The sequence below is a fragment of the Sylvia atricapilla genome, chromosome 28 (assembly GCF_009819655.1).
Source record: "Sylvia atricapilla isolate bSylAtr1 chromosome 28, bSylAtr1.pri, whole genome shotgun sequence".
NCBI lineage: Eukaryota > Metazoa > Chordata > Aves > Passeriformes > Sylviidae > Sylvia > Sylvia atricapilla.
Window position 1 is genome coordinate 2319980 of NC_089167.1, and position 140960 is coordinate 2460939.

Genomic DNA, 140960 nt, shown 5'->3' on the forward strand with positions numbered 1-140960 from the left:
AATGAAACCTTATCAGGAGCCTCCGTGGCTGATGGGGAAATGCTCCCCACACAGGAGGAAACACAATACTGCTCCAGCTCAACACGCCTCACGTTGTCCCATTAATCCACCCAAATCCCTCCATCTTCTGCTCTTCTCAAGAGGTTCCTCTCCTTTTAATCCTCCTAAATCCAGAGTTTCCAAGGAAGTTTCCCTAATTAAGATTTCATTACCAGCTCGCACACAGACTCAGAGAACCTTCACTGGCAAAGGAACGGGGACAATGACCCCAGCTGGGATCAGGAGAGAGGGGGAAATGTAACCACAAAAGCAAAGAAAGGTCAAATTTCCTCCAAAAAAAATAAAAAATAAAAAGTCCAGCCCCCCCCCTTTCCCCAGTGCTCAGCTGCAGCAAGGTGAAAGGCTAAATGTGGACAGAACGGGAATACGTGAGTGCTCACTGAGCTTCCTGGGGGGAATACTTCACAGCAGAAATATGTTTCCCCTGGAGACCTTCCCCACCATTTGGTCCAATTTCTTCCTCCAAGAACTGAACCAGCTCATGATGTAATGCTCCAGGGAGAACATTCCTCTCGAAAAAGAGTATCTTCCTAGGGAGAAGTTTGAAGAAAACATCTTAATATTGTTTAAACAGCTTTTGGCACAGGCGCAGCCAGTTGCGCTGCGCTCGAGGCTGAAAGCGAGGCAGGCAAAAAGATGGGAAAGGAAAAGCTTTAGGATTTAGTTTTAGGTTTCTCCTCGACTACCAGCTCAAGTCCCCAGTTCTCAATGGAATGAGGAAAAAATAAAAAAACATTTTCAGAAGCAGATCTTGACCTTGCTAATAAAAGAGGAGCAGTTTAAGGCTCGGGCTGTTCTGTGTGTCAAGAGGAATTACAGCACGAGTTTAATTCTGCCTAAAGCCTGATCATTTTCTTAACTCCTGCACGCAGGGGCAGTTCCAAGGTACAGAACAGCACGGATCTGGCTGGGATTGAGGCTTTCTGTGGATCTGGCTGGGACTGAGGCTTTCTCTGGCTCTTGGAGGGGGCACCATTCCAAGGACCAGGCAAAGCTCCTGCCAGCCAACCTTTCCTTGCTCCACTTTAGTGTATACACCTTCCCTGTGCTCCCGGCTTGGTTCCCTCTCTGGACCATCTCTCTGAACAAATCTGTCACTTTAGTGACTGGAGGAACTGGACATTGGTGTTAAACAAGGGCAGGAAACACTGGGGACAAAGAAATCCCAGAGGGGAGAGCAGGAGGCAGCACAGTCCAAACCCAGGACAGCAGAGTCCTGTGAGGAGCAAGCAGGGGCAGAGCTGGGAAAAACAAATGTCGAATCAACATTTAGGGATTCTGTTCCATAGCTGGGATTAGGTCATGCTTAGCATTGATATAAGCTCCATGTACACATTACCTACTCCTTACCTAAACCTCACAGAGCTTTCCTTGCAAAAGACACCCTGGGTACTTTAGGTTTTATTTTTTTTTTTCCTTGAGGAAAGAGTAAAATGACCCTTTTATTCCTCGTTAATATCTGTACCCACACAATTACTTTTTCCTCAATGGCACACACGAGGCCACTCAACAGCTCCAAATCCCAGTTCAAATGTGAATTCCCTCAGAACTTGAATAGATTTGCATTAGTGAATATTATTTACTGCCAGAACCTGGCAGTAAATAATATTCTGACCTGCAGAAACCCCGTTTCTGACCTGCCCAATGTGGGACTGAAGGCATTTGTTTGTCCAAACATTTGGGTGCCACAGGCAGGTTATTTATGGCAGGGTGAAGTCCCTATCTCCAGTGTAACCCAGGTGATTTAAGGGATGTGGATATTGGATCCCTGGTTTCCACCCTGATGTTCCATGTGCTGGCAGGACAAAGAGTGAGGAAAGGGAGCAACAACTCAATCCAGGAACAGCACGAGCCCAAACCCAGAGCACAGAGGGGATAAAACTCCCAATTTTCCCATTCCTACCTTGTTTAGTGCATCATCAGAGGCATGGGCACCATTTGTGCTGCACCTCAAGGCTTTGAGGTAAACTTTAATAATTTCATCATCAGGATTGAAAACCCCAGGCTCGTTTATCCGCTTTAAAATATTAAGTTTTGCATTTTATCTGCTCAAAGCAAAGCTGCTGGTAGAGAGGGATGGTGAGGAGTAAAAGCTTTGTAGGGTGGGGAGGTGGCTGATAATGATAATTTGAGAATTCAGCCTCACTTTTTCATGGTTCAAACCCTCAAGAGACCTCTGGGCACAGTGACTGAATGAAAAGGTGTTGTTATTGTTGTTATTATCAATAAATGGGATTGTTCAGACCATAAAACGTGCTGCAGAGCACGGAATATCCCAGCTGCAGGCTGCCAGGGCTTCACTGGCCATGCTGAAACCCAGCAGAAAAGGCTCCATAAAGAGTTTAAATCCAACTCAAGTGCAGTTGAAGGCCAGTCCTTTGCAGGCTTCTGTCGAGAGCTTTTACTGCTCCTTTGCTGGGGCTTTGTGGCTGCAGATTTTTCAGGTTTTTGGTAGACCCTAAACTCTTAAAGCCTTGAATCACAACGATTTATCACCCATCAGGGAGCTACATAAAATGTATTTTCCTTCAGAGTGACTATTCTCATAAAAAAACCTAATTTAAAAAGAAAAAAAAAAAAAGACAATTAAGACTGTTTTTTTTAAAAAATCTACACTACAGCCCAATCCCTACTTTACAGGGATCCTTAAACCTAAAAAGCCTGACCCCCCAAAAAATTAATGCCACCTGCAAGCTGTAAATACACGTATTATTTAAATTTTTTTCCCCCCTCGAAGTATTTTCTTTGGCTGTTACATCCAGCTGAACAAGGTCTAAAAATTGTCAAACTAAATTCTTGTTTAAGAGGGGAGCTCTCACTGCTGCCAGTTTGAGTGAAACCCACAGCCAGGTTGAGGGAATACGTTTTTATTTATCTTGGCTGCCGGAGCAGGGCTTGGAACATTTTCCATCCCATCCGAAGGCAGTCAAAAAAAAAAAGAAAAAAAAAGAAAAAGAAAAGAGGGTTGAAATATTGCACAATAAAAGCCATTCATTATATCTGTCTCCTCTGCCTTCCAAAAACAGAGCTGCCTGACCAGCCCCAAATCCGGGCAGGGGGCAGGAAGATGGGAGTCAAAGGGGTCACTGGAAATAACCCAAGACTAACACCAGGTTTTTTCAGGCCTGGCTTAGGGAATCTGTTCCATGCCCTCACTCCCTGAGCACACAGGTTTTCCTGCTCCCCCCCTATCCCTTCCCAAGCCTGGCTCAAGTAGTTAATTGCTCTGTTCTGCACAATTTACAAGAGTTAATTACTAAACTAATACATTAGGCTGCTTGTCTCCCAGTCGCAGGCGCAGCTCCAGCCTCTCCACTTGGACACGGGGAAATCAGACTTAAAACATTTGGATTGCACCTCCTCACTTTAAACCCACTGAGAAGGAATACCTCACTGTTTTGGGGTTTGGTTTTTTATTTTTATTTTTATTTATTTCCAGTGCTCACCTACCTGTTGGCAGCTTGAAAATGCAATTTTTTTTCCCCTGCCTGGTCGTGTTCTTGTGTGTTGAAGCCAATCCCTGCCATTCTTCAGGGGCATTTTCTCCACCTCCTTGTCCACAGCTCAAGCAGTTCTTTGCTCTTTGCTTCCCTGGTCATCACTAAAGTCTATCCAGGTCTAAGAATGAGAGGATTCAGAGTGAGGAGGAGGAAGAGTCAAGCACAATTTTTTTAAGCATTTCTGAGCAACAGCTCAAAGGAACACATGACAGTGACATTTCCAGGCAGCACTCAAGTGTTTCAGCATCTTCTACTGTTCATTAGTCAGGAGAAAGTAGAGTAAAAACAGCTGAAAACCAGATTTACCTACAATTATTTTGAAGTGGAATAAATTAAAATGGCATAGACAGTTCTTGTTTTTTTTTCCCCCCCTGCTTATCAGGTCAGGATGAGAAAACTTTTATTTCTTTAGCTTTTATTAACTCACGTGGGAGAAATTTGGTCATCTCATCCCCGCTTTTATAAGTTATGTGCACTTTAATTAAGGCAAAATATTGGCATCAAATAATTCCTGGGAAACATTAACAGTGCCTTGAAAACCTCCTGGAGAATTCAGGGGTGAGGATTGTTCTTTGTACCTTGAGCAAAGCAAAACAAGAGACTTTTCCAACTGTGGAACAGCTGCCAGATATCCAGCTCTGAAAATGCATCAGCAGTGCACTTTCCCAAAAGTGATGTGTTATTACTCTTACTTATTAACAACATCATAATTACAGAGCAGCCAAACAATCAGCATTTCCAGGCCCCAGCACTTGTCCTCCCTGCCAGACAGAGCAGTAATTATGTGGAGAGCTGCTAAATGCAACAATTCACCAATCCACACCCAGGGCTGCCTCAGACCCGGCTTTGAAGTCATTTAAAGTCCACCCAGAGCCACAAAGTGACCAAGTCCTGACACCTCTCTGCTGACACACACCTCCATTTCATTTCCTACCCCTCACATGGCCACGAAGGCAAGAACAACTGCAGAGAAGCACAGGGGGAGGGAAGCTGCTGGTGTCATTCTGAGGGAAATGCTGATTTTAGAAAAGCAGAGGTGACAGTAGAATAACTCTGCTGTCCCCAGCCCCAGTGTGACACCACAGGCACCAGGTGCTGGTCCCACTTTCAGGAGTTCAGTGAGCTCCTGCTCTGAGCAGAGCAGGGACTCAGGTGACATCTGGGTGTTTAAATCCCCAAGATGCTGCACAGGCCTTTCATGAGGAGCTCTCCCAAATTCCAGTTCCCCCAGTTGAGCATTCCCCAGCTCCCAGGTTCAGTTCAGTGAGCTCCTGCTCTGAGCAGAGCAGAGACTCAGGGGAGATCTGGGCATTTAAATCCTGCCTGGCATGAAGAGCTCTCCCAAATTCCAGTTCCCCAGCTGAGCCATTCCCCAGAGTTTCAGGAGTTCAGTGAGCTCCTGCTCTGAGCTAAGCAGCCCTCAGGTGAGATCTAGGTGTTTAAATCCCCTGCCCTGTATGAGGACCTCTCCCAAATTCCAGTTCCCCCAGCTGAGCCATTCCCCAGCTCCCAGAGTTTCAGCTCAGTGAGCTCCTGCTCTGAGCAGAGCAGAGACCCAGGTGAGTTTAAATCCCCAAGATGCTCACATGAGGAGCTCTCCCAAAGTCCAGTTCCCCCAGCTGAGCCATTCCCCAGCTCCGAGAGTTTCAGGAGTTCAGTGAGCTCCTGCCCCAAGCAGAGCAGAGACTCAGGTGAGTTTAAATCCCCAAGATGCTCACATGAGGAGCTCTCCCAAAGTCCAGTTCCAGCAGCTCCCAGTTTCAGTTCAGTGAGCTCCTGCCCCGAGCAGAGCAGGGACTCAGCTGAGCTCTGGCTGTTTAAATCCCCGAGACATTGCACAGGCCTTTCATGAGGAGATCTCCCAAATCCCAGTTCCCCAGCTCCCTGCTCCATCCCAGGGCAGGTCTGGAGTGCTCAGGCAGCTCCAGAGCAGCTCCTGCAACCTCCAGAGTCAGAAACCAGCCCCAGGGGCCACCCCAGCCTCTCCCCAGCCCAGGAAGGATCATCTGTCACTGCTGACAGGTATTTGTTTAATCTGTTCCTGCAGTGATGGAGATCCCACACTTCCCCCTGCTTGGCCATGGCTGCTGCAAGAACTTGTCCTTAATGTTTAACAGAGACCTTTTCCTCTGATTTAAACACAGTTCTTGTCCTTCTCAGTGCAGATATGGAGAACAGATTATTGCCCCCCTCCCAAGTTCAAGTCTTCTCCAGATTAAGGAGAAGAAATAGTTTGAGGACAAATGTTCGAATTCTGGTCATATATTCTATATTTAATTTAGATTCAATATTTAGATCCCTTTGTCCTTCTCTAGATAGAAAAAAAAAATCCTGATAGTTTTGAGATAAAACACAACAGATAAATTCTATCTAGAGGAGGACAAAAGGAACTAAAAAAGCACCGTAAAGTAGAAATATCTCTTGGAAAGAATTGCAACCTCTTCATTTCTTGTAGGTTTCCTCACCCTGATGAATTTGTGGAGCCTTTCCCACCCTGCTGTGCCAGGAGGAAAATCCAACCTTTTTCTCTCTCAGTCTTGTTCTTGTCCTCCTGCCTTCACTCCCAGCTGAACTCAGAGTCCCTGAGGGAACCTGGAGAGGTCCCAGTGCCTGAACTCAGGACAGAATCCTACAGAGCAGCAGTTGGGATTAACCCTCTGCCTTCAAACACAGAATTTATTGCCTCTTCTCACTCTTCCAGTCTGATATTCAGGCTGTGACAGCCCCAGGGTCACCCAGTGCTGGATTTGGGACTAAAAGCTGCACATTAACACCCAGACAGCTCAAGTACAAAGTGATTTCTATATGAAATCACACCTGATTGCAGTCCATCATAATTTCATTTGTCCAGTTTAATTCCATGGCACACTTCAGTTGCTGCTTTGTTTTGAACAGTAAAAGGAACAGCTACTTCTACTAATTTATTCAATTAGTATTTTATTAATTGGATTTTAGTATTTTACTAATTCACTTACCATTTTAGTATTTTAAATTTATTCAATTAAATTACTGATTTTTTAAGCTCTACATTGTAACCTCAGCCAGCCTCTCTGATTTTATCCCTGACATTTTTTTTTCCAGGTTCCTTCCAAGCAGAAAGCTCAGCCCAGCCTGCCCTCTCCTGGCAGCCAAGCACAGCATCCAACCAGGAACTTCCCAAACCTGACCCCAAAACCAAATCCCCAAGTCAAACATGAAGGGAACTGTTTTTGGAGGGATTAAGGACGTGGAGATGTGGCACTTGGGGCCACGGTTTTATGGGCCACAGGGCAGTGCTGGATTCTCATCTTAAAGCTCTTTTTCCAACCCCAAGGATTCTGTAACTCAAACAGCACTTAAAGAGTGCAGTTTCTTTCAAGTTGTTTGAGGAATTCTTGTCTTGGGAGAAAGATGTCTAAAAATCCAACTGCTCTGGTTGCTTTCAAGCTCTCTAAAAGCAGCCAAGTCCATCAAGGATTTTATCTCACATCCCTCATGGTCCAAAGCAGGCTGCTGAAGGGACTGTGTTGGACACAAATCCATTTCCTCCAGGCTGGCACCAGGATCCCTGTGGCCTGGAACACCTCAGGATGAAAAATGAAAGCAGCAGCAAACCCCAGAGCAGAGCTTCTTCTCCTCTCAGCCAATTTTATTTGCCACATGAATTTTATAGACAATAAAGATTTAAAACCTTTTTTTTTTTTTTTTTTTCCCTTTCAATGACCACCCTTTTACATTCAGGAGAATAATTCATGAACTCTAACACAAACTCTTACTCTAAGGAACTCTGCTCATGCCCAAACCCTTTCCAGAAGACAGAAATTGGTTCTTTACTCCCTCCTCTTCCCTTTCAAGAAGTGATTTCTTCCAAGAGGCTTCTCCTCCTGCAGCCCCTGCCAGGAGCAGCAGGGAGAGCAGCAGAGCCCTCGTTCTCTTTCCCTGGGGCTGGCAAAGGGAGCAGGTTTTGTTTCCTCACTTGAACATTCTCAGTTCCTGCCAGGATGGATGTGCTCCTACTTCTCCTGGCAGCTTTGGGAGCAGCAGCCAGAGGAGGCTGTTTGGGGATCTCCTCAGGAAGCTGCACCCAGGCAAGGCCCTGAGTGAGGGAATCCCTGCTGAGCCTCATGCTGCGCCTCACCCTGAGCTCAGCACTGGCCCTGCTGCTCCTGCTGCAGCCCTGCAGGGATCCCTCCTCCCTTCCCCTGCCCTGGGGAGCTGACAAAACCTCCTCCACGTTGTAAAAGGAAACTGGGACATCAGCCACTTCCACTTCCAGGTTTTCAACAGGAGGAAAGCAGAAGGTTTGGCTGCTTCTCCTTTTTCTCCTTGCTGGGTCGCCTCTGACAGAAGCCTTTTGAGGGCATTTGGTTCTTTGGGTAGCCTCCTGTAAATCCTGTTGTTCCAGAATTTCCAGCCCAGTTAGGAAATTTCCTTGTAAATCCTCCTTTTCTGTCAAGGAGCTGCTTTCTTTTGTTTCTCTTTCACATGGAGTGTCTTCACCTTGCTGGAAATACTCTGATGTATCTTCTGCGTCTGGCACAACGTTTGAAAACTGGGGGGATAAAAAAAATTAATAATTCTTTTTTTTCTTTTTTTTTAAATATAGGCAAGTGGTAATCCATAAAATCCTGGTTTCAAACAGCTGAACTGGCTACTCTTCTCCTCACCACATCAGCCTCCAAAATCCCAACAACTGACAGGGAATCCTACAGGCTGGGAGCTGTTTAATAGTGAGCCCAAACTTGGGGTGCTTGGGAAGCACAGAAAGCTGGAATGGGCAGGGCTGGAATAAAGATCATCCCCATTCCACCCCCTGCCACGGGCCCAGGCTGCTCAGAGGCTCAGCTGAGTCCTGAATGTCCAAAACCTCCTTCCAAGGATGAAGATTCCATGACCTCCAGCCTGCCTGCTCCAGTTTAATCCCTCCTGGTACAATTCTGCCTGAGGCCAGAGTGTTCTCAGCCCCACCAAGGTGTATCAAGCTCTGAGGGTTGACCAGCAACCTCCCAAAAATGGCTTCAAAATAATTAGTGAGATGGCTGATGGAGGGGTTTTGAAAAGGCAAAAAGGTTTTAATTAAAGGAGAAAATAACAAACTGTAGAGAAGGAAAGGATAGAAGCTGTGCACGGTGCAGGGAGGTCCCTTAAACCTGCTGAGACACCCCAAAAATGCCCTGAGAGACTCTCTGTGCTCTCTCTTAAATATTCTGTGACCTAGGAGGGATTTTTGGCTTGCTGCCCAATAGAAAATATCCACATTCCTCGAGGAACAGCTCAAGGACCCAACAGGTGCCTTTTTGTCCTGGCACTGAGCAAATTAGGATAAGAAGAGCACTGAACTTTCTGGTTCTTCTTCCTTAAAAGTTCAGGGGTGAAACTCAAACATTGAAATTCTCAATATTACTTTTCTAACACAGCTCTGCAAGAGCTTGGTAAAGGAAGAACCACAAACTCATTTGTTGGCCCTCAAGTCTGAAAAGTGACACATAAAAAAAACCTCTCTCCAAAAAAGATCCTTTTGGCCCTACAAGAATTCCAGCCCTCCAGTCAATAAGGGAGAGGGATGGGGCAGGAAATGCAGGGAAACAAGATGGGGATGAAGAAGAAAATATTGGCAGCATCAGGAAGACCAAAATAATAATCTTATTAAGACACAAGGAGAGACACTTGGAGAGGTAAAAAAAACCAAAACACACACACAAACACACACAAAAAAAAAAAAAACAAAAACAAAAACAAAACAAAAAAAAAAAAAACCAAAACAAAAAAAAAAACAACAAAAAAACACCAAAAAACCCCCAAAAAACAAAAAAAAAAAAAAAAAACAACACAAAAAAAACCACCAAAAACAACCCCAAACAAAACCCCGAAAACACCCCAAACCCCCCCCCCTGCAAAAAACCAAAACCAAAAACCCAACCAAACCAAACCAAACTACCAAAAAAACCCACCCCAAACAACCAAACAAAACCAAAACCAAAACAACAAAACAGCACCAACCAAAAGCCTCCTCCTGCCAGCAGCAGCAGGGAAAGCAGCAGAGCCCTCATCCCCTTTCCCTGGGGCTGGCAGGGGGAGCAGGTTTTGTTTCCTGAGCTGAATATTCTCAGTTCCTACACCAAGCCCCAGTGTTTTCCCCCAGACCCCTCAGGTACCTCGGCAGCACTGTCCAGGCCCCGTGGTGGCCCCTGAGGGTCCCCAGGGCAGGGGGCTGCTGCCTCCTCCAGGAGCCCTGTGACACTCGTCCCTGCGGCCTGGAGAGGGCTCACCCCGGGTCTGGCATCTCCCAAAGCTGCATCTTCTGCAGGAGGAGAAACAAACTGAGTCAATGGACAAAGTCGTCTGTGCCTTACATGGAAAGCTTCATGGTATTTTACTTCTTTTATGAATTATTTCATTTATTATTTACTTATATGAAAATAACCTTTTAAACATCGTCTGAAGGAGAACAAAGAAGTTGAGTGAATGGACAAAATCTTTTGAGCATTACAAGAAAAGCTTCATGGTATTCTACTTCTTTTATAAATTATTTTACTTATTATTTACCTGTATAAAAGTAACCAAAACACCCTCTGAAGGAGAATAAACAAATTGAGTGAATGGACAAAATCTTTGGTGCATTACAAGAAAAGCTTCATGGTATTTTTTAACGTCTTTTATAAATTATTTCATTTATTATTTACCTGTATAAAAATAACCTAAACACCCTCTGAAGGAGAATAAACAAATTGAGTGAATGGACAAAATCTTTTGTGCATTACAAGAAAAGTTTCATGGCATTTTTAAACTTCTTTTATAAATTATTTCGCTTATTATTTACCTGTATAAAAATAACCAAACACCCTCTGAAGGAGAATAAACAGATTGAGTGAATGGACAAAATCTTTGGTGCATTACAAGAAAAATTTCATGGTATTTTTTTAACTTCTTTTATAAATTATTTCATTTATTATTTACCTGTATAAAAATAACCTTCTAAACATCCTCTGAAGGAGAACAAACGAAGTGAGTGAATGGACAAAGTCTTCTGTGCATTATAAAAACAAAGCTTTGTGGCATTTTTACTTCTATAAATTATTTTACTTATTATTTACCTGTATAAAAATGGTATTATTTACCTGTATAAAAATGGTTCTAAAGAACCATCCCAGATAAACACCAGGGAACAAACCCAGCAGAAAGTTTAATCCATTAACTCATGGATGCAGAGTTAATTGGATGTTTTTAACTTTGCACATCCCTTAACTCTTCACACCCAAGTCACCAGCTTAAAGACCATGAAAACAGCAGCACCCAAAAGTAAAGAGGTGGATTTTTCTTTTGTCAGATTTACACTAGAGTAAAACAAGAACTGAACTGATCAGTTGGACATTATTAATTTATTAGATCCTCCAGATTCTGCTATTACACAAGCAATTAAAAGTAAAAAAGTGTAACTGCTGAAATAAAGGAACAGAAAGAGCAAAACAAAACTAAAATCCCAATGACCTGTAAAAAGTGTATCTGCCTTAGGTGAGTTTGGAGATGCCATGGAGGAGAAAACCTCTGGAATTTCAGGGATTGGGCTGAGGAGGGGTTTCCTGGAAGCTGTTTCTCTTTCCCCATACAAAGGTTCCTTGACTTTTTTCTTTCTTCTTTTCCCATAAACTGGGTATTTTGTTTTCTGAAAAGATCGAGAAGGAGAATAAAGCACAGTGACATTTTAATCATCCTCTACAATCTATTTCATTAAGTGACCTCATTACTGGATTTTGATGGATGACAAATGTTTTCCCTAAAAAGAAGGTTCCACTTCTTCTGCCAGCTACAGAATAATCTAAAAACTCAAAAAAGCAAAAAAAAAAAAAAAATTACTTTTCTAACACAGCTCTGCAAGAACTTGGTAAAGGAAGAACCACAAACTCATTTGTTGGCCCTCAAGTCTGAAAAGTGACACATAAATAAACCTCTCTCCAAAAAGATCCTTTTGGCCCTGTAAGAATTCCAGCTCTCCAGTCAATAAGGGAGAGGGATGGGGCAGGAAATGCAGGGAAACAAGGTGAGGATGAAGAAAAAAACATTGGCAACAACAAGAAGATAAAAATAAATCTTGTAAGATACAAGGAGAGACATTTGGAAGGAGAAATAACAATAAAACGAAATAAAAATAAAAAATAATTAAATAAGAATGGAAAAGAGTAAGAAAAAACAAGCATAAGTAAAAAAAATTAAAAATAAGAGCAGAACTCAGCTGCCAGCAGTGGCTGGCACTCACCTGGGTCTTTTTGGGAACAGTTGAGCTTGGATTCCTCTGTCTCTGAATTTTGCTCCTCTTGGGATTTTTGGTTTCTTTGCTGTTCTCTGTGTTTGTGTCTCCTGAGCTGCCCTGGGCAGTTCCCTCTGCCTGGGCCCTGCACTGCTGAGGAAAAATGGGGTTTTGGGGTGTTTGGGAGCACTGAAAACCCACCAGGCACCAGAATCAACTGCAATGAATCTCTATCCCCTCATTAGGACTTGGCACAAGTGGAAATGAAATATTGCAGAGTCATTTCACACAATCCAGTCCTGTTTGTGTCATAATGAATTTGATGGGATTTTGTATTTGTATTGTAGAAGTTTTGTATTATAATGGATTTTGTATTCTATTTTGTATTTGTACTGTAGAGGTTTGCATTTGTTCGATTTTGTACTCTAAGGACAGTTTGTATTTTGCATTTTATGGGTTTGCATTTGTTGAATTTTGTATTCTAATGAAAGTCAGGGTTTTGTATTGGTACTTTAGTTTTATATTTGTTGAATTTTGCATTCTAAGGAAAGCACAGTAAATTTTCATCTTGTTATTTAAGAAAACTGGTTATTTTTTTTATATTCCTCTGGTTTTTTGCCTTCCCCTCTCACCAAAGCTGTCCAACACTGAAACCTGAAAGCACTTTTCTTGTACAATCAATTCTGTGCCTTGAAATGCCAGCCACCCAAAACATTTTGTCAGATTATTAGGAAAGCTCCTGGAAAATTCAATAGAAAGTGTCAATTTAAGAATCAGGGTGTGTTTTTAATAACTGGAAAATCATTCTCACTGAAAAAAAAATCTCATTGCCTCAAAGCACTGAGGAGAGATTTCCATATAACCTGGATATGGAGAATCCTCATACTTGAGGCTGGAAAAAACTTCTTTAAGCATCAAGAGGGATAAATTAAGTTAAAAAAAAAATAAAGCAAATTTTATCCTTGAGGAAACTCACCTTCCTTTTAGTAGAACGAGTTGTTATCATGTCAGGTTTGTCACTTTCTGCTGCTGTAAATGGAAAAAAAAAAAAAAAGTTTAATCAATTTCAGTGCAAATGAATCACATTTTGAGGAAATTATCTACGTAATTTCTGGTATTATGCACTTCAGTCTTGAGTAGAAACTTAATCTTGAGGACCATCAAACATGGCAAGATAAAAAAATTGAACCTTGCTCTATCAAAATAGAGGAAAACTCAACTCAGGAGGATTTGGTAACAATGATTAGAACATCCACAGCTTTCATAGATAAATATGCACAACCCACTTTCAATTCTTTTGTTGTTTGGTTGCTGTTTAAAACTCATCAAAATTACAGGATCAGAATCAAGATTCTAAAAAAAAAAAATATTTACTTTAAGCAGTAAAATTTTCACAGAAAAGTATCACAAGTTTAAACAAGATCCAGTAAAGCTGAGGTAAACACTGCAAGGAGCTTCACAAGAAAATTCATTTCTTTCCATTTAAATGGCAGCATTCAAATTTAAGACAATTTAAATTTAAAACAATTGAAATATATCTCCTGTATTAAAAAAAAAAAAAAAAAAAAAAAAACAGAAAAATTAACCAAACCCCTCAACTCTCACTTTTTAGGTAGAAAAATTCATTATCTACTGATAAAAACACAAGTTGGGGTTACCTTCTGCATTTTCAGCAGGTGGAGGGGCTTCTGAGGCCACAGCATCTTCCAGGAATTCTGGGAGTGGCTCAACACCTTCCTTCAAATGAAAAATGGCATTTTTTTAGCAATAAATTACAGCAGATATTTGATGGACCTTGTCCATCAGTGTTTGAAGACAAAAAAGTGAGTTTGTTTTGTTTCCTTAGAGGAAACATTTTTGTGGCAAAAAGAAACACAGCAGCAAAAGGTAAGAAAAAGTGAAGGGAAAAACATTTCAAGGTAGAGAAAAACCTTCTAAAACCAGCAAAGTGCTGCTCAGAATTCTTAAAAACTCAACTTTTCAGCGTGATTCTAGAACTCCAAGCAGACTCTACTTTAATATTTCAGCAATTTGCAAAAGCAAGGAGGCTGGGAGGGGAAAATTAACCAAGAATTGATCAAGAATTCCTAAAGAATGGAGAAGAATAAACTGACCTCATCCCAACCAAAATCCAGGAGGGGCAGAGGCTCCTCAGAGAGGTGTGGCCCTGCCCTGGGGCTCTGCCCTTGGGGACACCCTGGGGAGGCTCCTCTGCGTAAGGGGGTGTTGGCAGGAAGGTTTTGGTCAAAGATTTCAGGGCTCAGATCTTCCCCAAAAGTCACTTTTTTCTTCTTGGGTGTTTTGGAGCTCTGAGTGTCACTTGTCTCTGTTGGAATTAAAAGAAAGAAAGAGTTGAGTGAAGGGGAAGTGGCACACATCATCTGAGGATTTGCATGAGATTTAAATATTCCTCTAAAAATCATCACCCAAACAATCAGCAAAATGTCACCTTGATACGGCCTGTGAGGCCAGGATTTTCACTCTGGATTTATTCAAAAATTGAAGAAGACTAAGTCTAAAAGACCAAGACTAAATTAAGAAAGACTAAAGACTAAGACTAAACTGTTCCCCAAGTTTCAGTTGAAAAGTGTAAAATTCCTTTAAAACCTCAGGGATCCTATTCTGGTGTTTGAGGCTTTCTGAAGTTTTAGGGATTTGATTAACTCTTTTTTTTTTTGGTAGACATTCCTTCCTTTTGCAATCTTGTTTTCCATGTCATCAGCAAGATGCCACAAGGAGGTCATTCAGCAGTGATTAATCCCAATAACCAGACTTAGCAAAGAGGCAAAACATTTTCATCTATTTAAAAAAGAACTAAAGAAAGCCAAGGGATTTTTTTTTTTTCTTAGAAAGAAGAATCTGACCTGTTTGCAACGTTTCAAAGGCTTTTACACGATTGGAGACTGCAGCAGATTCACCTCCTCCTCTGTCAATGGCACTGCTGGGGTATTCCTGTCAAATTTAAGGGATATAATTCAATAAAATTTAATTATTGTCCTCTAAGCAGCATTTAACAATCAGTGCTTTTGTTAAACCAAACCTACTTGTTTGCTGCATGAATAAAATGCAAAAAAATTCATTTCACAGAATGGTTGGGTGGGAAGGAGCTTAAAATGATCCAGCCATGGGCAGGGACACCTCCCACTGTCCCAGGCTGCTCCAGCCTGGCCTTGGGCACTTCCAGGGATCCAGGGGCAGCCACAGCTCCTCTGGGAATTCCATCCCAGCCCCTCCTCACCCTCCCAGGGAACAATTCCACCCCAATATCCCTCCTAACCCCATCCTTGGTCAGTTTGAAGCCATTCCCTGTGTCCTGGCACTGCTTTATAAAGCCTCTCCCTATTTTTCCCACTACCCCTTCAGGTCCTGGAAGGTGCAATTGGGTCACTTCAGATCCTCTCACAACATGAAAGCTCCCAAAATGACCCAGCAGCATTAAATCATTGCCAAATCATTCCCAACCCACGGCAATCAGTCACCAAAAGCACCTTTAAGCTCCTCCTGAGTGAACCAACCTTGAGGCTGTCCCTGAGCTCCATCCCTGGGGTTTTTTTCAGGATGGATCTCAGCAGGGAGCTGCTCTGGGAGAGGTCACAGCTGGGGAGGTTGTTCCCTGGTCCCAGAGGTGTCCTGGGGGTTTGGGTTCCACCCAGCATTCCCAGGCTCAGATCTTCCATGGGCCCAGTTTTCCTTGGGCTGAGCTCGGATACAGCATCACCCTGGGCAAACCTGGCAACTTGGGAGCAAGCACAGACACTGAGAGGTTAAAGGAAAACCCACAGAAGTTTAGTGCTGAAAACAAGAGCTGTGAAAGTGCACAAATCTTCTGTGCAGAAATACCTCAAAAAAAAAAAAAAATCCATCAGTCTGGAAATTCGGACTCTTTTTGTGCCGTATTTGCTATTTTCAGAAGTTTATAAAATATACACAAAAAAAAAAGTAGCACAACATGAAGGAAAAGTTACATCAGGTTTCTACTGCTAAATTGCTAAATTGTAGACAGGATGACAAATGTCAGCTGAAGCATTTCTTGATAAATATTGCAGTATTTTTATTTCCTAATGAGAGTTTAACAAAGATTCTAACAGTGCTGAATCCTCTTACCATGGCCTGGTTCCAGGGTATCTCCAGTTACAACAGCCCCCAAGGATTTAACAGGATTTTGCTGCTCAGAAATCCATTCCTAAAGAAAAAGTCACAGGACTTTTACAACAGCACCAACTATGGAGGGTTTTAATCCCACAAAGATTTCAGAGTTTTCTCCATCACCCACTATTTCAGCTGAATTTATTTTCCCAAAACACCCAGGGAAACGCTTACTTAATTAAATGCTTAGCAGGATTAGACATGGTAAATGAAGAAATTATCTATTTAATGTCTAACTTAAGAGGGTTTCTCCCCATTCAAAGCACCTTTGCAGTTGCAGGGTCAGGGACAATCCCAACTCGGTGTGGGGACAAGATGCTGCAGATCCTGAGCTCATTCCTGCTCCTCCTGGTCCCATTTCCACTTAAATTTCCTTTCAAAGCAGCTCCTCTGTTGCCCAACGTGAAGTTTTCACTCCAGTGCTGCAGGTTTGGCTGTTTTTTAAAAGGTGATTTGTTCTGAGCTGCCTCAATTCAAAAATAAAACAGAACCCAAAGAAACCACAAAGACAAACGTCAGGTTTGGCAATGAATTCTCTCGGTGTTTCTTCATCAAGAGGTGCAAAAAGTCAAGTCATGTTCTAGGTAAGGAGAAGAGCACATTTTTTTAGATCTCCTCTGAAAATAACATTGTCAACCTTCAAAACAAATGAAGCTATTATGTTTATCCAAATGTTATGAAGACCAGCAATAACAGAATAAAAACTATTCTCTGTTTCACGGGGAAAAAAGTGCCAAAAACATTAATCCTCAGTGAGAAACCCATCGAAGAGTACAAATCTAGGAACTAAAACTAAGGAAAGAATCCCAAAAATACAAGTTTTCAGAGAAACCACGAATCAAGGTGCATTAACATGGTTTCAACCAACAAAATAAACCTCAAACCAAACTCAAACACCTGTGCTGAGCCTTAAAAAGGAAGATTATTTTGTTTCATAAGAAGGACTTCATGCTTTGAGCCTAAAGGAAGAGCTGATCTAGAAGATAAATCACTGAGCAGGATGTTTAATAACTTACAGGAACCTTTTTCCTGGGAAAGCTCCCCGAGGTGAGGGAGCCCAGTCTCCCCCTCAGCCTCTTGCAGGGATTCAAAGGAGCCTTGGAAAGCATCAATCTTGTCCTTCAGAGGCCTCACGTTTGCAGGTTTAAAAGGACTAATCTGCCAAAACAAAATTCACTCCATCAGGCACTTCTTCCCTCAGCATTTGAGTTTTAATGACATAAAATGCCAAGATTTAATCTGGCTGTGATCGGATCTGTACGGTAAAAAATAAGGAGAAAAAGGAATTTTACCCAGAAATCTGGTACCTTTTATTGAATTTGATCTGTTTCTCTAGTCTAGAATTTGCTTTCTGACAGCCCAGGATAGTTCAAGTTATGAATGAATCTGATTAACAGAGTTAATTCATGCTTGAATTAACTTCACTTGGAACCAGCAAGGCTTTAATTAGCCCAAAACCAAGTGCAGCAAACACAAGAAATTAACACATCAGCAAAAGCTCATCATGGAGAAGAAATTCCAGTGTAAACCTGGAAGATCACCTTGTTCTGCAGTCAGGTGACCAAGGGACAGCAGCAAATGAATGTCATGTTCATTCCTTCTGCTGGCTTCTCCCCAAAACTTGCCTCCCCTTTTCCCAGAAAAAGGGGGTTCCTGGAGGGAAGGAAGTTTCCCATCAGGAATTTGGGAAGGATTCTCACCTGGGTGAAAGTTTCTTTCTGCCTGCTGCTCCTCTGCTGGGCCAGGTACCTGATGAGGGTGTTGTTCTCTGGTGAGCCCCTCAAGCCAATGGTTGATCTTCTTCTGAATTTTCGTGAATTTGGGGAAGTCCCTGAAAAGGGGACAAGAGGAGAGAGGTGAAAAAGAAAGTGCAAACTCACAGAACTGTAATACCTAAACTTCTAAAATGGTAAATTTTTTATCCTTTTATCAGGTTGATTAATGCTATTTATCCTAAGCTATGAAAATTACCTATGCTATTTATTCTCAGATACAAAATGACCTGCTCAGCCCAAGAAGCCTCCCTGAGCACATCAAATCAAGTGCCTAAAAAGCAATTAATAATAAATAATAAAAGCTAAAAGCCAAATCTGCCTTTTAGCTTTTCAATTGCTTGTTAGTCTTTACCAACACTTGCAGAATTTCTCTTGTGAAACCCAAGGCACTTCATTAAGTGAAGATTTAAGGAGATTTAAGTGTGTGGGATAGAACTTGTACAGTTAAATGCCAAAGTCATCCTATAGATGGGATATCATATAAAGATGTGGCAGCAGCAGCTTCTCAGAGTATGCTCCTGGGCATATCCAAGCTGATCACCTAAATTAAAGTCTCTGGCACCAGGTTGGACTAAAAGAGCTGGAGAAGCCCCTGTGAGAAGGACAAAAAGCCATTTGTCACCCCAGCCTCACCCGTGGGTCGTCTGCCAAAACTCTCCTGAGCCATCCCAAGCTCAGCATTTATCACAGCAGCAAAATCAACGGGTTTTTTCCTCTGTTCACAGAGTCCCAAATCAGCTTTTCCTTCCACTTTGTCCCTCTCAGGAGTGGAGAAGTCATTGCTGGAGAAATCCTCCTCGGTGTGCCAAGGCAAGGGGGGTTCACTGAGCCCCCCAAAACAGCTCTGAGGGAGCTGCCAGCTCCCATCACAGCCCTGGGGGGAACCCAAAATCTCCTCGGGGCCTTTGGGGCATTGCAGGGCACATTTTGGTGCCCGTGTCTGGTTCCCATCGCTGAAATTCTCCTTCTTGGATGGTCTGATGGGTTTGGATTTGGTCACTTTGAAGCTCTTCTGGTCTCTCGATGGTGTGAAAAAAGGCTCTTCCTTCTGTTCAGGACAACCACTCTCATTTTCTTTATCTTTCAAGGGATTTTTAGATCCTCTGAGCATTGTTTGGCACTGATTTGAAGGAACATTCACGCAGCTTTTTGCTCCTGTAATTACAGATTCCGATTGAAAAGAAAAGAACAAAAATTATTATTTGCTAACTACCCCACTCAAGCTTTCCCCCAAAACCCACATTTTATCCTGGAAAACACGTTTAACAGTGGGGTGGGAAGGGAAATTTATCCCTAAAAAACTGCAGGGAAAGGACACAAGGGGCAGGGACCAGAAAGAAAACCACAGAACAGTAAAAAATCTGCATAATCAACAGTGGCTCAGGGTAAGGAGCCACAGGGCTGTGATTTCACTCTATCAAACTTCCCGTTGATATAAAATACGTGTATAAAACACACGAATCATGATCACACTGCGACTGTTTTGCTCTGGGTGTTACAATAAATATCAGCAGTTTAATACTTCTTTTATTAACACTAATTAGCAGCAGAAAGAGAACACAAGTCTTGGAAAGAAACAACATTAGTAATGTATTTTTTGAATACCACCAGCTTTTATGTTGAAACTTTAAAAGGCTAGGGTTTTGTTTTTTTTTTTTGCAGTTAGTTTATTTAAGTTAATGACAGACAACTCAACAACGCGACTGAAACTTCGTTTTTACAAACACGCGCACTTTTAGAAGCAAAACTGGCGAAATTAAGCGGCTTAACAACGCCTGGACAACTTTTTTCTTCTATTTTTATTTTTTTTTTCTGCTCTCAGGCCGCAGCGGAGGCCGAGGGCCACAATCACAGCTACAAAACGAAGGAGAAATTCCCAACCCGGCAACTCCCACGGCTGTATCCCCCTGTCGGGAATGGCACCCCACAGACACCGAGGGCACCCCACAGACACCGAGGGCACCCCACAGACACCGAGCGCACCCCACAGGCACCGAGCGCACCCCACAGACACCGAGCGCACCCCACAGACACCGAGCGCACCCCACAGACACCGAGCGCACCCCACAGACACCGAGGGCACCCCACAGGCACCGAGGGCACCCCACAGACACCGAGCGCACCCCACAGACACCGAGCGCACCCCACAGACACCGAGCGCACCCCACAGACACCGAGCGCACCCCACAGACACCGGGCGCACCCCACAGGCACCGGGCGCACCCCACAGGCACCGAGGGCACCCCACAGGCACCGAGCGCACCCCACAGACACCGAGCGCACCCCACAGACACCGAGGGCACCCCACGGACACCGAGGGCACCCCACGGACACCGAGGGCACCCCACGGACACCGGGCGCACCCCACGGACACCGAGGGCACCCACAGACACGAGGGCACCCACAGACACCGAGGGCACCCCACAGACACCGAGGGCACCCCACGGACACCGAGGGCACCCCACGGACACCGAGGGCACCCCACAGACACCGAGGGCACCCCACGGACACCGAGGGCACCCCACAGACACCGAGGGCACCCCACAGACACCGAGGGCACCCCGGCTACCCTCGAGGGTTCTGAGGGCTCCCCGTTCCCGTTCTCTGCCCACCCCGAGGGCTCCCGGCTCCCAGCCACCCCTGAGGGTCCCCCGTTCCCATTCCCGTTCCCAGCCACCCCTGAGGGTCCCCCGTTCCCATTCCTGTTCCCAGCCCCCCCTGAGGGTTCCCTGCCGCTATTCCCGTTCCCAGCCACCCCTGAGGGTCCCCCGTTCCCGTTCCCGTTCCCAGCCAGCCCCGAGGGCTCCCTGCCGCTGTCCCCATTCACCCTGGCGGACTCTCCGCTCCCGCTCGCCGCCCTCACCTCAGCCCGGCTCCCGGCCCGCCTCGCAGGTTCAAACCGCGCCACGCCCCGCGGATCCCTCCGCGCCCCCGCCCCTTTGCCCACCCCCAGCGCTTTTAGCATCCACTCCGGCCCCAGCAGCACCGCAGCGAGAGCGGGTCATGGGGGTGACCCCTCAGCGCTGCTCTGCCCCCGAGCTGCGCGTGGCTTGGCAGGGATAAGGGGGGACTCTTTGATCTGGCGGAGGGATCGCGGGCGGTTGGTTCGAAGCACCGCTTCGGTACGGGAGGCAAGAAAAAAAAAAAAACTAAAACGATTAAATGAATTCATTCAACGGCCCGCGTGCACGTGACGGGCGGCAACCAATCATAGAGGGAGTATGCAAATATAGCCGCGTCTTCCTCCCGCGATTGGCTACTGCGCTAGCTTTGCCCCGCCTACTCGCTGCCCATTGGGCGGATACGCAGCGCCGCGCGGCGGTGATTGGCTGGGAGTCCTGCCCGTCAGCGCCGGCCCCTTCCGGGTGTCGGCGCGGCGGCGGGCGCAGCATGAGGCGGGTGACGCTGTTCGTCAACGGCAGCGCCCGCAACGGGAAGGTGAGACCAGGCCCGGGCCGTGTCTCCGCTGCCCGCGGGTCCTTCCCGGCCCTGTCCTCCCCGAAACCTTCCCGGGCAGCCGGGCCTGCGGCGTTTCCACACTCGCTGCCTGTGCAGGGAATCGCGAGGGAATCGTGACAGGCGGGGAGATGTCGTGGGTTGGGAGCTTTAGGGAGTCGCGTCCGGCTGCTCGTGTCAGGCGCAGCTGTGGGATGAGGGCTCTGAGGGGAGGTTGACCCTGCAGGGGTGGGGAGGGTACAATGGGAATAATCGTATTTAATTGTTTAAAACCTCGCTAAAATCGTTTGGAGACTGAAAACAGTGATTTTTTTTTTAGGCCTAAGCAGTGTTTGTCCAGCAGAGGAAAAAGCCCGGGGATGCAATTCCACAGAGAGCCCGCAGTGATCTTTATGTTTCCATCCACATTCTGAATGTGGACGTTGACGTGACTGTGCTTTAATGTGTAATTCTGTTAATTCTGGCCGTGATCCCGCTATTTCCAGCCGGGCCTGGGGTGCAGGAGTTGGTGTGAGCACATTTCAGCCCTGCAGTTGTGCTGAATCGTGTGTGTGATGCTGATTTTCCCATCCACATCCTGAGTGCAGACAGTTCGTGTGCCTCTCCTTTAACCCTTGGTTTTAGGGAGGGAAATACCTTTTGGGAAAGGCTTGGAACAGAACAAGCAGCAAGATTTCTTTAAAGAAACAAAAGAATTATATTCTTACAGGACCAACATCTATTCCCTCGTGGCTGTTGCAGTGAGTTTTAGTGGGAGCTGTGCAAAAGCCACCCTGGTTTTTTGTGTTCCAACACCAAAGTCGGTCTTTTCCCCTTGTTTTTTGCTCCTCCTGATCACCCTGAAGCGGCAGAACTTTGGGAGCACAGTTCCCCGGTTTTTGGTTGGTTTTTGTCCCCAAAAAACAAACCCAGCTGCTCTGTTCTCTCCCCCAGGTGGTGGCTGTGTATGGGACTCTCTCAGATCTGCTCTCTGTGGCCAGCAACAAGCTCGGCATCAAAGCCACCAGCGTTTACAACGGGAAGGGAGGGCTCATTGATGACATTGCTTTGATCAGGTGAGGATCAGCCAGGAAAAGGCAAATTAGGGCTGTGCTTTAAGAGACTGACCTGTTAATTAATCCTCCTTTAATCAGGACCCTAAAAGCAGATGTGATCATTTCCAAGCAGGATGCCCAAAGGTCCCTTCACATCTTTTTGACTTCTTTTTAATTTCAGAGCATTTATTGGTTCAGAGCTTGGTACAAGTTGTGTTTGGGGCCTTTGCAGCTCCTCCTGTGTTGATTCCAGGGCAATGTTTGTGCCATGAAATCCCCACTGTTCCAGTCAGCCCTGCAATGGGGGGTTTTCTGTAAAGGAGAAAAAATCTGTCACTGCTTTGGCTTCACAGAATAGTCCCAAACTGGGGAGGAAAAGAGCTGTTTTGTAAGAATTAATTGATTACACAAATGGTCCTTACCTGGCTGCTGCAGGTAAAATCTCTGATTGAGGCAGTCCATTCCAATCCAGTAGAACCTGCAAAATAGAGATAAAAAATCAGATGCAGAAGTTCCAGGTAATGGCCACTGGTCCTAATTTATCTGAAAGTAATCAGGAGAGGTTCCACTGTCAATTAGATGAAGAATAAATTATGATTAACCTTCTTTTTCTCTTCCCTCTGCCCCTTCCTCACTCAGGGATGATGATGTTTTGTTTGTCTGTGAAGGGGAGCCCTTCATTGGTGAGTCTGTAATTTGTACATTTAACCTTTTATTTAAGAGAGTTTATTTTGCTTTCACACAAACTTAAGATTTTATTTTGTGCTGTTTTCAGAAGATACCTCTTTGTAATTGAAGAATATTCACAATTTTTCCAGTAATGACTTTGTTTCTTCTCTGCAGATCCTCAGACTGATGGGAGGGCTCAGGAGGAGCTGACAGGGTCCCACACAGACTGGCTGACTCTCAATGTGGGAGGCAGATATTTCACCACCACCCGGTAAAAATGGTCTTCAGAAACTTCAAAGACTTCATTTCAATACAGCAAACGATCTTAAAAATTACCTTACTGTGAACCAGGAGCTCTTTGACTCCAGTAGCTCACTCTGTATTTCATGTTTGCCACCACATTTTGGCAAGAAATTAAGTCTTAAACATTTCCAGATGAAGGAAAAGTAAAGTTGGGCTGCTTTTGTTTTCTAGGAGCACTTTGGTTAACAAAGAACCTGACAGTATGTTGGCCCACATGTTCAAAGACAAAGGTGAGTACACTGAGATAAACTTCATTATTTTTAAGTAATAATTGAGCAAAGTAGGCAAAAGTCACTGTCAAACCAAAGCTCTTGTTCATAAAGTAAAATAGCCAAATATGTTCAAGTACCAGAGCAGAACAGAGAATTATTTTTTAATAGCTTTATTTCTCTCTGTTTATCATCTCACCACTTAATGTTGATCATCTCACAAACTGCAAATGCAGCTCCCATCCTTTGTGAGCAGTTTGGCTCCTTTTTTGTTGGTTCATTTATTTCATTTGAGGTTTTTCCATCTTGTTGCATCTTCCTCAGTTTTGTCAGCAGAGCCAATGAGCAAACTGTGCACGAGGCAGCCCTGGGGAGACAATCAGACTGAAAAATTCCAGTGCTGCTTTTATCCTAACCATGATTCTTTTGTGTGTGCTAAAAAAATTCAGTTATTCAGAGCAGGAACAAATTCATTTTAAGCTGATTTTTTTTTTTCCCCTCCCCACTCCTCTTTTCCTTCCTTCTCTCTCCGAACCGCCCTTCCAAGTGGAATATTTGCTATTCCAATCCCTTTTGGTAATAATAATTTAAAAAAAAAACAACAAACCACCTCTGCAAACTGAAGCAAATGCTCTTCTATCACTACATCAAAAGTAATTTTATATATATATATGTTGTGGAAACAGATGCTTGGGGGAATAAGCAAGATCCTAGAGGAGCTTTCCTCATTGACCGCAGTCCCGAGTATTTTGAGCCCATTTTGAACTATTTGCGTCACGGACAGCTCATTGTAAATGATGGCATTAATTTGCTAGGTAGGTATTACCTGACATCTCCTAAATTATTCCTGCTTGGAACTGAAGCCAGGGTGGGAGCTTTGTGTGCTCCCTTTGTGGTTGGGAGTTTTTCCCCCTTTGGTAGATTTGTTCTCAGCAGTGCAGCTCCATGTGCTTGCTTTCTAATGAGGATATTATTTGGTTATTAATAATGGTTGTTTCTCTTTGGAGCATTAAAAAAAATCCATGCTGGATTAATAGCTGCTATTCTGGAATTGATCTCTTTAACCTAATGCTAATGTTGTGTCTTGAGTTGTGTTTTTCCTTTTAGCTGCAAGCAAACTTTTTCCTCTCTGCCCAGTTGCATCCAGTATAATGTGTGTGTGTTCTCCAGTAAGGGGAGAGAACAGTGCTGCTCTCTGGATCAGCAGTTCCCTGGAATAACCAGCACTGCTTTCTTTCTTTTGTAGGGGTTTTGGAAGAAGCCAGGTTTTTTGGGATCGACTCCCTCATTGAACACCTGGAAATTGCTATTAAGGTACTTTTTGCTCTCTGTAAGCCCTGGATGCACATCCTGCTCTCCCAGGGAGTGTGGAACTCAGAATTGAGTGTCCCCAGAATTGCCAGGGAATGTGGAACTCACTCAGGGCTGTCCCCAGAATTGCCAGGGAATGTGGAACTCAGAATTGAGTGTCCCCCAGAATTCTCAGGAAATATGGAACTCAGGGCTGTCCCCTTCTCTCCCAGGGAATGTGGAATTTATTCCTGTCCCCTGCTCTCCCAGGGAAGGTGGAACTCACTCAGAGCTGTCCCTGCTCTCTCCTCTCCCCAGAATTCCCAGGAAATGTGGAATTTATTGCTGTCCCTGCTCTCTCCCCAGAATTCCCAGCCAGCTGAGGATCACTCTCCCATCTCCCGGAAGGAGTTTGTCCGATTCCTGCTGGCAACACCCACCAAGTCTGAGCTGCGCTGTCAGGTGAGGGAGCTCAGCCTTTGTCCTCCCAAAAAACCCTGCAGGAATTGCTTCCCAAGACCTGACCCAACCCTGACCCTCTCACACTTTAAAACCACAGTCTGTTTTAAGGAAATATCCAAGTCTTGAGAGCGACGCATTTACGTTTTGTGGTGTAATGTGATAGAATAAATAATCTTGTGAGTGTATGTTTATACAGAACTATGGAATTTAAACAGTCCCAAGAAAAAAGGAAAAAAAAGACAGTCCAGAGAAGCTTCTTTGCCTCAGCTAGCTAAATGAACTAAAAGCAAAAAAGGGTTGGAAGGGACCTTAAGGATAATGCTGTTCCAATCTGCCATCTGGCAAGGACACCTCCCACTGTCCCAAGGTGCTCCAACCTGGCCTTGGACACTTCCAGGGATCCAGAGGCAGCCACAGCTCCTCTGGGAATTCCATCTCCACCCTCACAGAGAGGAATTTCTTTGCAATATCCCATCTAAACCTGATCTCCAAATCCACTGCACTCTCTGTCCAAATAAAAAAAAATCTTTCCCATCTTTTTATCAGCCCCTTTAAGGTACTGAAAATGTTTCAGCACATCAGTTTATCTGTCTAGTTTAGACACACAACTCCCCAGCCGTGTTTCTTTTAATCCTTTTGTGTCCAGACCTCCCCCTTCCCTTTCCTGTCACATTTTGGAGCTGTTCACTGCCCTTTTCCAGGGTCTGAATTTCAGTGGGGCCGACCTTTCCCGCCTGGATCTTCGCTACATCAACTTCAAGATGGCCAATCTGAGCCGCTGCAACCTGGCCCACGCCAACCTGTGCTGTGCCAACCTGGAGAGAGCTGACCTCTCTGGCTCTGTGCTGGATGTAAGCATGCTGCACCCTGGGCAGCCTCAAAAAACAAGGATAGGAGCCAAAAAAACCCACATTTTTCCCAATGTTTTCTGTGGTTGTTTCAGCATTCTCACATTTCCTCATAGTGACAGAGGGGTTGTGCTTTGGGGTGTTGTAATTTCTCAAAAAATAGGGATTGGAACAACAAAAAAGATAAAATCAGTTTCTCCCATTTGTTTTTTTCTGGGGTTGTTCCTCACAGTGACAAGGGGGGTTGTGCTCTGGGGGGGTTCAGTTGTAATGCAGAGTTTAAATCTCTGTCCTGCTGGTTTTTGGGTTTTTTATTTTCATCCTGTCTCTGGCAGTGTGCAAACCTGCAAGGGGTGAAGATGCTGTGTTCCAACGCAGAGGGAGCATCCCTAAAAGGCTGCAACTTCGAGGACCCATCAGGCCTTAAAGCTAATTTGGAAGGTAAGATTTTTGCCTGTTAATTATTCCCTGGAAACAGCTCTGTGCCTCTTAACTTTATGTGGCAAAAGTTGAGCTGTGTTTGTACAGTCTGTGGGGTGAGCCCACAGCTCTGGGCTGGTTCTGCTGAATAATCAGTAAATTCCCAGTTCTGCCTTGACCTCTCCCAGTTCATTGGATTCCCAGTTCTGTTTTGACCTCTCCCAGTTCATTGGATTCCCAGTTCTGCTTTGACCTCTCCCAGTTGACCCAGCTCTTGGGAATCATCTCCTGAAGCATTCCTGGCTCATTTCCCTGCCGTGTTGGGTGTGTTGCAGGTGCCAACCTGAAGGGTGTGGACATGGAGGGCAGTCAGATGACAGGAATCAACCTCAGAGTGGCCACTCTGAAAAATGCCAAATTAAAGAACTGCAACCTCCGAGGAGCCACGCTGGCAGGGACTGACCTGGAGGTGAGTTAGCTATCATTCCTTATCCATATGGATACATAAATACATGGATGTGGGCAAAAAGATGGTGATTTGGGGGATTGGTGGGTTTTCTCCAAAGTTAAACAGAGTTAAGGGACTTAAAGCAGAGTTCTGTCTCTATTTAATTAATGATAATTTTCCTTTCCCCCTTCAGAATTGTGACCTGTCGGGTTGTGACCTACAGGAAGCCAATTTGAGGGGCTCTAACGTGAAGGGAGCTATCTTTGAGGAGATGCTGACCCCCCTGCACATGTCCCAGAGTGTCAGATAGGGGCCAGGACGTGCTGCAGAGGAAGGAATTCAAACATTCATCGTGACTTTCTTCACCTCCTCCCCCTTCCTGAGTTCGAGTCATGGTTATTTAGCCACCTTACATTTGCAGTAGTGCCTAGGTAAACTTTTTGATCCACTTTTGGGGAGGGAAGTTTTGTTCTCAGAGGTACCAACAGAGAGTTTGGGCCTCTGTGAGCAGAGTGAGGAAGTGAGCTGATGTTGAAACCAGAGAGTGTGGCTGGTTCTGGGGTGGGAAAGAGTTCAGTGGTTTTATTGTTTTAGCATTGCCTCACTTTGGAATGCATTTTAATTTATACAAAGCACAAGATATGCAATTCTATTTATTAAATCTGTAGCTGCAATATGAATAGAAGATGTTAACTCCTGTACAGTAGCAACCAAGTGGAGGTTTACAGGTGAATTTCCAGGCTGTGGCCATGCCAGGCGTGGCTCAGTGTCCCCAGGGGGTGCTCAGGTCTCTGCTGGAGTGGAAGCTGATGGGAACATCCCTGCTCACAAATTGGATGTCTTTAATTAATCTCTCCAAACGAGCGTGGAGGTGCGCTGTTAATGAGAGCTGGTGAGGAAAATCCTCTTCTCACATGTCCTGCCTGCTCCAGGCTGGAGCTCCTGCAGAGTTGTCACCCTTGCTGGTGAATTCAGAGCAGAGAGCAGAGCACAGAGCTGCCACCAAAGCAGAAAGAGGCAGAGGAGCCCCAGCTCATGCTTCTCATGCCTTCAGCAGGTGAATCTTTCCCTGGTTCCTTCCCCTCCATCTACTATGCAAAAAGACTCCCTGAAAGCTCCCTGGGCATCGTCCTTTTCCTTCCTGTTCCTTCTGGGCTGCTGCAGGTGCCTGTAAAAGCAGCTCACCTGTGGCCAGGTGCCCTCCCACAGCTGCTGGAGCTGCTTTTGGGGGGGAATTGTGCAGGGCAGAGGCCTCAGTGCCCCTGGATCTGGATAAGGAGCTGCTTTTCCCTGTAGGATCCGTGGAGTTCTCAGCTCACGCCACCTTTATTTTACACACAATCAAAAAGACGTGAAGAAACTATACCAAAAAAGGAAAGAAAAAAAAGAAGAAAAGGTGCATCAAGAACTTACCTCAGATGCTTCAACCACCCCAAAGTTAAAACTAACCTTGAATTTAAGGAGATCAAGCTGTTACTGTAGAAATACAAAAGATGACTAAGAACCAGTGGATGCCAGCTGGAGTCCCACAGGAGCTGGACTTCCACAGTTCTTTCCAGGGGACTTTTGTCTCCCTTGCAGTGCAATTTCTGTTGTTTTGTAGTCTCAGTTGTTGTTACAAAAAAAAAAATGCTGCTTTGCCACCAGTCTGGGAAGGAGCAGTGATGGTTGGGGATCAGCAGAGGATGTTTTGGAGGGGGAATTGCAGGAATTATTAATTTGGTTTGACTCGGGCAAGTGCCATGAACTTGCAAGGCTCAAAATCCCAGAGCTGCCAGGTTCAGAACTGGGATTATTTCCTGCAGCTCCCTCTGGATCAGGCTCTAGGACAACACTTTATCCTTGGAAAAACGACCTGGAGGTTCCAAGGAAATATTGCAGTGTGACTTTGGAGTCCTTTTCTCCCACCTCATGGCTTTCAGTGGGAATGTTGCATCTGTTGCAGTTAGAAGAAGATTCCTAGGGCTAGAGAAACAAATGAATTATTTTTCTTTATCATATTTTGTAGCTGGCAGAAGCAAAATTATTGTATGGAAAAAATATAAATATATATATATATATATCTATTTTCATAATCACTGTGTATAAAATCTCTTTGAGCTTTCACTGAAGCACTATGGAATAATCACAGCATGTGGCACCATCATTCACAGCTGGATTTTAGGTACCTCTTTGGCCAGGACAGAGCTGTGGCAAGAGCTCTGTGTAGAATTTCCAGCTAATTTAAGTTGCATTAATAAAAAAAGTGTGAAAGAGAAAAAAAAAAAGTGGCTTGGTTGTTTTTCATCTGAATAAAAACCCCAAATCTGACCTGTGAGACAAACGAGATTGTTTTGTTTTGTTTTAAGCATAAAATACCTGCTAGAAAAACAACTGTGCTGTGGGGGTTCTGATCCATTCATTGGGAGAATTTACATGGAATTGGGTTTGGTTTGTCATTCCTCTCCAAGATTTCTCAGCCTTTTTGTCCCCACCCTTCATATTTGCTTAATAAAATCGTTGGAGGCAGAATAGTCCGAGAATCATGGAATATCCTGAGCTGGAAGGGACCCAAGGATCATAAATATCCCAATTCCTGTGGAGAAAAAGTTCAAAGCTGTTGAGGGCAGACTCCCATCAGACCCAGGCTAAGTGGTGCTTAATTATTGAACAAAACTCTTTAAAAAATGTCCAAACCAAACCTGCTCTTACCTTTAAATAACTTATTTCTTGAAGGCTCACCAGGGAAGGAAGGAGGCTCCAGACACAAGAAAATCCCTGGGTGAATCACACCAGAGGAGCAGCAACATTTCTGCCCCCGAACCCAAATTTTCACAGCTTGAGTTGAGCTCAGGGAGTGGGAGGAGCACTGGGGCAGGAAAATGACTCTGCTCAGAGTCACCAAATCCTCCCTCAATTACTGACTGATTACACTGCAGCCATTAAAGCTCCAAGAGGTCAGAGGATGTTTGGAGAAGGGGGAGCACGAGACATTGAGGTGGCACAGAGCAGCAAGGCAGGAGAAAAAATACAATTTCTGCAGTCAAAATTCCTGCACTGAACTCCTGCATGCAAATCAATCTTCATAAACGGCTCAAGATTGAGAAACAGGGAATTATGGAATGGTTTGGGTTGGAAGAGGACTTAAGGATCGTTTCCATCAATTCCATCCCCAAAACCTCCCACTGTCCCAGGCTGCTCCAGCCCGGCCTTGGGCACTGCCAGGATCCAGGGGCAGCCACAGCTCCTCTGGGAATTCCAGCCCAGCCCCTCCTCACCCTCCCAGGGCAGGAATTTGTCCTAATGTAAACCAAAAGATGTATTAGTATATTCTATCTTTGCATATTCTATATTATATTATATTATATTTGTATATTATATATTATCTGTTTCTTTTATAAACCTGAATTATGTATTCCTGACCTAAACCTCCTCTCTTGTCAGTTTAAACCCATTCCCCCTTGTCCTTGCCACTCCAAACCCTTCTAAAAAGAATTTGGGGATCCTATTCCCACCAGAATGGTGCCAACAAAGTACATTTACCATCATAAATTCATCCAATTTCATCCTACCTGGCATTTTATAGAGCAAAGAATTGAAATTTAAAGGAGGAGGATTTCAAACTGCTCTGGGCACGTGTGTAACCACAGGCTCCTGTTTGAGCACTGAGATTCCTGCCTGATAGAAATGAAGATGGACACGAGGAGTTTCCTCGATGGATTCTCCATCCCTGGAGTGTCCCAGCCCATGGCAAGGGTGGAAATAGATAAATTTAAAGTCTTTTCCAACTCAAACCATTTCAGGATCCTTCCAGACTGAGCTCAATTCCACACCTATTTCACAGCCCCAACAAATTCAAACTCACCCAAGAACTTTTACTAAAGGAACCAGAAGTGAGTGACAGAAGAGCTCCTGTATTTCCCAGCAGGATCAGCTGCATCCCAATGTGGGATTTACAACCTCTTAAAAGCAAAGCTGTTACTTTTATGGCTCTTGGAGGAAAGAGCTGAATTTAATTGCTGCACCGGGGTGTTCCAATTATGAGCTTTACTTGGTGCTCATGACAGTCACTGGAACGGTGACACCAAAATTGCAGCCTGGGAGGGAGGAATGGAAAACATCTCCTGCTGGCAAAGGGGTGGCACTGGGGTCTTTGGGTATAAAAAAGGGAGGTGAGAGAATGTTAACAGGCGTTTTCCAGGGGAGAAGAGCTGCTGGAGTTCCTCCACAACCTCTCTCAGGCAGCAGGTAATGTGCTGGAACATCCCACACTCTCTTTTGATTTATCTAGTGCTTTCAGATGCTCCTATTAAAACAAAAATAATTGGATTAGCAGAGACTGCAAAGGGCAGTTTTTAAGGAGCAGGGACATCAGAGCAGAAAGCAGCTGAACAAATCTGCCAAAAACCACCAGGGAACACAACCTTTGAGGTCCACACATCCCTGCAACTCAGAAATCCTAATTTAGATCTTCATCCAAGTTTTTTTTTTCAGATGTCCAATCTCTTTCAAGTGAGCTAATCCAGGCTTGGAGAGGCTGCAAATCCAGCTGGAGGTGCAGATCAGAACTGGGGCAGGCACAGGGAGGGATTTTTGGGGGTGTCTGGAATTCCACAATCCCTTTGAGTCCCTTCCAGATCAGCACTTTCCACGGTTCTGTGACCCAGAAATGCCTCATCTCCATCCCTCCCCGAGGCACAGATGGAGCTGCAATGCCTTTATGACCAGGTAGGGTTATTTTTTTTTTTTGTCTCTGGCAGGATGGAGAAGTCCAGGAGGATGGTGGCCACTGTCCTGCTGTGTGTGCTGTGCCTGGGACTGTGCCTGGCTCAGCACTGGTCCTATGGGCTCCAGCCAGGGGGCAAGAGGAGTGCCCACGTCCTGCTGGGACCCTTCCAGGAGGTGAGTCCCGGGCTGGGAAATCACCTTGGCCTGCAAAAAACGCACCCAAAAAGGTGATAAAGGCTTCCCTCTAGAGCTGGCCCTGTGTCTGTCCCCAAAGCCACCCCAGATCCGGGGATAAATGCGTTGTTGGAAAGAGGATTTGGGAAATAAAGGGGTGAGGTGGGCATTTGGCAGCCTGGCACAAAGAGCAGCACATTGGAGCTGGCAGAAATCCAGTTATTTTCTGGAAAAATAATATATAGTTTTGTGTATAAAATCTCTTTGAACTTGCACTGAAGCACCATGGAATAATTTGGGCAGCCAACTCCAAGGGAGAGACGGAGCTCTGAGCTCCAGGTTAAATCTATTTCATCCTCTCCCTAAATTCCACCATTCAGATGGGTTATTTTGTGACCATTTCTCCCCTTCCCTCCAAACTTTGGCAGTTTGCACATGGTGGATGCTCAGTAATGAAAGGAAAAAGGGTTTTCCAATCAATATTTCACACCTCATTCCTCAAATTTCCTGAGGAAAAGGTGAATTTCTGTTGTGTGCTGGAACAGTTTCGCCTCTATCTGTAACTGGGGTAGAAAAATCTCCTTTTCCTGAAGGGTTGTGTCACCTCCTCGTGTCACTTCTCCAATGCAGGTTGCAAATGAGATGGAAAAATCAGATGAGGTGCAGCAGAGTGAGTGCCCAGGCTCGGAGCAGAGCTCCAGGATCAGGGCTCTGAAGGAAGCCATGGTGAGTAATGTGACTTTCTGTCATCCCTCTGGGGAAATGGAAAGAAAATACACGAGGGGAGGGAAAAGGAGGAGGAAGAGGAAGTCAAGAGAACTCACATGAGGAAATACTGAGTCTGCCCTTATGGAATTTGGGTTGGAAGGGACCTAAAATCCACCTTGTCCCTAAAATCCACCTTGTCCCTTGGGCAGGGCCAACTCCCACTGGACCAAAATTACCTGCACAGGTCCCTCCCTGTCACCTGCACGTCCCCAAATCCCTCCCCATGACTGGGATCCACCATTCCAAAGCTCCCCTGGCAGCTGTGGCATCTCCTCCTTGGATTAAGCCAGACCAAGCCCAGCCTTCCCTGGCTCCTCACAAAGCCACAGCACCCAGAGCTGCTGCCCAGGGGTGTCCCAGGGCTGTCCCTGCTGCTGTCCCAGAGCTGTTCCTGTCCCAGGGCTGTCCCTGCTGCCCCCCAGGGCTGTCACTTGGCTGTTCTTGCTGTCCCATAGCTCTGGGCTGTCCCAGGACCATCTCTGCTGTCCCAGAGCTGTCCCTGGGCTGCCCCAGAGCCCTCCCAAAACTGTCCCAGAGCTGTCCTAGGCCTGTCCCTGCTGTTCCAGAGCTCTCCCAGGACTGTCCCAGAGCTGTTCCTTCTGCCCCAAGGCTGTCCCTGCTGCCCCAGGAGCTGTCTCAAGACTGTCCCTGCTGTCCCAGGACTGTCCCTGGGCTGTCCCAGACTGTCCCAGAGCTGTCCCAGGACTGTCCCAGAGCTGTCCCTGCTGTCCAGAGCTGTCCCTACTGCTGCCCTTCTGTCCCAGGACTGTCCCAGAGCTGTCCCTGCTGTCCCAGGACTGTCCCTGCTGTCCCAGACTGTCCCTGAGCTGCCCCAGAGCTGTCCCAGCTACTGCAGGACGCAGCCAGATGGCAGCTGCAGCTCCCACTCTCCCCAGGCTGGGAAATGCATTTCCATTATCTGCTGCACAGCAGCGACAGCACAGACCTCCCCTCTGAGCTCCCTGACACACAGTCAGCCTTTCTCAGGCAAAAACGGGATTTTTTTTCATTAACCCAGCAACACCTTGAGGTGTTGAGATGGCCTGGGCAGTGTCCCTGGGCCAGCCCAAAAGCTCAACCTCGACTTCACATTTGAAGCCAAACCCCAAAGCTGTGAGTGCTGGAAAGCCTCTGCAGCCTCTCAGGGAGGAGCCAGGCCTGGAAAAGGCTCATAAAACCAGGATTTTCATACAAAACCAATCTAAATAAATACTATTTCAGCTCCTCTTTAATCCTGTTTGTACTGAACACGGATTGGAATCATGACCCATGACTTCCAGCAGCACCTACACTGATACTGGCACAGTGAAGAGCCAGCAGCAGTAATTTACTCTATTTAAATTTGGGTTTTCTTTTACTTCAAGAGATGATGTTAGGCAGGAAGACACACCAAAATAATTCCCAGGATATTTGAAATTAATCCTGGGAAATTTAATTAATTGAGGGAAAAAAATTAATTAATTGAGGGAAAACTTGGCCAGTCTTTGCAGAGCTGAAAACACCAAACCCCCACCAGATCCTGATCCCACTTCTCATTTCTTGCTGCTTAATAACACTGAAAACAACAAAGCTTCTTCCACTCCCAACAACACATTCCTGGAGCTGCTACAGGAATATTAAACAGGCAAAGAAAGAAAAAAAAAAAAAAAAAAAAAAAAAAGGGGGTGGTTGGAATGTTCCACCCCATGGAAAAACTCCAATTTCTCATCATTTCCTGGGGAAGGAGCACAAAAAAAAAAAAAAAAAATCCCCCTCGCTGAGGGACTTCAGAGAACAAACCCCAGACACTCGCTCAGTTCATCTCCATCCAAATCGCCCCCAGGCCCTTCAACTCCTGTGGTATTTTAGCACCTGAAAAATTCCATCCTCAAAAGTCACCTCTGCTCTTTTAAAGCCAGAATTTGGTGTGTGCTTACAGGAGAGGCTGGTGGAGGGAGAAGGCAGAAGAAAGGAGGTTTAACCCCGAAGTTAAACGGAGCCACAGAGCCCAAAACTGTGTTCAAATAAAATCCTCGTCTTTGCTTGGATCGATGTGTGAATAAATACTCTGAAATGGCATTAAAAGAGTGGAATTTTTTGTGTGTATTGTTGGATTTATGCAAAAGAGAACACGACCCAGTTCAAGGTGGGAGCAGCAGTGCAGGGACAATTTGGATGGGACAACTTTTGTTTCACAGACAAAACCACAGCCTCATCTCATCCCTCTCTGGGTCAAACAGCAAGGAAACTGCAATTAAAGACTAAACTTACTTTTGGAATTAACTTCCCATGAGTGGTCCATGGAAGAAAGAATTTTATTGCTCTTTTTTTTCCTGGTTTGATCATAAAAACTACATTTATTTTAAAAATGTATTTACAAACTTTACAACAGTCATTATATTAAAAAAAAAAAGAAAAAAACAGGAAAATTTGTACACCTTGCTTTACAGATTTAGTGAATCACGTGGCATTTACCCAGAGCTCCTGCTCTCTCCAGAGCCACTTTAAAGCTGTATTTTTTTTTACTGATTCAGATACAAAGGACTGGAAAAAAAACCAAAACAAAAAACAACCCCAAACATTGTGTTTGCAGTGTGGGTTTGCAGTGAAACCACCAATCCAGGACACACAAAAACTCCTCCCACAACCCCCAAATCCTCCTGAATTCACACCAAACACGTCACAGGGTTTAGAGTGATTAAACCTTGGTAACACCACAGTGAGAAGAATTAAAGAATTAATCAAGTGGACATTGGGATGAACTTTGGAGCTCCTGAGGTGCTCCCACCTCTGCCTCAAAACCCAAACCAGCACCACAAGGATCCAAAAAACCAGGTTAAACCTCCCTTGAGGAACCCCTGCAGTGCCCAAACTGTCCTAAAGGTGCTTTAATTAATGTTCAGAGAGAAGAATGAGGTGAACCCTATGCACTTCAACAGCCATAAAATCACATTATTTGGTTATTTTTTTCCTCCCTGGTGCAGTCTTTGGAAAAGCTCACCCTGGTCCATCAAGACGATTTGATCTGCAGCAATAAAAATGAGGTCAAGGTTTTAATTAAAAAAAAAATAAAAATAATTCAAAGAAAGTAGCAGAAGCAGGTCAGGAATGTTTTCACTATATATAAAAAAAATTAGTTAAATTACAGATTTCAAGTTATTATTTCCATTTACAAGGATAAAAAATAAATAAGGAGAGGAAAATCTGGGGCATTGTCCCTGCCAAATCCAACTCGGGGCGAGTCTGGAGCAAACACTGGGCTGGGAGCAGGGAGATTATGGGATGCAGGTTCCCAAAAAAACCCCTCTGCACATCACAGAGCTGCTCTCCTTGGAATCTGTGTCCTTTCCTCATCCAAAAATCCACTGCAAGGCAAAGCTGCCTGCTCCCCTCTGCCCCTGAGGTGGATTAGAGGCTGTCACACATTTTGTTTTTAAAGGAATTTATCACAGCGTGACAAAATTTTTTTAATTAAAAAGCTCCAGAAAATGAGTGTTGAGCACGTTTCTCCAAAGGAGAAAAAGTGAAATCCTCCAAGAGTTGAAATTTCACAGCAGCTTTGAAGAGCTTGGCTCTGAAATGGGGGGAGGTTTTGTCTCCTCTGCAGAGTGGAGGTTTTAACTGTGAGATTTTCTTCAAACCCACAAATTGGGCAGAAATTGCTGCCATTTGTGGTGTGCAGAGATCACCACTGTGGATTGTCCTATTCCCATTTTTAACCCTCCAGTTTAAAACACATTTCCTAAAGCACCTAATTCACCTGAAGAGATGATTTTTCATTTGAAAAAAAAAAAAAACCAACAAGGTAGAGATGCCTTAAATTGTCTGTGAAAATTAAATCTCACAACTCAAGTCGGGCCCAAGCGAAGAGTAAACACTTTAAAAAAAATCAGGATTCTGGTGGGATTTCTCCTAAGAGTGGGCACTATATTCCACTTATTTAAAAATCAGTCAAATTCCCTGTTCTTCCTCAGACACTCAAATGCCTTTAAAAATCTGACACTTGGATGAGTTTTTTCCCCCTAAAACTGACCCAAAGCCCTGAATGATTTGGGCACAGAACAAAAATTCCATCCTTACACCTCTGATGCAAAATTTCACCAGCCAGGTGAGAGAATTTGGGGACATTGCCAAAAGGAGGAGGGGTGGGACAAGTTCAACTCTAAAATATAAATAATGCTGAGAAAAAAAAAAACTCAAAAAACTAAATTTAGAGCCATTTCTGGCAAATTTATCAGTGAAAATGCCCAAAAGGTGCTGGGAACTCTTTGGTGTCAGCTGCTCCTCTCCTCCCAGTTCAGAGGGTGCCTCTGCCCCAGTGCCCAACTGGGATGAAAGGAAAAGCCTGAAGCTGTGAGCAGCAGCCCCAGGTGAGGTTTCAGGTGAGAGGAGCGATTTTAAGGCAGAGCAGAGCTGAAGGAGGCAACAATTCCCACCCCCAGCAGCCGCACCAAGGAAGGGAATTAAAATGAACCACTAACACACCAAGGATTCTGCTTGAAATCCTGGTCTGCAACTGCAAAAAATGCAGCCAAACTTCCTCGAGTAAAAGAGCAAAAAAGTTCGTTAAAAATCAGCTGAAAAATTCTTCCCAAGGCCAGACCTCCTCCTGTGAGTGTTTTGTGCACGGAGTGGTTCCCTCCTCCAGGAAAAATCTGGATGCACAAGGTACCTCCATGGGTTCAGGTTGTTAAAGCAGAATGAGAAGGCTGGAAAAGTCGACTGAGAACCAAAACAGCTCCTGCCTGTTTGTCCACACCAGGGAAACCATTCCTGGGATCCCAAAATCAGCCTCCTGTGCTCCTGCTGATCCACTGGAGGAGTTAAACCCAACCTGCTCTGAAAAGCACTCAGGACTGAGGCCAGAGGCAGGGGCAGAGTGGGGAAAGGCACTGAATTAACAATTAAACTGCTGCTGTTCAGATGCACTTCAGCCAGCTCTGACCACATCCTGTTGTTCTGCCTGAAGTGAAATTCTCAGCCCAGACCAGAAGCTGAAGTTTCAGAGGATCCGAGGTCACCGTGAGCGCGGCAGAAGGGAGGGAGAGAAGGCAGAAAAAAATGCAAAGACAAGAAAACCTAGAGGTTTTCAAGTCAAGCAGTGTCTGTGTCCAAGAACACGACGAGGAGCTGACACTTCCTATAATGCCCCAGAGAGGGGGAAAACCTGGCCACGGTGTCCAGGAAGATTCCCAAGATTTCCCCCGAGAAGCAGCAGCCCGGAGACAGCTGGAAGAGCGTGCAGCACTCAGAGCTGGGGATGGATGGGATGTGACTGCACTGCCACCTCCAAAGCAGCTCCAAGCTGGTGCTGATGGCAATCTGGGATGACTCTGGGATGAGGAAAATCTGTTTCCAGAGCTGGGCAGGCAGCACAGCAGCTCCTGCAGTCACACTGATGTCAAAAAGAATTGGGAAGAAGGAAAGAAAGTGACAACTTCAGTCTGAGCAAAACCCTCCTGGGGGTGGTTTTCGTTGGGTTGGGTTGTTTTGTTTTCCCTGAAAAAGCCTTTGCTGAGGGAACTTTTCATTAAGTTTAACAAACTTTGGTTTTTCAGTAAGGTCAGGAAGCCATTTCAGTCAGAGGAGCATGAAAATGGCTGTAAAGCCCCAGCCCAACAATAACTGTGTTTCCTGCTGTGAGCAACACCCTCAGAAGGGTTTGAGTGGCTCTTCCCAACTCCCACAGGATCGTCAGAAGCAAAACGAGAGAATTAACAAACAGAAATATTTCCTGGAAGAGAAAACAAAATCTTCATCAATATTGATGATAAATAAACAGGTCCATGAGCTGTTTGTGGAACTGGTACCAGTAAATTCCTGGTATCAGTGCAGGTGGTACCACTAAAGTTCTGGTATCTGTGCAGGTGGTACCAGTAAAATTCTGGTATCAGTGCAGGTGGTACCAGTAAAATTCTGGTATCAGTGCAGGTGGTACCAGTAAAATTCTGGTATCAGTGCAGGTGGTACCAGTCCAGCCCTGGCCAAAGTGCAGCTTCTGGCATCTCCAACATCCACAGGAGGGATATTTTTTTGGGCATTAAAAAGCACAAAATGAGAATCGAACCAAGCACAAGCTGAGCAGAGCCCCTGACTGAGGCAGGACAAGATCAGCCCAGAATTCCCAGTTTAAACTGGGAAGGAGCTGCTGGGATTGCAGCAGTGAGGAACTCGGGACAGATGAGACCAGGAGAGGGAAGAATTCCAGAAGAATTCCAGCAGGGAGTCTGGATTAGTGTGTCAGTCCTGCACAGGCAAACAGAGGGCAGGGAATCCAGTCCCAACAGCAAATCCTTTGTGGGATTTCCCAGGAAAACTCCAGGAATGAGAGAGGAGCATCAGCAGGCTGGCTGCAAACCCCAAATCCTCACTGCAGCCCCTGCTCTGAGGATACCACGCTGGATTTCCTGGTTTTGGGGGGTGGAGGGGGAGGTTTGGCCTCACGTCTGCTGGGCAGTGGTGGAGCAACCTGAGGAGATGGAAAACACAAAAAATCAGCCACTGCTGGAGAGTGGGAGAGTTCTGCTTCACCAATATGAGAAACACAAAAAGGTCCTGAGGGTTCTTTCAGGAGCAAACCTTGGAGTTCAGCCCCAGCTCCACATGGCAGGGCAAAGCAAGGACAGATCCCCAGGAAATAACAGAAGCTGAAATGTTTTACTTGCTAAAGAATGTCCAAAATAAACTTTAATTGTTTCTGATCTGCAGCCCAACTTCAGCATTTGTCCCTCTTCCTTTTGGTGAACAGTAAAACGCCAACAAACCAAATTTCCATCCAGGTTTCCAAATTCAGGGTTTTTTTTTTTTTTCCTCCTGCTGGCTGGATGAGCTGCACCAAAAGGATGTAAAATTCCAATGTTCCATTCTGTTCCAATCAGAATGGCAAAACCCAACACCCTCCAATGGCAGCAAGGGCAGCTCTAATTAAACAAGATGCTGCCTGCTCAGGGGCTCGGAGGGTGTTTCTTGTCCTTGCAGAAATCTGCACTCAGGGGAGCTCTGTCACATTGTCTCTGTCTGTTTTAAGGGGCATCCTGGAAATAAATGAGATGGGGGAGGCCAGGAGAGTGAGGAGCTTGTGTGGGTTATCCCTCCTCAGCCCAAACTCCACGTTTTCAGGCCTGTTTTAACCCAAGGAAGACAGACCCAACTTTACAACAGCAAAGCAACAAAAACCCTTCAGAAAAATCCTTCCCAATCTCTCTTTCCATCCTTTCCCTCTGGCTGCCAGCCAAGGGGGTTGCTGCAGGCCAGGACATGGCAGTAATTAGTTAATTAGTTTCCTTACAAGACTGGAGGAAAGGAGGCTCTTTGATGAATCCTCCTGATCCAGTGACTCCCACAGCATCCCTGGAGCTGGGATCTCAGTGCTGGGCACAGCTCCACAGCAGCCACAATGTCACTCCCAGCCAAATGAAGGGGAAAGAAGAAAAAACTTCCTCCTCATCCCACATTTCAAGGCTTTATTCCATTGTCACAGCACAGAATTAAGTGAGGAGCTGTTTTCTTGTCCTCCTATGCTGCTGAAATCATTAAGTGTGATCACCGCTTAAATTATTTTTGGACAATTCCCAGTTTATCTGGTACTCAGGTATTCCCAAATCCTGTCTAAACTGGATGGGGAGGACATCCCTCCCTTTCAATTGCCACACATAATTCCTGACAGGTTTTGGGAAGGCACTTTCACAGCACCTTCATTTCAGGGGCAGGGGAAACGATTCTGACTCAATATTTGCACGTCAGGGATTCCAAACAGCCCCTGGAGACACCAAGGGGGAAGAGAAACATCAGTGATCCAGCACTGGAAAAAGGGAGATTTGATATTCCTGCAAGAAAAATCACTCCATGGAATTGAGATAGAGGGCAGGATATAAATACAGGCTTTTAAAATTAACTAATGGCTCGAAAATTCAGATTCTGCTGAGCTGAGCCTTAGAAGGACACATTGGAGACCTCTGAAATTTGTGATTGTTTTTTTTCACCCCACACACTTCTTTTTCAGCCCAAATTCTTGCATTACTTTAGGCTGATCACCTTTTTCAAACTTTTGCTGCTGGTGTGTTTTCCAGACCTCTTCCCATCCCCATACACCTTTTTCCTGACCAAGGACAACATAACTCAAATAATGCTCAAAGCATTCCACTGCCTTCTCATGAAGCAAAAAAAAATAATTTCCCTTTTTCCTTTCTTTTGTGCTTTCAGGGAGTGAAGCAGTGAAATGATGGGAAAGGCTTCAAGCAGCAGCACCCTAAGAGAAAATTCCACTGGTGTCTCCTGCTCCAAAATCCCATTTTAACTCCCAATTTCTCACCTCCACCGAGTTCCTGGGGGTGCTGCTCTCGTAGGGTTTGCTTTTGGGTGGAGGAGGAGGTGGTGTGGTCAATCCATCAGCCTGCAGGGAGGGGAAGCCTGGAAATAACAACAGTGAGAGGAGAAATAATTGAAAAAAATATTAAGGAAAAGATAAATTAGGGAAAATACATTAGGGGAAAAAGAAGAAGAGATCAGAAAAAAAAAATAAAGAAAAAAAGAACAAGGAAGAGAAAAAAGAAAAAAAAAAGGAACAAATAAAAAGCACAAAAAAAGGAAAAAGAACAAATAAGGAAAAAAAAGAAAAAATAACGAGAAAAAAGGGAAAAAGAGTAAAAAAAAAAGGGAAAAATAACAAGAAAAAAAGAACAAAGAAGAACAAAAGGGGGAGAAAAAGAACAAATAAGAAAACAAAAGGGGGGGGGAAAGAACAAATAAGGAAAAAAAAGAACAAATTTAAAAAATGAACAGAGTTTTTTTTTTTTTTAAAGAAAAAAAACCCTCAATAAGAAAGGTGGGAAAGGAACGGGAAATGGGCTTACACACAGATTTTAGGGGAGATCCATTCAATATCCCGTTTTCCAGCCCTGCTGAAGCTGTGTGACATCCCAGGTGAGCCCCTGCAGTGCCCTGAGGAGTTCCCCCTTCCCCAGGAGCAGCAAACTGCACCAGCAGCACCCCTGGAGTGTTCTGGAGCACATAAACCCCAAACTTCAGAGGGATTCCAGCAATTCAACCCCTTGCTAAGGACAAGTGTCCCCTGGATTTTTCAGCCTTCTGATTGTTTTCATTTCTATGGGAGTTTCTCACACTTGTGACAAAGTGTGACTACTCCTCCAGCCCTGACTTGAGGATTCCCAGCTGCACTGACTGCATTCTGCTCACCTCAGGGCTCAATAAACCTGCCCGAAATTCAGACAATTGTGGGATGTGTGGGGTTGGAAGGACCTGAAATCCCACCCAGTGTCACCCCTGCCATGGCAGGGACACCTCCCACTGTCCCAGGGTGTCCCAGCCTGGCCTTGGGCACTGCCAGGATCCAGGGGCAGCCACAGCTCCTCTGGAATTCCAGCCCAGCCCCTTCCCACCCTCATGGGAGGAATTTCTCCCCAAAATCCCATCCAATCCTGCCCTTGGTCAGTTTAAAACTTCCCCTGTGTCCCATCACTCCACACCCCTGTGAGAAGTCCCTCCCCGTCTTTCCTGTGCAGGAGAAAACAAGAAAGGAATTAAAAAACCCCAGAAAACTGGAGTTCCTCTGATGCACAGCATCAACAAGTGATGAGCAAGCCACAGATCTGATCTTCAACACCACAGCCAAATTCTGTTATCTGCCAGAAACAATAATCTCTGTTTTCCTGGGAAAATGAGGCACTGGAACGCACTGGGGATAACTGGAGGGTTCAATTCCCATTATTTGTGCCCCAACCTCCCATCTGCAAAATGGAACAACACCACTGACCTCCAGTAACATCTTTAAATATATTTCCACGGAATAAAACCTCGATTTTCCAAACTTCCAACCTCCCTGAGCCACTGTGACTCAACTCTGAGCAGCTCCTCCTTCCTTCCCAGCAAAAAAAAACCCCAGAGATTCCCAAAAAAAAATCCAGCAGCAGGACTTACTCTGTGTCCGGGGGGTTTTGGGGGTGATGGGAGGAGGGCTGCAGGTGCACTGCTGCAGCGAGGGGCCCTGCAGCAGGCTCAGCCTGGTGTCCCCCAACTGCAGACTCTTGGGTCTCTGAGCCTTCCCTGCCACAACCTGCAGGGAACAGAGACACAAAAACATCCAGCTGAGCACAGCCAGGTCACCCCGAGCTGTCCCAGACACAGCAACACCAGGAATGAGGGAGGTGAACAGGAGTGAAAGCTCTGCTCTGCCTGCTTGTGTCCTCTGTGCTCCCAGGACACAGCTCAGCTTCCCCTGGCACTTCCTGAGGAGCAGAAAATTGCTTTTAATGACCTCAGCGTATTAATTAAGAGGGGAAGATGTCACATTGAAAAAACCGCTGCAGTTCTGTGAATAAACTTTTGGAGGGGAGTGAGGGTGAAGTCATTCCAAGAAATAAAGGAAAATGAAACTCTGGGGGCAGGTCAGGGCTGCTGGTATCCTGCAGCTCCTGAGGAATGGGAGATGAGCCTGTTTTAGGCTTTACAGAGCAAATCCTTGGCATTTGGGAATTTGCATCCAGCTCCTTCCAGTGTCACATCCTCTGTGCTCTTCACTCAAACCTCAGTGTGGCCCCAAAAGTGCAGTGCATGAACACTGGGGTTCTTTTAAATATCCATTCATTGCTTCCCAGAGCAGGGTGCCACTTGAACACAGAATTAAACTCTTTTTAATTATGTTCTCCATCCCTGAGCAGGTCAGGATTCCTCTCTGCACAGAAGGGATCACACACTGGTGGATATAAAACACAGAAAGCTCAGGCAGTTTTGGCTTTCCAGCTCCCAAACAGCTTAACCCAGAGCTCCAGAAAATCCCTCTGTCCAACTCCTGTGCTCATTGTGGAGCCATCAGCCATAAAAAACAGCTTTTCCTGGGCTTTGCAGCATCCTGAAGCAGGACTGGAACCCTGGATTGCTCCTTGCCTTCAGAGATATTGGGGATTTCATCCACCAGCAGTTCCAACATCCACAGCCTCAATTTTTCTGGGCTGGAAATGCTGTCAATACCAATGAGAACACCCTGGAAGGACAAATCCCCTTCTTAGAAACACTCTGCAGCCTCTAAGTGCTGGCAGCACCCCTCAGCCCTGATGAGAATTCCTGAAAATTCAGCATTACCTGTCCCTGCCAGATCCAGCTGGGAACTTGGGAGAGGAAAGGGAATCACAGGAATTTGTGTTTGCTCGTTATTGTGAAAAATGAGCCTGTGTCAGACCAGATTAGCAGCCAAGTTAATGGAGATCAGGAGCACTGAAACAGCCAGCTGCCCAATTCTCTCAGCCTGAGGGTGTAGCACAGTTTTTACATCCATCAGGGCAGCATTTCAAGGTGTAACACAGTTTTTATGTCCATCAGGACAATATCTCAGAGTGTAACACAGTTTTTATGCCCATCAGGAGAGAATTTCAAGGTGCAACAGTTTTTACATCCACCAGGACAATATTTCAAGGTGTAAAAGTTTTTCTGTCCACCAGAACAACATCCCAGGGTGGAGCACAGTTTTTACATCCACCAGGACAATATTTCAAGGTGTAACAGTTTTTCTGTCCACCAGAACAATATCCCAGGGCTGTCCAGCTCTACCTGTGGGCTGAAACTCCTCCCTGTGCTTTGGGTGCCTTCTCTGAACCCACTGTGAGCCTTAAAACCCAACAGCCTCCAGCCTGTTTTTCATCCCAGCCCTCTGAGGGTTTATCCTGCTTTATTCCCCAAGGAATGCCTGCCTCACACAGGGCTGGAGCAGAGCCCAGCACATCCAGCTTCACAGAGCTGGTGACTGAACCACCAGAGCACCTCTTCCCAACTCCCTGACCCACCCAAGGGCTCTGCACCTCCCCAGACATTTGATTCGTGCTGCCTGACAGCAGCTCAACATCTGGCTGGGCAGCTGGATCCCTGCCTGGCTGAGCAGGAGCTCCTTGCTCCAACAAAAACAGGGGTTTGCCACGGTGCTGAGAGCCCCCCAGGGCACTGCTCTGCTCAGCACCTCCCTGAGCCTCCACCCAAGCTGCAGTTGGGGCCTGTGACAGGAATTTTCCAAATTAAAAACAACAACAACAAAAAAAAAAAAAAAAGGGGATTTACTCAGAGGCTTTTTGGTATTTGAACCCCTCCCACAGTTTAATGAAGTTCCCCCCAAGCAGCAGGGCTGAGAGCAATGGAAACACTCAGCTCCTGCTGTGGGTTTTATTGCTGCTGTGGTTATTGTGATGGGTTTTTTTTTTACCATTTGGGCAGTCAGTTCTGCTTCTGGCTCCTTCTCCACAATGACCTGAGACTTGCTAATGCTCCACTCCTTCCTCTTGAGTTTGCTGATCCTGTTGTCACCGTCATCTCTCACAGGCAGCTCCTCAGCTCGGGAAGATGTGGAGATTCTCCTCTCCAACAGAGGCTCCAGGGTAGATCTGTGGCCCAAAAAGAGGGAGAAAAACACGAAACACGAGTCCATCAGACATGGAAAGGGCTGCTGGTTAAAAAGCTGCCACCTCTCCGTTTGTGTGGGGGATTATTGGGAAAAAGTGAGGCAGAATAATGGATTTTTCTGTGGGATTTGTGCTGTTGCCCCTGGAATTCTGAGTATTTATGTGGGTTTTGTCCAAGGTAAAGTGTGATCTGCTTGCAGAGGGAGCCAGAGCTGCAGTTCATGCTCAGCCAGGAGCCTCACTGACCTTGAACAAAGCACCTCAACTCTGCTTACACCAGAATAAAGTTGTCCCATAGTTACTCCAACTCCAACTGTAAAGTCAGTAAAGTGACAGCACACAATGTCCCCAGGTGTTGCTGTAGCTGCAGACAGGGTGAAACAAGTGCTGTGTTCCTCACTCACCTCCTGGCTGACAAAATAAACCACCTCGGGGTGCCTCACACCCATTTTCTAGGGAAACTGAGGCACTGGGATGCACTGGGGATAATTCCAGAGGCAGCAGCTGGAGGTGCTGGTGGTTTGTGCCCCAAACCAAATTTCCTTCTAGGTTTCAAAATTCAGGTATTCAGGTATTTTTCCTGAATTCAGGTATTTTTCCTCCTGCTGGCTGGACGAGCTGCACCAAAAGGCTGTCAAATGTGTTCCAATCAGAATGGCAAAACCCAACACCCTCCAATGGCAGCAAGGGCAGCTCTAATTAAACAAGATGCTGCCTGCTCAGGGGCTCGGAGGGTGTTTCTTGTCCTTGCAGAAATCTGCACTCAGGGGAGCTCTGTCACATTGTCTCTGCCTGTTTTAAGGAGCATCCTGGAAATAAATGAGATGGGGAAGGCCAGGAGAGTGAGGAGCTTGTGTGGGTTATCCCTCCTCAGCCCAAACTCCACATTTCAATGCTCCACTCCTCAACCTGTAAACCAGAACATAACCACTGACCTCCAAGTGACATTTCCAAACGTATTTCCATAGAATAAAACTTGCATTTCAGAGTACCTGGTGCTAAGGCACACCCCCCCCCGCTATCAATCAATACCAATCAATCAATCGTTTCCAATCAATCCCTCACTGACCCGTCGGAGCCCGGCCTGGAGGACGCGCTGTCGGACGACGTGGACGAGATGGAGGCCACGGAGGAGGCCACGGAGGTGACCGAGAGCCTCCTGAGGGTGGACGACATGATGTAGGGCAGCACCACAGAGCCCGACCTGCTGGGCTTCCTCTCGGTCAGCACGGCGGGCTGCGGGGAAACGCCGTCAGGGGCAGCGCTGCCTGCAGGCCTGCACGGCTCTGCAATGGGGCCTGCACTGCACTGCACTGCCTGCAGGCCTGCATGGCTCTGCACCGGGGCCTGCACTGCACTGGGGCCTGCACTGCACTGCCTGCAGGTCTGCATGGCTCTGCACTGGGGCCTGCACTGCACTGCCTGCAGGCCTGCACGGCTCTGCACTGGGGCCTGCACTGCACTGCCTGCAGGCCTGCACAGCGCTGCAATGGGGCCTCTGCACTGGGGCCTGCACTGCACTGCCTGCAGGCCTGCACGGCTCTGCACTGAGGCCTCTGCAATGGGGCCTGCATGGCGCTGCAATGGGGCCTGGACTGCACTGCACTGGGGCCTCTGCAATGGGGCCTGGACTGCACTGCCTGCAGGCCTGCACGGCTCTGCACTGGGGCCTGCACTGCACTGCCTGCAGGCCTGCACGGCTCTGCAATGGGACCTCTGCAATGGGGCCCTGCGCTGCCTGCAGGTCTGCATGGCTCTGCAATGGGGCCTGCACTGCACTGCCTGCAGGCCTGCACGGCTCTGCAATGGGGCCTCTGCAATGGGGCCTCTGCAATGGGGCCTGTACAGCACTGCACTGGGGCCTCTGCAATGGGGCCTGCACTGCACTGCCTGCAGGCCTGCACAGCGCTGCACTGGAGCCTGGACTGCACTGCACTGGGGCCTGCACGGTGCTGCAACGGGGCCTGGGGCTCTGCACTGAGGCCTCTGTACTGGGGCCTGCACTGCATTGCACTGGGGCCCCCGCACTGGGGCCTGCACAGCGCTGCACTGGGGCCTGGACTGCATTGAGGCCTGGGGCTCTGCACTGGAGCACCTGGGGCCATTGCTGGGCGCAGGAGGATGAACAAGGCCCTGCCCTTTGGCCACAACCCCCAGGTTGGGGACAGCTGGCTGGACACCGAGGAGTTGAGGGGACATGAGCACAGGTGTGGCCACGTGGCCAAAAACAAAGGTCCAAAGACACGTGTGTGGGCTCAGGGACTGGGCAGGGACTGTCCCCTGTGCTGGGCACTGGGGAGGTCACACCTCGAGGGCTGTGTCCAGCTCTGGGCCCCTCAGCTGAGACACGGAGGGTCTGGAGTGAATCCAGGGCAGGGAACGGAGCTGGGGAAGGGGCTGGAGCCCCAGGAGGGGCTGAGGGAGCTGGGAAGGGGCTCAGCTGGAGAAAAGGAGCTCAGGGGGGACCCTGTGGCTCTGCACAAGTCCCTGCCAGGAGGGGACAGCCGCGGGATTTGGGATCTGCTCCCAGGGCACAGGGACAGGAGCAGAGGGAACGGCCTCAGGCTGGGCCAGGGGAGCCTCAGGGGGGACAGCAGCAGGAATTTCCCCATGGAAAAGGTGCTCAGGAATGGGAACTGCCCAGGGAGGTTTGGATCCCCATCCTGGAGCTGTCCAAGGAAGTTTGGATCCCCATCCTGGAGCTGTCCAAGGAAGTTTGGATACCCATCCCTGGAGGTGTCCAAGGAAGTTTGGATCCCCATCCCTGGAGGTGTCCAAGGAAGTTTGGATCCCCATCCCTGGAGGTGTCCAAGGAGCTCTGAGCTGGGGACAAGGTTTGAGCACAGCTGGGACCCCGCAATCTCAGAGCTCTTTCCCAACCCTGGCAATTCCGGGATTCTGTGACACCACCTCACACCCACCCATGGGTGAAAAAGGGGGAGTTGGGGTAAAACACAGAAAAAGCAGGCTCCCTCACCAGAGTTATGACCCCGTACTGCTTCTCCACCTTCCTCCTGAGCTCCCTGAAGCAGGTTGTCAGGCGCTCGTGCAGCGGCTTCAGCTGCTCCGTCAGCTTCTCCCCGTGGATCCGGATCCCCTCGGCCAGGAGAGGCATCTGAGGCAGGAGGAGAACGAGCTGCAGGAGCACAGAGCAGCCCTCCTGCTTCCCAAAATGCCACTTAAAACAGCTCAGATCAATTTAAAGCCATGTGGTTTGGGTTTGCAGAGGGGGAAGATAAACAGTGACACAGTAAGGGAACTCAGCTGCTGGCTCAAGAGCTGGTGACACTCAGGGGACTTCAGTGGTGGAGCTCCAGGTGTTGAACAAACATCAGCATTTTTCCCCAGGCCAAGGTGGATGAGATTTGGAGCAACTTGGGATAGGGGAAGGCGTCTCTGCCCATGGAAGCGGTGGAAATAGATGAATTTAAAAATCTTTTCCAATCCAAACCATTCCAGCATTCCTAAAGCTCAATTCCTCACCCATTTCACATCCCCCAACGAATTCAAGGCTTTAAGGCCCCTTCCCACCCAAAGCATTCCAGGATTCTGTGATTCCCTCTTCCTCACTCCCCCAGCTCCTTCCCAACCCCATACCTGGATAGCAATCTGCTGCTTGAGCAGCTCGATTTTGTCTTGATCTTCAGGATGCTCCTGGAGGTATTTCTCTGTGAAGAAGGCCTGGAAGCACAGAGAGAAGGTGACACAAGTGACACAGACACGCTTTCCTCAGGCAGCTCTGAGGGGAAGACCCTTCAAAAGTAACTCACTGCCCATTTTTCCTCATATTAAACCCAAATTTTGCTGGCACCAAGCTGAAGGAGAAATAACCAGGGTTATTTGCTGGGAGAAAGGAACAAACACCACTTTTTTATTTTTAAAAAAATTACATTTTTCCCAGTGAAACACATGGGAAAACAGTTACTGCATCAGAAAGGTTTTGCTCAGTCCTGATTCCCCTTCTCACAAACCCGATTTGAACAACTGAGGTTCCATCACTTCTCACTTAAATGGGAGTGGCAGACCCAAAACCTCAAGTTCTGACTTCAAAAAGCCTCTTTTATTTTCCAGCAGCCCACAAGGACACCCAAAGCCTCTCAGCTGTCCCAAGGAGAGCAAAGCAGCTCCTGCTGCAATTCCCTTGACTGCAGCCCTGAAATCCCTGCTCACAAAGATTCAGGAGAAATAAAGACCATGATGAGATTTGGGCTCCCAGCTTCCTTCAACAAAGCACCTTTAGTCTCCAGTTCTTCTGGGTTTACCTTTAATCAGCAGAATCTGGGCTTGGTTTGAAGCTGAATAAACACAAATCCACTTTCCTGGACTGAAAACTTTAAATTGTGCCAATTCTCATGATGCATCCCATTGAAATGGATCCCAATTCCAGGTCAGAATTATTTTTTCTTTTTTTTTTTCCCTAGATAAACCCCCCTAATAAGTTTTTTATTTGTGTCTGAGCTGTTTCAGCCTCTGAATACATATATATATATATATATATTTACTTCTGTAAAACTGGACTGTGGTACAAGTTTATAGGGCTGGGAGTTTGATCCTGAACAGGATAGAGGTGAGCCTGGGAAAAGACTGTCCCTGAGGATTTTCCTTGAAAGTGCTTAATTATTGCAAGAGGAAAGAAGTTAAAAACCTCAGCTTTGGCTTTCGGCTGCAATTGAAACAATTAAAACTCAGATTTTACCCTCCCACTAAAGCCAAATGTTCTGCACTGAGCTGCAAATGGAACAGGGAAAATTTGAAGCAGAAATGAGTATTTCCAGATGTGGCTTCAGAGACTTTGTGTTTTCTAGTTTTAACTGCTTCCCCACTTCCATAATTCTAAACTGGAGTCAGACCCCAGAACACTCAGCCCAATTAACTTCTTCCCAATTAACGTGTACACCTCCTTTCATGGGACAGGGACACAGCTGAGGAGAATTCAGTGTGTTTCACCACATTCCACCCAAGCAGTGCATTTTCTGTTGGCAATTTAATCCTTAGGTGGAGGGGAATCAAGAGCTTAAGTTAAACACGACCAAAAAAGAACAACCTGCACTGCTCAAGTGAAGGCAGCTGAGTAAATCTGTACAGGAAACACTGCCCTTTTTTTTTTTTTTTTTTTTTTTTTTTTTTTTTTTTTTTTTTTTTTCCCCTGAATTATTTGTTCAGAGAAGCTTGCTGGCAAGAATTCCTCTTTTCCCTTATCATCCCTTATTAATCCAGGGGAGAAAAGCCAGGTTTTGGCTTTTCTCTGTCACCTGGGCTGCCCCAGCACCTCTGTGCCCCATGAGGCAGGTTTTTATCCCACTGCAAATGAGTTCCACCAGCAAGGGGGAAAAATCAGAATTAAAACATAGCAAGGGCTCTGCACCCAGCAACTTTCAGTGACACAATCACTTCACGCTTCTTACAAATGGACTTTCAGGGAAAAAAAAAAAAAACCCACACAAACCACAGCACTTAAAAAATGCTCACAGACTGCAAGGAAGAAGGGAGCTCCCTTCCTTTTCCACAGAGGAACTGCAGAGATCCAGGACAGGACACACAGCCCTGCAGTGCTCTGGGCTGGGAGGGACTTTGGGGCTTGGATCTACCTGGTCCTTAATGTCCAACCTGGCCTTGGACACTTCCAGAGATCCAGGGGCAGCCACAGCTGCTCTGGGAATTCCAGCCCAACCCCTCCCCAGCCAGGAATTCCTTCCCAGTATTCCACCCATCCCTGCCCTTTATCAGTATGAAGCCATTCCCTGTGTCCTGTCCCTCTATCCCTTGTCCCCAGTCCCTCTCCAGGAAATTCTGGAATGGTTTGGGTTGGAAGGGACCTCAAAAGTCACCCAGGGCCACTTCTGCTACGTCCAGAGATACCTCCCACTGTCCCAGGCTGCTCCAGCCTGGCCTTGGGCACTGCCAGGGATCCAGGGGCAGCCACAGCTCCTCTGGGAATCCCATCCCAGCCACTCCCCACCCTCCCAGCCAGGAATTCCTTCCCAAAATCCCACCCCAATCTCTCCTTTTCCATTCCCTGTGTCCTGTCCCTCCATCCCCATCCCTCTCCATCTCTCCTGGAGTCCCTTTACACCCTGCCAGGGGCTCTGAGCTCTCTCTGGAGCCTTTCCCTGCTCCAGGGGAACATTCCCAGCTCTCCCAGCACCCAGAGGAGCTCCCTGGCTTTCACCTTTTCATAGTTGGTGTAGCCCCCCATGACAGCGGGGTCCACGATGCCGTTGAGCAGCATGGACAGGGGGTGCACGGGCAGGCTCCTGTCCCACGTGTGCTGCTGCACAATGTTGGTGATCTTCTCGTTGGTCATCTCCATGGTCTCTATGGCGTTCTCCAGGGGGCTGATCTCCTCCTGAGGGACAGTGAAGAGACACAGGGAAGCTGCTTTAGAGTCGCAGGACGAACCTTGAGAGCCTTTGTTCAGGTTTTTTTTTTTTTTTAGGGAGGAATTCTTTCCCTGGGAGAGTGAGGAGGGGCTGGATGGAATTCCCAGAGGAGCTGTGGATCCCTGGAAGTGTCCCTGGAGCAGCCTGGGGACAGTGGGAGGTGTCCCTGCCCATGGCAAGGGGTGACTTTTAAGGCCTTTTCCAACCCAAACCATTCCAGAATTCCCTGGAGAGGGATTGGGGACAAGGGATGGAAGGACAGGACACAGGGAACGGCTTCCCACTGCCACAGGGATGGACAGGATTTTGGGAAATGGCTATGAGGGTGGGGAGGGGCTGGGCTGGAATTCCCAGAGGAGCTGGATCCCTGGAAGTGTCCCTGGTGCAGCCTGGGGACAGTGGGAGGTGTCCCTGCCCACGGCAAGGGGTGACACTGGGTGATTTTAAGGTCCCTCCCAACCCAAACCATTTTGGGATTTTCCCTGGCTCTGTGAGTCCTTCCTCTCCACCGAGCAAGGAAATCAATAATTTGCTTTTATCTGTGCCACAGTGGAAGGAGTGGAATTCCTAAATGTTCCAAGGCTTTATTCTACTGAGGGGTGGAATTCCCTGAGGGATTGGAGAGGAGGAGATCCTCTGTGGAGAACTCACCGTTGTGACCTGCTTGACCTCAAACCACTTGAGGATACCAGGAAATGAATAAGCTGTGGTGTAAGTTGTCCTTTCTATCCACATGTTCTGGGCAGAGAAGAAGGAAAAAAAATAAAAAAAAATCTCTGAGATGTAAGGGAAATATTGATCTTGCAACTCAGCTCCCTCCTGGCATGGAATGAGGCTTCCAGAAGGAGCTGGCAGGAATTCCAGAGCCATTCCCACCTGCTCTGGCTGGGATGGAGCATCATGCTGGGCTCACACAGCACCACAAATCTGGATTCTGATGGATGCTGAAGGTTAAAACTCCAGCTGTGGAGCCCCTTGACATCACTCCCAGCCTCAAGGTGAAGGCTGCAATTCCCTTTTGTGTCTCCTGCTTTTTAATTCCCAACCTCCAGGGCCACAGGGGCAGGGAAAATGTGACAGTTTGGTAGAAATGCCACTGAGAAAAGAAAGAAAAAGCAAAAGACTCACAGCAAACTCGTTGTCTGGATCTTTCTCTCCTTTCCTGACAGGTCTGGAGTAGGTGAATTGCTGCACCTCGTTGGCTCTGTAGTAGCTGGGAAGGAGCAGAGTAAAAAGGTGATTTTCCTCATCCTCCTCACCCAAATGTTCCAGTGTTTCCTCACAGTTTGTGGGGAGGAATTTACCCAATTCAAAGACACAAAGGCAGAGCTGCCTGAGCCCGAGCTGGGGGGGAAAACACAAACAAAATGTCGAGGGAGAAGAAAAATAACTTACTTTAAGATCTGCTCGGGCACAGGTTTATCTTTGTAATTAGGTGGCAGGTTCATCACAGGCTTCACAATGAAGCACTGCACATCTGAGCAGCTCTGGTTAAGGATGAAAAATTAGGAACCCTTTTGGGAAAACAAGAGAAGGAGAGAAAAAAACCCTTCCTGTTTCTATTGTCAGACTTTTCCACAACTCCTTGTGCTCTTGTTAGGAATTTTGCTTCAAACCTGACTAATTCATCACCAATCCCAGGCATTATGTTGCAGTTTGGAGGCGTCTCATGAATTAAAAAACATCCCCCCCCAAAAAAAAAAAAAAATAAAATAAAAGGACTTTACAAATAATCATCTCAGAGTGGTTTGAGTTGGAAAAGACTTTGAAATTCATCCAGTGCCACCCCCTTGCCATGGGTAGGGACAACTTCCACTGTCCCAGCCTGGCCTTGGACACTCCCAGGGGCTGAAATTCCCTGGTGAAAATGCTTAGGAATGTCAGGCACCACTGATCTCTGCTTTTGGAGACAAGAAAAAGGCAATGAGTGTTCTGTGGCTGCATTTGGCTCTTCTCTCACCCTACAGTCATTTATCAGAGGCTGCTGCTCCTTCCCTCCCACTTTTTAGATTCCTGAAGCCATCTGAACAAAGGAATTGCTTCACCCTCAGCTTTTGCACCTGTGAATAATGACAGACATTAAAAAAAAGTCTTAGTAACTGTATCCCCAAGCACAACAGCTCCTCATGGTCCCCCAAAATTCTGCTCTGAGGAGCGTGCTGAGGCTTTACAGGAGCAAAACCCGGCTGGAAAAGCAAAGTTTAGTCAGTCTGAGCCCACCAGGAGCTGATTCCTGTGAATGCCCTGCCCTCTGAAGTGGCAATGTTCCAGTGGGGGATTTAAGGCAGCCCCCACACATCCTTGAATTCACTGGGGCAGCTCTGAAGAGAACCAGAGCTTTTTTTTTTTTTTTTTTTTTTTTGAGTGCCAGAGCTCAGAGCCACATGAGACCAGGCTCTGAGCCCCAGCTGATGAATTCTGTGTCTCAGGAGAGTTTGGGCTTGGAGCCCCTCCACAGCTCCCAGTGCTCAGCTGGGGACACTGGGGGCTGCTTTAGGGAGCCCCTGAGGCTCAGCACAGCTCACCTGGGCAGCCTCAACACATCATTGCCAAGAAGAACGAGGTATTTTGTCCTAAAAGAGAAAAAAAACCACCCAAAAAACAACAAAAAAAACCACCCTACCCCAGCCTCAAGAAATAAGGAAGAGCCTGAGGTAAAGGAGCCTGAAACTAAAACCAAGCCCAGAAGCAGCAAGGTTTGTCTAACACAAGAGAGATCTGGGCACTCCTCATCTCCTCAGGAGGTGTTTGTGGCAATCCAGCGAGGAGCTGTCCCAAATCCAAGCCCTGCAGCTGCTCCCCTTCATCCCAGGGCTGTGCCAGAACCAAACAGCCCCAAACCTCGGGGACAGAAGGGTCACATCTGCATCCAAACTCAGATCTGCATCCAACCTCTGCAGCTCGGCTTCATCCCGAGCCAGGAACATCACAACAAACACAAACAGATGCAGAGGAAGCAGCTGAAACAAAGCAGCTACAGAAAGGCATTTCTGATACCAAGTTTGGTCCTGAATGGATTTGAATTTCCTCTGTGGGTTGAGTGCTTGGCAGGAGGATTGCAGGCAGAGCATCTGCTGTCACTGCCTGCCTTGGGTCTTTGTGCACAGGGCTTCAGGGTCAAAAATGGATATTCAGATCCTTCAGCCTGCGCCCTGGTGAGCACAGGAATTTGGTTTTTCTAATGTGGATCCTCCAGGAGCTACCCACTGAAGTTCCTGGCAGGAACCTGGAGCATCTTCACTGGCTGCCAGTCACAGTTCAGAGGAGCTTCAGCCTGGTGGGGAGCTCAGGACACAGCCTGGAGTCCCAGCAGCAAAGGGGGGAAATAAGAATTAAAAAATACTAAAGGCTCTGCACACCCAACAACTTTCAGTGACATAATCACACTTCTTACAAATGGACTTTCAGGGGAAAAAAAAACACACAAAGCCCAGCAGTTGTAAATGCTCACAGACTGCAAGGAAGAAAGGAGCTCCCTTCCCTTTCCAGGCCACTTTCACAGCTTTCACCCAGAAACACCCACCAGAGCAGTCAGCACCACCTCAGGGAGAGCACAGGGAACCCTCCCTGCAAATTCCTCACCTTGACAGCAACTTGTTTAACTCTGGCTGTCTCAAACAGCCTCTAAATCCACCCTCACAACTCTGCAGAGCCCCATTTCCATGCCCCCTGGAGCAAGAATCCCCTCAATTCTCATTACTGCTCTTCACCAGCTCCATCCTTGTGGGGAAGAAGCAGCTCTGGGGTGTTCCAAAATGCCCCCCAACCCCAAAAGATACACTGTTTGGGGGAAGCCTTGATCTCCTCTGCTGGAGGAGATGTGCTGGTCATCTTCTCAGCACTGGGGAACTGGGTCAGCAGCTTCAGGTTGAAATCCTCCCTGCGCTCGTACTCCTTGCCACGGTAGATGAAAATCTTGTTCTGTGGGCAGGAGAAGCAAAAAAGGAATTAAAATTCAACAAAGCAGTGGCACAGAGCTTTCCAAAATGCCTCTCCAGATTGTGGGAAGGGTTGATCCCAGCTGGGCAGAAGAGGGGAGGGAAGGAACAAGGGGAAGATGAGGAGGAGGGGATGAGGGCACAGCAACTCCCTGCAGGGAGAACCTGATATTTATCTCAAAAAATCCATTTCTCCACAGAGAATCATCACACAGAGCTGGAAAAGAGCTTTTTAAGGCTGCCTACAACCAGCAGGACATCCTCAAACAGGTGCTGATGGCCACACAAACACCTCAGAGTCACAGAGCTGGCTCACACCTCCCAGAACTTCCACAGCTCACGGCTTGAACAAGGCAATCTTGGCCAGGAGCTGATTTTTAATAACAGGATAAATGTGCCAAGGAATTCTTAAATCCAGAGCCCTGCCAGCTGGGCACAGGTGGGATTTTTACCCCAGTCCCTTTCCTGACCACCAGCACCACCCACCACATCCAGCAGTTTTGCTCTCCAAACCCAACACCAAACCACGGCCGTGCTTTCTGGAAGGGATGGATTCCAAAACATGACCTGGAGTGGAAATCTCCCTTCTAGGCCAATCTAAAACACAGTTCTAACTTAACATCCTCTTTTTTTTTAAGCTTGGCTTCTACTGAAGACCAGAACTTCAAACAGCTCCAGTCCTGAGAAGGTGAAATGGCCCCAGATTTTTAAATCACAGGAGTATTTTCAGCTTTGCTGAAATCCGAGTCATTCCTGTGCTCCCCACAGGTCCAGCAGTGCTCAGCAGCTCTCTGAAATAAGAAGCACCTTTGCACTTGAATTCTTCTGTGTGGGACAAACTCTCCCTGATCACTGAAATGATCCCTGTCCTGAAAATTGATTGAGGCTGAAAAGCAACAAATTCTTCACGGGCTGAACATTTTCTAACAGCACCAATCCCATTTGAGAGGGAGCAAAAATGTGAAAGGTAAATTCTGCTTGAATCCATAAAAGAACTTATTTTAACACGCTGACTTGAGCTCCACAGAAAACTTCACGTCTGATTTTTCTCTTCTTAGACACTGAGATGCTCTGAAACCCTCCTGGGATTTAGATCTGTCAGTGCCACTGGAAGGAAAAGGAGTTTGGCACCAAATTTTCTTGGAAGTTCTGCAGAAGTTGTGGTTTTAGGGTGTCCAGCAGCGCAGAAGTTGGGTGGGGAAGGATCCTTACCCTCAGGAAAGAGGGAAAACCCTGTCCATAGTATCCAACAGCAAAGTATTCAGGCTGAGGTCTCATGGCCTTCATAATATTCTCATAAAAAGTCGCTCTTTTTTTCTGGAAAACAAACCACAAAACACCACCACACTTTCACTTTGGATGCTCCAGGACACTGCCAACTCAACATTCCCAGGGACAATTCCAATCCAATGCTCTCAGAACACACTGCACAGTTGCTTTTTAATGCAGCCTCTCATCCTTATCCATTTACTTGATTAAATATTTGCTTTGTCTGGGCCAGAACCAAGTTCATTTCCTGGTCTGCAGACACGAGTACATTGATTTTAGAGTTCCAGAAGGATTCTTGAAATCCTTCACTGTGGCAAAACAAATGAAATACCAAATATATCCCGAAACTGAGCAGCCACAAATGGTGACAAATGTCAGAGAACTGGCAGGAACAAAACTGGGCAGATGACTGCTGTGGAACAACATAAAGACCATCTGGTTCCACCCTGAACCACTAAAAAAGCAGAATTCAGAGCCAAGAGGATTCTATAGCCCTGTGCTCATGCCCAGCACTTTTACCACAGAAATATCAAAGCGATGAGATTTATGGAGCCTGAAAACACACCTTGATTGTTACTTCATTTGGCTAAAATCAAGAATTCTAAACATCTGCACACGGTATTATCATGCTGATTAGGAGGTCAGAAGAAACTATGAAAATATTTACTCTACTCCTAACCTTTGCAAAGCCATGGGCTTAAGTTGGGTTTGTTTGTCTTCGACATAAATTTATTTTAGGCTTATCCTGCTTGAACAGTATTAATTTAAGCAGTCAGCAGCCTGCTGGAAATGAAGGAGAAAAAAAAAATAAAAAAGGCTCACCAGGAGATTCCCAAGTCCCTCGTAGTCAAAGATTTTGTTCTCATACATGTCAGCCAGCTCCTTGCTCAGCTGAATGGCTTTTTCCCACATCTCCACAGAGGCAGGAGGGAAAGAAGAGCACAAGAAACATGAGGGACTCAGTTAAAAGCCTTTACAGAGAGGTAAACAAAAATGCAGCTGATTTTACTTTCTTTTTTTTTTAAATTTAACTTTCACGCTCTGCCAAGTTTCCACCAGACTGTGCTGTGATTTTATTTTTATTTTTATTTTTTAGGGATTATCACAGTCAATCAGATCTGGTGATTTGGGGATCTGGGAGTGATTTCCAAAGCCAGGTCTGCACTGAGATCCTGAGAGGATGAACTGAGGCCCTGGGAGGAGGAAGGACAGGTTTGAACAGCACAGAGAGGAGCTCAGGTGGTCTCCTCCTCCAGCAGCACCTGGACAGCAGCTCCTCGGGTTTGTCTCAGCAGGGAATCCTGGAATTTGGGTGGGAAGGGACCTCAAAGCCTTAAATCCAAACCCAAGGGAATTCACCAGTCAGGAAACCCTGAATCCAAACCCAAGGGAATTTTCCTGAATCCAAACCCAAGAGAATTTACCAGTAAGGAAACTCTAAATCCAAACCCAAGGGAATCCATCAGTCAGGAAACCCCGAATCCAAAACCCAAAGGAAATCATCAGTCAGGAAACCAAACCCAAGGGAATTTCCCTGAATCCAAACCCAGGGGGATTCTCCCAGGCAGGAAACCCTAAATCCATTCCCAGGGGAATTCTCCCAGGCAGGAAACCCTAAATCCAAACCCAGGGGGATTCTCCCAGGCAGGAAACCCTAAATCCATTCCCAGGGGAATTCTCCCAGGCAGGAAACCCTAAATCAAACCCAGGGGGATTCTCCCAGGCAGGAAACCCTAAATCCAAACCCAGGGGGATTCTCCCAGGCAGGAAACCCTAAATCCAAACCCAGGGGGATTCTCCCAGGCAGGAAACCCTAAATCCAAACTGAAGGGGATTCTCCCAGGCAGGAAACCCTAAATCCAAACCCAGGGGGATTCTCCCAGGCAGGAAACCCTAAATCCAAACCCAGGGGGATTCTCCCAGGCAGGAAACCCTAAATCCAAACCCAGGGGGATTCTCCCAGGCAGGAAACCCTAAATCCAAACCCAGGGGGATTCTCCCAGGCAGGAAACCCTAAATCCAAACCCAGGGGGATTCTCCCAGGCAGGAAACCCTAAATCCATTCCCAGGGGGATTTTCCCTAAATCCAAGCTGAAGGGGACCTGCAGCAGGAGCAGGCTGGGTCCTCACCTTGCCCCTGTCGAAGAAGGAGATGATCTCCTGGTAGAGTTTCTCCTTGAGCTCCTGCTGGCAGTACACAGAGTAACTGTCCCTCTGCAGCAGGTGAGGGGCACACGGCTTCTCTGACCACTGGGACAGGGAAAAAGGCAAAAAGGTGAAAGATCTGGAATGTTTCCAGAGGAATCCTCCCCGTGGGTGACTCCAAACAGGTCCCTCAGCAATGCACAGGAAGTTGGCAGGGATAAAAAGATGAGATGCTCTTCCCCAGCTCACTGCAGCAGGAGGAGGCAACAGACTGATGCTGAGAATTATTTTCTTTTTTATCATTATTACCTTATTATAGCACTTATTTTGATATATATAAAAATATTTTAAATATATAATATTTTGATATATATTTTAATTATTTTGATATAAAATATTATATTATTATATTGTCATATATAATGTTCTGACATAAGATGATAAAATTATAATACACTACATAATTCACAACAACATATTACACATATTAGAATATATAACAATATATTATATGTTATGATATAATAAAGCATAATAATAAATATAAATGCTAATTTATATTATTATAGAATTTATTATCATATTATAATATAAAATGTATTATATATCATACTATATAATACATTATACACATTATATGCGATATAATATATATTGTAATATAGATTATATAGCATATAATATGCAACTATTATCTATTATATGTCTCTCATATCATCATATATATAATGATACAATTTTATATATATCATTATACACATCAGAGTCATCATTATTTTGCTGTGGAATCTGCAAGACTCTGAAGCCCCTCACTCACCACAGGTACCTACAAAATTCAAAGCCACATTAAAGACAGGAAAAAAAAAAGTGATTTGGTTATTTTGGGCTGGTTTTGCCTGATTTAAACCCAAGCCCTGGCATTTCTGCAGCAGCTCAGGAGTAAAATACATGAAAAAAAAAAAAAAAAACAGAATAGTGATGGGGTTATTTTGGGTTGGTTTTGCCTGATTTAAACCCAAACCCTGGCATACCTGGAGCAGCTCAGGAGTAAAACACACGACAAAAAAGAAAAAAAGAAGAGTGCAGTGGTTATTTTGGGCTGTTTGAACCCAAGCCCTGGCATACCTGGAGCAGCTCAGGAGGAAAACATAAGAAAAAAAAGTGATTTGAGTATTTTGGGCTGGTTTTGCCTGATTTAAACCCCACCCCTGGCATACCTGGAGCAGCTCAGCATGCAGCAGCAGGGTGTAGGCAGCCTCTGTGAAGTTCTCACAGTCCGTGTGCAGGTCCCTGAGTTTGTACAGGTACCTGAGCAAAGCAAAGGCCATTCCTGGCTGTGAAGGGCTCCTGCACCCAAGGGAGCACCAAGGATTTTTCCAGGCTCGTGGAGGGACACTGCCTACCTGATGTAAATGTCCTCTCGCTTCTTCTCCTTGTAAAAATTCTGCCAACAACAGAAAAAGTCAAATGTTGGCAAGGTGGGGCAGCACAGATTTGCAGAATCATCTCTAGAGCAGTGACCCCAACAGCAGTTTTAAGCGTTTCAGGGATTTTTTTGCTGTCATTTGGGCTGCTCAGGTGGATCCACCCCCTCCAAAAGAGGCAGGATCAGCAAACTGAAAATTGATCCATTTTTCTGTGCTTACAGCTCCAGAGCCTGACTTGGGCACATCATCACCCAAAAATGGCGTGAAGAATTCATTGAAATCCTCCCCTGGATCAAAACGAATTCCATGGGGCTCTAGAAAAGCCCAGGGGAGGTGCCCAAAGCTCAGAGGAGTGACCCAAACTCAGGGGAGATGCCCCAAACCAGGAGAGGGGTCCCCAGCCCAGGGGAGGGCTCCAAACCCTGGGGAGATGCCCCAAAGCCACAAGTACCCCCGCCAGGGGAGAGAGGGTCCCCAAACCCTGAGGAGGAGTTCCCAAAGCCACAAAGTGCCCCCAGCCCAGGAGAGGGGGCCCAAACCCAGGAGAGGGGTCCCAAACCCAGGGAAGATGCCCCAGACTCCAGGGGATGGGGTCCCAAAGCCCAGGAGATGGGGTCCCAAAGCCCAGGAGATGGGGTCCCAAACTCCAGGAGAGGGGTCCCAAACCCAGAGAAGGTGCCCCAAACTCCAGGAGAGGGGTCCCCAAAGCCCAGGAGGGGAGTCCCAAAGCCCAGGAGAGGTGTCTCAGACCCAGGGAAGATGCCCCAGACTCCAGGAGATGGGGTCCCAAAGCCCAGGAGATGAGGTCCCAAAGCCCAGGAGATGGGGTCCCAAAGCCCAGGAGATGGGGTCCCAAAGCCCAGGAGATGGGGTCCCAAAGCCCAGGAGATGAGGTCCCAAAGCCCAGGAGATGAGGTCCCAAAGCCCAGGAGATGAGGTCCCAAAGCCCAGGAGATGAGGTCCCAAAGCCCAGGAGATGAGGTCCCAAAGCCCAGGAGATGAGGTCCCAAAGCCCAGGAGATGAGGTCCCAAAGCCCAGGAGATGAGGTCCCAAAGCCCAGGAGATGAGGTCCCAAAGCCCAGGAGATGGGGTCCCAAAGCCCAGGAGATGGGGTCCCAAAGCCCAGGAGATGGGGTCCCAAAGCCCAGGAGATGGGGTCCCAAAGCCCAGGAGATGGGGTCCCAAAGCCCAGGAGATGGGGTCCCAAAGCCCAGGAGATGGGGTCCCAAAGCCCAGGAGATGGGGTCCCAAAGCCCAGGAGATGGGGTCCCAAAGCCCAGGAGATGGGGTCCCAAAGCCCAGGAGATGGGGTCCCAAAGCCCAGGAGATGGGGTCCCAAAGCCCAGGAGATGGGGTCCCAAAGCCCAGGAGATGGGGTCCCAAAGCCCAGGAGATGGGGTCCCAAAGCCCAGGAGATGGGGTCCCAAAGCCCAGGAGATGGGGTCCCAAAGCCCAGGAGATGGGGTCCCAAAGCCCAGGAGATGGGGTCCCAAAGCCCAGGAGATGGGGTCCCAAAGCCCAGGAGATGGGGTCCCAAAGCCCAGGAGATGGGGTCCCAAAGCCCAGGAGATGGGGTCCCAAAGCCCAGGAGATGGGGTCCCAAAGCCCAGGGGCTGGGGTCCCAAAGCCCAGGGGCTGGGGTCCCAAAGCCCAGGGGCAGGGGTCCCAAAGCCCAGGGGCTGGGGTCCCAAAGCCCAGGGGCTGGGGTCCCAAAGCCCAGGGGCTGGGGTCCCAAAGCCCAGGGGCTGGGGTCCCAAAGCCCAGGAGATGGGGTCCCAAAGCCACAAAGTGCCCCCAGCCCAGGAGAGGAGTCCCAAACCCAAGGAGAGGGGCCCCAAACTCCAGGGGCTGGGGTCCCAGACCCAGGGAAGATGCCTCAAACTCCAGGAGAGGGGTCCCCAGCCCAGAAGAGGTGTCTCAGACCCAGGGAAGGTGCCCCAAAGCCCAGGAGATGGGGTCCCAAAGCCCAGGAGATGGGGTCCCAAAGCCCAGGAGATGGGGTCCCAAAGCCCAGGAGATGGGGTCCCAAAGCCCAGGAGATGGGGTCCCCAGCCCGTACCAGCACGTTGACAGTGCAGCTCATGCGGTTCTCCTTGCTCTCATCGTGCATGATGGTCCTGTAGTCCAGCAGGTTCTCCAGCAGGCTGCTGACCAGCAGAGCAAACACCTCCCCCGGAGCTGCCAGGTACTTGTGCTTCCTGCAGTGCTCCAGGAGCCTGGGGGACATCCAGGGACACTGAGCAGGGTCAGGGGACACTGCTGGAACCCTCAGCTGAGGATTTCAACCCAGGGCACGGAGAATTTCAACCCTGGGCATAGGGAGTTATTTCAGCCCCAAACAGGGAATTATTTCAGCCCCAAACAGGGAGAATTTCAGCCCCTGGCCACAGGGAATTATTTCAGCCCCTGCACCAAGCTCTCCCTGCTCACAGGAATAATTAATCAATTAAGGCTTCTTTGCATTAGAAAAGCAGCCCAATAAAGTGTAAAATAATCATGAAAAAAAGATGTGAAAAGAGCCTCCAGGTGCTTTATAACACTCACAGTTTCTCCAGCAGAACTTTGTACTGCTCATCCCCTCGGCCCCCCTCCACCTCCTGGTCCAGTTTGGTGATCAGCTCGTTTTCAAACTGGAAAGGTAAAAAAATAAATAAAAATAAAAATAAAAGCCCCAAATCAAAGAGAGAACAGCTCTGAGCAGCGGCACATGCTGGATTTACAGACCAAACTCAGGATGTTCTCAGTGCTGGGGCAGAATAAAAAGAGAAAAAAAAAAAAAAAAAAATCCAAAATTGACAAGATTGGAGTAAGGAAATGCAAGTTCTGCCTCTCTCACCCCACAAAGCCAAGCTCTGGTGTAATTAAACCACCACATAATCCTAATATTTGACTGGGGAGTCACTGTCAAAAGTCTGTTCTGGGGGGATTTGTGTTGTTGTTGTAAAGGGAAATAAATAGCTAAAATGAGGTTTTAGACCTCTGAAGGGCTCCAAACTGCTCCTCAATTTAGAGGTGGGCATTGACACCTCTGCAAGCGCAGGGAAGGGTGAAAAAAGGGACTCAGGGATTATCAAAAAATTGGGAATCCAGGGATTATAAAAAAAAAAAAAAAGGGAACTCAGGGATTACCAACAAATGGGGAACCCAGGGATTATCAAAAAAAGGGGAATTCAGGGATTATCAAAGTCATGGAAAGGCTCAGTCAGGACAGAACTGAAAAATCCTGAACCCTACAAAGCACAGAGACTTCCCAAGGGGTTTGGCACAATTTTACGTGGAGATTTTTTGGTTTTGTTTTGTTTAAATGGTTTGTTTTCCTATGGACAATGTGGAACATTTGTATTGAAGATACCAATATTCTAAATTACATATATTTTGAATATTGCATATACACCATATATCTTGTATCTACTGCAAATACATGTATTGCAGTGTATTTATAGATAATATTTGACATAAAAATCATTTTATTTACAAATATAATGAATGTAAGATTATAACATAAATAAGATTACATTAAATATTGTATACAGTAGATATATTTTATAATTGATATACTATATAGCATTATATACATACACATAATATATACACTGTGTATAATATATATACTATCTGTAGTATATAATATATATAACATGTATATTATATATAATATATACAATACTGTGTATATATATAATTATATATGATACTGTAATTTAAATATATATTAAAACATCATGTCTTTTTTACACATTTATACACATATTTCATCTTATATTGCACGTAACATCTCTATAAATTGTATTATTTTATTTATTGGTTACATTTGGCATCCCCTTACCTTGTGGAAGTTCCCATTTCCACTGAAGTTGAACTCACACTGCATCATGTCAAAAAAAATGGGAATTGTTGCTTTCCTCAGCTCAGGCTCTGGGACCAGGGTCACCTCCAGGATTGGCCCCACCATGGCTGGGATGAATTTTATTTTGTGGGGACCTGCAAGAAATTTCAAGTCAAATACATCCAGCGGCAGGATTTGGATTTCCCAATGTTTGAGCACATCATTCCCACCAAACCCACTCTGCCCAGAACGTGGATTTTATGTGGATGTCACTTAAAGAAGAATTAACAGTGTTACAGCTCCAAAAGTCAGGAATAGCCCAAGGAAATGATTGAGCTGAATTGTAAATCATAAAAAAAAACCCACAAAAAAAAAAAGGGAGGGGCTCTCTGAAAAATCCCACTCATCCTTTACATCCTTTAGAGGGAATCTAAGAAATTCTCTCAGCAGCTGATGTGAGAAAAAAAAAAATCAGCTTTTCTGAGTTATTCACATAAAAAGAGGGTTTTGTGTGTTGAAATAGCTGAGGTGTAAGTGGATTTCTCCACATTAAACACGTGCAGCTTTTGCAAGGAAATAAAGGATTTGAAAGCTGGAAAAAAGGAATTCTTCAGCTGGAACTCACCCAGGTTATACCACATATCCCTGATTTTGAAGCCAATTTCTTTCCTCATGTCCCCATACCTAGAAAAAAAAATATATATTCAAAGGAAGAAATGAGAAAGGCCCAAGCCTTGAAATGATCCTGGGAACGCTGAAGTGGTGAAGCCACAAATGTCACTCAGAGAGCAGAATTTCCTGGGAATTCAGATTTCCTGCTCCTTCCACCCCACTTTGGTTGGATTTGGGTGGGTCTTTTTTCCCAAAGCATTAACTGCTGCCATCAAGGCAATGTGAAATGCTTTTGTTATCAGGCTTCTTCAAGCCACTTCTGCAAAAAAAAGGGGGATGAATCCTAACAAAAGTCTGTGTCAAGCTGCTCAGGGATATCCAGGCACCAGATTCCAAGGAAATGAAAAAGTAAAAGCTGCTCAGTGACTAAAGATGGCTGGTTTGGGACTAGGAATGGCTCTGAAAAAAACAAAATAAAACAAAACAAAACAAAAACCCAAAAGGAAAGTAAAAAGTGGGGGACTAAAAAGCTGGAAGGCCTTTAGGATTCCTCTCACCATGAAGGCTGAGGGATTGCATAAGGGAATTTTGGGAATCATGACGACATTTCCACTACACACCTTCCAATGGCCAGAATCCTGGCAAGGTGCTGAACCAGCTCAGGATCTGCCTAACCCAAATTAAACCAGCTCAGGATCTGCCTGAGCCAAATTAAACCAGCTCAGGATCTGCCTGAGCCAAATTAAACCAGCTCAGGATCTGCCTGAGCCAAATTAAACCAGCTCAGGATCTGCCTGAGCCAAATTAAACCAGCTCAGGATCTGCCTGATCAAAACTAAACCAGCTCAAGTTCTGACTGACTCAAATTAAACCAGCTCAGGATCTGCCTGATCAAAACTAAACCAGCTCAAGATCTGACTGACTCAAATTAAACCAGCTCAGGATCTGCCTGACCAAAACTAAACCAGCTCAGGATCTGCCTGACTCAAATTAAACCAGCTCAGGATCTGCCTGACTCAAATTAAACCAGCTCAGGATCTGCCTGACTCAAATTAAACCAGCTCAGGATCTGCCTGAGCCAAATTAAACCAGCTCAGGATCTGCCTGAGCCAAATTAAACCAGCTCAGGGTCTGCCTGACCAAATTAAACCAGCTCAAGATCTGCCTGACTCAAATTAAACCAGCTCAGGATCTGCCTGACTCAAATTAAACCAGCTCAAGATCTGCCTGACCAAAATGAAAACAGCCACAATTTACATCCCTGAGATCTTGTCCCTTTATCACTCTGCCCAAATCAGCACATCCTGGGGCTGTGTGGGGTGCCTGGAGCTCCCTGACAGCCAAAAAAGAGCCCTGAAATGTCCTTGAAATGAAAAAAAAAAGAGCTCACTTCTTGATGATTTTGCTGCGTTTGGCCTGGGAGAAGGTCTCCAGCTGCAGGGACTCGTGGGTCAGGAAGGCCACTGCCAAGTGGAAATAGTTATTCCAGAGCTGGAGGAGAGAAAGGAGATGAAAATGGGAGGATGAAAAGGAAGAGCAACAACAGGCACACAAAAAAAAAAAAAGCTGCCCAGCCCCAAATGCAGAGCTCCCTCCATGAGGAGGGCAACCTTAGTGAATTACTGGTTGTAAATCCAATTAATCCAGTAATTTCAACTGCAGAGAACTGGTTTAAAATTGAATTTATGCATCCACAGAGCTTCCAGCCACCCTAGATCTGTAGTGCAGAGGGGGAAAGGGGGAGGAGAAGGTGGGGTGAGCTACAGCCTGCTAACAATGGGATTTGTGTCAGGTTTGGGAGCCAGAAAAAAAAAAATCCAGGAAAAACCCCCAGGACAATCACCTGGAGCTCAAAATTTTTTTCATCCAGGAAGAAGCAGTTGAGGACAGAGGTGAATTGGTTCACTGCCCGCAGGAAAACCCTGAAGAGACAAAAACATCAAATAAAGGTGATTCTGTCAAAAAAAAAAAAAAATCAATGACTTTTGCAGCTCCTGTGTGTCAGCTCAGGAGGCAGCAACAGATGCTCCCAAAAAAACCCAGGAATTTCTCTAAATCAGGGAACACTGAGGCAAAGTTATCCATTGATTTACCAGCCTCAAGCTGCATCAGGGAGGCTCAGGTTGGATTTTAGGGAAGATTTCCTCTCTGGAAGAATGGCTGAACATTGCCCAGTTCTGGCTTTAGGATTTCCATGTGATTCCCCCAGAATTGAGACCAAAAAGGCTCCTCTGGGTTAAAGCTGGAACAAAGCCCAGGGTTGGATTATGTTCTTCTGGGAGAGATTTCCAGTTCCACCAGTGGAACTAAAACTGGCTGAAATCTGATTTAAACCAACCTGAAGTGGCTGAAGAAAATAAATCTCCTTGTGTGAGTCACCCCCTCCACACTTACTGCAACTAAAAATTTGATTTTCTACTTTGTTTGGGATTCTAAGTCATAACATGATGTACACTATGCTTATGTTAGTAAGAGTTTTATGATACTAACCATTGTTAGATTTTTAACATTGACCCAAAATTTAAAATTTACAGTTCTTGTACGTGGGACAAAGGATGTTTGCTATTAGCTACAGTTAATATTGTATTACAGTTAATATTTTATTGCAGTGAATATTGAACATTGAGGTTCACGTCTTTGTGCTTCAAATTTGCAAAGCTGAATGCAAGCCAAACAATTTACTGCCTTTATATTTTAGTTTGGTCCAAACCAAATTTAGGGAAAAAAAAACCCCAAAAAACAAGAAGAAGAAGAAGAAGAAAAAAAAGTGCTCAAATATTTACTTAGAAATTAAAAGTAAATAAAAAGTTGCACTAAATCAAAATATAACAAAAAAAAAAGGACAAAGTTAAATCAAGTATCTTGTTCATATCTTGTTTTTTTTGCCTTCAGCAATGCAACCTTGCCTCAAACAACTAAAGACCAATGTTTAGGAATCAGCAGCATTGTAAAATTTCTTTATTAAATTATAATCCAAGAGAAATACAGAGTCCCATCAAACGTTATACTTGTGCTTTTTGCTTTACCTGCTTTCAGTAATTTGCTTGCTTTTAGTGGTGCAAATTTACCAGTTAGTCAACCCAAACCAAGTATCTAAAGAGTCAACACAAACCAAATATCTAAAGAGTCAACCTAAACCAAATATCTGAAGAGTCAACCCAAACCAAATTTCCAAAGAGTCAACCCAAACCAAGTATCTAAATATTCAACCTAAACCAAGTATCTAAAGAGTCAACCCAAACCAAATATCTAGAGTCAACCCAAACCAAATATCTAGAGTCAACCCAAACCAAATATCTAGAGTCAACCCAAACCAAATATCTAAAGAGTCAACCCAAACCAAGTATCTAAAGAGTCAATGCAAACCAAATTTCCAAAGAGTCAACCCAAACCAAGTATCTAAGTGGCTTTAGCCAACGCATCAAATTTAAATATCACATGTTTTTATATACAAAAGTTCTTTGGTTAGGATGGCACTAGATGCTCAGCCAGTTTTAAGGGAAAACAACCCCATTTCAGGCCCTGGAGGCTGCCAGGGCAGCTTTGAGGCAGGGCTGAGGCTGTACCTGCTCTGCATCATGTTCATCACCATCCAGTCGGCCGCGTACACGTTCTTCCCAATCAGGTCCTTGAACATGATGAAGGTTTCCATCAGGAAATCCTGGGGGAAAAGCAAAGCCCAGCAGGTTGCAGGTGGTGGTTTTGTGGCCTCCTCCCTTTTTTTGGGATTTTATTTTATTGATTAACGACCAGGCTGATTGGGTAATCAATGCCCTGCCCCGCCTGAGAGGGGCCTCTCATTGTGCGGTTCATCATTTCATCTCAATAATTTAATTATTCCTGACGTCTCATCCATCCAAAGAGGAAATAATTGCACAGAATGTTGGACTGTTTTAATTAAATCTGTTTCTGCTGTTTTGCATTAAGCTCTGCTGGAGGGAGTCCCGTGCAGGAGCTGGATTAGAGAGAAAAACCAATATTGCAGGGCTTCTTCCCAAATTTCTGAGTGCTGACAATGCAACAGAATGATCCAGAAAGCCTGAAATTACAATGTATTTTCACCCTCTAATTAGTTAAATCTTTCCAAGCCCAGTTTAAGGAGAGGCAGGGAATATAACGGCAGAAATGTGATTTAAAATTATTCTACATTATTGTGGCAAAGCCACTTTTTGCACAAACACCCTCCAAACAAGACTTTAAACTTGGGAAAAAAAAAAAAAAAAAAAAAAAAAAAAAAAAAAAAAAAAAAAACAGAAAACAAAAAACAAATCAAGGCTGAATTGCAAATGAGAGAAAAAGAAAAGAAGGAAAATGAACAGAGATGAGGAAAAGAAAGGAATATCAGGAATATTGATCTCCTCCTTGGGGTCTCTTGCAGATAACAAAAGCCACTCTGAGCCCTTAAATCAATCCTGTCCTCTGCAGCAGTGCATTGATATTCAAAAATGAGAGGGACACAAAGAAGGTCACAGGATGAAATGATCACCAACAACAACAACAACAAAAAAAAAAATCTGTTGAGCTGAACAGTTTGGGCTGAAGAATTGACAAGATATTGATGGAGAAATGGAGCAGCTGCTGCTGCCTCAGTAAAAATCCTTTTGGCATGATTAAATCAGAGCCTGATGGAGAGGGCTGGGCTCCACACAGGCACCTTGAAGATCTAAATTAACTCCTGAAAGTTAAAATAACCAGGGAATGGTGGTGCCAAGGCAGGGCTGGAAACACCAGCACAAACCAAATAAATAATGAACAACAAAAATAAAAATTACTGCAGTAAAACGGAATTTTCTCTTGATATTAACAACTATCACACCACTGTCAAGGAAGGTTTGCTCCTGTAGATTTAAAGGTGCATAAAAATCAGATTAGAAATTGTTCTTTTCTATAATAGCCCTGAAAATTTTTGAACTTCCAGAGCTCCTGAATCTGTCTGATATGTGCTTTTTTATTTTTTCTTCCTTCCTTCTCCATAAATCATTTGGGCAAGTTAAAACCAGTCCTAAGCCCACATGAAATGTGAGTGACCTGTAGGTGGCTGTGTTGCTCCACTCTCGGCTCAACAGATGATGTTTTACGAGTGATTTTTGTGAAATTGTGTAATTCCAACTGCACAGGGGGGAAAAAACAGAGATCACCTTGGCTCCCCAAAGGGAATTCCAAACCTTCTGGTGGATTTTGGCACAGGAAGAACAAAAGCCCAGCTGGAATTTCAATGAACAGCCACTTACCGATTGCAAAATCAGGAATAAAGGGACAAAAAAAGCTCCAACAGTTCCAGACTCGTGCACTCGTCTTGATAAAACATTATTTTGGGCCATTTTGGGGAGTTTGGGAGAAAAACTGCTGATTTTAGGCAGAGAAACTCCTCAGAAATGTGATGTTTCACCTGGTTTCATACCCAAAGCTTTTTGAGGATGTGAATTTTTTTAACATTTTGGGAACTTCCTCCATCGCTACCACTAAAGCAAGATTCAAGCATTTAATTAAACTTCAGAGGAGGGGAAAGAATTAAAAAAAGAGAACAGGAGCACAGAGAGCCAGACAAGGGGAAATGCTTTTTCTTCCCATCTCCATTCCCTCTTCTGCTTCCTGACTCAAACCAAACATTATTTTTTTTTTTTTTTTTAGCCATTAAAAAAATGTTTTTCCTCAGTGCCACAGACGCTGCTCTTGGGCTCTGCTGAGCCAGCAACAGTAAAGGTGACAGGAAAAAATTCCCAGAAATTCCCCCTCAATGCCCAGTAAAGGTGACAGGAAAAAATTCCCAGAAATTGTGGCAGCAGGAGCCAGTGCTGAGAGTTTGATCAGCCCAAAACTCAGCAGAGAAATGAGCCTGCAGAGCAGAGGGTGGGATGATGCTGAGCTCATTCCCCAGCCAGGCTGACTTACAATGATGTCCTGCCTGGTTTTGAAAGTGTTGATGTAATGGTTGTAATGGCAATCGTCCATCTGCCTCAGGATGGCTGTCATGCAGGCCACAAAAATACCCTGGAATGAGAAAAAAACCCAAAATATTGCGTTATTTATCTGGATTAAGCACTGTGACTTTGAAGTGTGGCTCATCAGTGTGACCTAATCAAATATTACTGATCAGAATCCTCCTTATCTCTGTCCCAGCATCGACCTGAGACTGTTTGCTCCTCTTAACCAGGCAGGAATTCCTAAAACGCAAGCTTGAAATCTGGGTGTGGCTTTTCTTTCTCCCCATGGGTCACAGGAGAAACATGTCCTCCAAACACGGGGTTTTATTTGAGATATATTAATCCACTCCATCAGATCCTAAAGCCTTTTCCAAGCTGACTCTCTGAATTTCAGATTTTTTTCAGATATAGCAGGGCCAAATTCTCAGGAGTGGCACTTTAGAGTGACCCCAGACTTATCAAAAATCAGGTAAATTCCCAGCTCTTGGCTTTCTCTACGTGAAATCCAGGGTGAATTAAAACAGCCCAGCTGCCACACAGGGGTCAGAAATGCCCCTGAGGGGGTCTCATCCTTTAGCATTTCATCCTGCTGAGCCCCAAAATGCAGCCAAGCTCCTGTGCAGGCACTGCCCTGCCACAGAATTCCGTGCACAGAGGAAATGAAATCACCCTCGGTGACTCAGCTCCAACTGCAGCGGGATAAACCGAGCCCTAACCCTCAGAAAAAACCCCAGGGGCCACGGCTGGGTGGCACAGAAACCCTGCAGGGAAAAGGAAGGGATGAGTGCACCAGGCACTGCTGCCCCCTGAGAGCCCCCAGGGGCAGGAACCCCCCGGTAAAGGGGGAAAGGCTCCCAAGGGAATGAGCCCCACAGCTACAGGGGGCTGGGGTCAGAGGGAGGGCTCCCAGGGGAATGAACCCCTCTGTGAAAGCTGGTGGGGATGATGGAAAGGCACCCAGGAGAACTAATCCCAGTGTTAAAGGTGATGGGGAGGCAGGGAGAGGCATCCAGGGGAATGAACCCCACTGTTAAAGGTGATGGGGATGAAGGAAAGGCACCCAGGGGAATGAATCCCAGTGTTAAAGGTAATAGGGAAGGAAGAAGGGCACCCAGGAGAACTAATCCCAGTGTTTTAGGTGATGGAGAGGCAGGGAGAGGCATCCAGGGGAATGAATCCCAGTGTTAAAGGTGATGGGGACTGAGGGGAGGCAGGGAAAGGTTCCCAAGGGAATGAACCCCACAGGTAAAGGTCCTGGGGACTGAGGGCAGGGGAAGGGAAGGGAAGGGAAGGGAAGGGAAGGGAAGGGAAGGGAAGGGAAGGGAAGGGAAGGGAAGGGAAGGGAAGGGAAGGGAAGGGAAGGGAAGGGAAGGGAAGGGAAGGGAAGGGAAGGGAAGGGAAGGGAAGGGAAGGGAAGGGAAGGGAAGGGAAGGGAAGGGAAGGGAAGGGAAGGGAAGGGAAGGGAAGGGAAGGGAAGGGAAGGGAAGGGAAGGGAAGGGAAGGGCTCTCACGATGTGCGGGGACTGGCGGCCCATCCCGATGACGGTGCGGTTGATCCGGCGCAGAAGCCGCTCCATCATCAGCTGGATGTGCAGAGCAGTGGCACCCTGGGGACAGGCAGCAGGGGACATTGGGGACCAGCCCTCAAGCACAGGGCCAGCTCCCTGCGGGGACTGTCCTGGCAGGGCTTTACTGCCATTAGGGGAGCAGGAAAAGGAGATGTAAGTGCACGAGAGGTCAATTCAAACACTCTGGGATCCACTGGGTGGAGAATTCCCTCAGTGGATCTGTCCCAGCTTCATCAGCTCATCCTGGGGCTTAGATTTGTTTTCTCTGAACAGTTCAAACCCCTCTGTTCACAGCCACTCAGAACAATTCCCAGGGCCAGAGTGGGAAATGCATTTTTCTGGCTGAACAGTGACTGTTGTCCCTATTCCATAAGAGACAGAACAGGCATTCCTCTGTCTCCTCATTTTTATTCCATATAACACTCCTTTTCCTTGCTCCAAATCACTGGACAAGCCGCCAAAGCAGCAGGAATGACATTTTGCTCCCTAGAAAGGGAAATAAACACTTCTACTAGTGACAACAACTAATTCAACCTTTCCTGGCTCCTTTTCAGACAGAGCCACTACAAAGAACTGCAGAACCACAATTCTATAAACATCACAATCCTGACTCATTAAAGCATAAGTTGAGGATGTTCCTTTACTGTAACTGCTCCAAAGAAGAACTGAGCTGAAGTGGCAGCCCTGAGGGCTCCTGCTCACCACATCTTTGCGGTCCAGGACCTCCAGGACACTGCTCAGGAGCTGGGAGCTGGCCTCGTGGTCGGGCTTGCTGGAGTTGTCATCCAGCTGCCCGCTCAGCTGATCGATGAGCAGGGGCAGGAGAGCGTCTCTGCACTCTGCAAAGTGACACAGGGACACAGAGCACAGCCTCAGAGTGACCTGGACACACCTCACAGCAGTGTCCTGCTCCTGAGTGCATCTGGGACACCAGAACTTGTTTAAAGCCACTGGAGTTACAATAAACAGGCTGGGAACAGTCAGAAATTATCTGGAACTGTGGAGCCCCAGAATGGGTTGGGAGGGACCAAATGGATCATTTATTCCCACCCCTGCCATGGCAGGTACACCTCCCACTGTCCCAGGGTGTCCCAGCCTGGCCTTGGGCTCTTCCAGGGATCCAGGAGCTCCTCTGGGAATTCCATCTCAGCCCCTCCCAATATTTCTTCCCAAAATCCCATCTACACCTGCACATGGAATGGTTTGGGTTTGAGGGATCTCAAAGCTCATCCAGTTCCACCATGGGACATTCCACAGATCAGGTGGCTCCAGTCTGGCCTTGGGCACTTCCAGGGATCCAGGGGCAGCCACAAATTCTCTGGAAATTCCATCCCAGCCAGGAATTCCTCCCCAAGATCCCACCTCAAGCCCACCCTTTCATTTATAAATTCTGCATATTCCATCAAAGAGCACGCTCAGCTTTTCCCTCCTCCTAAATCCCCACCCTGGATCAGGATCTCACACCCCGGGCACTGTATGAAGCCTGAACACCAAAACAAACTCTTCCAATTGCTCCATGGCAAGTCATGTCTCTAGAGATGGATTTCATGGTGGATTGCCCCAGTGACTGCCAGGGGAGCTCGTTTGGGAGGGTGCAGGACAAAATCCAGAGCCACCCAAGAGCCACTCACCAGCCTGCTTGAACAGGTCACTCTCCACGATCTTGGTCAGGCAGTTCAGCTTCTGCCTCACCAGCTGGTTCTCGGGGATGCTCTGGATGAACTTGCTGAAGAGGACACTGTGTGGGAGCCAGAGGGGGCGGGGGGTCAGCATTCCCACCATCCCACAGGGAGCAGGGGGTCAGCATTCCCATCCATCCCACAGGGAGCAGGGGGTCAGAATTCCCACCATCCCACAGGAACAGTGCCCAGAGGGGGCAGAGGGTCAGCATTCCCATCCATCCCAAAGGGAGCAGGGGGTCAGCATTCCCATCCATCCCACAGGAACAGTGTCCAGAGGGTCAGAATTCCCATCCATCCCACAGGGAGCAGGGGGTCAGCATTCCCATCTATCCCACAGGGAGCAGGGGGTCAGAATTCCCACCATCCCACAGGAACAGTGCCCAGAGGGGGCAGAGGGTCAGCATTCCCATCCATCCCACACAGACACTGCCCAGAGGATCAGCATTCCCATCCATCCCAAAGGGAGCAGGGGGTCAGCATTCCCATCCATCCCACAGGAACAGTGCCCAGAGGATCAGAATTCCCACCATCCCACAGGAACAGTGTCCAGAGGGGGCAGAGGGTTAGCATTCCCATCCATCCCACACAGACACTGCCCAGGGGACCAGAATTCCCATCCATCCCACAGGAACAGTGTCCAGAGGGTCAGCATTCCCACCATCCCACACAGACGCTGTCCAGAGGGTCAGCATTCCCACCCAGCATCAACCCACCCATCCCACAGGGACACTGGGTGGGAGCCAGAGGGAGCAGAGGTTAACATTCCCATGCATCCCACACAGACACTGCCCAGAGGGTCAGCATTCCCACCATCCCACAGGGAGCAGGGGGTCAGCATTCCCATCTATCCCACAGGGAGCAGGGGGTCAGCATTCCCACCATCCCACAGGGACACTGCCCACTGATGACTCACTCCAACCCCAGACTCCCTTAAATTAAATTCCACGGGCATTTGCTGCCTGTCTGCTGCCTCCCAGCAAATCACTAGTGTCAGGACAGAGCTGGGCAAAGCTCTGAGCACCAACACCAGGAATCCACAGAGCTGAGAATTTCCTGGAAAAACACCACCTCTGATTTCCCAGCCAAGGCTCTCTGCCTTTGACACTTTCCAGGAGCATTCACCAAGAACTCGTGCAAGATTTCAACGCTTCAACACCCTCAGATTTTGCTTTTCAGTAAAGTCTGGAGGTGCCTGTGAGGATTCCAGAATCCTGGAATGATTTGGGGAGGAAGGGACCCTAAAATCACCCAGTTTTACCCCTGCCAGGGGCAGGGACAGCTCCCAGTGTCCCAGGTTGCTCCAAGCCCTGTCCAACCTGGCTTTGGACACTCCCAGAATGAAAAATTAGGATGCACAGAACCCTCTGAACTCCACTGAATGCCTTTAAAGCCCTGGAAGCACTTCCTCGAGCCCATACACAGCATCTGCACCATCAGATCATAACCAGAGAGGCTGGTTTTAGCCCAGTTTCCAAAATTCTTCCCACCAGGTGAAGTTTAGAGGACAAACACACTTAGCACAGTTACCTGAGCTCCACGGGGTCAAACACCAGTTTGACATCATTTATGATGCTTGGCAAATACTTTAAAGCTGCCCCCTGAAAGAATAAAAAAAACCAAAAACCACCAAAAAATCAAGGTCATGAAACACACATGGGGAATTCAGTTTTTATCAGGAGCAAATAGAGGGGGAAAACTGCAGAGAATTGGTTTAAAATCAAATTCATGCACACAAAAGTCCCTCAGCTCCGTAGTGCAGAGTGGGAAAAGTGGAGGAGAAGGGATTTATGGACAATTCTCTCATCCCTTTTTCTGGCCCAGCCCCTTTCCCAAGTGCACCAGCTGATCTAATGGAGGATTTTTGCTTTTCCCTGGAAATGATGCTCACCTTGATCTTGACAGCCTCCTCCAGGGGCCGGTCCATGAGGACGTTGAAGGAGAGGAAGAGCTGGCGAATGGCATTGTTGAATTCATTCCCATCCTCACTTTTCCCATAAACACTGCAAAGAACAGGGGAAAACCAGCAGCTGAGACAGGATTTCATCCTCTGGGATAATAACATCTCAATGCCACCTCCTTCAATAAAGATGTGGGGGTAAAATTGGAATTGGGAGATTTTGCAGTTATTTCCTGCTGGAATTTGTTATAGGGGGAGGAAAACTGCAGCAAATTCTGCTTTGGTTTTAAAGATTTAAACTGAAAAAAAAAATCCAGAATGGACATGAATAAAGAGTTTCAAACCCTCAGTGGGAATCTCGGGGAAGATGTTTTTTGAACTGTCATTGATTTAACCCCAGCTGGAAAATGTGTCACCTCCCACCTCACCTACAGATTTAAGTGTCTGTGTATTTGCTTCTTAAAGAAAATGAAGGAGGAAATCCCACGTTTTACTTGATAAAAATAAATAGTATGTTCCTTTCCAGCTCTGCCATGTGCTGCTTATTCCAATTCAGGGGGAAACTAAAAGGTTTCTCTCCCTTCCAATCTCTCATTTTAATTTTCTGCTCAACTTTTTTTGTTCCAGCCACAGACAAAGGGCAGAAAGATCCTCTCAGTCAGTCAGTGATGGAGGATTGGGTGGAGAAGATCCCTTTTAGTGGTATTTTCTGGAAGGAGCTCCAGTGGGTTTTCCCAGAGGAGGCCCAGGGAGGGAAGAGCTCGACCCACCTCAGGTACAACACCCGTGACTGCACGATGAACCTGAACAGGTATTTCAGGGCTTTCAGGGCTGCAAAGAGCAGCTCTGTCTTGCTGGAGTCCTCAGCATTCTCCACGTAGCAGTTCAGGACTTTGGTGAGTTTCCTTTGGGGGAAAAAAAAATAAATTAAATAAAACAATAAAACAAATAAAATAAACTAAAAAAAAAAAATAAAGTTCCTGTGCAAATCCAGCTTCTTTATCCCCGAGAGGAAGTGCAGGTCCATAAACACCCCAGAGCTCCTCCTCACAGCCCATTTCCTCCTGACATCTTGGGCTAAAACTCTACAGATTCCACCCCTCTTGCTCTGCTTTTCTTTTTTTGGCCCTAAAAGGAGCTGTCCAAGGAAGCTGCAAAACCCATTCCCAACGTGGGAATTTCCAAGTGTGGGAGAAGGGAAGAAGGGAATCACAAAGTGGGAGCAGCGATGGCAGGGAAAGAGAGATTCAAATTGTCTTTCCTTTAGGGTGACAGACAGGAATTCACGTGGAGCAGTAAAAATTAAAGAGATTTTTAGAGAGGAAAAGCAGTTTGGCCTCAGTTTTAACTTTTCACTTCTGTTCCCACGAAGGTGATGACCTTTGGTCAAGGAGGAGGAGGAGGAGGAGGAGGAAGATCCTGGGAATAACAGAAGGGTTTTTTTCCTGGGATAATGGAGGAGGAAAAGTTTTTCTTGGGATAGCAGAGGAGGAGGAGGAGGGGGAGAGAAAGATCCCAGGATGAGGAGGAGGAGGGGGATGAAGGCTCCAGCACGACAGAGGAGGAGGAGGAGGAGGAGAGATCCCAGGAAGGCTGGAAGGGGGAGGAAGATCCTGTGATAATGGGGAGGAGGAAGAGGAGGAGGGGATGAAGATCTTGGGATAAGGAAGAGGAGGAGGAGGAGGAGGAGGAGGAGGAGATGAAGATCCCAGGATGACTGATGATAAGGAGGAGGGTCTTGCAATGATGATGAGGAGGAGGAAGGTTCCAGGATAGTGGAGGAAAAAGGGATGGGATGAAGGCCCTGGGAGGGCAGAGGAGGAAAAGCTTTTCCTGAGATAAGGGGAGAGGAGGAGGAGGAGGGGATGAAGATCTCGAGATAAGGAAGAGGAGGAGGAGGAGGAGGAGAGAGGGAGGCAGATCCCAGGAATCCCCTTTCTGATCAAGAGGCTGGAAGCCAAGGTCCATGACAGAAGTGTCTTTTCTGACCGTTGTGACAAAAAAAACCCTTCACAACAGAAATTTTTTTACGGGGCAAAAAGAGCAACGAGGAGGATTCTTCCTCTCCTGAAGGCAGGGAAGGGAGGGAACTCTGCTCTCTGCTGCCTTCATCACATTAAAATCACCCAAAATGACCTCATCAATGACATCACCAGGAGCTGATCCCCTCCCCACAGCCCCCAAAGGGACACTTTTTGGGGTCAGTACTCACACGTAGGCCAGGGTTGCACTGAAGTGTTTGTAAATGTAAGTCTCGAGCACAGCATTGAAATGCTGGAACTTGATGTCCCCAATCAAAGAAATGATAAATACCTGCCAGAAATCCAGAAGGGAAATGAGATCACTACTCTAATACAGCAGTCTCTAATTGGGTTGTAATTTTTTAAAATAATTAAAATTATAATATATATTATACCGGGTTATAGTTTTTTAAATCATTATAATCAAATAATTAAATAACAATTTAAAAATTATTTTCATTTTAAATTAATAAAAGACATTTTAATTAATTAATAAATAAAAATTAATCATAACTTTTACCAACAGCATTCATGCTACAGAGAGTGTAATTCATGTTCCAGCAGTCACTAAATACTGTGTGTGTGCAATTTATTGCTCTTTTTACTGTGGCTACTAAAAACCCGATGTGTATTTCACTCCTGGCTCCTGAACAAGCCTTAAAAAGTGTTTAAGCATCATTTATTTCTAGAGCAAAACACCAGTTGCTCATTGGAATCACTGGGAACAGACTGAAAATAAATCTCACAGAAGGTTCACTCACCAGGGCATCAAACACCAGGAAATCATAAGTTTCATTTTCTGACATCTCCATCATGATGTTAAAAAGTGCATCGAGGGTGTCTGGCAAAAACTAGAGGGGAAAAGGAGCAGAGAAAAGGTGGGGAAAGGGAATTGCTCCTGGCATCCTGAACAGGAGCTGGAGCATCCTTTCCCTTCCAACCCAGCTGAACTGCAAAATTTCCTCATTTATTAGACTCTAATTACTTTTTTTTTTTTCTGCTGTGAGATAGGATAAAAGCAAAGCAGCTTCAAATTTAAAAGGTATAAAGACGGGTTTATTAACAAACACTAAAAGAAAAGAATAAAAAAAAATCACTTCTTTCCCAAACTATGAAAAAACTTCCCAAACTGTCCACGAGGAAACATCCAAAAAGGGATCCCAGCCCTGTGCTCATGCACATGATTGCCATGACCATCTCCACAGGAAGGAAGATCTTTTCTCCTCAGCTCTGAATGGCCCCATTTTGCTCTTTTATTGCCTCTTCATCCCCCGGGATAAAATCCCTGAGCCCTCCAAACCCTGTCCCGAGGCAGACACCGCACTCAGCCTGTGTGCAGGGACACAGCATTCACTGTGTGAGTCACCAAGGAGGCTCAAATCCTTGGGAATACCTTCAGAATTTCTCCTCTTCCACCCAGAACTGCCCTCCCAGCCCAGCCAGACACATTTTGGGTCCAATACATGAGAGTTTGTGCACTGAGAGGCTCAAATCCCTGGGAATACCTTCAGAATTTCTCCCCCTTCTACCCAGAACTTCACTCCCAGCCCAGCCAGACACATTTTGGGTCCAACACCAGGCTGAGACACCAGAGTCTGTGCACTAGGGAGGCTCAAATCCCTGGGAACACCTTCACAATTTCTCCTCCTTCTACCCAGAACTTCCCTCTCAGCCCAGATTCTTTTGGTCCAGCATCAGGCTGAGACACCAGTTTGTGCATCAAGGAGACTCAAATCCCTGGAAACATCTTCAGAATTTCTCCTCTTCCACCCAGAACTGCCCTCCCAGCCCAGCCAGACACATTCTGGGTCCAACACACCAGACTTTCTGCATCAAGAGGACTCAAATCCCCTGGGAATACCTTCACAATTTCTCCTCCTTCCACCTCCATGAGCTTCCTGAGGTTGTGGGCAATGTTGGGCACGTTGGAGCGCCAGTTCAGCAAACCCAGCAGGTCAACTGCAAGGACACCAAGGAGCAGCAATCAGCAAATCCCCAGCCCACAGCAAGGCTGGGGGCTATTTTTAGTCAGTGCACAAGAGAAAAGTCACCCTGAGGCACAGAACTTTACCTTCAGGTGCTGCTTTTGTCTTGGCAAAACAGCAAAGCCCTGCTATAAATGGAAACCTGGCTGCCATCTGATAATAACTCACCTGGAGACCATTTTGCAGGGGTTTTTTATGGATTCAAGAAGCCAGGAATTTTATTGGAGTGCATGACTTAGCCCAAGAGCTTTCCAGAGCTGCTGGAAGTCTCCCATCATTTACTAGCACTGGATTTAATCTCCCTTCATTTACCAGGCTGGATTAATTCACATATCACTCTTCATTTTGATCCCTTTGGCAGCCTGGCAGAATTAATGCACATCACCACCCTGGAGAGCTCAGTCCTCACTGCTGCTCTCTTAACAGGCAAAAGAAAGTAATTAACCTCAAATATTAATAATTCTGACCAAACACAGACACTGTCACTGACATGGGACATCTCCACGTGTGCCAACAAAATTTTGGGTTTAGCACTGGCAGTTTGCATCGAATATTTGTGTTGGAAGGGTTTTAGGGGCTGCACAAACATTCTGGGAGTTTGTTCTGGCAGATGATGGGACAGGGCTGCCACTGGCACGTGAAAATGCAAGAAAAATGCAAGAAAAATGCAAGAAAAATGCAAGAAAAATGCAAGAAAAATGCAAGAAAAATGCAAGAAAAATGAAAGCTGGTGCTCTCTGCCCACAGACAAAATCCTGCCTGATGGAAATGCCTTCTGCACTTCAGACCCCCAGCACAAACCTTACCATTCTGGGTGAGCTTGGTGGAGCATATGACAGTGGAGATCTGGAAACTGTCCTTGGTGCTGTCCTTGGTGGGGGTGAAGTTGGCCAGAGGATGCAGGTTTTTCCCTGAGGGAGCCTCCTTCTCCTCCATCTCTGTTTTGGTGCAAGGGAGGGTCAAATAGCTCCTGGCATCTTCTATTTTCTTGCTGTCACCCTGTTGGTTGGACACAGCAGAGAGAAGGATCATGTCCCACTGACACTGTTTTACACCACAGTGACACAGACTCTGAGATTCAGGAGGCTGAAAATGACTCCTTTATTTCTGGGATGTGTCTCCCTTTTATACCATTTCACACAGACCAATGGGATTGGTGACACAAAGGCAAAACCTCTTCACTGCCATTGGTCAGAGCAGAGGGACATCAAGGAGAAGTCCCTCCTGGGGAAAGGAATGAATAACAAAGTTACAGCTACAAAAACATTTCTGCTGTTTCCAGAAAATTCCCTGGGAAAAGGATTTCAGAAAACCAAAACACCTCAGGCACAGAACCAGGGCTACATCCCACAGTGACAGCCAGAATGGGTTTGGACTCAATGATCTTGAAGGTCTCTTCCAACATAATCATTCTGCGATTCTGCAAATTCCATCTCTGTCACTGTTTGAGCTTCTAATTTCAGGGATAAGTTGCCCATTCTGCAAATGAGCTGGGCAATTTCCAAAACCACGGAGTTCAGGAGGATTTCCCACCCTCCCCATATACATTTTGTAGCTTTTTACTGCTTGGACAATCAGCCAAGAGACAATTTGGATGGGTTAAACAGCAGACAAGGCTGGAAATGGCCAAGTTACCTTGTAAATAATCAAGTTGTGTTTGCCATCCTGCAGCGTCGTCCCATCTGCATTCATCAGCTTCACGAAGCCCATGCCAAAGGCTCTCTCAGACCTATCCCTGGCTGCAAAGAGGAGAAATCTCCATCAGAAATTGCCTTATTCGTGTCCACACAACCCAAAATGCAGCCCTGTAATCTCATCAGCAGCTTTGTCTCACAGGTAACTGCAGCTGCACACACACATCCTCCTGGAGCACCCTCCACAGACAGTTTTGGCTTTTTTTGTGCTGATGGATGGACAGATTAATGGGCTCCTTGATCTTCCAGGTCTATTCCAAACTTAACAATTCAATGATCCTCTGATATAGAATTCTATGGATGTTTTTGGTTGGGAGTTTGGTTTGTGGATGTGGAAGGATGTCACTGCCTTCAGAACCAGGTGCCTCTGAGAAACTTTAAACTCATTACTGATCTCATTTCAGGGCTCTGGAGTGATTTGGTGAAGCTTCTGGCTCTAACATTCTCATTAGCCCTTCATTAGCCTAATTAGAAATCCCTCTATAAGAAGATCATTAGAAGCCCACCAGGCCTTGCAGTGAATTTTGTGAAATAAAATAAAAGCAACGCCCTACACTGAGAAGCCAAAGCAGTAACCAGCATTGATAATTATCTTTTGGGGGAATAAACAGTTGTTCCTTATCAACTTTCAGTTTCAGGACAAAAACAGCACCAAACCTCGGGTGCAAAAAATTGGGACAATTTTTGGTTTCTCACCTGCCACAAAACTGGGAATAAGTAAAGTGAGCAAGAAAAAACCCGTAATAATGTGAATAAACAGAAATGCAAGTTCCGCACTCAGTGAGAGGACGTCCTGGGTTTCAGTGCAGGATGTGCCCAAAGTATTTATTCTGTCAGCACCCTCATGAGCTGTGGGATCCAGCTGGGGCAGTGTTTTCCCTCGGGGCTGTCCCCTGCTCATGGCCCATCGGTGCCTTGCCCAGGACTCACAGGTCACTCCCTCCAGGAGCTCTCTCTGGTTAATGGGCCACCAAGGACCTGCTGCAGGGCTCACAGAGTGAGATCAGCCCACTGGGTGATGCTCCGCCCAGGGGGAGGAGCCAAACATTCCCACTCTGATGTAATTCCCACCCTGACCCACTGCAGGGCTCACAGAGTGAGATCAGCCCACTGGGTGATGCTCCGCCCAGGGGGAGGAGCCAAGATTCCTGCCCGGATATAATCTGGGATTTGGGACAGCACAGGGAGCCTTTACTCACTGGATTCCCAGAGCTACCAGAACTTTCTATGGGATCACTGCTTCAGGAAGACCACCTCACCATGACTGCTTCCACCACCCTGATCAGGTTGTATTCTGACTCTATCAGGGGTCTTTTGTATTACTGCATTTACTTTATTTTACTTTTTTTTATTTTTCTTTCTTTCTTCCTATTAAATTGTATTTCTGATTTGGAGTCTCTCACTGGTTTTGCTCTCAAACCACCACAGAGGAGAGCTCAGCAAAGCTGTGAGTGTCCCTTCCTGGCACTCACATTCCTGGGACGAGCGGTGCCGGAACGTGAACCTCAGGTGGCAGCGACTGACCTCCTCTATGGCAATGGCCACCTGCAAAAGGAGGGGACAGGATAAAAAATAAATCAGCATTTTAACTGTCCCGTGCCACCCCTCAGCACTGGGGAGTGCAAATACAGAATAAATTCCAAAAAAGAGCATGGAGCTGTACCAGACACAAAAACACATTAACAACTCCCAGGAGCAAAAAAACAAACACACAAACGTGAGCTACAGAGAAACTATAATTAATAGCAGGCATTTTTTTTGTCCCACATACAACAAGTGTGAACCTTCAGTTTTATATCAGTATAAAAAGTGGGAAAATCATTAGAGTCATAGAGCTCTATCAACACAAGCATGGGTTTACATCGCATTATAATTTAAAATCCCAAACAAAGTACAAAACCATTGAATTTTTAGTTATAACTAATCAAAAAAAAACCAGCCTCATCTTCCTAGTCTTAAAAATAAAATAATTAAAATTATTATAATATAAAATATATGATACAATTAATAATATATGTTAGATTATTGTAATTATTAAATAATTATTATATCAATAAGTATTCATTAGTATTAATAAAATAGTATGCACTATAATGTGATTATAAGGCATAATAGAAAATAGACCATATATTACAAAATATATAACATACTATAATATAATAAAACAATAAAATTAATAAAAAATCTTTAAAATATATTTTGAAAAATTTTAAAAATTTAAAAAAAAATCAAATTTCAGCGGGACACCTTTGATAAAGATCCTTTACTGATCACAGAATCAATCTTTTTACCTTACAAATCTTCAAAACCAACGCTCACAGCCATGGAAATGACGACTCAGATTACAATCAGAGCCAGAGAAAGGCTGTCAGCCACAGCAAGCCAAGACTTTGCTGTGATTTACACGCCTTTAAAGAAGAATATTTTAACTGGGCTTTTGAAGAATCAGAACCTTCACCAACTGAACATCAATTCCATCAGCAGATGGTGGTTACCCACCAGTCCTGGTTTGCACAGAGAGAAGGAGGATGGGGAGGGACTGAGCCCTACCTTGACGGTCTCGTACCAGCAGGGCTGCTTGACCTGGTAATAAACCACAGACTTGTACTCCGAGACCCCCTCATAGCCAGCCCCGGGGTGGATGGCTTTCTTTGGACAAAACACAGGGGATGGGGAGGGAGAGAAAAAAAGGTAAATGTGGAGTTGTTGCAGTGCACTTCCATCCCCGAGCAGGTGTTTGTACATTGGGAAAGAGTTTGAGCCTCATCCCTCAACTTTTAAGGAAGAACTAGAAACTTCTATGGGTCTCTCAACATAATTGGCTCAGTGGCAGAACAAAGGGACTAGTTAGACCCTTGAGCTGTTCTTCAAGGAATGAAATGAAAGGAATTAATATTTTTCTATTGGGCAACAAGCCAAAACTCCCTCCTGGATCATTAAATATTTAAGAGAGAGCACAAGAGTCTCTCAGGGTTTTTTGGGGTGTCTTAGCAGCTACAAGGGACCTCCCTGCACTGTGCAGGACTTTTATTGTTTTGTTCTGTATAGTTTGTTATTTCTTTCTTTAATTAAAACCCATCTCCCATCAGCCACCTCGTTAATTATTCTGAAGCCATTTCTGGGAGGTTGTTGGCCAACCCTCTGAGCTTGATGAACATTTGTGGGGCTAAACCCACCGTGACCTCAGGCAGAACTGTACAACGGGGTATTTGGGTGGTAAACCCACAGAGAGTGTCAGAGGCCATCCCACCTCCTGCAGGTTCCCGTCCTCGTCGTGCACTGACATGGTGACCTCAACGTTCTTGGGAGTCTTCTTCTTCCCTTTGTCGAACTCCCCTTGGATCAGGGTGACGTAGATGTCATTCCGGACGTCACCTGCAGCGTCCCAGGGGTCAGTGAGCTGGTTTCTCCTTCCCAATGTTAACATTTAACACCCTTGGGTGCCACGTTACCCTCAGTTTCCTCTCAGTCTTTTATTTATGACATCCATCGTCACATCATTTTCATCTCCATCTCAAATTACATAAAAATCTTCTGAAATGAACCATTTTCCTTTCTATAAACCTCTGTCCTTATGTTTTGGTGTTTTGTTGTTTTTTGTTTTTTTTTCTTTTAATTTATTGAGCTCTCTAGGGTTAAATCCACTCCGAATGAATGGATTCATTCAGAGTCAAAGCCACATGCAACAAAAAATTCCTTTGACTAAAGAGACATTTTCTTCCCAAACTCCCTCCACAAACCATCATTTTGCCATAGGGAAAGGAAACTCATGTTTTCAACTTCTTGTGACAAAACAACAACAACAACAACAACAACAAAACCAACCAAAACCTGGGAATCTGAAGAAAAATACGAAGTTATCAAATAAAAATAGATCTTTTTAATGACAGAAATTCTAGAATTTCAGGTGGCTCTTTCACTCCAGGAATGTAGAAGCACATGGGACCTACCAGGAAGGATGATCTCAGGGAACCCCATTTTCCGAGCCACTGCAGTGGATCTGTCGACAAGGTGAGAAAAATCCTTCTGAACCTGAGCCAGATCCCCAGGGAGCAGCTTCAGGGAGACCCAGAGACCTAAGGAAAGGGACATGACACTTGTTTACTGACAACAAAAAGGCACAAACCAGTGAAATTCAGGACTGTGCTTCCAAAAAAAATCTGTGTTTTCATGAAAACTCCATGTCCCCATCTGGTTCTCTCTTGCCCAATTCTCCATGTCCCTGAACCTGAGTAAGACTTTGCTGGGCAAGAAGATTCTTTGAAGTAAACCCCAAATTTTCAGAGATGAATCTTGAGTGTCTTTGAGCCAAGGAAGACCAGAAAAATCCAGAATAATTTGACTTAGGCCAAAGCCATTCAGGGCACGCAGCCACGTCCACTTACAAATATTTCACACCCATACAACACTTTTTATTTTAAAGGTGTCAAAAAATACTAACCTTAAGCCCGTGACTGGCAAGTGAGGAGCTGCTCTCACACAAAGTTTTGCCTGGTTTTATCTGGATTTTAGCTCTGTGTGTGACGGAGTGACAAAGGGACAAAGCAATAACCATGGCCAAGACCATGCACTGGGCTTGGGAGAGGGATGAATCTCCTCTAAACCTTGATCTCTAGACTTTCACCACCCTTTATTCCCCATGGAACCTCCCTCGGTGGTGCAGTGCACCCCTCACACCCCAGCAGGTGTTTCCCTATCAGGAGAAGAGTTTAAGCCTCACCCCTGAGCTTTGAAGGAAAAAGAACCAGAAAATTCCATGTTCCTCTCACCATAATTGACTCAGCGCCAGGACAAAGGCACTTGTTGGGTCCTTGAGCTGTTCCTCAAGGAATGTGGATATTTTCTATTGGGCAGCAAGCCAAAAATCCCTCCCAGATCACTGAATACTTAAGAGAGAGCACAGAGAGTCTCTCAGGGCATTTTTGGGGTGTCTCGGCAGGTTTAAGGGACCTCCCTGCACTCTGTAGGGCTTTTTACTGTTTCGTTTTGTATAGTTTGTTATTTTCTTCTTCAATTTAAAACCTTTTTGCTTTTTCAAAACAGCTCCCATCAGGTGCAAGGGACCTCCCTGCACTCTGTAGGTCTTGTACTCTATTTTTTTTGTACAGTTTGTTATTTTCTTCTTTACTTAAAACCTTTTTCCTTTTTGAAAACCCCTCCCATCAGCCGCCTCGTTAATTATTTCGAAGCCATTTCTGGGAGGTTTCTGGTCATTCCTCAGAGCTTGATGGATCTTTGTGGGGCTAAAACCACTCTGGCCCTATAAAAATTCATCCCCCAGGCCGAGTTTCCCCCAGGCTGCACCTTGGCCTTTGTGGTTGACCTCCTTGGCGGCGATGACTTTGTTGAAGACGGAGGTGAGGGGCTCGTTCTCAGCGATGACGTGGGAGGTGATCAGGGGGGACATGATGAGCTGGCGCTGCCTGATGTAGGTTTCCATGGCAATCCTGGGCAGCAGGGTGACAAAAACGGGGTGAGGAACTGGGGCAGACTGACACCCACCACACACAAGGAGAGGGATGGGCAGTAGATGATGTTTTCCAAATAAATGTAGGATTTTATTTTTTTTTAAAGGATTCCATTGGGGTTTTCATTCCCTCACCTGCACTAATTCCATTTAAACCTTCACACCAGGAAATGCAGCACAGTTTATGCCCCTAAATAAGTAACACCGACCTCAGGATTTAAGCCCTGACTTCAGGTTTGCCTCAGAGCTGTCCCCATGCAGATCAACTATTGGTAAACTAATAGAAATGACCATAAATTAACGACTGCAGTGACAACATCTAAGTGATGAATCCATCCCTAGTCACCAGCAAGACTGCTGAGATTTGGGTCTGGAGCCTGACTTCACTCCTGTACCCACAGAATAAATAATGAGGGAGAAATGAGGTCTCCAAAGGCTGCCCATCCTGTCCCCCAGCTAAGGGTCTGAACTCAGCCTCATTAGAGCAGAAAAAAAATGGGGGAAAAAAAAAAACCTGCAATAAAACAAAAAAACAAATCAAACAAGCAAGGAAAAGCCTTCAATTAAAAAAAAAAATTTACAAAATGAAAACTCCCCCTAAACAAATAAAAAATAACCAAACTCACCAAAAAAAAAAAAAAAAAAAAAAAAAAAAAGAGTAGCAGACTACCATTACTCTGCAAAGGGAAAACCGTCCTTCCAGGCCCTGAAAGGGCAGAGGAATAAACCCAAATCTCCCCTAAAAATACCCTGTAACAACAAATGGCTGCAGCCAATGCTGTGCTCTATTTAGGGCTGTAACAACAAGGCTGGGTCTACCCAAACAAGCTCCATTTCCATTACTGTAACAAGCCAAAAGAATTCAGCCATCAGAGCAGGCAGAACAAACACACAAATCTAACTCTCAGCGCAGAGATGCAGAACCCATTGAGGCTGGAATTTTTTTTTTCCCCAGGAAGAGGGAGAAATCCTACAACTGACCCTGAAAAGGAAAAGTGGGAAGGGCAGGGCAGCACAGAGAGCCCCACACAACAGCAACAAAAAGCTGAATCTCTGCTCAGCCTCTCTGAAAATCCTGCCTTTCAACCCCTCTAACATTTTGGAAGTCACATCACCCCCAGGCACGACATCATTTTGTCCTGTGCTCCTCTTCCTCACCCCACAGCGCCCAGAAATCCCAGCTGAAGCAGCCCCAAGCCATGGAGTCTGTCACAGAGCCATGACAAGGGAACGAAGGCTCCAGAGGGGTGACAGAAAGCTCTCCCTGCACAGAGCTGACTGCTGCTATCAGCTGATCTGTCTGCAGAGCCCCTGGGGCTGTGCCAGGCTCCTGGGCAGCTCTGCCCTTCCCAAAGGACACGGGGGGAGCTCTGCAGCCATCAGTACTCACTGCTGGAAGGGGATAAAATGCTGCTTCTCCTCGTCGTCCACCTTGCCGTGGATGATGTCAGTGATGTCCATCACTGCAACGACACCAGAGCATCACTCACAGCTGCCAAGAACCCAGAGGGCTTTTCCCTCTCAGAATGGAAACAACAAAGGGGTTGTTTTGGGCCAGCTCCCAGCCCCGTGTCCCTGTCCCTCCCATGGGTGTGGTGGTGTCCCCAAGGAGGCAGAGCTCACCTGCCACCCCAAAGGGCCTGCGCAGCCCACACGTGTGCTTCTTGCCATCCTTCAGCTCCATGTGCCCCACACGAACAATCTGGCACACCAGGCTGATCCTGGGCCTGATCAGGTCAGAGCTGCTCAAGTCCTGAAAAGAAAAATTTAAAAAAAAAGTATTCAAATCAATGTTAAAATCGAACTCGAAGAGCGTCCAAATGTGAAGGTGTTAAAATGTTAAAGTCAATGAAAGAGTTAAATGTTAAAATCGATGAGTTAAAACCCATCAATCTCCTTTCTGAGTGGAAAAGAGAAAGAGGGAGCTTTGTTGGGTTAGACACAGGTAAAAATTGTGGCCTTCTGGATCTGGAGGGAGACCACGAGGGGGATGGAGACATCTACAGTGCCAGGACACAGGGAATGGCTTCCCACCGCCACGGCTGGATGGAATACTGGGGAAAAATCCTCCCCTGAGAGGCTGGGGAGCGGCTGGGCTGGAATTCCCAGAGGAGCTGTGGCTGCTCCATCCCTGGAATTGTCCCTGGAACACCCTGGGACAGTGGGAGGTGTCCCTGCCATGACAGGGGTGGCACTGATGGGATTTAAATCCCTTCCAACCCGTTCTGGGATTCTCTGAACTCACAGTGAACACTGCTTGGAGGTTGTTCAGTTTCTCAATTTCTTTGGGCATCCCGTTGCTGCCCCAACGGACCAAGTAATTTTCACTGCAAAAGAGAAAAAGTAAATTTTAACAAATCAACACCTGACATCTCCATTCCTTGCCAAAAACCCAAAAGAATTTTGACCATTTAGGAATATTTGACCAATATTTCATCCCAAAATGCCTCTGGAGTGCCTGGACAATTCCCAGTGCAGGGCCACACCTGATAACCGCAGTGATGGGCACAGAGTGCTCCTGCCAGGGAACTGCCTCCCTGACAAAGCTCCTCATGTCACCCCCAACTCCTCAGATGTGAACTGACACTGACTGGACAGCAAACACCACTCAAATCCATGATTTACTGGGAAACAATTAATAAAATGCTCTGAAGCAAGGCTTACAGCCACAGCAGGGAAAATTGAGACTATAAAAAGACAATGTGGGATCAAAGAAATCCCCAGATTTAGGAGAGAGAGTGCCTGGGCTTCCTCTCTGAAATCCATTCCAAAGTAATTGGAATTAATTTTCCCCCCCCACTGGGGCAGCAACCAACAGAACTGGAAAACATCTCCCGCATCTCCCTTTCCAACCTGCTGGCTTCTTCAGAATGATCACCCTGATGAGTAAATTGCTGAAGAATCTCCCCCTCCACAAAAAAAAATAAAATAAAGCCCCGACCTGATGAATTTGGAGAGGTCAGGGTCGTAGAGGCTCATCAGCAGCTCTGCATCCTCCCCAATGTTGCAGACAAAGTTCTTGAAGTTCACATAGAGGCTGTAAGTGTGGGTGGAGTTGTAAATTGGCTGCCCCCGGAGATCCAAACTCTGCTGTAGGGACTGCAAAGAATTTCATATTTCCATCAGATTTTCTACTTCCACTCCAAACAAACCCAGGAGGATTTAGTTCTGCTGCCAAAGGAGCACAACAGGAAGAGGAATACAGAAACCACTGAGTAGAGAGGGCAAAGCAGGGACACCAGAGGTACCTTCTCTTCCTGGATCCTCTCATCAATCCTCTTGGATGCAGTTTCATGGGCCTTGAAGAGGGAGATTGTGCTGGTCTCATCCGGGTCCAGGATGTTCCCGTTGTCATCTCGGACAACCAGGTCCAGACCCAGGATCCTGGACAGCCCCAGGAGACAAAAAAATATATAAAGAAATTCCAGAATGTGGGAGCAGCAAAGATAAAATCACTGCCCAGGACTGCTCAACATCTCACTCCTTGGAATAACCCCACTCACTGCTGGTTTTCCTGCCTCAAAAAACTCCTCTCCCCCATTTTCCCATTAAAGAAAGAAATGTTCCTGTTTAAATGGCTTTATTTCAAAAGTGGATGAAAAGGTCACAGATTGCAGCTGATTGTTATTCTTTGCCATAAGCTTCTTAATTCACTTTTTGGAGGTGAATCACAGCTGCCAGGCAGATAAAGGAGTCCTGGACCCTGCAAACCACTGAGGGCTGGAGTGCCCAGGGAATGCTGCCCCTTAGCTGCTGATAAAGCCGAGCATTTCCCCCCCAACACCCAAACCCAGGCACAAACTGTGCTCCAAAGGTCTCCCCGTGCCAGGATCTGTGCGGAATTAAGAGAGGAGAATTCCTGCCGAGGCACAGAGAGATCTGTGGCACATCAAGAACCAAGTGCCCCACGTCCACCTGCCAGGTGGCCACATTGTCACGGGGACTCCAAAGTGCCATTTCATCCTTTCCAAGGAAAATGTCAGCCTAATTCAGTGCCTGGTTTTCCATTAAAAGCCTTCCCTGGGGTTTGGGAGCCTCCAGGCAGAATTTGGAGCTCACCTGTTGCCATAGTCGATCTTGGCAGTGACTTTTTTCTTGAGCTCAGCCAGTTCATCCTTGGGCAGGGTCCCAGAGAGGATTTGGGATCTCCACTCGATCAGGCTGTAGGTGAGCTGCTGGACGTGCCTGAACTGCGTGGTTTTGTTGTTCTGAGGCAAAAAAAAGGGGCAATTTTAATGGAGAAAAACCTGGAAAGCTGAGCTCAGTAACCCCTCTGAAAAGTGTGCAGCTGCAGAACCAGGCAAGTTTTATTTAACTAAAAAAAAAAAACCTGAAGAGTTTGTGACACCACGAGATCACGCAGAAAACTCTGCAGCACTTGGCACTGCCAAGGTTTAAGTGCCTTTAAGATCTTTAAGTGTCTTTAAGGGTTTCACCTTTCCCTGGGAACATTATTGCAGCAAAACCTCACCCACTAAAAATAGACTCCTGGTGCTTTCCAACACTTCCAGGCTCCTCTGATGGAGGCTTTTTATAAAGGGAATTTTATAATCTGCAGAGAAATGATGGTAAAGGACCACAACTGAACAAGGCACTGAACAAGACATCGAACCCTGCCTGCTGAAGAGTTCCCTCTGTTGTCATCTCTAATTAATGAAAATATTTCCCCTGCCCTTTACTGGCTCCACTCCCATAAAACCAGTTCCATCCCCACACCTTGTTCCTGCATCTCGTAGTTCCCATTAATTAAACATGGAGAGGTTCCCATGTAATTAAACAAGGAGAGGTGATAACTCACCCTGTTTGTGGCAGTATGTGCTTAGGTAAGTAAATAAGCTTTTAAAAGCGGCAGGGAAGAGATTTAAATCCTTCAAAAAGGTGAGCTCAGGCTTCACTCTCTCTCTGTCACCACAGTGGGGCAGTTCCTGGGAGGATTCTGCCTCTTTTCACAGGGAAGTGACACAGATTTGGAGTTCCTGGGACAGTGATGAGCGTATTCAGATCCAAAGGGAAAAAAAATCTAAGCCTAATTCAGTGCCTGGTTTTGCATTAAGAACCTTTCCTGGGCTTGGAGAGCCCGAAGTTTGGTTTGGGTCATGTTTCCATCACAGCTCACTGTGGTGCTCACTGGGCTGTCAATGGTGAGCTACAACCCACCCCCTGCTCCCACACAGCTCAAAAATAACCTAATTGTAATTATTTCCCCCTTCTCATCTCTGCAATGAACAGGAATGATACAAACTACTCCTATTCCCTTGGAATTTAAAGGTCTGGAAACAATTCTCCTTTTGGTTTGGGTGAACACCAAGGTGCTGACAGGGGCTACTCGAGTTTTTAGCTCTATAGAAAGGAGATTTGAGATATATTTAATAAAATATGTTCTTGCATAAAAAAAAGCTAGCAAAGGAAAGGCAGTTTCTGTGAATTTTCAGAGCAGACCTCAATTTGACCAGAGTTATGTTCATGGCTAATTCCTATTAACCAAACCAATTAAAAACTCTCCCTATTTTTGTATTTATTTTGCAGTGGAGATAAAGCCACTGCTGCAAATGAAACCCACATGAATTAAAGAAGTGAAATTAAATGCTACCAAAATAAAAAATCCCCTCATGTTTCCTTTCTCTCCTCAAATGCCTCCTTCCTCCTTCAAAAAAAGAGCTTTAAAAGCTTTTTTAAAAATTCTTTTCAGACATACTGCAGGGAAAATAAAATAAACTCCAACCCATTTTAAACCACAACGTTTTCCAAACCTATTTTAAGACTTTGAGTGGTTAAGCACAGGAACATGGAAGATTTCTGCTCGTTAAAAAAAAAAAAAAAAAGGCAGATTCTGAGGCTGGGATCTGAAAGTTATTCAGAAATAAAAAAATGCCAGGAACAAAACTCTCTTTTCACACAGTCATTCCAGCATGTAGAGCTTCTCATTAAATGGAGAGGGTGGAACAAATTCTTGTGGTTTCCTGGCACACAAACACAACGTATCTGTGGCCTGGCGAAATTGCCAATAGGAAAACTTGCTCTGGGTGATTAGAGGTCATTTAAACTCACTCCCTCTTCTTAATTAAAAGTTCTGGAGCACATTTTGTGCAGGCTGAGCTCGGGACTGCTCAGACAGAAATCAAGTTTGACTCTTTAATGTGCCTTTAAAATAAAACAACTGACTGTGGACTCATTTCTTTGAGCAAGAAGCACCTAGAGCAGGACAATCCTCAAAGCCCTGCAGTGCCTTGGCTGGGGACACTGCTGATGTGACTGAGACCTCCAGACATGAGAGCCCTTGGAGCAGCCAAAAATTCCTTCTGTGGGGCAGCTCCAGGGACAGGACCCAGGGAATGGCTGGAGCTGGGTCAGGGATGATTTTAGGGAAAGATTCCTCCCCCAAAAGGCTGGAATAAGCCCTGGGACAGCTCTCCAGGGAATGGGCACAGCCACGAGGTTGCCAGAGCTCCAGCAGGGTTTGGACAATGCTCTCAGGGTGAGATTTTGGGGTGTCTGTGTAAAGTTGGATCAATGATCCCCCTCCAGCTCAGGACATTCCATGATGTGGTGTTTGACAAGTCAAAATGATGAGTCACAGCCACATCCACTAAAGATAAGTGTGATAAAAGGGACTGGGTCAGCTGGTGAGGAGCATCATGAAGAAGGATCTGGGGAGAGAGGAATTCCCCCTGTGAGGTCAGTCTGGGGCTGCAATCAGAGCCTGTTGTTGGAACCTGAAGTCACAGTCTAGCTGGGGAAAAGCCTGCAGTCAGTGTCACCCCAATCCCTGCAGTCACAGTGTCACCCCAATCCCTGCAGTCACAGTGTCACCAATCCCTGCAGTCACAGTCACCCCAATCCCTGCAGTCACAGTGTCACCCCAATCCCTGCAGTCACAGTGTCACCCCAATCCCTGCAGTCAGTGTCACCCCAATCCCTGCAGTCACAGTGTCACCCCAATCCCTGCAGTCACAGTCACCCCAATCCCTGCAGTCACAGTCACACCCCAATCCCTGCAGTCAGTCTCACCCCAATCCCTGCAGTCACAGTGTCACCCCAATCCCTGCAGTCACAGTCACACCCCAATCCCTGCAGTCACAGTGTCACCCCAATCCCCGCAGTCACAGTGTCACCCCCATCCCCACAGTCACAGTGTCACCCCAATCCCTGCAGTCAGTGTCACCAATCCCTGCAGTCACAGTGTCACCCCAATCCCTGCAGTCACAGTGTCACCCCAATCCCCGCAGTCAGAGCTCAGCAGACAATAACCAGCAGTCAGAAGCTGCAAACCCGTGGCAGGAGCTGCTGCAGGCAGGGTCAGGGGATGGTTGGAGTCAGGAATTTCTGAGCTGGGAAGAGGAATAAACCAGGACCCTTTTTATGATGTGATGAACAGTCTGTGCCTCGGCTCATTTAAATCCTCAAAAGGAAAAAAGGGCTGCTGCATCAAGCTGTGAGCCCCAGCCAGCCCTGCCACGGTGACAGTGTGACCTGTGCCAGGCCCCTCTGCCCAGGGCAGTGTCACCCCGAGCTCTGTGAGCCTTCCCATCTGCCAGCAGAACACTCCCAGCCCCGTTTCATCCCTCAATCCTGCACCATCCAGAGGCACAGAGCGCCCTGCACCAGGCTCAGCTCACCCGGGACAAACACCGGCCCCTGGGGAGAACTCACCACGTAGAGCTTGTGCCAGATCACTGCCCACTCCCTGAGCGTGGATGTGAGCTCCTGGCCGAGGGGCAGCTCGCTGGGGATCACTGTTTCATGCTGCCTGCAGAGAAACAGGAGAAAATCAGAGAAAAGTTCCACACTCAGGGTTAAAACCTGATGGAAAATATGCCATTTTTTCCTTTTTTTTTTTTTTTTTAATAAATATGTAAATGGGAATTCCAGAGGGGCTGGTTTTCACACAGTTCACTCACAAGACCCTTAAGCTGTTCTCAACACACACATCCACATTCATCATCCGTTTTTTAATGCAAAAATGCTTCCAGCTCCTTTTACTCCTCTTATTCCCCATGGATCCATTCCAAACCGAGCATAGAGAGACAGAAATGAAGTTTGGAAGAACGCACACTTCCAATGGCAACATTTAATCGAAAACCAGAGTTTAAAGGACAAAAAAAAAAAAAAAAAAAAAAAAAAGAAAAAAAAAAAAAAGCGTTTTATAAAGTTCCTTCCTTTGCAGCCGCTGTTTTGCTCTCACTGAAGGAGCACAGACTCAGCTCAAGGAATCCAATGAGGAGTCATTTCCTCCAGTGTTTTCCAGGACAGGAAGGAATCCACGCTCCTGCTGAGCCCTTGGCTGCCAACAGGAGCCTGTTATGACTTTCAGGAGTTCCCAGAGGAGTTGGGCTGACCCTCCCCACTGCTGCTTTGTCCAGCAGAGCTTCCTCCTCAATTCTGCAAATCATCCCCTGCTGCCCCTACTCCTGACTGCAGTGCTCTGAAAAACGGGATTATGCAGCGCCAGGAGGAACACCTTGGGTTTGTGACAGCCACAGCTACTTAAATTGGTTGTTTTGGGGGGTTTAAATGGAATGAAATTAATAAAATTCGCCGGGGTTCTGGTGCCGAAGAAGTGCCGACCTACCCCCGGTCCTTCACGATGGCCTCTTTTAAGTGGATGTAGGTCTCTGGGAAAATGCCCTAAAAAATAAAGAGAGAAGTGAAATAAATCAATCCCGCTGTGGGACAGGGTGTGACAAGATATTTAACAACAACAACAACAAAAAACCAACAGGAGAAAGCAATAAGGAATGTCCCAAAAAAGGACAGGGAGGAGCAGCAGATTCCATAGTGGCAACTCAGAGAAGCTGATTCCTTGTTTTACTCTAATAATCCTCATCTTCCTAGAGGAAATGCTGGAAATTCCTGAAAATTATCAGTCATTACCATGAAATATTCCTGGAGTCCCATGTCCCTGTGCTGCCTAAAACAGCTCCCACCACCAGCACCTGCAGAAATTCCCAAATTTTTGTTGTTACAGGGAAACCTTCTAGAAAATCTGAAAATGCTGAAATCCTTTCCTGATCCCTTTTCTCTCCTCTTTCCCCTAAAACCAGAGGCTGTGGGGGGCATTACCTCAGGAGAGGTGCCAGAATTCCTGGGGGAATTCCAGCTCAAGCTCCAGCAGCTTGGCTGACAGCCAGGGATGTGTAATTTCTGGAATATTTTCCAGCAAAAAACTCTGATATTCCCATTAAATAGAATGGGAATTCTATTCTATTGAATGCTGGATGTGCACAGGTCCCAGAGCATCATGATGAAGCAATAAATTCCTCTATGGAGATGGGAACAGGTAATTTTGGAATTTCTCACGTTTCCAGTGGAGGAAAACCCAACACACGGCTCTGAACTTTCAGCCCAAGGTAATGGATTTCTGTCCCTGATGTTAAGACAAGAATTCCAAGAGTTTTCAGCACCAGGTGGGGTCTGGCAAGGTGGGAAATGAAAATGGGGGTCACCCAAAAGTGAGTTTGTACCTTTTTGGATTTATTCCGGAGCGTGTATCCTCGGTACCAGCCTGGCAAAGCAAACACAGGGATTTACACTGAATTATTTCCTGCTGGCAGCCAATTAAATACAAATTGTTATTCTCACCACCTTCCTACAACACCAATTTGTTGATCTGCTCATTTGGGATTAAAAAAATGAATCAATCAGAGCTCCTTGGCCTAACACAAATCCTGTTTGTCAATCTTACCTTGGTAAAAGCTAAAATTCGTTAAGGCAGAAGCAATAATTGTGCTGCCTGGGTCTCAGGAGCCAAGGCTCTGAGAGAATATTTCTCCTCTCTTTGGCACCTGGGGTTTAAGGAGGATTTCCATGGAATGAGTTGGGTTGGGAGGGACATTAAAGCCCATCCAAGAAGATTATGTCAAGCTGAGTGGCAGCATCAAGAAGGCAAAGGGGTTTAAGGGAATAATCAGGCAAAGAAGAGAGGAGGGGAGGCTGGTTTCTTTGGGCTGGTTTTTTAATTTTATTTTAGTGGTTTTATTGTTGGTCCCTCCCATTTTCCTGTATTTATCAAAAAGGTTCCGTAAAGAACTATGGATCTGACACTCCTCAGCCATCAATTAGAGATTAGAATGGTTTCATTCCTATTTAATTGAGGAATTTCATGTGCATGTGGCTGTATTTCCATCTATTTCTTTTCTCAAGTGCAGTTTTGTGCAATTTCTCCAGCAATGGGGAGGTTCCTCCACCTCAAAAAAACTCCAATATTCCAGTAATAAATTTGGAGGAAAGAAGAAACTCCATTTCTTTCCACAGGAGGCAAACAAGATAATCCATTGCTGATGGAGCCATGGCTGAGGTCCTGGATTAGGGATGAGAAGATTTAGGTTTTATTTTTATCTAAGTTTGTCATGAATTGAAGGGGAAAGCACCAATTGCTCAGGGTGGGAGACAAGAGCTCACAGAATTCCCCAGGAAGGGTTTGGATCCCATTTGACACATTCACAAAGTGATATCACACTTTGATATCACAACTTCCCCCCGGCTCAGAGGGCCCCTTGGCCTTCCCCCACTCCTGTAAAATATTTGGCAATCCTTGCACAAAAAGCACGTTGGCCCTGGTTGTGCAAAGCTGCTTCTGCAAGCGCCTTGTGCAACCCCTGGTCGGAATTCTGCTGCCCCTTTCCATGACTTTATCCATCACTGGAACAGCAACATCAATCTTTGGGCAGTGGTCAATCCATTACATCATTTCTTCTTTAAAAAAAAACAACCCAAAATAAAATCTGCTTAAATCTTCAGAAGAATGAGAGAGCGTTGGAGTGTTTTTCCCAAGCAGAGATGGGCTAAAAATGGAGAAAGGTTTTGCAGTTGATGATGATATAGAAAATTTCAGACTGGAATCTGACTTGTTTTTTGAAAACTCAGACTGAAATCTGAGTTGTTTGAAAACAAAAAAAAAAAATAATGAAAAAAAAATAAGCAGCCTCGCAAAGAAATGGCTAAAAGTTTGGAGTTGCTGTTTTGTTGGGGTTCTTTTTTCAATGGATCAAATCCTCAATTTGACCTTTCATTGGGTGGATTTCATGCAGCGTGGAAATGAAAAATCCAAGCCCAAGAGTGCAGGGATGACCAAGTTCTCCCTGGTGAGGCAAGGCCAGGTCACATGTGGGACCACAAAGTCCCTGTTCCTCCTCCTGTCCTCTCAGGGCATTGCTTCACCCTGCACAGGGCTGACTGAAACCAGCCACAAATTCAAGGTATTCTTGAATTCTGCAGCAGCACGGGCCAGGAAGGAATGTGAGCACACATTCCTTCCAGCCACAGCCAGGCTTTTCCCACAGCTGCCCTGGAATTCTGCAGAGAACAAGGATAAATCCTGCAGATTAGGAGGAGATTCCCCCCCCAAAAACAGCAAAATATCCTCCCAGCTCCTTGCTCAAGGACAGCAGCCTCCCAAATCCTGCAGGCAGCAAATTTCCTTTTTTTTTTTCCCTGGATTTTGAGAGTTCTGAATCCTTGGCAGGCAAGAGGAGCACACGCTGCTCCTCCTCTGTCTTCTTATCAGGGCAAGGAGAAATCTTGTACCAGGAGCTCCCTGCCCTTCTGCAGGCAGAGAGAGGAGACAAATAAAATAAAAAAAAAATAATTAAAAAAAATATAAAAATGAAAATAAAAATTAAGAACACCTCGCTCTGCAGCGTGGGGACCAGAAGGAACAACCCTGGGCTCTGCAGAGGGTTTGGTTGGGTTTGTTTAAAAGGGATCTGAGAAAAGAGATCTGAGAGCTCTCAGGGGTCCTGCACAGATTGTCAGTGGCACCTCTGGAAGGATTTCCATCCCTGGAAGAGTTTCCATCCCTGGAAGGGTCCAAGGCCAGGCTGGAGCAAGCTGGGATAGTGGAAGGAGGTGGGACAGGAGGATTTTTATGTTTCTCCCAACCCAAACCATTCCATGACTCCAGGAGCCTGCACTGGGGATATCTGGAACCTTCAGGTCCCACTCCTCAGCCTGCGGTGGTTTCCCTCTGACATCCTTCCCTGTGTCCTTTTGTCCAAGCTGGAGCTGATTTTCCAGAGGAATCCCTGACACAGGGGAGCTGCAGGTCAGAAAAATGAATCCATCACCCCTCGTGTGATCCCCCTGTTCTCCCACTGTGTGAAATGGTTCCACAGGGCAAATCCCAGATCCCAAAAATGACTCCAGAGGGCATGTCCCAACCCCAAAAAATGACTCTACATTGCATCTCCCAGACCCCAAAAAATGACTCCAGAGGGCATGTCCCAACCTCCCCAAAAAATGACTTCATGGGGAATCTCCAGGTCCCAAAAAATGTCTTCATTATCCCAACCCCGAAGATTTATTTTATAGGGCATCTTCCAACCCCCCAAAAAATGTTTTGACAGGGCATCTCCCAGACCCTAAAAAATAACTCCACAGGGCATGTCCCAACCCCCAAAAAATGACTTCATGGGGAATCTCCCAGCCCCAAAATAATGCCTTCACAGGGTTTCCTTCTCCTAACCCCAAAGATTTATTTGGTATCTCCCAACCCCCAAAAAACGATTTCACAGGGCTTGTCCCAATATAAAAAAAATTATTTCACAGGGCATCCCCCAGACCCCAAAAAATTATTTCATAGGGCTTGTCCCAACCTCCCTCCAAAAAATGACTTCATGGGGAATCTCCAAGTCCCAAAAAATGTCTTCATTCTCCCAATCTCAAAGATTTATTTTATAGGGCATCTTCCAATCCCCCAAAAAATATTTTGACAGGGCATCTCCCAGCCCCATAAAAATTATTTCATAGGGCTTATCCCAACCCCCCCTCCAAAAAACTGACTTCATGGGGAATCTCCCAGCCCCAAAAAATGACTCCAAGGGGCATCTCCACCTCTCCTCCCACACAGCCCCTGCCCTGGTTCCGTGGAAACTTTTCCTGAGTCAAGGTTTGTGTGTCCAGATCAGAGATTAGAGGAACAAAACCCGTTTTTATCAGCTGCACTGGTGAGCAGGCAGCTTTAGCATGAAAAGGAGTAGGAAAAAAAGAAATGTGAGAACGTTTTTCCTCCCAAACCAGACCTGTACACTCACAACTGTCTGGATTTTTGGCTGCTCTTTCTGGAAAAAAAGGGATTTTTTTTTTGGTTTTGTAGGAATTGTAGAGGTGGCTCGACCACAGATTTCTGTTTCCTGCTGATGGCTCAGTGTGTGAGAATGATGACTTTTCTCCTTTGGGAGATTCCAGGCCAAAAAAAAAAAAAAAAAAAAAAAAACAACCAAAAAAAACCTCAAAACAACAACAACAAAAAAACAAACCAGGAAAAAAAACCAAAACACAACAACAAGAAACAAAAAAAAACCTATGCCCCCTCCCACAAAAAAAACCTCCAAAAACAAACCCAAAAGACTTAAAAAACAAAAATCAAAAAAGCCAAAATCACCATTTATGTACTCATTCCCTATTCCTGTCTCTGTCGAGCTGATTGCAAGAAACTGGGGCTTAAAAAAATGACAAAAAATAATAAAAATAGAGAGAAAGAAGTAAAACCCCCCCAAAATTTGGGAAGTACAAGATGCCTCCTCTTCCCCAGGGAGTTTTCCTCCCTCTCCCCTGTGTGTTTTTGCACAATCAGGTGAATCAGAGATTTCCACAGGGATATTTCCCTTTTTCCCCCTCTCCCCACAGCAGGAGACAAACCCAAAAGTGCAGGGATTGGGAGCTCCAGAGGATGCAAAGGGAAAAATGGGCCAAGAAGAAATTGATAAAAAAAAGAATTTTAGGAATTTTAACTCCCTGATCCCAGCACTGGGCACGGGAAATCTTCCTTCAAATCGACGCTGCTGGTGGAAAAAAAAAATAATTGGATTTATATTTTACCTTTAAAGTTTTGGAGAGGGAATTATTTTGGACCAGAGCATTCCTTAAAGTGATTAAATGGCTTTGTTCCAATTGAATAGTGAAATCAAAGAGTCTGATTTGGTAGGGAGGTTTGAAACACTCCAGTGTCATTTTAATCTTTAATATTAGAATTTGGTTTTCTTTGTGGTCTCATGAAAAATGTCCCGGTGAAAGGCTGAGAGAAACAGCCAAAAAAAGGGCCTGGAAGCTCCATAACTGGAGAATTTTAAGAACATTTAAAGTCAGTTTGTGATATTACAACTAAAAACAATGAATTAATTACGAGCTAATCAGCCCTTCCCTCTCCTTTTCTCTCATCCACTCAAATCAAAAACTAATTCAGGTTAAAAATCAGGGCTTTTTAAAAAATTATTATTATTATTTTCCAGCAGGATCAGTTCATGCCATGAGAACAAAGAGGAGACAAAGCAAAGAGGTGACAGGTGAAAACAGCAGCGTTTATCTGAATTAAATGAACAATTAAATTAAATTAAATTACATTTAAAAACCAGAATTGAATGTTTCTTTCTCTTTCAGCGCTGCCTTGGTGAGAAACCTCACCTCGATCACTGAGCTGAGAAATCCTCTGCACTTCTGCATTTTTTTTTTTTTTTTACACCATTTTAAAAAAAATCCAGGGGCTGCAGCAAACCACCACAGACACCACGTTTGTGCTTTGGGGCTGTGAAAAGGGGCTGCAAACACGGATTTAAAATGTGAGAAACCACCTCCATTTGTTCCTGTTTGCCCTCTGAGCCTCACCTACCTTCGTACATCTCCAGGATGTGAACGGTGTCCCCCACCTGCAGGGACAGCTCCACCTCCTGAGTGGCCTCATAGTTGTAGATGGCTGGAAAATGGGGAGAAAAAAGGGGGAAAAAACCGGTTTGAGAAGGGGTTATCCAAAGGCAAGATGAGGTTTGGGGAAAGGAAAAGGAATTAAGTCACTCTTGGGGGTGAACACGTTGGGGAAGGACGCGGTGGGTCTGGTTCCAGATTTTATAGTGAAGAAAGCTCATTGCCAGACAACAGTGTTGTCTTCTTAATAATTAATATTAATTACTGTGTAATCAATACATCGTTTAAATAATAATAATAATAATTTTCACAACATTATTATTATTATTATTATTATTATTACTATTATTATTACTATTATTATTGTTATTATTATATTAACCCCCCCACAAGAGATGGGTTTTTATCTTCCAGGCCTGTGACACCTTCTGGAGGAGCCAAAAATCCTGCCCACAGAGGTCACCACCACCTCAGGCACATCAGTTCCATAATTAATCACCGTAATCATCCTAATTATCACTCTTCAGCCTTTTGCAGGAGTAATTCCAGCAGCAGCAAACACCAGAAACGGGATGTGGTTATAAAAACCACCCCCAATTCCAAACCAAATCACCTTCATTTGCTGCCAAAGGCTCTGCCCCGAGCCAAGAACCAATTTTAGCTCCAAAATTCAGGGATTTTGAGCAAATTTAATCCCTCCCAAAGACAAAGTTAAGATGGGTGCTTATGGGATTTCCAGGGGGAATAGGATTAAGTGCACACTCCTGGAGTGTCTTTTCCCAGGGATTTGCTGGAGCTTCACTGGGGAAAACAAAACAAAACAAACCAAACCAAAAACAAAAACAACAAAACAAAACAAAACAACACAAAACAAAACAAAAAACAAAAACAAAAACAAAAACAAAAAAAAAAAAAACCAAAAAACCAAACCTGGGGAAGTTTAAACTGAATTTGCTTTCAAACCAAGTAAAAAGATATCAAATCGCTGAAATGCTTTGCTGTGCTTCAAGGAATTGATCAGCAAAGAGCAGACCACAGCCTCATTTATTTAAAATACTGAGTAAGAAGAGATCACGTCCTAAGTGCAGCAATTAAATCTTCCCATGCACAAAATTTATATACCTCTGAGCAAATCCACTGGTCAACAATCACATTGGGTTTTTTTTTTAAGAAAACAAAAACAAACCAACCAACCAAAAAAAACCAACACAAAAAAAAAAAAAAAAAAAAAAAAACAAAACAAAACAAAACAAAACAAAACAAAAAAAAGCCCCCCCAAAAAAACCAACAAAAAAAATCACCCCAACATTTTTCAGAAGGGGAAATTCTTGAGACTTCCCAAGGTTTGAATTTGAGGAGCTCTGGATTGAGAAGGAAATAAATAAAACAAAACCCCTCAGAAGTCTCCTGCCAGGAAATTCCCATGAAATGCCTCCCATTCCCGTGGGGATGAGGTGCTCTGGCTCCAGCACAGCCTGAGGCTTTCACTGCAGGAAATTCTCTCCCAGATCCCAGATTTCTTCCCAATATTATGACCACAGCAATCCCAGCAGGGATGTGAGCCCCTGCAGCATCCCTGAGCCCACGCAGGACATCTTCCCACGCTGCAGGGCAGGATTTCTTCCCAGTTTATCCCACAGAAAATGCACTGAACCTACAATTTTCCCAGCAATTTTACCGCATTTCTGCCCCTCTGAGCTGCTCCCACAGCCACTCTCCTCTCCCTCCCCACTGAGGGCTGTAAATTGGGATTTTTGAAGCTGGCTGTGCTGCTCAGACACCTCCCAGAGCCCAGAATTGGCCCAGAAGTATAAATTCCATGCACATCCTAAGACAAAAATCAATCTGGATAATGCTCATGGCCAAAGCTGAATGTGAATGGGAAGAGTGGAATGGTTTGGGTTGGGAGGGACCTTAAAAGTCACCTCTGTCATGGGCAGGGACATCCCCTGCTGTCCCAAGGTGTTCCAAAGTGGCCTTGGGCACTGCCAGGGGTCCAGGGGCAGCCACAGCTCCTCTGGGAATTCCAGCCCAGCCCCTCCTCACCCTCCCAGCCAGGAATTCCTTCCCAACATCCCACCCCAATCTCTCCTTTCCCACTCCCTGTGTCCTGTCCCTCCATCCCCATCCCTCTCCATCTCTCCTGGAGTCCCTTTACACCCTGCCAGGGGCTCTGAGCTCTCTCTGGAGCCTTTCCCTGCTCCAGGGGAACATTCCCAGCTCTCCCAGCACCCAGAGGAGCTCCAGCCCTGAGTTGTCCCCTGGCCAGGTCCTCGCAGGTCCCTGTGTCACCCCCACCTGCCATTGGGGATGTTTTTTTGGTTTTGTGGGGTTTATTTTATCCCTGGGACAATCACTCATAACACAAAGACATCGTCACTCATAATAGAAAAATTCCAGGTTGTATTTTTTTGGTTTTTTTGTTTTTTTTTTTCCCCAGAAATTGCTGCCCAGGGAGAGGTGTGTGAGGCAGGCTCAGCCTTTCTGCTGGACCCCAGAGTTGATTCAGCCCAAAAAACACCAGGACTGAGCTGGTCCCTTCCTAAAGGTCACAGTTTGCAGGGCAGAAGCAAACCCTGCCCTCCTCTCCCTCCCCTGCTCACCAGGCGGGTTTCACATCCCAACACGCAGCAGTTTACAACCTGCAGGAAGTCTCATATCAAAAAAAACAACAACCCTCCCACCCCACAACCCAAAAAAAAACCCCTCCAAAAAAAACCCAAAGAAACAAAACCAAAAAAATCCCCTCAAAAGCCCCAACAAAAAAAACCCCCAAAAAACAACAAAAAATCTCCCCAAAAAACCCAAAACACCCCCCAAAAAACTCCAAACTCCCAAAAACAAACAAAAAAACCAAACCAAACCCGCCCCAAAAAAACCCTCCAAAAAACCCAACAACCCCCAAAACACCCCCAAAAAACCCAAATGCAAAAAACACATCAAAAAAAAACCCCCAAAACTTGAACAAAAAAACTAAAAAACAAATCCCCCCAAAAAACCCCAAACCCCCTCCAAAAAACCCAAACTCCCAAAACAAAAAAGGCCCAAAGCAAAACAAAAAAAACCCCAAAAACCCCCAAAACCCCAACAAAAAAACCCATAAAACAACACAAAAATCCCCAAAAAACAACAACCCCCAAAAAACCTCAAAACACCCCCCAAAACAAAAACACCCCTCAAACCCAAAAAAACACACCGAAAAACTCCCAAAACCCCAACTAAAAACCCAAAAAGAACAAAAAAAATCCCCAAAAAACAGCAACCCCCCCCAAAAAAACCCCCAAAACAACCAGAACCCCAAACTCAAAAAACACACCAAAAAAACCCCCAAAAGCCCAACAAAAAACCCAAAAAACAACAAAAAAAACCCCCAAAATAACACCAAAAAAACCCCAAAACAAACAAAACAAACCCGAAAATAATAATCAAACACACACACACACACCAAAAAAAAAAAAAAATAAAAAAAAATGGAAAAGAAAGGAAAAAAAAGAAAAAAAAAAAGAAAAAAAAAGGGAAAAAAAAAAAAAAAAAAGCCAATTTTCTTGTTCCTCCCCTCGCCAGAACAGAGGGGTCACTGTGTGAACTCTCCTCCCTCGTGCTTTATGTCCAAGATTATCACAGACAAATTGCTGGCATGGTTGGTTTTTTTTCCCCTGGGAGAGCTGCTGGGGACGTTTCCTGCTGCTGGAATTCAGAACTGTGACTCTGAATTCCCCATCCTTCTGCAGGGAATAATTTGTGCTGCTGAATGAAAATCCTCCCCTTTTCCCTGGACCCCACTTGAAAGGAAAAAAGGAAATTTCGCATCACAAACGCGTGGCTGGCGTGGAAAAATTAAAATCTCCTTTTCACTAAAATCCTGACAGAGCAACAAGAAAAAGGAAGAAGGAAAAAAAGAATTCAAAGAGTTTTGTATTCAAATTTTGCAGTGAGATATATATATATATCTGAGATTGAGTCTTTTTGCTGCGAGCTAAATTCAGCTGGGATTTTTTTTTTTTTTTTTATCCTTTGAAATTCACTTAGGAGCGTTGATCCTGCTCCTTTTATCACCCCAGATGAAAAAGCAGCGCTGGAATGGAGGAAATTTAATCCAAATAAAGAGGTGGAGGTGGAAAAACGAGAGGCTGGGTTCCTTTAGTGATGGTTTTTCGGGGCACAACTGGAGGCGACGTCCCTCGTTGTGTGTTTTTTTGGAGCTCCCAAAGTTTGGTTCAAACATGAGGAATGGCTTTTCCAAGTTCACCCAGCGGAATCCGGCAGGATTGGAAAAAGGCAGCAAGATAATTCCCCCAGCAGTTGGGTTTATGGCCCAGCCAGGGCTGAGGGGTGAAGATAAGCAGCAATTTTTGCGCTCTGGGGCAGAGGGTGATCCATCAGAGGAGGAGCTGCGGGCATTGCACAAGCGCAGGGATGCTCTGCTCCAAGGTCACCCCACAAACAAGGAGTGCAGAGGGACGCTGGCAGAGCCCGGGGCTCCCCAGGGTGACCTGGGGAGAATTGAGATAATCCACTTTAAAACTGTTAAATGTGCTCACGGCATGAGGTCAGCCCGGAGCACTGAGTGCATGAGGCGCTGCAAAAGTCATAACCCACAGGATTCCAGGGAGTTTGGGGTGGGGAAGGACCTTAAAGATCCTTCTCCTTCCCTGGGCACGGACAGTCCACCTGCAGCTCCCCAGAGCCTGGACTCTGCTGTCCAATTAATGCTGGCTGTTAATGAAGAGCATTCCCAGCTCTGTAATCCCGTGACATCTGGGTTGGTGACATCCCAAACGCTCAGCGCTCCCTGGGAACTCTTGGGATTGATGTGAAGGGCAGCAGCCACCATCCAGGAGTGGGAATTCTTTTGTTACAGTCACTAAAAGTCTTCATTTCCCAGCGCTGGAACATGGTGGGGTTTTTTTTGGTTTTTTTTTTTTTTTTGGTGGGGTTTTTTTTGAAGAAGTAGCTTGAAGTAGAAGTAAGATCTAAATCTTAATGCTGCTGTGATCTCAGTTTGGCAGGAACCAGGATTACCCAGAAATGTGGATTATTCCCCTGCAGGATGCATTATCTCCGAGTTGGCTCTGAACACCCCCTGCCCCACCCAGCACAAAGACACAAGGACCCCTGTCCTGTGTCCCTGTCCTCTCCCTGTGACAGCAGAGCCTGGGGCTGCCCCCCAAAACAAAGATCCCATTGAGGGCTCAGCCCCACAGCCAAACCCTCCGCACAGAACCAGGGGGATTGGAGCTCTGTCTGCAGGACAGCCCAGCTCGGAGGAGCCTGGCACGGTCCCCCAGTGCCAAGATCCAGCCCAAAAATACAAAACTAAACCACTGGCTTTGTTTAAAAAACAAGGAACTGCCCAAGGAATTAATGCTTCAGAGGAACAAAGCCTTTTTTGATGTTTGAAGCGAAAACACGCTGGTAACTTCCCAGGAATTTGTGTCTGACAAACTGAGAATGGCATAATTAAAGATTTAGATGGCAGGCGAACTTCTGCTTCAAGAAAACAAAAAAAGTAATTCATGTTCCAGCGCTGGGAAATGAAGACTTTTAGTGACTGTAACGAAAGAATTCCCACTCCTGGATGGTGGCTGCTGCCCTTCACATCAATCCCAAGAGTTCCCAGGGAGCGCTGAGCGTTTGGGATGTCACCAACCCAGATGTCACGGGATTACAGAGCTGGGAATGCTCTTCATTAACAGCCAGCATTAATTGGACAGCAGAGTCCAGGCTCTGAGGAGCTGCAGGTGGACTGTCCCTGCCCAGGGAAGGAGAAGGATCTTTAAGGTCTTTCCCCACCCCAAACTCCCTGGAATCCTGTGGATTATGACTTTTGCAGCGCCTCATGCACTCAGTGCTCCGGGCTGACCTCATGCCGTGAGCACATTTAACAGTTTTAAACGGAGTTATCCCAAAAATGAGCATTAAATCAACAGAGAAATGACATCATCTGCCTCTGCAGGAGCACGGGACGTGACCTTTCTCATCTGGATGCTGGAATTGCTGGGGTTTGCATTCACTCCTTCCTTGGGCAGCCAGGAGATCAAGAGGCTTCCAGCATTTCCAACCTCAACCATCCCTGGATCCAAACCCAAATGAGGGTGTCCCCTGCTTAGGACAAGGACTGGATGCACACTCCAGCAGAGTCTGAAAGATTTCCCTGATTTCCTCTGAATGATGAATGATCTCGGAGTGGGATGGGCAAATCCTCCGAGGTTTTGGAGCTTCAAAGAGGACAGTGACGCCGTGCTCTGGGAGGGGATTCAGCCCTGCCCTCCTCATCTCTGGGCTAATCCTGTCTCACTCCCCATCAGGAGCTCCATCACTGCCTGGCCTCTGTGGTTAAATCTCCTAAAGCCTGGATTGCTGTGGGAAAAACAACCTCCCAGCCCCTGGGAATGGGGAGCCCTTCCCAAGGGCACAGAAAGGCTCCCCAGGGATGACCCGTGGGCACTGGTGGGTTTAAACACCCCCAAAGCCACAGGCAGCTCCACAGCTCTGGGACAGGGGCAAACGAGTCCCTGGATTTTAATTAGAGCCTCTCACATCCAAAGCAGGCAAATTGAGACGACCCAGAAGAGCTAAAGCACGAGATATCCTGATTGTAGGGGGAAAAAAAATATATATAATATCTGTATTTTCATGTCTGCAGAAGCCACATCAGTCACCTTCCCTTCAAATATTCGTTGCAAAGTGTTCACACCACGGTGCCAGTGTAAAAATAAAGGATATTCTGTTCTCAGAGTGCATCTGAGGCACACACAGGACACAGATACACCCAGATTTGGGCACCAGCATTAATCTCAGCCCTGCACAAACTGTTTTATCTCGGAGTGTGCACAGGGTGGAAGGACCCAAACCGGAGCTGCTCCCGTGCTCTGACCCTCCCAGACACTCTGGTTTATTTTCCACCCAAGGAACACTGACACACAAAACCTTCTGCTGTGTCATTTTTTCCCCTGGCCTCTCCATTTCCTTCATTATTTTCACTCTGAAGGGCCCTCGGGGGGTTTTAAGCTCAGATAAGGAATTAATCTACACGAGCTGTCTCAGCTCCTGTCTGGAGTGAGAGGGGCACAGGAGAAATAAATCAGTGCTGCCAGCAGAGGAGCCAACCTGCTCCTGGATTTACAGCACCCAACCAGATCTAGGTTATGATTTCAGAACAAAAAAAAAAAAAAAAACCACCAAAACCCAACAAAAAACCCAACCCAAACAGCCAGACCTGCAATTCCAGTCCCCTGGGAAGAGCAGGAAATGTTCCCCTTGGCAGAGCCACAGCTGGAAAAACAGCCTGGCCTCTCCTCCCGTTTCCATCAGCTTGATCAGGTTTGAGGCATCTGTTTGTGGAGCTCCTCAAGGTTTGGCAAGGACAGGTTGGTCCTGGAGGTCTCCTCCAGTCTGATTTTCCCTGATCCTGCCATTCCCCAGGCTGTGGTTTGGGGGATGCCCCTGGTTGGTGAGAGCAGCTCCTCCCCATCAGGGTCCAAACGTGAAAAAGGGGAGAGAAATGATAAAGCTCAAAGCATCAAGCATCAAAGAGGTCTCAAGGCTGCAGAACCTGGAGATCCCTGTCAGTGTTTAAGGGGCTGATGTTATCACAGCTTTGCTCTGCCTCTTTGCAATCCCAGCCTGACTGCAGGATCAGGATTCTCCAAAAAATACATTCAGACCTTGCAAATAATTATCCTGAGCCCATGGAATTGTTCCAACAGGACCACAGAATTTTTTTTTTTTAATTATTATTATTTTGCCACTGGTTTTCAAGGGGGCAGAACCTGGTTTGTGTTCAGCTCTGCTGGCATCACTGCAATCCAACACACCTCAGAGATTGTGGCTTTCCTTCGTTCCTTTGGACAAAGAGCCTTGGGATAACACAAAGAAGGGGTTTATATCCCACACTGCACTAACTCTGATTTAATAACTGCACCCCCTCCTCCACCAGGGCTCTGAAATACAATTCCACAAAAGCAACCTCTGCTTTTATTTCCATTTTTACGGCCTGTTTACAACACCCACACAACTGCAACTGGATTTCACCATGTCTGTCTGTAATTACCTTTTCTCCTCCAAGCTAAAAGAGCAATTTGTGCTTGGATACTTTCAGATAAAAAAAAAAAAAAACAACTCACAACTTTTCCAATTAAATTTTCTGACAGATTTGTACAAGCAAGACCCCACCACTCCAAGAACTGGACTGCTCAGTTCCTTTCCAACTTGAAAGAGCGTGGCACTTTCAAAAGAATTAATTGAATTCGCCACTGGCTTGAAATGACTGTCCCAGTTCTCAGTGGGCAAAAACATCAAAGAGAGAGCAGGAAAACGTGGAAATTGCAGTGCCCAGAGCTGGGAGAGGTCTGCTGTTTGCAGATCCCAGGGGCAGGGAGGAGGAGGGCTCCAAGGAGTGGAACATTTGAGGTCCAGCTGTCCACTAGAAAGGTTCTCTGTTAGAACAATTTAGAACAATTTATTCCAAACCAGGACACTGGTAGGACATTTCCCTCAATTATTGCTTTTAAGGAAAAAAAACAAAAACAAAAAAATAACATTTGAGGTCCAGCTGTCCACTAGAAAGGTTCTCTGTTAGAACAATTTATTCCAAACCAGGACACTGGTAGGACATTTCCCTCAATTATTGCTTTTAAGGAAAAAAAAAAAAAAAAAAAAACAAAAACAAAAAAAAAAAAAAACAACCCACCAAAACAAAACCAAAAAAAACAATTCCTATTTCTGCCAGGACATTAAAGACACAACCATGGCCAAGCCTCACACCACACCAAAGCCATGAGCACATTTTCCCCCTTGCTGCTGGGACTGAGGGGATGTTTCAGGTCCAGTGCATTTAACTCCTGACGACTGAAATCTTGAAACCCTGCAATGGGTTTGGCTGCATTTGCCAGCAGACCTGTGCTAATAAAACCAGCCCTTAAATACAAGTTACTAAACAGCTTTTTTTGGGCTGGTTGCCTTCCTAAAGTGATGACGTTTGCGGAGTTGCGCTCGGAGCAGCGGCTAAAACGATAAAAATGTCATTTTTGGGGGACAGCACAGGCTGTTCTTCCCAGGGACATCTCCCTGGCACCGAGGGAGAAGCAGCATTTAAAGGATTAATTTTCTGGCAGCCAGGTTCAGATGATGCCTGGCACGTTGTCACAGGCAAACCAGCAGCGCCTGCGCCGTGGGGAGGATCCTCTGCCTGCTGACACTGAATTTTTGGGAGGTGCATTGAATTTTTTGGGAGGTGTATTGAATTTTTGGGAGGTGCATTGAATTTTTGGGAGGTGCATTGAATTTTTGGGAGGTGTATTGAATTTTTGGGAGGTGCATTGAGTTTTTGGGAGGTGCATTGAGTTTTTGGGAGGTGCATTGAGTTTTTGGGAGGTGCAATCCAAGTGCCCCTCACCCTGGAAGGTGCTTCATGCCAAAAGTTCATCAAGGTGCAGCGGAGATAACGATTGCTGCTCTTCCGAAGTCTGGAACTTTGATCCTCCACGGCAATAAAACCATTTATGGCTTCAGCTCTAAAGGTCTCAGAGTGCCACAGAGTGTCACGGGCAAGCTGCTGCTGGAAAAGTGCTTTGTTATTTTTGCTTTTTTGCAGCTTATTTCACCTGGTTCTTGCAGCACTCCCTTTCTCCTGCTTCAAGCTGCAAGAGAGACGGAGTTTGATGTAAAAGAAGAAAGCAGGGAAGTCTTCAGGGGTTAACTCCTCATCTCCTGGCAGCTCAGGCAGGTTAATTAAAACTCTACTGCAAAGTTTGGAGCAGTTTGTTCTCCATTCTTCTTGGTACCAAAGGGATCAGTATCAATATTCTTGTTTGAAGGGATCAGCATTTCTGTTCAGATTTTTGCTTCCAGTTTAAGATTCTGCCCCTCCATTCCCAGCCAAGATTTCCTGCTCCTCATTTTAATCCTGTTCCCCAATTTCTAGTTACCTGGGGCAGGTAGGGAAGAGAAAAACCCCCGAATTGGCATTTTTCTGCAGATGAGAGCTGTGGCTCAGTGTGTGTGTGCAGTGCCCGCTCTCTGATGGGGTTTGTTCTGTTTGTTCTGGGGTCAGTGAGCCCCAGGCCACGAAGGGAACAGAAATCTGCCCCAAATCCCACCGTGGGTGAGCAGAGCTGCAGGTGGAGGATTGTAAAAAACCCCAGGTCAGAAATCCTCCCTGTGTGACCCCTGCCAGCTCCAGATTTCCATAAAGATTTCTCCCAGCGGAGCTAAAAACTTCCTCGGCGCGGAATCCCAAAATTTCTCCAAACTCTGAGTTCTTCCCTCAAATGGTGGGAGAGTCACTCCATCTCCTCCTGAGCCCCTTCCTGGCTGGAGAGCAGAAGGGTTTGGAGCCTTTGGCACAAATTCCCAGCTGTGATTCAGGTGGGTTTTGCTGGCAGCAAAATGTGTGTTCCAAAAATGCGTTTATGGCTTTGGACGTGGTTTGAAGCTTGGCCATGGCCGTGTCTTTAACGTCCTGGCGGAAATAGAGGTTTTTTTCCTTTAAAAGTAATAATAAAGAGAAATGTCCTACCAGTCAAATAAGCTGAAGAACAAAAAAACGTTGATTTTCAATTCAAGTTTGCAGGGGGAAGTGCATTTTTCAACACATTACGATAAAGATGATTACGCATTATGATAAAGATGATTACAGATTACAATAAAGAATATTACACCTGAGTGCACAGTCACTGTTTCTCGACCAACACATTGAAGTTTTTCCTCAGTTTATGAGTATTTATTTTGCTTTTCCTCTCTGTAGCTCCCGTCTGCAGTTGTGCTGGCAAATACCAGAGGAAAAGAACCACCAGAATAATCAAGAATTGCTGTGAAATTCAGCACCCAGCCCTGGGGGAAATTGGTCCCTGTAATCTCTGGGCACCTCAGAACAATTAACCCACAATTAATCAGCAGGACAGAGCTCAGCCCAAACTCCAGAAGCATCCAGCAGCTCTGGATGCCTCTTTAGAGCCTCCAGAAAGGGATTTAATTGTTTAAAAGATGAATTAGGCCAGTTCCTGAGCACCAGGGTGATGTCAGCCACAAACTGAGGCACCCACAAAACACTTGGGGAAATATTTCTTTTCAAAGTCAGAGATAAGGAACACTTAAAGTAAGTCTTGTTCATGGCTTTGAGAGCCCTTTGAAGTCCACAGGATTAATTTCACAGGGAATGACTGAAGCAATGGAATAGAAATCACCAAAAATAAGAGAAGACAGGCCCTGGCTAATATGGATTAAAAATAAAAAAAAAAAAAAAAAAAAAAAAAAAAAAAACAGAAAGGACTATGGAAGCAAAAAGCAGCACGGCCAAATTTCACATCAAATCAACTGCAGACACAGCAATAAAAGCTGGGAAATGAGCTCAGAAACGAACCAACTCTCCAATTCTGTGAACGATGCCAAGGTTTTGCCTTTCCCCCATGGGGAATTCTGCTGGCATTGCCATCAGACCGTTTTCGAGCCGTAAATGATAATAAAGCAGAAGGAAGGAGCGAAGGGTTTGCACCCACAGGAAGGACAGGGATGGGGGGATTGGATTTTCCATCCTCCTGGAGCCCCTGCAAGGAACCAGAGGCACATCAGGGGACGTGAGCTCCAAGTCAGAACAGGAATGGTGGGGGAAAAGCAAGGAGCAAGTTGAGGCAAACATGGATTTTCCCTAATTTGACAGGATGTGCGGCTGCCAGCCCTCTGGAGGGCTTTGATCCCAGACTGTGTGTGCAGAAAGCTCTGCAGGTGCCTGGAGTGAGGCTGGGAGCCAGGAACTGATGGCCCAGCACCCCGGGGGATGCCTTCACTTTTAACATTTTTATTTTCCAAATCCTGGACTGCAATTAGCGCCTAACTCTGAACTCCACACTGAGTGGCAGTCACTGTCCTTGCATTTTGGGCAGACAAAACAACTCCTCTCTGGGTCTGAAGTTCAAGGACATTCGACAGCCTCAGGCCCCAAAAAGAATAAACAGAATAAAGAGAAGTGAGTTATGGGGAGAGCAAACTGGGGGAGAATTAATTCATTACCTGAAGCTGTAATTGGAGGATTAACCCCTGATATGTAAATGGACCACACTTTAAATTGTGTGAAAAATTCCTGATCATTGTCCATCCTGGGTGTCCTCTGGGAGGCTCTGACTGCCCCAAGATGTGTCTATGGAAGGCCTTCAATAAATATTGAATACTGAATAAAATATTGATGGCCTTTAATAAATCCCCACTTTATTCTCTTCGTCTTGTCCAGGGAACCACCACCACCCAAACCATCAGTGAGCAAAGCTGGTCCTGCAGCTCCCTCAGTCACCCAGGGGGACAGTTTTTGTTCCATTTGAGGAATTTCTGCCATTCCTGAGCCCTGACAGAGCCAACTGGAGACAACCACCCCGTGGGCACCTCACAGAGGAAAGAGCTCAAGGTTTATTCTCCAATAAAGCAGCCCAAAGCTCTGGTTGTGCCACCAGGACAGTGCCAGGGCTGTGAGAGGCCACCAAAACCTGGCAGGGACAATGCCAGGATCATCTCCCAGGTCACCACCACACCAACTCCATGGGACAGCCGCTGAACTGCCCCAAAAATGAGGGGTAAAAATTCCGGGAATGTCCTGAGCTGGGAGGGGACTCACAGGGATCACTGAGCCAGCTTCTGGCCCTGCACAGACACCCCAAATTCCCAGCCCTGGGAGTGTCCTCCAATCCCTCCTGGAGCTCTGCTGGTTCAGGGCCATGCCCAAGGGGAGCCTGGGCAGTGCCCAGCTTTCCCCACCCTCTGGGGAAAGAACTTTTCCCAAAATCCAACCCAAAACCCCCTGGCACAGCTCCAGCTGTTCCCTCAATGGAATCCCTCCCAGTGCATCCAGGAGCAAGCCACCACCTTCACCAGAACACAAATTATTCTGCTTTTCACACCTCAGAGCTCTCAGCCGAACCTGAGTGAATTAATTCCTGATTTTCTGGAAGTTCAGATCCGTGTATTCACCGAACAATTGGTGCGTTTTCAGCTCGGGCTGCACAAGGAGGAACAAACACTTCACATCCTGTTGGTTCAGAGTCAGAGGTGCCACAAGGACCTGCTGTGCCCTGATCCATCATCCCTGCAGCCACCTGGAAACCAGTCTGGCCCCAAAGCCACTCCTGGATTGCTCTGGAGCAGAACTCCAGCAGAAAGGAGTCAGGAAAAGGAATCTGGTGGCTTGTTCATAATGGATTTATAACAGACTCATTTAGGATTCCACAGGCTCCAGGTTCTCTCTCTCCATTAATCCCTGCAGCCACCTGGAAACCCCAAAGCCACTCCTGGACTGCTCTGGAGCTGAAAGGATCAGGAAAAGGAATCTGGTGGCTTGTTCATAATGGATTTATTACAGACTCATTTAGGATTCCACAGGCTCCAGGTTCTCTCTCTCTCTCTCTCCATTAGCAGGAGTCAGTGCACAAAGTGAGGAGCGGCTGATGAGCAGCGACAGAATTGGTTTTTACAAGCCAAAGCAATTTTACACCCCAGGTGCAGCTCTTGAGTTAAAGGCAGAGCAAAACCAAGTTGCTGCCAGCAGAAAAAGAAAGGAATTGCGTGATTGGTTCCTCGTGCTCCAAGTTAACAATTTTACAACGAATTGATAATGAAAGTTAATTTGGAATGCATTAAGGTGTTCTCTCCCTCAGAGCAAAGCTTTTTGACTAGAAGGAGTTTTTGTGAAAGGATTTCTGCAAACACAACTCCTTTTTGAGGGACACACACGACCAGAGCAGGTCATTTTGTTGACCAGCCTCCCAAGAAGAGGCTCTTTCAGAGGCAAAGCCAGAGCCTCAGGGAGGAGGAGATGCTGCTCCTGAGCTGCTCCTGTCCCTTCCCAAAGCCCATCTGTCACTTGGTGGGGAATTCCCTGCCAGGGAGAGGCTGCAGGAGCTGCTTGTCTCTCACCCCTGCTGCCCTGTAAATGGTGCAGCTCCCAGCTCTGCCCTTGGCCATCTGAGGTGATGGGGACCCTCCCCAGCCTCAGCCAGAAGTAAAATAAATCCATCTGAACCCAGAATCCACAGAGCTGTAAAACACAGCTCAGGCCAGAAATGACACCAGTGACACTGAATCAATCCCACTGCTGCCTTCCTGCAACTCCTCACTTCATTCCCACGACTTCCAGGGTGGCATTTTAAATAAACCCTACAGCAGCTTCCAAAGCAGGGATCACCAGCAGCCAACAATCTGGGGTTTCTTTTGCAGAATCCCAGAACATTCAGGGGTGGAAGGGACCTCTGGAGCTCAGCAGGAGCAGGTGAGACTGGAATAATCCAGGTGGGTTTGGGATGAAGAAGACTCCAGACCCTCCCTGGAGCTGTTCCAGGGCTCTGCCACCTCCATGGTGAAGTTCTCCCTCGTGGTGAGGTGGCACTTGCTGTGTTCTATTCGATGGCCATCCCTGGGAAGGGGCTGGCATCACCCTGGCACCCTTTGGAGATGTTTATCTGGATTGCTGAGTTCCCCCTCAGTCTTTTGTTGTTTTTTTTTTTCCGAACAGAAGTTGTGTTTTTGCAGGTCTGGCTGGGATTTGTCCCCTCCTTGCAGCCACTTCACCTCTGGCACAGTTCCAGCCCAAAAAAGCTCAGCTCTCCCTGTGAACCCCTCCAAAATAACCCCAAACCACTGAGAGCTGGAGCACGGGACGCACTTGTAGATAAGAAACTCAGCGAGTGCTCCAACACCAAACTGACAAAAAATCACAATGCAAACGAGTCAAACGCTCTCTGCCAACGCCTCAATGATCATGTCACTGCCTGGGGCTCGACTTCATCAATCCTGGCTGCAAATTAAACCCCAGAGCTGCAGCAGGAGAAATAAAAAAAAAAAAAAAAAAATAAAAAAAAAAAAATCACCTTTTTCACCCAGCTGATCACCCAGGAGTCACAGGCTGCATCCCACCACGCACTTTTTTGGGTGGAAACATGCAGGAAAAGGCATTTTTTTCCCCTCCACCCTGCTTACTCACAGCCAGTGCCCTTCCTGGGAGAGGAGCCGTCCCAAGGAGCAGCTGCCTGTGGAAAACTCCCCCCGGAAGGTCATAAATAAAAAGGGAAGCCAGAGGAGTGCCTGTGATTCATCTGCTGTGCCCAAGGCTATTCCAAACCCTGCAACAACTCAAAGGTGAGCTCAGCAAACCAGCAGCACATCAACCCTGGCACGGTATGGATTATCTGCTTCAGCCACCAAAGTTTGGGAATTATTTTGGGAATTACAGAGCTCAACCTGGCCGCGCTCACGTTTTTTCAGGTGTTTTTTTTTTTTTTTTTTTTTTTTTCCATGGAGAAAACAGCAAGAAACAAAGTTCAGGGTGTCAGGGCTCCACGCCCTGCCAGTTACCTGGAGGAACCAGATAAGGCTGAGGGGTGTAAAATGTGTGTGTGCGGCTCCTGCCAGGAGCTGAGCTGAGCTGCCTCTCTGCAGAGCCACCCCAGTGGTCACCCGATTTAAACCGGCTGTGAAAACCGTGCAGGGTGAGGTTTTTTTCACCTCCAAGCACCCGCGGTTCAGCTGGGGTGATGAACGCTTGGCAAAACACGAATTTAGCAGGTTTATTTTTTTTTTTTTTCTCACGTTGAGAAAAAGTGCACTGCTGAGCGCCGGTGGCAGAGAAGTAGAAGAGTGGCACTCGCAGTAAAGGCAATTATCAAAAGCTCTCTGTGTCATTAGTGGCTTCCTGCCAACTGCTCCCTGCCCGATTCTCACAGCCCTGGGTTTCTATCTCTCAAGCAAAGCGGAGTTTTATCAGCAACACCCACAAGGTTTTTATGTTCCTGTTCGAGAGCGGGCACCGAGCACCCCGAAAATCCTTTTGGATAGAACCCAGGGCAGGAGGGACACGGGGTCACGGCACGGTTTGGGCTGGAAGGACCTTAAAGCTCATTCAGCTTCGCTTCTGGCCTGGGACATCTCCAGTCAGGCTTTTCCCCATCCCTAAATCGAGATTTCCAGCCCCAAAAACGTCACCCAGAGCAATTTTCCCGTGTTATGTTCCTCATCCTTTTCCAACCACATCTCCTTCCAGCCACACCATAGATTAGGGTTTTTCTGCCGCGTTAAAGCTTTTTTTTTTTTTTTTTTTTTTTTTTTTTCCCAGTGTAAAACAGGAGAGGCAAAAGGATAAAAGGCAGCGCTGAACTTTGAGGGATTCCTGGAAGCGCTGGACACACAACACAGAATGATCAGCCAGTCATTAATTAATGAGAGATTGGGGAAAAGGCACAGCGGGCTGGGGACGGGAGAGGGAAGGTTTGGGAAGGTTTGGGAAGGGAAGGGAAAGGGAAGGGAAAGGGAAGGGAAAGGAAGGGAAGGGAAGGGAAGGGAAGGGAAGGGAAGGGAAGGGAAGGGAAGGGAAGGGAAGGGAAGGGAAGGGAAGGGAAGGGAAGGGAAGGGAAGGGAAGGGAAGGGAAGGGAAGGGAAGGGAAGGGAAGGGAAGGGAAGGGAAGGGAAGCACAGCTCCGGGTCATTCCGGCTGCTATTCACTCACTCACTCACTCACCGACCCCGTACTTCTCGCGCTTGGTGGGGATCCAGCGGGCCATGCCGGCGGCTGCGGGGCTCCCGGGAGGTTCGGGGGTCCCGGCAGGTTCGGGGGTCCCGGGAGGGTTCGGGGGTCCCGGGAGCTTCGGGGGTCCCGGGAGGGTTCGGGGGTCCCGGCAGGTTCGGGGGTCCTGGGGTCCGCTCAGCGCCGCTCCTGGCCAGCCGCAGCCCCGCGCTGGAGCCGCGGGCCGGGCGCTCCGGGCTGCTCAGCCATGGCCCGGTCTATCCCGCTCCTGTCCCAGTCCTGTCCCGGTCTGTCCCAGTCCTGTCCCCGGTCCTGTCCCGGTCCCGACCCGCTCCCGGCTCCCAAACTCGATCCCCAAATCGCGGCAGAAACTCCCCGGAACACGCCCAACTCCGCAGCCGGCCCCAGCGCCGAGCGCAGGAGAGGAGGGGAAAGCGCCGGGAGGAGGAGGAACAGGAGGAGGAGGAAGAAGAGGAGGAGGAAGAAGAGGAAGAAGAAGAGGTGGAGGAGGAGGAGGCGGCTCTCTCCGCCCCGCCGGCATCACCTGCACCGCACGGCCCCGCCCCGGGACACGGCGGAACCGGAGCGGCCGCGGGGACAGACTGGGGACAGAGCGGGGGACAGAGCGGGGGACAGACTGGGGACAGAGCGGGGGACAGAGCGGGGGACAGACTGGGGACAAACTGGGGACAGACTGGGGATAAACTGGGGATAAACTGGGGACAGACTGGGGACAGCCTGGGGACAGTCTGGGGACAGTCTGGGGACAGTCCGGGGACAGCCTGGGGACAGGCTGGGGACAGAGCGGGGGACAGTCTGGGTATTGCTGCTGCAAAGGCTGGGAGCAGGGAAAGGTTAGGATCAGGGAAAGTCTGGGGGAGCAGGGAAAACTTGATATCAGGGAAAGGCTGGATTTTGGGAAAGGCTGGATTTGGGAAAGGCTGGATTTGGGAAAGGCTGGGAGCAGGGAAAGGCTGGATTTTGGAAAAGGCTCCTCCCGCAGAGGTGCTGGCACTGACTCCCCAGGCAATGAGCTCCAGGAGAACTCGGACATCCCCCGGGACGCCCAGGGTGGGATTTTTGGGGTGTCTGTGCAGGGCCAGAAACCGGCTCAGTGATCCCAGTAAACATTCTGTGATTCTATGGAATATTCTGGGTCGGAAGGGGCCTCAGTGTCCGTGTCATCCCCCCCTTGCCACCGGCCCGAGCCGCTCCGGGGCTGTTCCAAGTAACTCATTAATGGCTGGGAAAACACGGAGGCGGCTCCGGAGGCATTCCCGGCATGGGGAAGCGCTGCGGGGCTGCGGGGCTCCGTGTTCCCGGGGCTCGGTGGTCCCGGGGCTCCGTGTTCCCGGAGCTCGGTGTTCCCGGGGCTCGGTGTTCCCGGGGCTCGGTGTTCCCGGGGCTCGGTGGTCCCGGGGCTCGGTGTTCCCGGGGCTCGGTGTTCCCGGAGCTCCGTGTTCCCGGGGCTCGGTGTTCCCGGAGCTCCGTGTTCCCGGGGCTCCGTGTTCCCGGGGCTCGGTGTTCCCGGGGCTCGGTGTTCCCGGGGCTCGGTGTTCCCGGGGCTCCGTGTTCCCGGGGCTCCGTGTTCCCGGGGCTCGGTGTTCCCGGGGCTCGGTGGTCCCGGGGCTCGGTGTTCCCGGGGCTCGGTGGTCCCGGGGCTCGGTGGTCCCGGGGCTCTGTGGTCCCGGGGCTCGGTGTTCCCGGGGCTCGGTGGTCCCGGGGCTCGGTGGTCCCGGAGCTCGGTGTTCCCGGGGCTCCGTGTTCCCGGGGCTCCGTGTTCCCGGAGCTCGGTGTTCCCGGGGCTCCGTGTTCCCGGAGCTCGGTGGTCCCGGAGCTCGGTGTTCCCGGGGCTCGGTGTTCCCGGGGCTCCGTGTTCCCGGGGCTCGGTGTTCCCGGAGCTCCGTGGTCCCGGAGCTCGGTGTTCCCGGGATGATGTTCCAGAGATGGACTCGGCACCGGCGGCTCCGAACCCGCCTGGGCTGTGCACACCTCTGGCTGGGGACACGGGGAGCGGCTGGGTCCGGCTGGGTCGGAACCGGGCTGGGCTGGGTCAGAACCGGCCTGGGCTGGGTCAGAACCGCGATGGGCTGGGTCAGAACCGGGCTGTACTGGGTCCTGCAGAGTCAGAACCGGGCTGGGCTGGGTCAGAACCGGGCTGAGCTGGGTCAGAACCGGGATGGGCTGGGTCCTGCGGGGTCAGAACCGGCCTGGGCTGGGTCAGAACTGGGATGGGCTGGGACAGAACCGGGCTGTGCAGGGTCAGAACCGGGCTGGGCTGGGTCAGAACCGGGCTGGGCTGGGTCCTGGAGGGTCAGAACTGGGATGGACTGGGTCAGAACCGCGATGGGCTGGGCCAGAACTGGGATGGGCTGGGTCCTGGAGGGTCAGAACTGGGATGGACTGGGTCAGAACCGGGCTGGGCTGGGTCAGAACCGCGATGGGCTGGGTCAGAACTGGGATGGACTGGGTCAGAACCGGGCTGGGCTGGGTCCTACAGGTGTGTGTGGTTGGAGGGGGACTTTAATCTTATCATGGACAGGACACCTCTGTCTCTCATCAAAAAGATAATTCAGAATATCTTAACATCTGATCACTTCTTTATTAAAATGTCTGAATTTATTTATTAAATGTATTAAATATATTAAAATAGCTTAAAAATGTAAAATAAAAAATATAAATTAAAATCTATTAGATAAAAAATGTAAAATAAAATGTAAAAAATGTAAAATAAAAAAATATAAATTAAAATATATTAGATCTTCATTAAGAAGATCCGGAGAGATGATCACATTTTTTTGATTGTTTGAGAGGCACTGGGGCAGAGTTGGTGCTCAGCTCTTTGGATACCCTGGGCACATCACTTTGGATTTCTGTGCTCCCAGCCTGGCTGGATTCTCAGGGACAGATTTCCATGCTCCCTCCTCTCCCACCTGTGTTTCCAGTAAATTCACTTCTCCTTCCTCTCCAGGGGCAGAGCAGTATAAACAAGAATTAATTATCGGCAATTTGCTCTGACAAATGAAACCGAGTCAAAGCAGAGAGCTGCACACAGGATAAATAAAAGCAGAAATCTGGACACGGGAAACCGGACAAATAAAAGCAAAAAGCTGCACAAATACGCAAAAAAAAAAAAAAAAACCAACAAAAAAACAAAAAAAACCAACCACAACAACAAAAAAAAACCCCAGAAGGCTGCACACAGGACACAGGACAAATAAAAGCAGAAATCTGGACGCGGGAAACTGGACAAATAAAAGCAAAATGCTGCACAAATGAGCCCCCCCCCCAAAAAAAAAAAAAAAAAAAAAAAACCCAAACCAAAAAAAAAAAGAAAAAAAAAAACCAACAACAACAACAACAACAACAACAACAACAACAACAAAAAAAAAAAAAAACAAAAAAAAAAAAAAAAAAAAAAAAAAAAAAAAAAAACCAGAAAGCTGCACACAGGACAAATAAAAGCAAAAAGCTGCACAAATAAACCCAAATAAAAGCAGAAAAACTGCACAAATGAACCCAAATAAAAGCAGGAAGCTGCACACGGGCCCCTCGATGACACACGTTTTTGTGACAGCAGTGCTGATGTGTCACCTCCCAAGGACGGGGTGACACACACAGAGGTGTGTGACACACACACACAGTGTCCCTGTGTCACACCCAGCTGGAAGCAGCAGCCAAACCTGCCCTGGGATTGTCCCCAGGGCTGCTCCAGGCGCTCCTGAGGTGGGAGGAAAGAAAAGGAGACAAGATTTGCAAGCTAAAGCTGCTAAACCGATTTATTTCCTTTTTATAAAACACCAAGGAAATACAGCCAGCCGTGCTCAGGCGTTGTTCTGGCTCAAAAAATCTGGTTTTTATAGAGAAAAACTCCAGTTGCTGTGGTTCAATAAAGCTGAGTGGTGCCAGGGTGGGTTTCTCCAGAGCTGGGAGCTCACAGAGGACAGACACTGCCAAGGTCCCTCCAGTGGGATGGGGGCAGGAAAAGAAAATATTTTTGTTTTTAGCAAATCCTGCTGATCTGGAAAATCCTGCAAGCTTTATCAATGGAAATTTAATAGTGCAAAGGGCTTTGAGGCCTTGACATGAAGAGCAATGTAACCGTGAATCATGGACAATTAACCATGATTTTCTGGGGTCTGGTTTTGGAGCACCTGGATTTCCAAATATTCCCTGTTATGGTTGGGATGTAGCTTTTCTGTGGCTTTTTTTTTTTTTTTTTTTTTTTTTAATTTTATTTTTTTTTTCAGTGTGTGGCAGCAAAATCTTGTCCAAGTTTCCCATTTTTGGATGAAATATCCCTTGCTGAAATTCACCGTGCTGACACCCAAAATCAGCTGAAATGTTCTCCCTCGGCAGGACAAAACCAGCTGGTTCTTCCCTGAGAGAGGCAGTTTTATTTCTTCCTTTATTTCTTTTATTTTGCTTGGCTTTGGGCCATTAATTTCTGCAGCAGAATTCCAAAAAAAAAAAATAAAATTAGGACAATCAGCTCCATGAGAGGTGCCCTGCAGGGGACAGGAGGAGGAACCTGCTGAGATCATTAAAATCAAATAAATTCATGGAGACATCGAGTCTTTTTCAAGGCCTCCTGAATCCTGGCTGCCAAATATCTGCTCAGGAGTGGAACTTCCAGCCCAGCCCCTGATTTTCCTGTGAGATCCCTGATTTTTAGATAAAGCTGCCTGAGCTGTGCCAGTGTTTTTCCAGCCCAGGTGAGACGAATTCTTGGCAGCAAACGAAAACCAGAAGCAAAAGCATGAAAAGCAGGCAAGTAGCAACTGGAGTGGCTGGTTTGACCCAAGTGGGGGAACTTGGGGAATGTTCCATCAAATAATTAGGATTTGCAAATGGCAGGAGACGAGCTCAGGCCTCACTGGAAGTCTTTTATTTTATTTTTATCACCAAATTTTGTTTCTTTCTACAGAAAATCTTTTGTATTTTTTGTTTTTAAATCACCAAATCCGTGTTTTCCTTCTTATTCTTTCTGTTGCTTTATTGATGGGGAGCGTGCTCCTCTCTGCCCAGAGCAGGATAAATCATGAAATTCTAATTGAGGCTACAGCAAAATTTAATTCTCAGTCACCTCAAGCCCCTGGTGCTGAGGTGGTGGGACAGATCAGAGCCGGGGAGAATTCGGATGATTCAGGTTCACCCACAATTTTAGTGCCTTAAAAAAGTCCTGTTACTCCTGGGTCCTTTAGAGCAGCAGCACATTTGCAAATGATCAAGCTGCAAAAAAAAAATCTTTTTATAAAAGAATTTCTAAAATTTTTCTCTTTCTCTAAATTTCTAAATGTCTCCAAGTTGCTAAATGTGAAGCTGAAGTCATTAAAAAGATGCCCCGTCCTTACAAACTTCTCTGAAATCCTCTTTTCTTTGATTTGTGCCGCAGCTGAAGTTTAAGAAATGGAATTCTGGTGCCCTCCTGTGTCCAAATCCAAACTACAGCGGTTAAAGTGTCACTCAAAGGATAGGAAAAAGAAGAAAAAAAAAAAAAAAAAAAAAGGTTTATTTGCTGGGATAACACTGAAGAACCCTCCTGGTTCAGTCTGGATCCTCTCCAGCCAGGTTCTGTGCACGTCCAAAAAGCAAAGAATAAATCAGTTTATATTTTAGCGAGAGAAAGGGTGTGGAAACTGGAGGAAAAAAAATTAAAATCATGAAACCAACAACAACAACAACAAAAAAAAAAAAACCCATCAGTTCATTAATATAATGTCAGCCCCTCTGAAGGTGAATGATCAGGACTGATAAGAATTGAACTCTTAATTTTCAACCCCCGGCAGAAACCAGAGTAGAAAAAGCAGCAGATCTCCGGTGGTTTCCTGCTGGAAGAACAAACTGCTGCTGGAGCCTTTCTCACCCACCTGGGGGAGGCATTTCCCTGGGAAAGAGGCTGAAGGATGAAGGAAAAGATGAGGGAGTTCCTGAGTTGTGCACAGCGAGGAGCTGCGTTCGGGTTTAGCACCAAGGAGAAAAACGTGTTTTGCCCACGCGTGAGAAGCTGAGACCATCAGGGGCGATGTTTGGGCCAAGAAAATGAAATTTCAGTGAAATTTTAGGCAGAAACTCTGTTTATTTACCCCAGTGAGAAGTCAGCTGGGGTTTTTTCAATTCCCCTCCTTATTCCTGTATCTCTGTCCCTTCCACCACAACCAACTGCCCCAAACCCAAGGGTACCACGAGAATTCCAAACTCTGAATTCCCTTTTTTCCTTTCTGTGCCAGAATTCCCTTTTTTTTCTTTCTGTGCCAGAATTCCCTTTTTTTTTTTTTTTTTTTCTTTTTCTTTTTTTCCCTTTCCATGCCGGTAATTCCATCCCCTCCTCCCTTCCCAGAGCACGAGGAAGATTGAGAGGAGGAAGTTCTGGCAGGATTTTCATTAATAACCCCCGGCTAATTCCCAATTGCCTGTAAGGAGCCTCCTTGCAGTGCCTGTGGTGTCCATCCATCACAGCCATCGATTATTTTATATTTAATGCAGCTCTTACATCTTTAATGCCTTGTTCCCGAAAATGTCCTCAGCACAGGGGGTGGGGTGAGTGTGCTGTGCTCACATTTAATCAACATTTCCAAGGCTGGAAATGAGCTCCCAATAATTTTTGGGACGTGTCTTCAGCAGAGATGGAAATCAATGAGTCCCTTTTTAAAAAAGCAGATTTATTTTTATTATTATTTTTATTTTCGTTTCGTTTTATTTTTTTATTTATTTTTTATTTATTTTTTATTTATTTTTTATTTATTTTTTATTTATTAAATATTTTATATTTATTTATTTTAAATTTTTTTATACTTTTATTTCAGTGGGTTTTTTTTTTTTTTTTGGAGGGTTTTGGGGGGGTTCTTTGTGGGGTTTTTTTCGTTTGTTCTTTGGTTTGGTTTTTTGGGAGGAGTTGGGGTTTTGTCTGTTTGTTTTTCTGGGAGGTTTATGTGATGAATGTTGCTATTAAAAAAAGCCTCTGATTTTGGCAGTCAGGAGAGCAGAAAGCAAAAAAATCCCAATATTTAAACTGGAAGTGGAATCATGGAATGGTCCGAGTTGGAAGGGACCCTAAAGATGATCCAGTGCCACCCTAAAGTCCCTCCCCAGCCCCATGCAGGAGTAAAGTGCTTTTCTTAAGGAATTCTGATGCATTTTATACCAAAAAATGATTGTTCAGCCCTGGTTTAGGGGTTGCTTCTCACAAAAAGTCGCAGATCTTTGGGTTGGGATGGGATTTTTTGATTCCCGTGGACAGAGAGCAGCAGGGGAGGACCTGAGAGTTCTCCCAGGATTTGCTGCTTGCTCCTCTCTGCTGTCATATCGAATTATTTCTGCAGGAACAAACCAATGCTGGCAAAAAAAAAAAAAAAAAAAAAAAAAAAAAAAAAAAAAAAAAAAAAAAAAAAAAAAAGAAAAGATAAAAAAAATAAAATGCAGAGCTGATGATAGATAATTTCTAGATGATTTCCTGATTATTTCTGGACCAAATCACAGACAATAAAGGACACAAAAACCTACACAAAAACCAGATTTTGTGGCTCAGACTGATCTCCACTTAGGATGGAGCTCCAAACCTCAGATGGGCTTGATTCTGCTGCAATTAATGAGTGGTGCTGTGGAATTCTTCAGAAATATTAATTGACAACTTCAGGGCAGCGTATTCTTTGCATCCTCCCTAAACACAAATTCGCTGTTTGCATAAGCAGCTTAGAGATCTTTATAAGAAATGCTCTGGGAAAGAAAGAAAACCACCAAACAGAAGCACATTTTAGAATTAAAAAAAAAAAATAAATTAATAAACTCTGCTTTTTCTGACTCAGCTGCATTTGCATAGGGACAATGATACATTCAGAGCCCTAAGAATTTCTCCCTCCATCCAATGCTGGCTCTTGTTTTATGAGTTTTATGAGTTTTATCTTCCTAATTTTTTTGTTTTGTTTAACTTTATTTCCCTTTTATATCCCGTTGAGAAAGAGGAAAAGGATCAATTCCCAATACAGAGAGGCACAACTGACAAACAAAAGCCACAAAATAATCTCTTTCCCAGGATCCTGCTGCGTTGCTCATTAGAGATTTCAGTGTCCTCCATAAATCAGTTCTCTCTGCCTTGGAAAGGCTTTAATTTTTAAAGGCAATTGATTGTAAAAACACATCCAGGTTTGATTCTCTGGAGGCTGGATTCTGGAGAACTCCTCCAGTCCAGAACCCCAAGTTTGGGTGAAACTGGTTGATACTGGGTGACACTGGGGGATATTAAGTGATACTGGGTGATTTTGGGGTGATTTTGGGCTGATACTGAATAGCTTTGGTGATATTGAACTGGGTGATATTGGTTGATCCTGGGTGGTACTGGGTGATACTGGGTGATCTTGAATATTGAATATATTGATCCTCAATATTGGTGATACTGAACTGGGTGATCTTGAACAGTTTTGGTGCCATTGAACTGGGTGATATTCCGAAATATTGGATATTTCTGGCACAGGACAGTGAGGCCAGTGCCACTCTGCTGAAGGTGGCACCGTGTGACAAGAGCCACATTCTCCCGTGGAGAAGCAGCTTTTGCTGTTCCCAGCCCATCAACAACACTAATTAATCAATTAATCATCCCCCACCCACCTAGCAAGAGCCTGTTCCCACCTCTCTGCTCCCTGTGGCTGTGTCCCAGGAGAATTCCTGGCAGAATTCCTGACACAATTCCTGACAGAATTCCTGACACAATTCCTGACAGAATTCCTGACACAATTCCTGACAGAACTCCTGACAGAACTCCTGACAGAATTCCTGACACAATTCCTGACACAATTCCTGACACAATTCCTGACAGAACTCCTGACACAATTCCTGACACAATTCCTGACACAATTCCTGACACAATTCCTGACAGAACTCCTGACAGAATTCCTGACACAATTCCTGACACAATTCCTGACACAATTCCTGACAGAATTCCTGACACAACTCCTGATAGAACTCCTGACACAATTCCTGACACAATTCCTGACACAATTCCTGACAGAACTCCTGACAGAATTCCTGACACAATTCCTGACACAATTCCTGACACAATTCCTGACACAATTCCTGACAGAATTCCTGCCTTCCTGAGGCTCAGGAGTGCTGGGCTGACATCAGCTCGCTGGTGCTGGGTGTTCAGAGTTCTGCCTGGTGCAAGCAAAAGAAAACAGAATTAATTCCTTGCTGGCAGCTTGTAACTCACACTGCAGCGAGTGAGGAAAAGCTTCTCTCTGTGTGTTCGGGTTTGTTGGGATTTTATTTATGTGGTTTAGTGGAGATCCGGATGAGGAACAGCTTGTGAACCCCCTGCTCCAGTAATTCAGCCCAAATCAGAGTTCTCTCTAACACAGCAGCCTGATTTCATCTAGGCTGCACGGGGAGAGGCAGCAAGGCTCCATTGTATTTTTGCTTTGCTAATCCAAGTGTGATCAGTGTGAGACAAAGTGCCTGAGCCAGCAGCAGCTTTCAGGAGGCAGGATTATGGCCTGTGACATTCCAGATCCAGGCACATTCTTCAGTGAGCCTGTGATGTGTGAGGAGAGGAGAGATGAGAATATTAACTCAGGGCTCAGAGAGGAATTAGAGACACGCTATTTAAGAAATAGTGGTGGGAAACGGCACAAAAATTATGGAGCTGCAAGAGAAAGGCTGGAGCCTTTTGTGCTAAGAGAAAATAATCCCATTTCTTCCATCAATCCCTAATCACTGCCCCAAAGGGTGCACTGGAAAGCCAAGGGGATGGAGAAGCTGAGCTGCTGCAAATCAGCCCCACTCTGCCTTGCTCTGCCACCTCTCCTGCCTCTGAGTGTTCCAGTAAAACACAAATCCATCAGCTGCAGCTCGGGCACATCCCTGGAGGGCTCAGGGCAGGGGGACAGAGCAGAGTGGAGCTGCCATCTGATGGTCCCCAGCCCTGAGAACACGGGAAGGTTTTATTCAGCACTGCAGGAGCAGGCTGAGCTCCTCTTGATCCACTTTGAGGGACTCTGTCCTTTCTTCTGCAGCAGAAAAGGAAAATTCAGAGAAAAAAAAAAAAATCTGTCCCTGTGGCTGCTTGGGGAAAAAATGTCAGTGAAAACAGTGATTGGAAAATCCACCGTGGGGGAAAGTTCTCCACTGCAGTGCCCATCCCAGCAGGGATGTGCCGCCAGCACTCAGAGCTGTGTGCTCTGCAGGCTGAATTTCGTATAGGAGCATCCCAGTCCTGTTAACAGCGCTGCTGTGGCAGCACAGCATCCTTAGCCAGTGGAAAATGCTCAAAAAGAATCAAGGCTGAAATCAGTGATGAATCAATGTTCACCTTGTGTTCAAAAGGAAAAAGGGCTGAAATCAGTGATGGATCAATGCTCACCTTTTGTTCTAAAGGAAAAAAGGGCGAAATCAATGGTGAATCAATGCTCACCTTTTGTTCTAAAGGAAAAAAGGGCGAAATCAATGGTGAACCAATGCTCACCTTTTGTTCAAAAGGAAAAAAAAGGCTGAAATCAGTGGTGAATCAATGTTCACCTTGTGTTCAATAGGAAAAAAAGGGGCTGAAATCAATGCTCACCTTGTGTTCCAAAGGAAAAAGGGGCTGAAATCAGTGGTGAATCAATGTCCACCTTTTGCTCAAAAGGAAAATAGGGCTGAAATCAGTGGTGAATCAATGCTCACCTTTTATTCAAAAGGGAAAAAAGGGCTGAAATCAATGTTCACCTTTTGTTCAATAGGAAAAAAGGGCTGAAATCAATGTTCACCTCTTACTCAGAAGGAAAAAGGGGCTGATAAAAGCCCCAACTGCTGGAGATGGTGTAGCCCAGCCAGTCTCTGCTGATGGGAAAGGAGCAGCAGGAGTTTATCCTTCTGTTCCTCCTGCCTTTCGGAGCTGAGCATCATTCCCTCCCCAGAGCGCGGCAGAGGGAATGGATCACCTTGAGCGGCACAGAACAAAAACCAGGCGGCACGGAGAGTGCTGCCAGAGCCAGTCCACTCGAGATTCAGAGTGAACACCTAAAAATGTCGCGGCTGACGCCAGCTCTGCCTCTCTTACATCTGGCATTACATAAACCCAGAGCATCCCCAGGACGTGCCTTTGCCTCCCCCAGCAGGAGCTTTAAAGCTGCCACCGTTTGGATCTGTGCCTTTTTCTGCCTGGGTTTGGATTTCCCAGGCTGACAGGGAGATTTTTCCCACCTCTTTGCCTGGATGTAAACCCCAGGTTGGCTCTCGGGTCAGATCTGCGCGTTTCTGTGAGGAAACCTGCCCAGGGTGTGGGGAACGTGCTCAGGAATGAGGCATCTGACACTTCTCTGCGTCCAAATTCTGCTGGAGCATCGACATTTGCTGTGTCAGCTCCTCAGTTGTCGCTGCTGGTATTTTACTCACCACGTTTAAGCTGAGAATGTGGCTAAATCGTCTACTAACAGCTAATTTGTAACCAAGTTTAAGGCCCTGGAAGAATTCGGGGTGTAAATGTCAGCTTCAAGCCTTTCTAGTGCTGTGTCAGGGTTATTTTAGTTTATTGTTGTTTTATTTTACTTGCCATTATTTTATTTTATTTTATTTTATTTTATTTTATTTTATGATTTTTATTTCATAGTTTTTTTTAATTTTATTTTGTGTTATTATTTTATGTTATTTTATGTTATGTTATTTAATTTTTTTATTTTATTTTTTTATGTTATTTTATGTTACGTTATTTAATTATTTTTATTTTATTTTTTATGTTATTTTATGTTACGTTATTTAATTATTTTTATTGTATTTTTTATTTTATGTTATTTTATGTAATTATTTTATGTTATGTTATGTTATGTTATTTTTTATTTTATTGTTTTTGATTCTATTTTAATTTTTAATTTTTATTTTATTTTATTTTTATTTTATTTATTTTATTTTATTATTTTTTATTTTATTTTATTGTATTATTTTTTATTCTTTATATCTATATATATATTCTTATATATATATATATATTTTTTTTTTTTTCCTTTTCAGACCCATTTTTATTCCTATTTTCTTTCTCTGGTGGCGCACAGATTGCTGCATCCCCTGGCAAGGACCAGGGCTGTGTCCCGCCTGGGGACAGGCACTTGGTGGCACCAGAGCTCACCCGAGGGAAGGCGAGAGGCCGCCCGGATGAATCAGCAGCATTTTCTCTGCCGATGCTCGCGGCCTCCAGAACGTTTCGCTTTGTTCCAGCTCCCACTCCTGCCTCTGCCATTCCCCTGGAAATGTCAGCGCTGTCTGATCCTCAGTGAAACGTCTCTGCTTCCTTCAGCCCCCTCCGGAGTCCCCCAGGGGGCTTCAGAAATGTGAATTTTCACAGCGGCAGAGGGAAAAGAACAACTTCTCCTTTTTCCCAGTGCGGAGAGCACAGCAAGCCCCTGACAGGCAAAGGGGCTCTTTGTCACGCTGAGTTTTCTGCCTTCTGACGCTTTTTTTACATTTCTGTACTGGAGTTTTCACGCTTGTGACATAAAGGCTGATGTTTGGGAGATAAGACGTTTCTTTCCAGGGGAAAGGACAAACTGATGGATTTCTGGTTGGACCAGTGGGATCAGAAAGGTGCCAGCCTCATCTCCCAATGGCTGGTCAAAAAGTCCAAACTCTATTTAACCCCCAAACCAGAATAAACGTCTTTCTTTTCTCGTTTCTCAGCCTGACGGATGAGTGTGGGGTTTTTTCATGTCTGTCCAGTGACAGATCTCTGCCCTCCCGAGGATTGATCCCAAAGTCACCCCTGGAACAGGGAGGTTTGGGCTGAACCCCACACACCCTGCACCCATGGACACCCATGAGCCCCAGCCACGGATGTGTCAGCTGCTATTCAAGCAGCAGCGAAATTAGAGTTTTATTGTGATTAAGTGTTACTCTTAGATTTAGGTTAGCAAAAAATAATAAAAAAAAATCATCTCCGGCCTCTCAAAAGGAGGATCAAGTCTCAGATGCGGTTTGTGATCAAAACCCCGATTAAAAAAGGATGAGATGTGGAGCTGGTGACGCTGGGATTGTTCTGAGAGCAGCCCTTTGTGCCTGAGCAGTGAGGAGTTACACGGTGTGCCGAGGAAGTGTCTCGAAAAATAAGTGCCAGCGCTGTCTACCACGGTTAGAATAAACAAATTCCCAAGGATTTTCATTTTATACACTGTCACAGATGGCTGGTTTTATAGAGAGATAGAACGAGCCCTCAGGAGACCGGGGAGAGCTTGGGTCACCAAACCATCCCATGGAAGTGCTTGGGTCATCAAACATCCCATGGAAATGTTTGGGTCACCAGACATCCCATGGAGAGCTTTTTATCAACCAAACCATCCCATGGAGAGCTTTAGATCTTCAAATATCCCATGGAGAGCTTTGAAACAACCAAACCATCTCATGGAGAGCTTTGGATCAACCAAACCATCCCATGGACACCTTTGGATCACCAAATATCCCTGTGCCCTCAGGATTCTGGGGAGAGCTTTGGGTCACCAAACATCCCATGGAAATGTCTGGGTCATCAAACATCCCATGGAAATGTTTGGGTCACCAGACATCCCATGGGGAGCTTTGGAACAACCAAACCATCCCATGGACACCTTTAGATCTCCAAATATCCCATGGAGAGCTTTGAAACAACCAAACCATCTCATGGAGAGCTTTGGATCTCCAAATATCCCATGGAGAGCTTTGGATCACCAAACCATCCCATGGAAATGTCTGGGTCATCAAACATCCCATGGAAATGTTTGGGTCACCAGACATCCCATGGGGAGCTTTTTATCTACCAAACAATCCCATGGAGAGCTTTAGATCTTCAAATATCCCATGGAGACCTTTGAAACAACCAAACCATCTCATGGAGAGTTTTGGATCAACCAAACCATCCCATGGAAATGTTTGGGTCACCAAACATCCCATGGAGAGCTTTGAAACAACCAAACCATCCCATGGAGAGCTTTAGATGTTCAAATATCCCATGGAGACCTTTGAAACAACCAAAGCATCCCATGGAGAGCTTTGGATCACCAAATATCCCATGGAAATGTTTGGGTCACTAAATATCCCATGGAGAGATTTGAAACAACCAAACCATCCCATTTAAGTTTTGGATGACCAAACCATCCCATGGGGAGCTTTGGATCTCCAAATATCCCATGGAGAGCTTTGGCTCACCAACCCTCCCAGACCCAGCCCAGCCCAGCCCAGCTGTCACTGCAGCTGTAAAGGTTTAATACCCACTTCCAAAATAATTCCTGTCTTAATCCTCTCAAAGCTCCTTCTCAGCGCTTTTAGAAGCCAGCACCTTTCATGACCACGCTCCAAATCTGTCGAAGGGACTGTTCAAATTCTCCAAAACTCTCCCTGGAAGCGCCAGACCCAGCGGATTGTACAGGGAGCGTTTATGTGAGGCTCTAACAGGGTGAGTGCTGCAGGAAATGAAATCTCTGCCTGGCTCCTTTCTGTGGCCCTTTTTGACCTCCCCAAAGCCCAGCATCAGCTCCGTGGGCTGGGGGAAGTTTCCCATCCTTCACGGGCTGGTTCTTTGTGTCACCTCCACGGCCAGACAAATGCTGTGTGTGGGTGTGACATCAGCTGCAGTTGTCATTAGCCGGGGAGGGTTGAGGAGGCAGCAGAGCCCTCACTGCAGCACAGACTGCAGCAAGTGGCTGGGCACACCCAGTTAAAGATGCAGCACATCCCCTCTCGCTGCCCTTCAGCTCTGCTCCATCCCTTTGCTGCAATGCTGGCATCGAACCCAGAGCTTAACTCTTTTCTGGGCAAATTGCCTCAAAAAAAACCCTCCCAAAAAACCCAAACAAAAAAAAAATTTAAAAAAGCTGAAAATGCAGGATTTGAAGCAGAAATTCCAGATAGGTGTTATCTGTGTTTGCTGTAGGTGCCCCTTCCCTCCAAACAAAATTTCAGTGGGTATTTATGTGCATGTGGGCAGGGAAAGGAGGGATTTTTTTTATTTTATTTTATTTTATTTTATTTTATTTTATTTTATTTTATTTTATTTTATTTTTGTTTTTGTTTTTCTCTCCTTGCTGCAGGCAGCAAGGGTTTGAAATGGGTTTGAAAAGGGCTTGAAATGCCTGTCTGGGGATCCGAGTTCCTGGATTCCTCCTCACTGCAAAGCTCCACTACAAGGCAGGAATGACTCTGCAGCTTTCCTGAGCCCAGCTGGTTTTTCTGGTAAACTGAGGCACAGGCTCCACACTAATTCCCTCACAGGCCCTGATTTTGGTGAAAAAATCCGTGTTTGTAAATCCAGCTCTTCTTCAGAAAAGACTTTTGGCCAGAAGGCTGAAGCAAAAGTGGAACTTTTGCTGAAGTTAATCAGAGAAACATCCCCTGAAGGAAACGTCTTTGACTTTTAATTTCACGACTGACCTGAATTCCTTTCCAGGATAAGAATCTGTGTCAGATCACTGAATAAATCCACCTATTCCACACGGATATTCCACTCAGATTGCTTCCTTGGATAAATCCCAGTGATCTGAGGGAACCTGTTCTGGATATTCTGCAGTCCCTCGCTCTTGATCTGTCCCTGGCGTGTCAGAGCTGCCACAGAACATAAATTCGAGCAGCACCCTGAGGTCAGGAGCGATTTGAATCTTGGAAAAGCCAGAGCAGCATTATCCTGCCTCACCCTGTGAAGGGCAGCCCAGATCTGAGCGTGCTGAAGGAGCTCTGGGATTTATTGATGCCTCTGCAGGAGGATGCGCTGCAGATCCAGCCCCAGAGCCCTGGCAGCCCGGGGAAAAGAGGGACAAAAACCCCTCTGAGGGGTGGGACATCCTCAGGGAGAGAGGGAAGGAGCCAAATAAATGTCCTGGGAAGGACAGGAGTGACCCTGAGCCCTCCAGCACCAGGCAGGCTCAGGAGGCTGGGGCAGCAAAATGTGTTCACAGCAAATCCTGGAGCCCCAGTGATGCCTCAAGTTTTAATTCCATGTATTTCAGGTTCTGTGGTGCCCAGGGGTGAGCTCTGGGCTCACAGTCAGTGTCACTGAGCTCTGCACACGGCAGGGACACAAAACAAATCCTTCTCCTGCTGCACACCAAGGACAACTTTCAGCCCCAAAGCACAAACAAGGGTGGGCTGGAGGGAGGGACAAGAAGGATGGGACCTCACAGCCTGGAGCTGGGATGGGACAATTCAACCCCAAGGTGCAAATGGACCAAAACTTACAAAAGTGTGAGACCTCGTGACTGTTTGTCCATTTTGAGTCCATTTTGTGACTATTTTATGTCTATTTTGTGCCCATTTTGGGTCCACCTTGGGTGCAGCCCTGGCCAGGCTCTTGTCCTGCCCAAGGTTTACCCTAAAGTCCTTTTAATAAATCTCTACTTTATCCTCCAGCTCTGTCAGTCTCTGTTCCAGCTCAGCCTTCCCAGCAGCAGAAATAAAAACCTGGCAGGGGAGGTTTTGGTTGGGATTTTTGGTTCCTGGCTGTCATTGCTGAGCCAGGCTGGAGGGATGCTGAGGCTGAGGCTGCTGCAGGAACGTCCCAGCGAGGCCAGAATAACCATGGAAACATTCCCAGAGAATCCCACTTGGGGACCCCACCTGCAGAGCTGCCCAAGCCCTGAGCCCAGGAGCTGCTGGAGAAGGACCTGGAAAGATCTGGAAGGACCTGGAAGCACAAGAGGGACCTGGAGCTGCTGGAAAGAAGGATCTAGAAGCATCTGGAAGGACATCAAGGACCTGGAGAGAGCCCAGAGGATGCTCCAGGATGACCCCAGGGAATGAGCAGCTCTGCTGCGAGGAAAATCTGGGAGAGCTGGGATTGTCCAGCCTGGAGAGGAGAAGCATTGAGATAACCTCATCGTGGCTTTCCAAGACCTTCCCAGACCAAAAAAACAAACAAAAAAATAAATAATTCCCAAAGAAATTTGGTGGCGTGATGTAATTTGATTTGAAATGGGAATGGGTGGATTTGAAATGGGAATGGGAATGCAGCAGGGAGGGTGGAGCACACAGGACAAGGACAGAGAGTGAATTTACGCTGCACAAAAGAAATAATCTTTGCTGACAGTCTTTTGGAGAGGAATAAAGGATATTTAATGAATAGTAGGGGAAAAAAATAAAAAAAAAAAAAAAGAAGCAAGAGGAGGAGGAAGAGCAGAGCAGAAAGGCAGCAGAGCAGAGTGGTTTGGGCCACACGGGGTACACGAGGTTGGTTTGTTTGCTGTGATCTGTGTCATGTTCTGCTGTCACTGCTGCTCTCCAGACAGCTCAGGCACTGTGCAGCTGTGCCAAGCCAGGCTGGGCAAAAAAAAACATCATCTCAGCAAAGATAAAAAGGCAAAATCCGACCTGAATCTCTCCTTACGCATCACCCCGTGGGGAAAATAGGAGGGGAAAGAAACGGGATTTAGTGACAAAAAATTAAATTGTATAGGAGGGGTTTTTTTTATTTTGTGAGAAATTTTTCCCTGGGAGGATGAGGAGGGGCTGGGATGGAATTCCCAGAGGAGCTGTGGCTGCCCCTGGATCTCTGGCAGTGCCCAAGGCCAGGCTGGAGCAGCCTGGGACAGTGGGAGGTGTCCCTGCCCATGGCTGGGGTGACACTGGGTGGGATTTCAGGTCGTTCCAACCCAAACCATTCCATTATTCCCTTTTCCCATCCATCTGTGGGTGCTGCAGAAACAGCCCTGGACGCTGGGAATCTGCTGGGCAGGTGGGACTGGAGGGACAGGACACAGGGAGTGGCTTCCCACTGGGAAAGGGGAGATTTGGGTGGGATTTTGGGAAGGAATTCCTGCCTGGGAGGGTGAGAAGGGGCTGGGATGGAATTCCCAGAGGAGCTGTGGCTGCTCCTGGATCCCTGGAAGTGCCCAAGGCCAGGCTGGGATAACCTGGGACAGCAGGGGATGTCCCTCATCATGACAGAGGTGATTTTAAGGTCCTTCCCAACCCGAACCATTCCACAATCCCCTGGAGAGGGATTGGGGACAAGGGATGCAGGAACAGGACACAGGGAATGGCTTCAAACTGCCCCAGGGCTGGGTTGGATGGGATATTGGGAGGGAATTCCTGGGTGGGGAGGAGCTGGGATGGAATTCCCAGAGATTTTGTGGCTGCCCCATCCCTGGAAGTGCCCAAAGCCAGGCTGGAACCACCTGATCTATGGAAAATGTGGGACACACGGTGGCACTGGATGAGCTTTGAGATCCCTCAAACCCAAACCGTTCCAGGATCCCATGGGCAGGTTTAGATGGGATTTTTGAGAAGGAATATTGGGAAGGTGACTGGGCTGGAATTCCCAGAGGAGCTGTGGATCCCTGGAAGTGTCCCTGGAGCAGCGTGGGACAGTGCAGGATGTCCCTGTTTGCTCAGCTCCATCTCAGCTGCACTTCTTGGTGCCTCCAGGACGGGAATTGGGTCAATAATGGGAATTAATTGTTCTCCCGCTGGATATTCATCACTGTGTGCAGTGATATCCATCACCAAAGGGCTGGAGCAGCTTCTCCCAGGTGAAATTCCTTTTGCTTTGTGCAAAGAGAAGAACAGAAGGACAACTCACCCCCCTACCCCCCAAAAAAATAATAAAAGTATTCTGGTTGTGCCAAAAAAAAAGGGCTTTAAACAGAGCAAAAAGGAGCGGGATTGCTGCAGGAGATTTTTAATCCCATTTCCTGCAGGAGCAGAGGTTCTGGTGATGTGATATGGAGGCTTTTAAACCTGCATTGATCAGCTGCAGGGCCTGCTCCTATCGATTGATTAACTGATTGATTGATTGATTGGGGCCTGCAGCTGCACTCTCCATTAATAGACCCCAAAATAAAAATAAAAATAAAAATAAAATGGGCAGGGGAGCAGCAGCAATGTGATCCCCAGAGCAGTTCTTCAGGAGCAAAATGGAATTTTGAATGGACAAAGGACACAACTGCAGGAATTTATCTCCCAGCCAACTTCCTGCTCGGTTTTGTGAATTATTTATCCTCTGGAGGCGCCTGGGGGTTGGTTCTAAAGCAGGAAAATGGAATGGGAGCTGCACAACAGCTCTGAAAAGCAAAGCAAGGGCAGGGGTCTGGACAGGTCTGAAATACTCCAATAAAAAGGAAGAAAATGTATCATCAAATAGGTGGAATGTGGGTAAAAAAAAAAAATAATCTGAATTATCTAAAAAAAAAAATAATCTCAATAAATCTGGATTTTATTCCCAGTTTATGGGAGGTAAGGATTAATTAGAGGAGCTGGGATGTAGCTGTGCTGGTAAAAAAAAATAAAATAAAAAATCTGAATTTTATCTGAAAAATATCTAAAAAATCTCAATAAATCTGGATTTTATTCCCAGTTTATGGGAGGTAAGGATTAATTAGAGGAGCTTCAGAACTCTCTTATTTTGTTTTTTTCTCTCTGGGCTGGGATGTAGCTCTGTTGGTAAAAAAATAAAATAAAAAATCTGAATTTTATATGAAAATTATCTAAAAAAATCTTGATAAATCTGGATTTTATTCCCAGTTTTTGGGAGGTTAGGATTAATTAAAGGAACCTCAGAACAGCTTGATTTTTTTTTCTCCTCTCTGGGCTAGAATGTGGCTCTGCTGGCAAATAAAACCCAAAAAAACCCACCAAAAAAACCCCAAACCCCAAAAATTTTGATAATTTTTGAATTATCAAAAAATCTCAATAAATCTGGATTTTATTCCCAGTTTTTGGGAGGTTAGGATTAATTAAAGGAACCTCAGAACAGCTTGATTTTTTTTTTTTTCCGCTCTGGGCTAGAATGTGGCTCTGCTGGCAAAAAAAAAACCCAAAACACAAAACAAAACAAAACCAAACCAAACCAAACCAAACCAAAAAAAAAAAAAAAAAAAAAAAAAAAGAAAAAACCAACTAAATTAGCTAAAAAATCTCAATAAATCTGGATTTTATTCCCGTTTTTGGGGAGTGACAAGAGTCTGGGCACTGCTGAGGGCTCTGCCTCTCTCGAGGACTCCCCCAAAACTGTGCCCTAAAAACGCCCCCAAATATCCGAGAGGGATCTCACCCTGCTCCTTCCAACCCAGGCACGATTCCTGCTGGGTGACAGGATCAAGGTGATCCTCCTGCTCCGTTTTTGGGGCTGAAATCAAGAATATCCATCACTCCTGTCCCTCAGGAATAAGAGATGTGCTGCCCCTCTCATCCTCTTCCTCCTGAGAAACCACAAATGGGGGATGCGTCTTTATAATTCATAATTCATCTGAGGGCAGAAAATGGCATTTGCTAATGGTCCCTGCGTCCCCCCCACTCCTCACAGGGAGGTAATTTAATAGAGCTGATGTCTACATCCTTTAATAAATTGAATTTAAAATGTCGCATGCAGCAGCTGCACGTTTTTAGGATCTCCAGGTTCCTCGGTGGTCATCTGTTATTTTATTTCTGGTCGTCCCAGGAAAGTGCAGCACAAAGTGGTACAGAGCTGAGACCAGCTCTGCCTGACATCACAGCCAGGGCAGGAAATCCGGGGAAATCACAAGTCTGGGGTTTTTGGGGGTGCAGAGGTGGAAACCCAGGGAAATCTCAAATCTGGGCTTTTGGGGCTGGAGAGGTCTGAATCCAGGGAAATCACAAATCTGGGTTTTTTTGGGGGGTACAGAGCTGGAAATCCAAGGAAATCCTAAACCTCTGGGCTCTGTGGGGGCTGCTGAGGTGTAAATCCAGGGAAATCACAAATCTGAGCTTTTGGGGGGTGCAGAGGTGGAAATCCAGGGAAATCCTAAACCTCTGGGCTTTTTGGGGGTGTAAATCCAAGGAAATCACAAATATGGGTTCTGTGGGGCTGCTGAGGTGTAAATCCAGGGAAATCACAAACCTTTGGGTTTTTTGGGGGTGCTGAGGTGTAAATCCAGGGAAATCACAAATCTGGGCTTTTTGGGGGGGTACAGAGGTGGAAATCCAGGGAAATCACAAATCTGGGGTGGTTTTTGGGGGGTATAGAGGTGGAAATCCAGAGAAATCACAAATCTGGGCTTTTTGGGGGTATAAATCCAAGGAAACCACAAATATGGGTTCTGTGGGGCTGCTGAGGTGTAAATCCAGGGAAATCACAAACCTTTGGGTTTTTTGGGGGGTGCTGAGGTGTAAATCCAGGGAAATCCCAAACTCTGGGCTCTGTGGGGCTGCAGCAGGGGCTCAGATGGCCGATCTGCATCCCAATTATCCTGAGCACGGAAAGCGAATTTTGTGCCTTCTTGTGTCAACTCCGCCTGTGACAGGCCAGGGCTGTGTCTGCAGGAGCTGCAACTCTGTCATTTAGCTCTTAATTGATCTCTTACCTCATTACCCTGCGGAATGAGGAGCTGTCGTCACGCACATGAGCCCCCCAAGGGCTGGCACAGGGCAGGAGGCACACAGCAATTCCCACAGCTCGGATTCTGCAGCAGGATCAATGTTCACATCAGGCACCGAGAGAAATGTCCCCATTCGGGGTTCATTTTTGCAGGGGACTGATGTTGGAGCAGCTCATGAGGAGCCAGGGAGTGTCTGTGGTGTTTTTAATGAGCAAACGCAACAGGAATATCCTCGGAAAGCACTGCCAGGGCCGCTGAAATTAACTTAATTCAGGATTTAGGCAGGAAAATCCAGTTCTCTTTTGAAGCTGATTCGTGTTTGTGAAGCATCTCGAGATCTGCAGATGAAAAGCTCCAGAACAAGGCGACGCTTCCCTCTGTTATTATCAGACATAGAAACACCCACTGACATCAAACTGCTGGGAAATCCTTGATGCTTCCTCTCCTCTTCATCTTCCTCCATCCTTTAATTCCATTTCTTTGATGAGCTCACTCACATTTCAGGTTTTAACGCTCCTTTTTGGAGCTGCGGCCGAAGGAATCCCTGAGGGGTCAGTTCCAAACGTTCCTGAGGGATTTATCAGCCCTGGAGCGATAAAAAAAGGAGCAAAAAATAAAAATAAAAAATAAAAATACCTCCTTTGCTGAGGAGGAAGGCAGAGACACAGAGGGAAGACCTGCAGCTTCCCACACACTCCTGTGCTTGGCTCCATCCGCCTCAGGCTGCTGCAAGTCACCAATTAACATCAATTCTGTCTGGAGGAACAACCCGAGGGAAATTACAGGGCTGGAGGAAAAGGGAGTTTCTAATTTTAAGTCCCCACTGAAGCTCTGAAGTCCAAAATTCCCCCTCCACCACCACATCCCCCCTCCAGCTGAGCGTGGGTTTAGAAGAGGGAGCGATGACTGCAGCAGCAGGTTCCAAAGGAAAAAGGAAAAAGGAAAAAGGAAAAAGGAGAAAGAAAAAAGGAAAAAGGAAAAAGGAAAAAGGAAAAAGGAGAAAGGAAAAAGGAAAAAGGAAAAAGGAAAAAGGAAAAAGGAAAAAGGAAAAAAGGAAAAGGTTTTTCTTGCACCTCACCACCTCATGAATTCGTTTCATGGATTTTCAGTTCTTGAAAATCCAGAATTTCAGAGCTCAGGGACAAACTTTCGAGGTGGATCCTTGTAGAAAATTCTGGAAGTCGTGTTCCCAAAGGAGCCAAGGGTTGGGTGGGTGGGATTTCAAGCCAAGGGCGATGGGTGAGGTTTGTGTTTGTGGCCACCAAATTGGAAAAAAAAAAGCCAAAATAAAAGAGTTACAAACGGCAGGGATCAGGATTTTTCACGTGTAACTGCTGCTCCCGTGGGTTTTTCCTTTCTGTAGGGAGATTTCAGGCCAGGAATTGTTAACGAGGCAGATTTATTGTGGGATCACCCACAATTGGTCTGGGCTGGTCCTGAAATTGAGGACAAACTGGATTTTAATGTTTTCTCAAATGGTGAAATGTTTCATTGAAAGCATTTTACAGTTATTTATCATGGGGGGAAAAAAACCATAAAAATTAAAAGCGTCACAGACAGAATTTTCTAAACACTATGTGGGGTTAAACACTACAGAAATAGGATTAAAACATCAATACATAAACTTCAGTTAATTGTATAAATCTACAAGTGCTCTGGATAAAAAAATGTGCATTATCACTTAATTAGAAATGCCACAGGGAAAGAAGAGAGTTGTGCAATGATGCTCACCATTATTGCATTTCAAAATCAAATATGGGAAGGCAAAAGAGACTCTAAAGCAAAAGTTAGGCTTGGGGTCTGGTTTTGTTTATTTTTTTGATGTTATATACAAAAATTCTATACAAATGAAAGCAGGATTTTAA

The 140960-nt window shown here is 46.3% G+C and overlaps 4 protein-coding genes across 5 annotated transcripts; 2 read left to right on the plus strand and 2 right to left on the minus strand.

Annotated features, from left to right (window-relative positions):
* Positions 1-7086: 7086 nt before the first annotated feature.
* CDCA2 (cell division cycle associated 2) lies at positions 7087-18871 on the minus strand. Its single transcript, XM_066337202.1, has 14 exons — positions 18339-18871; positions 17631-17761; positions 16947-17088; positions 16197-16393; positions 15889-15967; positions 15300-15520; positions 14649-14736; positions 13899-14110; positions 13443-13521; positions 12761-12813; positions 11794-11937; positions 11028-11202; positions 9695-9840; positions 7087-8091 (listed from the first exon to the last, which is right to left on the minus strand). Exons 1-14 carry the CDS (start codon positions 18814-18816, stop codon positions 7390-7392), a joined length of 2847 nt encoding a protein of 948 aa, XP_066193299.1. The 5' UTR covers positions 18817-18871; the 3' UTR covers positions 7087-7389.
* A 2194-nt stretch (positions 18872-21065) lies between these two features.
* On the plus strand, positions 21066-28192 carry KCTD9 (potassium channel tetramerization domain containing 9). Of its 2 annotated transcripts, XM_066337012.1 has the most exons (12): positions 21066-21143; positions 22095-22216; positions 22835-22878; positions 23039-23135; positions 23339-23397; positions 24063-24191; positions 24623-24690; positions 25033-25128; positions 25830-25979; positions 26312-26417; positions 26732-26865; positions 27038-28192. In XM_066337012.1, the coding sequence occupies exons 1-12, from the start codon at positions 21096-21098 to the stop codon at positions 27152-27154; spliced, it is 1170 nt and encodes a 389-aa protein (XP_066193109.1). In that variant the 5' UTR covers positions 21066-21095; the 3' UTR covers positions 27155-28192. The 2 variants fall into 2 exon arrangements, with proteins under 2 accessions (XP_066193109.1, XP_066193110.1); XM_066337013.1 differs by lacking the exon at positions 24063-24191.
* A 3391-nt stretch (positions 28193-31583) lies between these two features.
* On the plus strand, positions 31584-34557 carry GNRH1 (gonadotropin releasing hormone 1). Its single transcript, XM_066337376.1, has 3 exons — positions 31584-31725; positions 32356-32451; positions 34412-34557. The coding sequence occupies exons 1-3, from the start codon at positions 31585-31587 to the stop codon at positions 34451-34453; spliced, it is 279 nt and encodes a 92-aa protein (XP_066193473.1). The 5' UTR covers position 31584; the 3' UTR covers positions 34454-34557.
* Positions 34558-37536: 2979 nt separating this feature from the next.
* On the minus strand, positions 37537-101390 carry DOCK5 (dedicator of cytokinesis 5). Its single transcript, XM_066337377.1, has 51 exons — positions 101312-101390; positions 96171-96211; positions 95279-95334; positions 94360-94456; positions 90769-90917; positions 89958-90093; positions 89651-89808; positions 88955-89036; positions 88333-88462; positions 88100-88172; positions 86547-86689; positions 85193-85318; positions 84493-84617; positions 83793-83891; positions 82715-82787; positions 81184-81287; positions 80355-80547; positions 79425-79522; positions 78325-78414; positions 77755-77855; positions 76313-76447; positions 75534-75645; positions 75173-75243; positions 73595-73701; positions 72666-72802; positions 71907-72002; positions 70364-70462; positions 68038-68132; positions 66315-66393; positions 65862-65962; positions 64485-64543; positions 63860-64014; positions 62578-62663; positions 62093-62249; positions 60009-60049; positions 59823-59913; positions 58591-58710; positions 57283-57372; positions 56404-56508; positions 55033-55174; positions 52649-52730; positions 52382-52466; positions 51905-51991; positions 51043-51219; positions 48471-48554; positions 47851-47988; positions 45943-46109; positions 44678-44855; positions 42409-42544; positions 40784-40881; positions 37537-38941 (listed from the first exon to the last, which is right to left on the minus strand). Exons 1-51 carry the CDS (start codon positions 101319-101321, stop codon positions 38840-38842), a joined length of 5496 nt encoding a protein of 1831 aa, XP_066193474.1. The 5' UTR covers positions 101322-101390; the 3' UTR covers positions 37537-38839.
* Positions 101391-140960: the final 39570 nt, after the last annotated feature.

Bases quoted from the DNA above. Each gene is read 5' to 3' on its own strand.
- CDCA2 (XM_066337202.1), bottom strand. From the start codon at position 18,816: ATGCTCAGAGGATCTAAAAATCCCTTGAAAGATAAAGAAAATGAGAGT. The intron at 14,737-15,299 runs GTTGGTTCACTC...TAAATTTGACAG, and splicing joins AGCTCAGGGACAGCCTCAAG to GAATACCCCAGCAGTGCCAT. The intron at 12,814-13,442 runs GTAACCCCAACT...TTCCATTTACAG, and splicing joins ACCTGCTGAAAATGCAGAAG to CAGCAGAAAGTGACAAACCT.
- KCTD9 (XM_066337012.1), top strand. From the start codon at position 21,096: ATGAGGCGGGTGACGCTGTTCGTCAACGGCAGCGCCCGCAACGGGAAG. The intron at 24,691-25,032 runs GTACTTTTTGCT...CTCTCTCCCCAG, and splicing joins ACCTGGAAATTGCTATTAAG to AATTCCCAGCCAGCTGAGGA. The intron at 25,980-26,311 runs GTAAGCATGCTG...TGTCTCTGGCAG, and splicing joins TCTCTGGCTCTGTGCTGGAT to TGTGCAAACCTGCAAGGGGT.
- GNRH1 (XM_066337376.1), top strand. From the start codon at position 31,585: ATGGAGAAGTCCAGGAGGATGGTGGCCACTGTCCTGCTGTGTGTGCTG. The intron at 31,726-32,355 runs GTGAGTCCCGGG...TCTCCAATGCAG, and splicing joins TGCTGGGACCCTTCCAGGAG to GTTGCAAATGAGATGGAAAA. The intron at 32,452-34,411 runs GTGAGTAATGTG...GTGTGCTTACAG, and splicing joins GGGCTCTGAAGGAAGCCATG to GAGAGGCTGGTGGAGGGAGA.
- DOCK5 (XM_066337377.1), bottom strand. The intron at 84,618-85,192 runs GTAGGTCCCATG...GGGACGCTGCAG, and splicing joins CCCTGAGATCATCCTTCCTG to GTGACGTCCGGAATGACATC. The intron at 47,989-48,470 runs GTATGGGGTTGG...CTCCTGCCTCAG, and splicing joins AGCAGCAGATTGCTATCCAG to ATGCCTCTCCTGGCCGAGGG.